Genomic DNA, 113,621 nt, shown 5'->3' on the forward strand with positions numbered 1-113,621 from the left:
CATCCCCCCCTTCCTTCTTCTTCCCCCAGTTCCTATACTGGGCATGACGCCCTATGGTATGGCATAGCCCTTGGGCCAGCCTGGGTCAGCCCCCCCGGCTGTGCCCCCTCCCAGCTCCTTGTGCACCGGGCAGAGCAGGGGAAGCTGAAAAGTCCGTGACTGGTGTAAGCTCTCCTCAGCAACAACCAAACCGTCAGTGTGTTATCACATTATTCTCATCCTGAATCCAAAACACAGCACTCTACCAGCCACTAAGAAGAAAATTAACTCTATCCCAGCTGAAACCAGGACACATCCGTAGCTCTTCCCTTGCCCACTGATGCAGTCACTCTGTCACAGCAGGCCACCAGGTTGGTCAGGCAGGACTTGCCCTGGGTGAAGCCGTGCTGGCTGTCCCGAATCAGCCCCCTGTCCTCCATGCGCCTTAGCGCAGCTTCTAGGAGGATCTGTGCCCTGATCTCCCCAGGCACAGAGCGGGGTCGGTCTCTTCTCCCCAGTAACAAGCAATGGGACGAGAGGGAATGGCCTCAAGCTGCGCCAGGGCAGGGTTAGGTTGGATATTAGGACAAGCTTCTTCACCAACAGCTCAGCCCCCGGCCCCAGGGGAAGGGGAGCGAGAGCTGGGGCTGCACCGCTGGCGCCGTGGGAGCGCTCCCCAAAGGCTCGTTGGAGGGCCGTTGGGAAACGAGGGAGAAGCAGGGACCTGGGGGGGAGCAGCTGGGGACACGGCAGCCCCCCCGGGGTGGCGATGAGGCACAGAGCGGCCCCAGCGCCTGTCCCCCCTGCCAGCACTGTCCCCGACATCCTCGTAGCCCTGGAGGTCCCTGCTCCCCCCGTCATGCAATAAACAAAGAGCTCTCGGGCATGGTTTTACGATGCCGCAGCTTTATTCTGATCCAGGCTTAGTTTCAGTGCCGGGTTCTCCGCCAAGGTCTCGCGATCCTGGGGAGAGCGCTCAGGGCTGCTCTCTGGGGTTCTCTGCTGCTGGAGGCCTCCGGAGATGACGGGCAGATCCTTGCTCCCTCCCAGCAGAGCACGAGGCGCTCGAGGGCTCCTCTTGGCCTTGCCCGTGCCCCGGGCTGTCCTTCGCATCTCTCGCCGTCATCCCAACGCTCCCAGACGGCCGCGGCTCGTCCTGCACAAACGCCTCCTGAGCAGCACAGCTTTGAGGGCCGCACAAGGCAGCCCAGTCCCGTCCCCAGCCTCCCGTGCCGGGCTCCCCCTGCCCACGCTCCCCCACTCCCACCTTTTCCTGCCGCGGCTCCTTACGCCTCCATGGCCGTGGTGTGGAAGAGCGCGTTGCCCCTTAAGCGGAGGCTGAACGGCAGCGTCTCGTCCCTCTCCACGGTGTCCTCGGGTTCCGAGCTCTCTCCTGCCCACAGCCAGTCCCAGTCGTCCCCGATGCTCCTCCGCACGCCGCTCTTCAGTCTGGACCAGGACTGCCGGATGCGCTGCAGAGCGACCTTCCACCCCGCGGCCTTGTACCCCACCCGGGGCAGGGGCTCCGTCCCAGCTCTCCGCAGCCGGTCCAGGATCGTAGGAGACGGGGGCTCTTGCCCTGAGGGCCGGGGCTGCGTGGGGTCTGTGGTGGGGACCGCGGTGGGGACAGACTCCTCCTGCCCCTCCGGCTGCAGGTCGGCACTGCTGGTGTCGTCGCATTCTGTGCGCGTCTGCCTCGCCGGAGGAGCCCTTGCGTCCTGCCGCGCCGGTCTCTTCTCTCCCTCCGGTGCTCCCCAGGCCCTGACGGTGGGGAGCAACGCCTGCGAGCTCTCGCTGGCCCCACAGCTCCTGGGCAGAGGCGCCTTGCAGATCTGGCAGCACCTCTCGGGGGCCATTTCGGGGAGCCGCTGCGTTATCTCCCACACGTAGACCGGCTCCCCGCCGATGGCCAGCTCAAAGCCCAGCCCCGTTTCCAGCTGCACGTCCTCCTCGTGCACCAGGATGTCGGCGGTGCGGAGGATGGCGGCCAGCACGGGCAGGTCCTGTTCTGCCGCGGACTGGCTGCGGTGCGGGCAGCTGCCCGTGAGGCATCGAGGGCACTGCAGGCAGACGGGGTATTCTTTCCTTATGGCTCCGCACTGGCTTAGAGTGCCGCTAGCCTGCGCTTCCTTCAGCTTTCCCAGCAGGTCGAGGCAGATCGGGGACACGTCCAGGGACTCCATCAGGGATCTGGCGAGCTCCTCCACGTTGGCGATGGAGGGCTGGTTCCTGAGGAGCCCCGAGCTGGTGCCGGCGCTGAAATTTCCAGCTCGCCCCGTGCCTCCTGTCTCCCCGGGGAGCTCACTTGCAGAGGCTGCTTCCCCGCTGCTGTTGCTTCCCCACCGTCCTCCTCCATGGGGCTTCCCCCACCTGCGGGGGGAAATCCCGGCTGGGCTGCGGGCGCTGCTGGGGACAGGATAGCCCCAGCACCCTCTCTCCACCTTCCGACCGACCGCGTGGTCCCCCAGCTGCCCGGAGCCAGCCCTGCCGGCTCTGGGATGCTCTGGGGCAGGAGGGCTTGGGGACCCGGGGCAAGCCCAGCCCAGCGGCAGCAGGCGCAGAGCGAGGGGCCGGGCGCCTTCCAGGCCGAGGAGAAAAGGGCCAGCCCAGGCCAGGGGCTGGGGCCCAGCGCTGGCGCCACGGGTGGGCTCTGTGGGAGGGGGTACGCGGGTGTCAGCAGAGGGCATTGCCTCCTTACCCTGCCTTCAGGCTCTGTGTCGACCCCTCCACGCCTTCCCAGGGGACGGCGGCTCCTGGCGGAGGAGGCAGAGGCAGAGTGAGCGAGGGCAGCCGTGGCGGGGGCTCCGGCTGCAATGGCCTCTCTCGGCCGGGAGCCGCTGCGGAGCCCGGGGCAGCTCTGGGACGGGGCTGCTCACCTATCGGGTCCTCCCTCTTGCTCCTCCAGCAGCTCTTCCCCGCGGAGGTCTCCTGCCCCCAGAAAGCCAGCCCCGGGTTAGTGCCGGGGGTCTCCCCCCAGCCAGGAGGGCCCCTGCCCAGGGAACAAGGACCCTGGCAAGGGCCACTGGAGTTACAGGGACAGGAGGGGCCCCGAGCCCGGTGCGCGAGCGGAGGTGGCTCGGTGGCTGCGGAGCAGGGACCTGGCTGGGCGGGCACTGGCCACTGTTCAGTGGTGCCTCCCAAAATGGGGCCCCTCCCCAGCGCCCCGGGGATGGGCTCTGCCCCGGGTCACCCCTGCCCAGGGAGTGTTTGGGGCGATGCCGAGACGGACCCCCACCTTGGCCTCGCCCTTGGGACACCAGGTCATGAAGATGCCCAGCCCCAGGATGGTCACCAAGGCGGGGACGCAGGGCAGCAGGAGCGTGCAGAGGCCCCAAAGGCTCAGGCTTGAGATGAAGAGCAGCGCCGTCAGCTTCCACTCCTCCATCTCGCCCAGGGAGCGCCAGCATCTCCAGAGCTTCTGCGTGACGAGGGGACGTGCAGTGGGGAGGCCGAGAAACCCGGCGAGATCCCCTGAGGGGAGGAGAGGTTGGGGTGACACCGCAGCACCCCGCTCCTACCTTCTTGCTTGCTTTTTTTGCCATCTCTGATGTGCTTTCCACACGCTTGCCCAGCTGCTCTCTTGCCCGCTGGCTCGCGCGCTGTCGAAGTGACGCACGGGCCTCCCCGAAACCTGCTAACATACGGCCACGTTTGTGATGCAACGGTGACGACACGTCGACACACAATGGCTGCCACAGCGACCCAGGGCTGAGCTGGTGCGGGAGACTGTGAAGCCATCAGGGAGCAGCCGCCCCAGAGAGCCCGTGCCGGGGTCTGGGGGGCAGCGCACCCCAGGCCATAGCCCAGGGCCTGCGGGGGAGCGGGCAGGGAAGGTCCCTCCGGGCCGCCCGCCTCCAGCCCTCGGCCGGGATGGGCCGCCGCGATGGCTACGTCGTCTTAACCAACCTTCTTGGGCCCCTCTTCCCTCCAGGGCTCTCCCTGCCCCGGGAGAAAGGCCTGGGCCCAGCCTGCAGCCTGCGGTCTGTGCCGCGGCCTCTCCGGAGCTGCAGCCGCTGCTCTGGGCCGAGTGGCCGCCGTTCTGCGCCGAGGGCCGGGCCGCCTGGGGGCTGCCCTGGTTGGGGCTGCCCAGCGGGTAGTCTCCTCTTGGCCACCCTAGGAGGGAGAAGGGCACACAGAAGCCATGTGGCTATCTGCTGGAACAGCTCCCCGGGGGCCAAAGGGACCACAGCTCGCAGGCAGTCAACAATTTGGACTCAGTCGCGCTCCTGTTTAACAGCCCCATCCAAGACATCGCATCTCTCGCCGCCATCCCAACGCTCCCAGACGGCCGCGGCTCGTCCTGCACAATCACCTCCCGAACAGCACAGCTTCGAGGGCCGCACAAGGCAGCCCAGTCCCGTCCCCAGCCTCCCGTGCCGGGCTCCCCCTGCCCACGCTCCCCCGCGCCCACCTTTTCCTGCCGCGGCTCCTTACGCCTCCATGTCCGTGCTGTGGAAGAGCGCGTTGCCCCTTAAGCGGAGGCTGAACGGCAGCGTCTCGTCCCTCTCCACGGTGTCCTCGGGTTCCGAGCTCTCTCCTGCCCACAGCCAGTCCCAGTCGTCCCCAATGCTCCTCCGCACGCCGCTCTTCAGTCTGGACCAGGACTGCCGGATGCGCTGCAGAGCGACCTTCCACCCCGCGGCCTTGTACCCCACCCGGGGCAGGGGCTCCGTCCCAGCTCTCCGCAGCCGGTCCAGGATCGTAGGAGACGGGGGCTCTTGCCCTGAGGGCCGGGGCTGCGTGGGGTCTGTGGTGGGGACCGCGGTGGGGACAGACTCCTCCTGCCCCTCCGGCTGCAGGTCGGCACTGCTGGTGTCGTCGCGGTCTGTGCGCGTCTGCCTCGCCGGAGGAGCCCTTGCGTCCTGCCGCGCCGGTCTCTTCTCCCCCTCCGGTGCTCCCCAGGCCCTGACGGTGGGGAGCAACGCCTGCGAGCTCTCGCTGGCCCCACAGCTCCTGGGCAGAGGCGCCTTGCAGATCTGGCAGCACCTCTCGGGGGCCATTTCGGGGAGCCGCTGCGCTCTCTCCCACACGTAGAGCGGCTCCCCGCCGATGGCCAGCTCAAAGCCCAGCCCCATTTCCAGCTGCACATCCTCCTCGTGCACCAGGATGTCGGCGGTGCGGAGGATGGCGGCCAGCACGGGCAGGTCCTGTTCTGCCGCGGGCTGGCTGCGGTGCGGGCAGCTGCCCGTGAGGCATCGAGGGCACTGCAGGCAGACGGGGTATTCTTTCCGTATGGCTCCGCACTGGCTTAGAGTGCCGCTAGCCTGCGCTTCCTTCAGCTTTCCCAGCAGGTCGAGGCAGATCGGGGACACGTCCAGGGACTCCATCAGGGATCTGGCGAGCTCCTCCACATTGGTGACGGAGGGCTGGTTCCTGAGGAGCCCCGAGCTGGTGCCGGCACTGAAATTTCCAGCTCGCCCCGTGCCTCCTGTCTCCCCGGGGAGGTCACTTGCAGAGGCTGCTTCCCCGCTGCTGTTGCTTCCCCACCGTCCTCCTCCATGGGGCTTCCCCCACCTGCGGGGGGAAATCCCGGCTGGGCTGCGGGCGCTGCTGGGGACAGGATAGCCCCAGCACCCTCTCTCCACCTTCCGACCGACCGCGTGGTCCCCCAGCTGCCCGGAGCCAGCCCTGCCGGCTCTGGGATGCTCTGGGGCAGGAGGGCTTGGGGACCCGGGGCAAGCCCAGCCCAGCGGCAGCAGGCGCAGAGCGAGGGGCCGGGCGCCTTCCAGGCCGAGGAGAAAAGGGCCAGCCCAGGCCAGGGGCTGGGGCCCAGCGCTGGCGCCACGGGTGGGCTCTGTGGGAGGGGGTACGCGGGTGTCAGCAGAGGGCATTGCCTCCTTACCCTGCCTTCAGGCTCTGTGTCGACCCCTCCACGCCTTCCCAGGGGACGGCGGCTCCTGGCGGAGGAGGCAGAGGCAGAGTGAGCGAGGGCAGCCGTGGCGGGGGCTCCGGCTGCAATGGCCTCTCTCGGCCGGGAGCCGCTGCGGAGCCCGGGGCAGCTCTGGGACGGGGCTGCTCACCTATCGGGTCCTCCCTCTTGCTCCTCCAGCAGCTCTTCCCCGCGGAGGTCTCCTGCCCCCAGAAAGCCAGCCCCGGGTTAGTGCCGGGGGTCTCCCCCCAGCCAGGAGGGCCCCTGCCCAGGGAACAAGGACCCTGGCAAGGGCCACTGGAGTTACAGGGACAGGAGGGGCCCCGAGCCCGGTGCGCGAGCGGAGGTGGCTCGGTGGCTGCGGAGCAGGGACCTGGCTGGGCGGGCACTGGCCACTGTTCAGTGGTGCCTCCCAAAATGGGGCCCCTCCCCAGCGCCCCGGGGATGGGCTCTGCCCCGGGTCACCCCTGCCCAGGGAGTGTTTGGGGCGATGCCGAGACGGACCCCCACCTTGGCCTCGCCCTTGGGACACCAGGTCATGAAGATGCCCAGCCCCAGGATGGTCACCAAGGCGGGGACGCAGGGCAGCAGGAGCGTGCAGAGGCCCCAAAGGCTCAGGCTTGAGATGAAGAGCAGCGCCGTCAGCTTCCACTCCTCCATCTCGCCCAGGGAGCGCCAGCATCTCCAGAGCTTCTGCGTGACGAGGGGACGTGCAGTGGGGAGGCCGAGAAACCCGGCGAGATCCCCTGAGGGGAGGAGAGGTTGGGGTGACACCGCAGCACCCCGCTCCTACCTTCTTGCTTGCTTTTTTTGCCATCTCTGATGTGCTTTCCACACGCTTGCCCAGCTGCTCTCTTGCCCGCTGGCTCGCGCGCTGTCGAAGTGACGCACGGGCCTCCCCGAAACCTGCTAACATACGGCCACGTTTGTGATGCAACGGTGACGACACGTCGACACACAATGGCTGCCACAGCGACCCAGGGCTGAGCTGGTGCGGGAGACTGTGAAGCCATCAGGGAGCAGCCGCCCCAGAGAGCCCGTGACGGGGTCTGGGGGGCAGCGCACCCCAGGCCATAGCCCAGGGCCTGCGGGGGAGCGGGCAGGGAAGGTCCCTCCGGGCCGCCCGCCTCCAGCCCTCGGCCGGGATGGGCCGCCGCGATGGCTACGTCGTCTTAACCAACCTTCTTGGGCCCCTCTTCCCTCCAGGGCTCTCCCTGCCCCGGGAGAAAGGCCTGGGCCCAGCCTGCAGCCTGCGGTCTGTGCCGCGGCCTCTCCGGAGCTGCAGCCGCTGCTCTGGGCCGAGTGGCCGCCGTTCTGCGCCGAGGGCCGGGCCGCCTGGGGGCTGCCCTGGTTGGGGCTGCCCAGCGGGTAGTCTCCTCTTGGCCACCCTAGGAGGGAGAAGGGCACACAGAAGCCATGTGGCTATCTGCTGGAACAGCTCCCCGGGGGCCAAAGGGACCACAGCTCGCAGGCAGTCAACAATTTGGACTCAGTCGCGCTCCTGTTTAACAGCCCCATCCAAGACATCGCATCTCTCGCCGCCATCCCAACGCTCCCAGACGGCCGCGGCTCGTCCTGCACAATCACCTCCCGAACAGCACAGCTTCGAGGGCCGCACAAGGCAGCCCAGTCCCGTCCCCAGCCTCCCGTGCCGGGCTCCCCCTGCCCACGCTCCCCCGCGCCCACCTTTTCCTGCCGCGGCTCCTTACGCCTCCATGTCCGTGCTGTGGAAGAGCGCGTTGCCCCTTAAGCGGAGGCTGAACGGCAGCGTCTCGTCCCTCTCCACGGTGTCCTCGGGTTCCGAGCTCTCTCCTGCCCACAGCCAGTCCCAGTCGTCCCCGATGCTCCTCCGCACGCCGCTCTTCAGTCTGGACCAGGACTGCCGGATGCGCTGCAGAGCGACCTTCCACCCCGCGGCCTTGTACCCCACCCGGGGCAGGGGCTCCGTCCCAGCTCTCCGCAGCCGGTCCAGGATCGTAGGAGACGGGGGCTCTTGCCCTGAGGGCCGGGGCTGCGTGGGGTCTGTGGTGGGGACCGCGGTGGGGACAGACTCCTCCTGCCCCTCCGGCTGCAGGTCGGCACTGCTGGTGTCGTCGCGGTCTGTGCGCGTCTGCCTCGCCGGAGGAGCCCTTGCGTCCTGCCGCGCCGGTCTCTTCTCCCCCTCCGGTGCTCCCCAGGCCCTGACGGTGGGGAGCAACGCCTGCGAGCTCTCGCTGGCCCCACAGCTCCTGGGCAGAGGCGCCTTGCAGATCTGGCAGCACCTCTCGGGGGCCATTTCGGGGAGCCGCTGCGCTCTCTCCCACACGTAGACCGGCTCCCCGCCGATGGCCAGCTCAAAGCCCAGCCCCATTTCCAGCTGCACATCCTCCTCGTGCACCAGGATGTCGGCGGTGCGGAGGATGGCGGCCAGCACGGGCAGGTGCTGTTCTGCCGCGGGCTGGCTGCGGTGCGGGCAGCTGCCCGTGAGGCATCGAGGGCACTGCAGGCAGACGGGGTATTCTTTCCGTATGGCTCCGCACTGGCTTAGAGTGCCGCTAGCCTGCGCTTCCTTCAGCTTTCCCAGCAGGTCGAGGCAGATCGGGGACACGTCCAGGGACTCCATCAGGGATCTGGCGAGCTCCTCCACATTGGTGACGGAGGGCTGGTTCCTGAGGAGCCCCGAGCTGGTGCCGGCACTGAAATTTCCAGCTCGCCCCGTGCCTCCTGTCTCCCCGGGGAGGTCACTTGCAGAGGCTGCTTCCCCGCTGCTGTTGCTTCCCCACCGTCCTCCTCCATGGGGCTTCCCCCACCTGCGGGGGAAATCCCGGCTGGGCTGCGGGCGCTGCTGGGGACAGGATAGCCCCAGCACCCTCTCTCCACCTTCCGACCGACCGCGTGGTCCCCCAGCTGCCCGGAGCCAGCCCTGCCGGCTCTGGGATGCTCTGGGGCAGGAGGGCTTGGGGACCCGGGGCAAGCCCAGCCCAGCGGCAGCAGGCGCAGAGCGAGGGGCCGGGCGCCTTCCAGGCCGAGGAGAAAAGGGCCAGCCCAGGCCAGGGGCTGGGGCCCAGCGCTGGCGCCACGGGTGGGCTCTGTGGGAGGGGGTACGCGGGTGTCAGCAGAGGGCATTGCCTCCTTACCTTGCCTTCAGGCTCTGTGTCGACCCCTCCACGCCTTCCCAGGGGACGGCGGCTCCTGGCGGAGGAGGCAGAGGCAGAGTGAGCGAGGGCAGCCGTGGCGGGGGCTCCGGCTGCAATGGCCTCTCTCGGCCGGGAGCCGCTGCGGAGCCCGGGGCAGCTCTGGGACGGGGCTGCTCACCTATCGGGTCCTCCCTCTTGCTCCTCCAGCAGCTCTTCCCCGCGGAGGTCTCCTGCCCCCAGAAAGCCAGCCCCGGGTTAGTGCCGGGGGTCTCCCCCAGCCAGGAGGGCCCCTGCCCAGGGAACAAGGACCCTGGCAAGGGCCACTGGAGTTACAGGGACAGGAGGGGCCCCGAGCCCGGTGCGCGAGCGGAGGTGGCTCGGTGGCTGCGGAGCAGGGACCTGGCTGGGCGGGCACTGGCCACTGTTCAGTGGTGCCTCCCAAAATGGGGCCCCTCCCCAGCGCCCCGGGGATGGGCTCTGCCCCGGGTCACCCCTGCCCAGGGAGTGTTTGGGGCGATGCCGAGACGGACCCCCACCTTGGCCTCGCCCTTGGGACACCAGGTCATGAAGATGCCCAGCCCCAGGATGGTCACCAAGGCGGGGACGCAGGGCAGCAGGAGCGTGCAGAGGCCCCAAAGGCTCAGGCTTGAGATGAAGAGCAGCGCCGTCAGCTTCCACTCCTCCATCTCGCCCAGGGAGCGCCAGCATCTCCAGAGCTTCTGCGTGACGAGGGGACGTGCAGTGGGGAGGCCGAGAAACCCGGCGAGATCCCCTGAGGGGAGGAGAGGTTGGGGTGACACCGCAGCACCCCGCTCCTACCTTCTTGCTTGCTTTTTTTGCCATCTCTGATGTGCTTTCCACACGCTTGCCCAGCTGCTCTCTTGCCCGCTGGCTCGCGCGCTGTCGAAGTGACGCACGGGCCTCCCCGAAACCTGCTAACATACGGCCACGTTTGTGATGCAACGGTGACGACACGTCGACACACAATGGCTGCCACAGCGACCCAGGGCTGAGCTGGTGCGGGAGACTGTGAAGCCATCAGGGAGCAGCCGCCCCAGAGAGCCCGTGACGGGGTCTGGGGGGCAGCGCACCCCAGGCCATAGCCCAGGGCCTGCGGGGGAGCGGGCAGGGAAGGTCCCTCCGGGCCGCCCGCCTCCAGCCCTCGGCCGGGATGGGCCGCCGCGATGGCTACGTCGTCTTAACCAACCTTCTTGGGCCCCTCTTCCCTCCAGGGCTCTCCCTGCCCCGGGAGAAAGGCCTGGGCCCAGCCTGCAGCCTGCGGTCTGTGCCGCGGCCTCTCCGGAGCTGCAGCCGCTGCTCTGGGCCGAGTGGCCGCCGTTCTGCGCCGAGGGCCGGGCCGCCTGGGGGCTGCCCTGGTTGGGGCTGCCCAGCGGGTAGTCTCCTCTTGGCCACCCTAGGAGGGAGAAGGGCACACAGAAGCCATGTGGCTATCTGCTGGAACAGCTCCCCGGGGGCCAAAGGGACCACAGCTCGCAGGCAGTCAACAATTTGGACTCAGTCGCGCTCCTGTTTAACAGCCCCATCCAAGACATCGCATCTCTCGCCGCCATCCCAACGCTCCCAGACGGCCGCGGCTCGTCCTGCACAATCACCTCCCGAACAGCACAGCTTCGAGGGCCGCACAAGGCAGCCCAGTCCCGTCCCCAGCCTCCCGTGCCGGGCTCCCCCTGCCCACGCTCCCCCGCGCCCACCTTTTCCTGCCGCGGCTCCTTACGCCTCCATGTCCGTGCTGTGGAAGAGCGCGTTGCCCCTTAAGCGGAGGCTGAACGGCAGCGTCTCGTCCCTCTCCACGGTGTCCTCGGGTTCCGAGCTCTCTCCTGCCCACAGCCAGTCCCAGTCGTCCCCAATGCTCCTCCGCACGCCGCTCTTCAGTCTGGACCAGGACTGCCGGATGCGCTGCAGAGCGACCTTCCACCCCGCGGCCTTGTACCCCACCCGGGGCAGGGGCTCCGTCCCAGCTCTCCGCAGCCGGTCCAGGATCGTAGGAGACGGGGGCTCTTGCCCTGAGGGCCGGGGCTGCGTGGGGTCTGTGGTGGGGACCGCGGTGGGGACAGACTCCTCCTGCCCCTCCGGCTGCAGGTCGGCACTGCTGGTGTCGTCGCGGTCTGTGCGCGTCTGCCTCGCCGGAGGAGCCCTTGCGTCCTGCCGCGCCGGTCTCTTCTCCCCCTCCGGTGCTCCCCAGGCCCTGACGGTGGGGAGCAACGCCTGCGAGCTCTCGCTGGCCCCACAGCTCCTGGGCAGAGGCGCCTTGCAGATCTGGCAGCACCTCTCGGGGGCCATTTCGGGGAGCCGCTGCGCTCTCTCCCACACGTAGACCGGCTCCCCGCCGATGGCCAGCTCAAAGCCCAGCCCCATTTCCAGCTGCACATCCTCCTCGTGCACCAGGATGTCGGCGGTGCGGAGGATGGCGGCCAGCACGGGCAGGTGCTGTTCTGCCGCGGGCTGGCTGCGGTGCGGGCAGCTGCCCGTGAGGCATCGAGGGCACTGCAGGCAGACGGGGTATTCTTTCCTTATGGCTCCGCACTGGCTTAGAGTGCCGCTAGCCTGCGCTTCCTTCAGCTTTCCCAGCAGGTCGAGGCAGATCGGGGACACGTCCAGGGACTCCATCAGGGATCTGGCGAGCTCCTCCACATTGGTGACGGAGGGCTGGTTCCTGAGGAGCCCCGAGCTGGTGCCGGCACTGAAATTTCCAGCTCGCCCCGTGCCTCCTGTCTCCCCGGGGAGGTCACTTGCAGAGGCTGCTTCCCCGCTGCTGTTGCTTCCCCACCGTCCTCCTCCATGGGGCTTCCCCCACCTGCGGGGGGAAATCCCGGCTGGGCTGCGGGCGCTGCTGGGGACAGGATAGCCCCAGCACCCTCTCTCCACCTTCCGACCGACCGCGTGGTCCCCCAGCTGCCCGGAGCCAGCCCTGCCGGCTCTGGGATGCTCTGGGGCAGGAGGGCTTGGGGACCCGGGGCAAGCCCAGCCCAGCGGCAGCAGGCGCAGAGCGAGGGGCCGGGCGCCTTCCAGGCCGAGGAGAAAAGGGCCAGCCCAGGCCAGGGGCTGGGGCCCAGCGCTGGCGCCACGGGTGGGCTCTGTGGGAGGGGGTACGCGGGTGTCAGCAGAGGGCATTGCCTCCTTACCCTGCCTTCAGGCTCTCTGTCGACCCCTCCACGCCTTCCCAGGGGACGGCGGCTCCTGGCGGAGGAGGCAGAGGCAGAGTGAGCGAGGGCAGCCGTGGCGGGGGCTCCGGCTGCAATGGCCTCTCTCGGCCGGGAGCCGCTGCGGAGCCCGGGGCAGCTCTGGGACGGGGCTGCTCACCTATCGGGTCCTCCCTCTTGCTCCTCCAGCAGCTCTTCCCCGCGGAGGTCTCCTGCCCCCAGAAAGCCAGCCCCGGGTTAGTGCCGGGGGTCTCCCCCCAGCCAGGAGGGCCCCTGCCCAGGGAACAAGGACCCTGGCAAGGGCCACTGGAGTTACAGGGACAGGAGGGGCCCCGAGCCCGGTGCGCGAGCGGAGGTGGCTCGGTGGCTGCGGAGCAGGGACCTGGCTGGGCGGGCACTGGCCACTGTTCAGTGGTGCCTCCCAAAATGGGGCCCCTCCCCAGCGCCCCGGGGATGGGCTCTGCCCCGGGTCACCCCTGCCCAGGGAGTGTTTGGGGCGATGCCGAGACGGACCCCCACCTTGGCCTCGCCCTTGGGACACCAGGTCATGAAGATGCCCAGCCCCAGGATGGTCACCAAGGCGGGGACGCAGGGCAGCAGGAGCGTGCAGAGGCCCCAAAGGCTCAGGCTTGAGATGAAGAGCAGCGCCGTCAGCTTCCACTCCTCCATCTCGCCCAGGGAGCGCCAGCATCTCCAGAGCTTCTGCGTGACGAGGGGACGTGCAGTGGGGAGGCCGAGAAACCCGGCGAGATCCCCTGAGGGGAGGAGAGGTTGGGGTGACACCGCAGCACCCCGCTCCTACCTTCTTGCTTGCTTTTTTTGCCATCTCTGATGTGCTTTCCACACGCTTGCCCAGCTGCTCTCTTGCCCGCTGGCTCGCGCGCTGTCGAAGTGACGCACGGGCCTCCCCGAAACCTGCTAACATACGGCCACGTTTGTGATGCAACGGTGACGACACGTCGACACACAATGGCTGCCACAGCGACCCAGGGCTGAGCTGGTGCGGGAGACTGTGAAGCCATCAGGGAGCAGCCGCCCCAGAGAGCCCGTGACGGGGTCTGGGGAGGAGCGCACCCCAGGCCATAGCCCAGGGCCTGCGGGGGAGCGGGCAGGGAAGGTCCCTCCGGGCCGCCCGCCTCCAGCCCTCGGCCGGGATGGGCCGCCGCGATGGCTACGTCATCTTAACCAACCTTCTTGGGCCCCTCTTCCCTCCAGGGCTCTCCCTGCCCCGGGAGAAAGGCCTGGGCCCAGCCTGCAGCCTGCGGTCTGTGCCGCGGCCTCTCCGGAGCTGCAGCCGCTGCTCTGGGCCGAGTGGCCGCCGTTCTGCGCCGAGGGCCGGGCCGCCTGGGGGCTGCCCTGGTTGGGGCTGCCCAGCGGGTAGTCTCCTCTTGGCCACCCTAGGAGGGAGAAGGGCACACAGAAGCCATGTGGCTATCTGCTGGAACAGCTCCCCGGGGGCCAAAGGGACCACAGCTCGCAGGCAGTCAACAATTTGGACTCAGTCGCGCTCCTGTTTAACAGCCCCATCCAAGACATCGCATCTCTCGCCGCCATCCCAACGCTCCCAGACGGCCGCGGCTCGTCCTGCACAATCACCTCCCGAACAGCACAGCTTCGAGGGCCGCACAAGGCAGCCCAGTCCCGTCCCCAGCCTCCCGTGCCGGGCTCCCCCTGCCCACGCTCCCCCGCGCCCACCTTTTCCTGCCGCGGCTCCTTACGCCTCCATGTCCGTGCTGTGGAAGAGCGCGTTGCCCCTTAAGCGGAGGCTGAACGGCAGCGTCTCGTCCCTCTCCACGGTGTCCTCGGGTTCCGAGCTCTCTCCTGCCCACAGCCAGTCCCAGTCGTCCCCAATGCTCCTCCGCACGCCGCTCTTCAGTCTGGACCAGGACTGCCGGATGCGCTGCAGAGCGACCTTCCACCCCGCGGCCTTGTACCCCACCCGGGGCAGGGGCTCCGTCCCAGCTCTCCGCAGCCGGTCCAGGATCGTAGGAGACGGGGGCTCTTGCCCTGAGGGCCGGGGCTGCGTGGGGTCTGTGGTGGGGACCGCGGTGGGGACAGACTCCTCCTGCCCCTCCGGCTGCAGGTCGGCACTGCTGGTGTCGTCGCGGTCTGTGCGCGTCTGCCTCGCCGGAGGAGCCCTTGTGTCCTGCCGCGCCGGTCTCTTCTCCCCTCCGGTGCTCCCCAGGCCCTGACGGTGGGGAGCAACGCCTGCGAGCTCTCGCTGGCCCCACAGCTCCTGGGCAGAGGCGCCTTGCAGATCTGGCAGCACCTCTCGGGGGCCATTTCGGGGAGCCGCTGCGCTCTCTCCCACACGTAGAGCGGCTCCCCGCCGATGGCCAGCTCAAAGCCCAGCCCCATTTCCAGCTGCACATCCTCCTCGTGCACCAGGATGTCGGCGGTGCGGAGGATGGCGGCCAGCACGGGCAGGTGCTGTTCTGCCGCGGGCTGGCTGCGGTGCGGGCAGCTGCCCGTGAGGCATCGAGGGCACTGCAGGCAGACGGGGTATTCTTTCCGTATGGCTCCGCACTGGCTTAGAGTGCCGCTAGCCTGCGCTTCCTTCAGCTTTCCCAGCAGGTCGAGGCAGATCGGGGACACGTCCAGGGACTCCATCAGGGATCTGGCGAGCTCCTCCACATTGGTGACGGAGGGCTGGTTCCTGAGGAGCCCCGAGCTGGTGCCGGCACTGAAATTTCCAGCTCGCCCCGTGCCTCCTGTCTCCCCGGGGAGGTCACTTGCAGAGGCTGCTTCCCCGCTGCTGTTGCTTCCCCACCGTCCTCCTCCATGGGGCTTCCCCCACCTGCGGGGGGAAATCCCGGCTGGGCTGCGGGCGCTGCTGGGGACAGGATAGCCCCAGCACCCTCTCTCCACCTTCCGACCGACCGCGTGGTCCCCCAGCTGCCCGGAGCCAGCCCTGCCGGCTCTGGGATGCTCTGGGGCAGGAGGGCTTGGGGACCCGGGGCAAGCCCAGCCCAGCGGCAGCAGGCGCAGAGCGAGGGGCCGGGCGCCTTCCAGGCCGAGGAGAAAAGGGCCAGCCCAGGCCAGGGGCTGGGGCCCAGCGCTGGCGCCACGGGTGGGCTCTGTGGGAGGGGGTACGCGGGTGTCAGCAGAGGGCATTGCCTCCTTACCTTGCCTTCAGGCTCTGTGTCGACCCCTCCACGCCTTCCCAGGGGACGGCGGCTCCTGGCGGAGGAGGCAGAGGCAGAGTGAGCGAGGGCAGCCGTGGCGGGGGCTCCGGCTGCAATGGCCTCTCTCGGCCGGGAGCCGCTGCGGAGCCCGGGGCAGCTCTGGGACGGGGCTGCTCACCTATCGGGTCCTCCCTCTTGCTCCTCCAGCAGCTCTTCCCCGCGGAGGTCTCCTGCCCCCAGAAAGCCAGCCCCGGGTTAGTGCCGGGGGTCTCCCCCCAGCCAGGAGGGCCCCTGCCCAGGGAACAAGGACCCTGGCAAGGGCCACTGGAGTTACAGGGGCAGGAGGGGCCCCGAGCCCGGTGCGCGAGCGGAGGTGGCTCGGTGGCTGCGGAGCAGGGACCTGGCTGGGTGGGCACTGGCCACTGTTCAGTGGTGCCTCCCAAAATGGGGCCCCTCCCCAGCGCCCCGGGGATGGGCTCTGCCCCGGGTCACCCCTGCCCAGGGAGTGTTTGGGGCGATGCCGAGACGGACCCCCACCTTGGCCTCGCCCTTGGGACACCAGGTCATGAAGATGCCCAGCCCCAGGATGGTCACCAAGGCGGGGACGCAGGGCAGCAGGAGCGTGCAGAGGCCCCAAAGGCTCAGGCTTGAGATGAAGAGCAGCGCCGTCAGCTTCCACTCCTCCATCTCGCCCAGGGAGCGCCAGCATCTCCAGAGCTTCTGCGTGACGAGGGGACGTGCAGTGGGGAGGCCGAGAAACCCGGCGAGATCCCCTGAGGGGAGGAGAGGTTGGGGTGACACCGCAGCACCCCGCTCCTACCTTCTTGCTTGCTTTTTTTGCCATCTCTGATGTGCTTTCCACACGCTTGCCCAGCTGCTCTCTTGCCCGCTGGCTCGCGCGCTGTCGAAGTGACGCACGGGCCTCCCCGAAACCTGCTAACATACGGCCACGTTTGTGATGCAACGGTGACGACACGTCGACACACAATGGCTGCCACAGCGACCCAGGGCTGAGCTGGTGCGGGAGACTGTGAAGCCATCAGGGAGCAGCCGCCCCAGAGAGCCCGTGACGGGGTCTGGGGGGCAGCGCACCCCAGGCCATAGCCCAGGGCCTGCGGGGGAGCGGGCAGGGAAGGTCCCTCCGGGCCGCCCGCCTCCAGCCCTCGGCCGGGATGGGCCGCCGCGATGGCTACGTCGTCTTAACCAACCTTCTTGGGCCCCTCTTCCCTCCAGGGCTCTCCCTGCCCCGGGAGAAAGGCCTGGGCCCAGCCTGCAGCCTGCGGTCTGTGCCGCGGCCTCTCCGGAGCTGCAGCCGCTGCTCTGGGCCGAGTGGCCGCCGTTCTGCGCCGAGGGCCGGGCCGCCTGGGGGCTGCCCTGGTTGGGGCTGCCCAGCGGGTAGTCTCCTCTTGGCCACCCTAGGAGGGAGAAGGGCACACAGAAGCCATGTGGCTATCTGCTGGAACAGCTCCCCGGGGGCCAAAGGGACCACAGCTCGCAGGCAGTCAACAATTTGGACTCAGTCGCGCTCCTGTTTAACAGCCCCATCCAAGACATCGCATCTCTCGCCGCCATCCCAACGCTCCCAGACGGCCGCGGCTCGTCCTGCACAATCACCTCCCGAACAGCACAGCTTCGAGGGCCGCACAAGGCAGCCCAGTCCCGTCCCCAGCCTCCCGTGCCGGGCTCCCCCTGCCCACGCTCCCCCGCGCCCACCTTTTCCTGCCGCGGCTCCTTACGCCTCCATGTCCGTGCTGTGGAAGAGCGCGTTGCCCCTTAAGCGGAGGCTGAACGGCAGCGTCTCGTCCCTCTCCACGGTGTCCTCGGGTTCCGAGCTCTCTCCTGCCCACAGCCAGTCCCAGTCGTCCCCAATGCTCCTCCGCACGCCGCTCTTCAGTCTGGACCAGGACTGCCGGATGCGCTGCAGAGCGACCTTCCACCCCGCGGCCTTGTACCCCACCCGGGGCAGGGGCTCCGTCCCAGCTCTCCGCAGCCGGTCCAGGATCGTAGGAGACGGGGGCTCTTGCCCTGAGGGCCGGGGCTGCGTGGGGTCTGTGGTGGGGACCGCGGTGGGGACAGACTCCTCCTGCCCCTCCGGCTGCAGGTCGGCACTGCTGGTGTCGTCGCGGTCTGTGCGCGTCTGCCTCGCCGGAGGAGCCCTTGCATCCTGCCGCGCCGGTCTCTTCTCCCCCTCCGGTGCTCCCCAGGCCCTGACGGTGGGGAGCAACGCCTGCGAGCTCTCGCTGGCCCCACAGCTCCTGGGCAGAGGCGCCTTGCAGATCTGGCAGCACCTCTCGGGGGCCATTTCGGGGAGCCGCTGCGCTCTCTCCCACACGTAGACCGGCTCCCCGCCGATGGCCAGCTCAAAGCCCAGCCCCATTTCCAGCTGCACATCCTCCTCGTGCACCAGGATGTCGGCGGTGCGGAGGATGGCGGCCAGCACGGGCAGGTGCTGTTCTGCCGCGGGCTGGCTGCGGTGCGGGCAGCTGCCCGTGAGGCATCGAGGGCACTGCAGGCAGACGGGGTATTCTTTCCGTATGGCTCCGCACTGGCTTAGAGTGCCGCTAGCCTGCGCTTCCTTCAGCTTTCCCAGCAGGTCGAGGCAGATCGGGGACACGTCCAGGGACTCCATCAGGGATCTGGCGAGCTCCTCCACATTGGTGACGGAGGGCTGGTTCCTGAGGAGCCCCGAGCTGGTGCCGGCACTGAAATTTCCAGCTCGCCCCGTGCCTCCTGTCTCCCCGGGGAGGTCACTTGCAGAGGCTGCTTCCCCGCTGCTGTTGCTTCCCCACCGTCCTCCTCCATGGGGCTTCCCCCACCTGCGGGGGAAATCCCGGCTGGGCTGCGGGCGCTGCTGGGGACAGGATAGCCCCAGCACCCTCTCTCCACCTTCCGACCGACCGCGTGGTCCCCCAGCTGCCCGGAGCCAGCCCTGCCGGCTCTGGGATGCTCTGGGGCAGGAGGGCTTGGGGACCCGGGGCAAGCCCAGCCCAGCGGCAGCAGGCGCAGAGCGAGGGGCCGGGCGCCTTCCAGGCCGAGGAGAAAAGGGCCAGCCCAGGCCAGGGGCTGGGGCCCAGCGCTGGCGCCACGGGTGGGCTCTGTGGGAGGGGGTACGCGGGTGTCAGCAGAGGGCATTGCCTCCTTACCCTGCCTTCAGGCTCTCTGTCGACCCCTCCACGCCTTCCCAGGGGACGGCGGCTCCTGGCGGAGGAGGCAGAGGCAGAGTGAGCGAGGGCAGCCGTGGCGGGGGCTCCGGCTGCAATGGCCTCTCTCGGCCGGGAGCCGCTGCGGAGCCCGGGGCAGCTCTGGGACGGGGCTGCTCACCTATCGGGTCCTCCCTCTTGCTCCTCCAGCAGCTCTTCCCCGCGGAGGTCTCCTGCCCCCAGAAAGCCAGCCCCGGGTTAGTGCCGGGGGTCTCCCCCCAGCCAGGAGGGCCCCTGCCCAGGGAACAAGGACCCTGGCAAGGGCCACTGGAGTTACAGGGACAGGAGGGGCCCCGAGCCCGGTGCGCGAGCGGAGGTGGCTCGGTGGCTGCGGAGCAGGGACCTGGCTGGGCGGGCACTGGCCACTGTTCAGTGGTGCCTCCCAAAATGGGGCCCCTCCCCAGCGCCCCGGGGATGGGCTCTGCCCCGGGTCACCCCTGCCCAGGGAGTGTTTGGGGCGATGCCGAGACGGACCCCCACCTTGGCCTCGCCCTTGGGACACCAGGTCATGAAGATGCCCAGCCCCAGGATGGTCACCAAGGCGGGGACGCAGGGCAGCAGGAGCGTGCAGAGGCCCCAAAGGCTCAGGCTTGAGATGAAGAGCAGCGCCGTCAGCTTCCACTCCTCCATCTCGCCCAGGGAGCGCCAGCATCTCCAGAGCTTCTGCGTGACGAGGGGACGTGCAGTGGGGAGGCCGAGAAACCCGGCGAGATCCCCTGAGGGGAGGAGAGGTTGGGGTGACACCGCAGCACCCCGCTCCTACCTTCTTGCTTGCTTTTTTTGCCATCTCTGATGTGCTTTCCACACGCTTGCCCAGCTGCTCTCTTGCCCGCTGGCTCGCGCGCTGTCGAAGTGACGCACGGGCCTCCCCGAAACCTGCTAACATACGGCCACGTTTGTGATGCAACGGTGACGACACGTCGACACACAATGGCTGCCACAGCGACCCAGGGCTGAGCTGGTGCGGGAGACTGTGAAGCCATCAGGGAGCAGCCACCCCAGAGAGCCCGTGACGGGGTCTGGGGGGCAGCGCACCCCAGGCCATAGCCCAGGGCCTGCGGGGGAGCGGGCAGGGAAGGTCCCTCCGGGCCGCCCGCCTCCAGCCCTCGGCCGGGATGGGCCGCCGCGATGGCTACGTCGTCTTAACCAACCTTCTTGGGCCCCTCTTCCCTCCAGGGCTCTCCCTGCCCCGGGAGAAAGGCCTGGGCCCAGCCTGCAGCCTGCGGTCTGTGCCGCGGCCTCTCCGGAGCTGCAGCCGCTGCTCTGGGCCGAGTGGCCGCCGTTCTGCGCCGAGGGCCGGGCCGCCTGGGGGCTGCCCTGGTTGGGGCTGCCCAGCGGGTAGTCTCCTCTTGGCCACCCTAGGAGGGAGAAGGGCACACAGAAGCCATGTGGCTATCTGCTGGAACAGCTCCCCGGGGGCCAAAGGGACCACAGCTCGCAGGCAGTCAACAATTTGGACTCAGTCGCGCTCCTGTTTAACAGCCCCATCCAAGACATCGCATCTCTCGCCGCCATCCCAACGCTCCCAGACGGCCGCGGCTCGTCCTGCACAATCACCTCCCGAACAGCACAGCTTCGAGGGCCGCACAAGGCAGCCCAGTCCCGTCCCCAGCCTCCCGTGCCGGGCTCCCCCTGCCCACGCTCCCCCGCGCCCACCTTTTCCTGCCGCGGCTCCTTACGCCTCCATGTCCGTGCTGTGGAAGAGCGCGTTGCCCCTTAAGCGGAGGCTGAACGGCAGCGTCTCGTCCCTCTCCACGGTGTCCTCGGGTTCCGAGCTCTCTCCTGCCCACAGCCAGTCCCAGTCGTCCCCGATGCTCCTCCGCACGCCGCTCTTCAGTCTGGACCAGGACTGCCGGATGCGCTGCAGAGCGACCTTCCACCCCGCGGCCTTGTACCCCACCCGGGGCAGGGGCTCCGTCCCAGCTCTCCGCAGCCGGTCCAGGATCGTAGGAGACGGGGGCTCTTGCCCTGAGGGCCGGGGCTGCGTGGGGACCGCGGTGGGGACAGACTCCTGCTGCCCCTCCGGCTGCAGGTCTGCACTGCTGGTGTCGTCGCAGTCTGTGCGCGTCTGCCTCGCCGGAGGAGCCCTTGCGTCCTGCCGCGCCGGTCTCTTCTCTCCCTCCGGTGCTCCCCAGGCCCTGACGGTGGGGAGCAACGCCTGCGAGCTCTCGCTGGCCCCACAGCTCCTGGGCAGAGGCACCTTGCAGATCTGGCAGCACCTCTCGGGGGCCATTTCGGGGAGCCGCTGCGCTCTCTCCCACACGTAGACCGGCTCCCCGCCGATGGCCAGCTCAAAGCCCAGCCCCATTTCCAGCTGCACATCCTCCTCGTGCACCAGGATGTCGGCGGTGCGGAGGATGGCGGCCAGCACGGGCAGGTGCTGTTCTGCCGCGGGCTGGCTGCGGTGCGGGCAGCTGCCCGTGAGGCATCGAGGGCACTGCAGGCAGACGGGGTATTCTTTCCGTATGGCTCCGCACTGGCTTAGAGTGCCGCTAGCCTGCGCTTCCTTCAGCTTTCCCAGCAGGTCGAGGCAGATCGGGGACACGTCCAGGGACTCCATCAGGGATCTGGCGAGCTCCTCCACATTGGTGACGGAGGGCTGGTTCCTGAGGAGCCCCGAGCTGGTGCCGGCACTGAAATTTCCAGCTCGCCCCGTGCCTCCTGTCTCCCCGGGGAGCTCACTTGCAGAGGCTGCTTCCCCGCTGCTGTTGCTTCCCCACCGTCCTCCTCCATGGGGCTTCCCCCACCTGCGGGGGGAAATCCCGGCTGGGCTGCGGGCGCTGCTGGGGACAGGATAGCCCCAGCACCCTCTCTCCACCTTCCGACCGACCGCGTGGTCCCCCAGCTGCCCGGAGCCAGCCCTGCCGGCTCTGGGATGCTCTGGGGCAGGAGGGCTTGGGGACCCGGGGCAAGCCCAGCCCAGCGGCAGCAGGCGCAGAGCGAGGGGCCGGGCGCCTTCCAGGCCGAGGAGAAAAGGGCCAGCCCAGGCCAGGGGCTGGGGCCCAGCGCTGGCGCCACGGGTGGGCTCTGTGGGAGGGGGTACGCGGGTGTCAGCAGAGGGCATTGCCTCCTTACCCTGCCTTCAGGCTCTGTGTCGACCCCTCCACGCCTTCCCAGGGGACGGCGGCTCCTGGCGGAGGAGGCAGAGGCAGAGTGAGCGAGGGCAGCCGTGGCGGGGGCTCCGGCTGCAATGGCCTCTCTCGGCCGGGAGCCGCTGCGGAGCCCGGGGCAGCTCTGGGACGGGGCTGCTCACCTATCGGGTCCTCCCTCTTGCTCCTCCAGCAGCTCTTCCCCGCGGAGGTCTCCTGCCCCCAGAAAGCCAGCCCCGGGTTAGTGCCGGGGGTCTCCCCCAGCCAGGAGGGCCCCTGCCCAGGGAACAAGGACCCTGGCAAGGGCCACTGGAGTTACAGGGGCAGGAGGGGCCCCGAGCCCGGTGCGCGAGCGGAGGTGGCTCGGTGGCTGCGGAGCAGGGACCTGGCTGGGCGGGCACTGGCCACTGTTCAGTGGTGCCTCCCAAAATGGGGCCCCTCCCCAGCGCCCCGGGGATGGGCTCTGCCCCGGGTCACCCCTGCCCAGGGAGTGTTTGGGGCGATGCCGAGACGGACCCCCACCTTGGCCTCGCCCTTGGGACACCAGGTCATGAAGATGCCCAGCCCCAGGATGGTCACCAAGGCGGGGACGCAGGGCAGCAGGAGCGTGCAGAGGCCCCAAAGGCTCAGGCTTGAGATGAAGAGCAGCGCCGTCAGCTTCCACTCCTCCATCTCGCCCAGGGAGCGCCAGCATCTCCAGAGCTTCTGCGTGACGAGGGGACGTGCAGTGGGGAGGCCGAGAAACCCGGCGAGATCCCCTGAGGGGAGGAGAGGTTGGGGTGACACCGCAGCACCCCGCTCCTACCTTCTTGCTTGCTTTTTTTGCCATCTCTGATGTGCTTTCCACACGCTTGCCCAGCTGCTCTCTTGCCCGCTGGCTCGCGCGCTGTCGAAGTGACGCACGGGCCTCCCCGAAACCTGCTAACATACGGCCACGTTTGTGATGCAACGGTGACGACACGTCGACACACAATGGCTGCCACAGCGACCCAGGGCTGAGCTGGTGCGGGAGACTGTGAAGCCATCAGGGAGCAGCCGCCCCAGAGAGCCCGTGACGGGGTCTGGGGGGCAGCGCACCCCAGGCCATAGCCCAGGGCCTGCGGGGGAGCGGGCAGGGAAGGTCCCTCCGGGCCGCCCGCCTCCAGCCCTCGGCCGGGATGGGCCGCCGCGATGGCTACGTCGTCTTAACCAACCTTCTTGGGCTCCTCTTCCCTCCAGGGCTCTCCCTGCCCCGGGAGAAAGGCCTGGGCCCAGCCTGCAGCCTGCGGTCTGTGCCGCGGCCTCTCCGGAGCTGCAGCCGCTGCTCTGGGCCGAGTGGCCGCCGTTCTGCGCCGAGGGCCGGGCCGCCTGGGGGCTGCCCTGGTTGGGGCTGCCCAGCGGGTAGTCTCCTCTTGGCCACCCTAGGAGGGAGAAGGGCACACAGAAGCCATGTGGCTATCTGCTGGAACAGCTCCCCGGGGGCCAAAGGGACCACAGCTCGCAGGCAGTCAACAATTTGGACTCAGTCGCGCTCCTGTTTAACAGCCCCATCCAAGACATCGCATCTCTCGCCGCCATCCCAACGCTCCCAGACGGCCGCGGCTCGTCCTGCACAATCACCTCCCGAACAGCACAGCTTCGAGGGCCGCACAAGGCAGCCCAGTCCCGTCCCCAGCCTCCCGTGCCGGGCTCCCCCTGCCCACGCTCCCCCGCGCCCACCTTTTCCTGCCGCGGCTCCTTACGCCTCCATGTCCGTGCTGTGGAAGAGCGCGTTGCCCCTTAAGCGGAGGCTGAACGGCAGCGTCTCGTCCCTCTCCACGGTGTCCTCGGGTTCCGAGCTCTCTCCTGCCCACAGCCAGTCCCAGTCGTCCCCGATGCATCTCCGCACGCCGCTCTTCAGTCTGGACCAGGACTGCCGGATGCGCTGCAGAGCGACCTTCCACCCCGCGGCCTTGTACCCCACCCGGGGCAGGGGCTCCGTCCCAGCTCTCCGCAGCCGGTCCAGGATCGTAGGAGACGGGGGCTCTTGCCCTGAGGGCCGGGGCTGCGTGGGGTCTGTGGTGGGGACCGCGGTGGGGACAGACTCCTCCTGCCCCTCCGGCTGCAGGTCGGCACTGCTGGTGTCGTCGCGGTCTGTGCGCGTCTGCCTCGCCGGAGGAGCCCTTGTGTCCTGCCGCGCCGGTCTCTTCTCCCCCTCCGGTGCTCCCCAGGCCCTGACGGTGGGGAGCAACGCCTGCGAGCTCTCGCTGGCCCCACAGCTCCTGGGCAGAGGCGCCTTGCAGATCTGGCAGCACCTCTCGGGGGCCATTTCGGGGAGCCGCTGCGTTATCTCCCACACGTAGACCGGCTCCCCGCCGATGGCCAGCTCAAAGCCCAGCCCCGTTTCCAGCTGCACGTCCTCCTCGTGCACCAGGATGTCGGCGGTGCGGAGGATGGCGGCCAGCACGGGCAGGTCCTGTTCTGCCGCGGGCTGGCTGCGGTGCGGGCAGCTGCCCGTGAGGCATCGAGGGCACTGCAGGCAGACGGGGTATTCTTTCCGTATGGCTCCGCACTGGCTTAGAGTGCCGCTAGCCTGCGCTTCCTTCAGCTTTCCCAGCAGGTCGAGGCAGATCGGGGACACGTCCAGGGACTCCATCAGGGATCTGGCGAGCTCCTCCACATTGGTGACGGAGGGCTGGTTCCTGAGGAGCCCCGAGCTGGTGCCGGCACTGAAATTTCCAGCTCGCCCCGTGCCTCCTGTCTCCCCGGGGAGCTCACTTGCAGAGGCTGCTTCCCCGCTGCTGTTGCTTCCCCACCGTCCTCCTCCATGGGGCTTCCCCCACCTGCGGGGGGAAATCCCGGCTGGGCTGCGGGCGCTGCTGGGGACAGGATAGCCCCAGCACCCTCTCTCCACCTTCCGACCGACCGCGTGGTCCCCCAGCTGCCCGGAGCCAGCCCTGCCGGCTCTGGGATGCTCTGGGGCAGGAGGGCTTGGGGACCCGGGGCAAGCCCAGCCCAGCGGCAGCAGGCGCAGAGCGAGGGGCCGGGCGCCTTCCAGGCCGAGGAGAAAAGGGCCAGCCCAGGCCAGGGGCTGGGGCCCAGCGCTGGCGCCACGGGTGGGCTCTGTGGGAGGGGGTACGCGGGTGTCAGCAGAGGGCATTGCCTCCTTACCCTGCCTTCAGGCTCTGTGTCGACCCCTCCACGCCTTCCCAGGGGACGGCGGCTCCTGGCGGAGGAGGCAGAGGCAGAGTGAGCGAGGGCAGCCGTGGCGGGGGCTCCGGCTGCAATGGCCTCTCTCGGCCGGGAGCCGCTGCGGAGCCCGGGGCAGCTCTGGGACGGGGCTGCTCACCTATCGGGTCCTCCCTCTTGCTCCTCCAGCAGCTCTTCCCCGCGGAGGTCTCCTGCCCCCAGAAAGCCAGCCCCGGGTTAGTGCCGGGGGTCTCCCCCAGCCAGGAGGGCCCCTGCCCAGGGAACAAGGACCCTGGCAAGGGCCACTGGAGTTACAGGGACAGGAGGGGCCCCGAGCCCGGTGCGCGAGCGGAGGTGGCTCGGTGGCTGCGGAGCAGGGACCTGGCTGGGCGGGCACTGGCCACTGTTCAGTGGTGCCTCCCAAAATGGGGCCCCTCCCCAGCGCCCCGGGGATGGGCTCTGCCCCGGGTCACCCCTGCCCAGGGAGTGTTTGGGGCGATGCCGAGACGGACCCCCACCTTGGCCTCGCCCTTGGGACACCAGGTCATGAAGATGCCCAGCCCCAGGATGGTCACCAAGGCGGGGACGCAGGGCAGCAGGAGCGTGCAGAGGCCCCAAAGGCTCAGGCTTGAGATGAAGAGCAGCGCCGTCAGCTTCCACTCCTCCATCTCGCCCAGGGAGCGCCAGCATCTCCAGAGCTTCTGCGTGACGAGGGGACGTGCAGTGGGGAGGCCGAGAAACCCGGCGAGATCCCCTGAGGGGAGGAGAGGTTGGGGTGACACCGCAGCACCCCGCTCCTACCTTCTTGCTTGCTTTTTTTGCCATCTCTGATGTGCTTTCCACACGCTTGCCCAGCTGCTCTCTTGCCCGCTGGCTCGCGCGCTGTCGAAGTGACGCACGGGCCTCCCCGAAACCTGCTAACATACGGCCACGTTTGTGATGCAACGGTGACGACACGTCGACACACAATGGCTGCCACAGCGACCCAGGGCTGAGCTGGTGCGGGAGACTGTGAAGCCATCAGGGAGCAGCCGCCCCAGAGAGCCCGTGCCGGGGTCTGGGGGGCAGCGCACCCCAGGCCATAGCCCAGGGCCTGCGGGGGAGCGGGCAGGGAAGGTCCCTCCGGGCCGCCCGCCTCCAGCCCTCGGCCGGGATGGGCCGCCGCGATGGCTACGTCGTCTTAACCAACCTTCTTGGGCCCCTCTTCCCTCCAGGGCTCTCCCTGCCCCGGGAGAAAGGCCTGGGCCCAGCCTGCAGCCTGCGGTCTGTGCCGCGGCCTCTCCGGAGCTGCAGCCGCTGCTCTGGGCCGAGTGGCCGCCGTTCTGCGCCGAGGGCCGGGCCGCCTGGGGGCTGCCCTGGTTGGGGCTGCCCAGCGGGTAGTCTCCTCTTGGCCACCCTAGGAGGGAGAAGGGCACACAGAAGCCATGTGGCTATCTGCTGGAACAGCTCCCCGGGGGCCAAAGGGACCACAGCTCGCAGGCAGTCAACAATTTGGACTCAGTCGCGCTCCTGTTTAACAGCCCCATCCAAGACATCGCATCTCTCGCCGCCATCCCAACGCTCCCAGACGGCCGCGGCTCGTCCTGCACAATCACCTCCCGAACAGCACAGCTTCGAGGGCCGCACAAGGCAGCCCAGTCCCGTCCCCAGCCTCCCGTGCCGGGCTCCCCCTGCCCACGCTCCCCCGCGCCCACCTTTTCCTGCCGCGGCTCCTTACGCCTCCATGTCCGTGCTGTGGAAGAGCGCGTTGACCCTTAAGCGGAGGCTGAACGGCAGCGTCTCGTCCCTCTCCACGGTGTCCTCGGGTTCCAAGCTCTCTCCTGCCCACAGCCAGTCCCAGTCGTCCCCGATGCTCCTCCGCACGCCGCTCTTCAGTCTGGACCAGGACTGCCGGATGCGCTGCAGAGCGACCTTCCACCCCGCGGCCTTGTACCCCACCCGGGGCAGGGGCTCCGTCCCAGCTCTCCGCAGCCGGTCCAGGATCGTAGGAGACGGGGGCTCTTGCCCTGAGGGCCGGGGCTGCGTGGGGTCTGTGGTGGGGACCGCGGTGGGGACAGACTCCTCCTGCCCCTCCGGCTGCAGGTCGGCACTGCTGGTGTCGTCGCGGTCTGTGCGCGTCTGCCTCGCCGGAGGAGCCCTTGTGTCCTGCCGCGCCGGTCTCTTCTCCCCCTCCGGTGCTCCCCAGGCCCTGACGGTGGGGAGCAACGCCTGCGAGCTCTCGCTGGCCCCACAGCTCCTGGGCAGAGGCGCCTTGCAGATCTGGCAGCACCTCTCGGGGGCCATTTCGGGGAGCCGCTGCGCTCTCTCCCACACGTAGACCGGCTCCCCGCCGATGGCCAGCTCAAAGCCCAGCCCCATTTCCAGCTGCACATCCTCCTCGTGCACCAGGATGTCGGCGGTGCGGAGGATGGCGGCCAGCACGGGCAGGTGCTGTTCTGCCGCGGGCTGGCTGCGGTGCGGGCAGCTGCCCGTGAGGCATCGAGGGCACTGCAGGCAGACGGGGTATTCTTTCCTTATGGCTCCGCACTGGCTTAGAGTGCCGCTAGCCTGCGCTTCCTTCAGCTTTCCCAGCAGGTCGAGGCAGATCGGGGACACGTCCAGGGACTCCATCAGGGATCTGGCGAGCTCCTCCACATTGGTGACGGAGGGCTGGTTCCTGAGGAGCCCCGAGCTGGTGCCGGCACTGAAATTTCCAGCTCGCCCCGTGCCTCCTGTCTCCCCGGGGAGCTCACTTGCAGAGGCTGCTTCCCCGCTGCTGTTGCTTCCCCACCGTCCTCCTCCATGGGGCTTCCCCCACCTGCGGGGGAAATCCCGGCTGGGCTGCGGGCGCTGCTGGGGACAGGATAGCCCCAGCACCCTCTCTCCACCTTCCGACCGACCGCGTGGTCCCCCAGCTGCCCGGAGCCAGCCCTGCCGGCTCTGGGATGCTCTGGGGCAGGAGGGCTTGGGGACCCGGGGCAAGCCCAGCCCAGCGGCAGCAGGCGCAGAGCGAGGGGCCGGGCGCCTTCCAGGCCGAGGAGAAAAGGGCCAGCCCAGGCCAGGGGCTGGGGCCCAGCGCTGGCGCCACGGGTGGGCTCTGTGGGAGGGGGTACGCGGGTGTCAGCAGAGGGCATTGCCTCCTTACCCTGCCTTCAGGCTCTCTGTCGACCCCTCCACGCCTTCCCAGGGGACGGCGGCTCCTGGCGGAGGAGGCAGAGGCAGAGTGAGCGAGGGCAGCCGTGGCGGGGGCTCCGGCTGCAATGGCCTCTCTCGGCCGGGAGCCGCTGCGGAGCCCGGGGCAGCTCTGGGACGGGGCTGCTCACCTATCGGGTCCTCCCTCTTGCTCCTCCAGCAGCTCTTCCCCGCGGAGGTCTCCTGCCCCCAGAAAGCCAGCCCCGGGTTAGTGCCGGGGGTCTCCCCCAGCCAGGAGGGCCCCTGCCCAGGGAACAAGGACCCTGGCAAGGGCCACTGGAGTTACAGGGGCAGGAGGGGCCCCGAGCCCGGTGCGCGAGCGGAGGTGGCTCGGTGGCTGCGGAGCAGGGACCTGGCTGGGCGGGCACTGGCCACTGTTCAGTGGTGCCTCCCAAAATGGGGCCCCTCCCCAGCGCCCCGGGGATGGGCTCTGCCCCGGGTCACCCCTGCCCAGGGAGTGTTTGGGGCGATGCCGAGACGGACCCCCACCTTGGCCTCGCCCTTGGGACACCAGGTCATGAAGATGCCCAGCCCCAGGATGGTCACCAAGGCGGGGACGCAGGGCAGCAGGAGCGTGCAGAGGCCCCAAAGGCTCAGGCTTGAGATGAAGAGCAGCGCCGTCAGCTTCCACTCCTCCATCTCGCCCAGGGAGCGCCAGCATCTCCAGAGCTTCTGCGTGACGAGGGGACGTGCAGTGGGGAGGCCGAGAAACCCGGCGAGATCCCCTGAGGGGAGGAGAGGTTGGGGTGACACCGCAGCACCCCGCTCCTACCTTCTTGCTTGCTTTTTTTGCCATCTCTGATGTGCTTTCCACACGCTTGCCCAGCTGCTCTCTTGCCCGCTGGCTCGCGCGCTGTCGAAGTGACGCACGGGCCTCCCCGAAACCTGCTAACATACGGCCACGTTTGTGATGCAACGGTGACGACACGTCGACACACAATGGCTGCCACAGCGACCCAGGGCTGAGCTGGTGCGGGAGACTGTGAAGCCATCAGGGAGCAGCCGCCCCAGAGAGCCCGTGACGGGGTCTGGGGGGCAGCGCACCCCAGGCCATAGCCCAGGGCCTGCGGGGAGCGGGCAGGGAAGGTCCCTCCGGGCCGCCCGCCTCCAGCCCTCGGCCGGGATGGGCCGCCGCGATGGCTACGTCGTCTTAACCAACCTTCTTGGGCCCCTCTTCCCTCCAGGGCTCTCCCTGCCCCGGGAGAAAGGCCTGGGCCCAGCCTGCAGCCTGCGGTCTGTGCCGCGGCCTCTCCGGAGCTGCAGCCGCTGCTCTGGGCCGAGTGGCCGCCGTTCTGCGCCGAGGGCCGGGCCGCCTGGGGGCTGCCCTGGTTGGGGCTGCCCAGCGGGTAGTCTCCTCTTGGCCACCCTAGGAGGGAGAAGGGCACACAGAAGCCATGTGGCTATCTGCTGGAACAGCTCCCCGGGGGCCAAAGGGACCACAGCTCGCAGGCAGTCAACAATTTGGACTCAGTCGCGCTCCTGTTTAACAGCCCCATCCAAGACATCGCATCTCTCGCCGCCATCCCAACGCTCCCAGACGGCCGCGGCTCGTCCTGCACAATCACCTCCCGAACAGCACAGCTTCGAGGGCCGCACAAGGCAGCCCAGTCCCGTCCCCAGCCTCCCGTGCCGGGCTCCCCCTGCCCACACTCCCCCGCGCCCACCTTTTCCTGCCGCGGCTCCTTACGCCTCCATGTCCGTGCTGTGGAAGAGCGCGTTGCCCCTTAAGCGGAGGCTGAACGGCAGCGTCTCGTCCCTCTCCACGGTGTCCTCGGGTTCCGAGCTCTCTCCTGCCCACAGCCAGTCCCAGTCGTCCCCGATGCTCCTCCGCACGCCGCTCTTCAGTCTGGACCAGGACTGCCGGATGCGCTGCAGAGCGACCTTCCACCCCGCGGCCTTGTACCCCACCCGGGGCAGGGGCTCCGTCCCAGCTCTCCGCAGCCGGTCCAGGATCGTAGGAGACGGGGGCTCTTGCCCTGAGGGCCGGGGCTGCGTGGGGTCTGTGGTGGGGACCGCGGTGGGGACAGACTCCTCCTGCCCCTCCGGCTGCAGGTCGGCACTGCTGGTGTCGTCGCGGTCTGTGCGCGTCTGCCTCGCCGGAGGAGCCCTTGCGTCCTGCCGCGCCGGTCTCTTCTCCCCCTCCGGTGCTCCCCAGGCCCTGACGGTGGGGAGCAACGCCTGCGAGCTCTCGCTGGCCCCACAGCTCCTGGGCAGAGGCGCCTTGCAGATCTGGCAGCACCTCTCGGGGGCCATTTCGGGGAGCCGCTGCGTTATCTCCCACACGTAGACCGGCTCCCCGCCGATGGCCAGCTCAAAGCCCAGCCCCGTTTCCAGCTGCACGTCCTCCTCGTGCACCAGGATGTCGGCGGTGCGGAGGATGGCGGCCAGCACGGGCAGGTGCTGTTCTGCCGCGGGCTGGCTGCGGTGCGGGCAGCTGCCCGTGAGGCATCGAGGGCACTGCAGGCAGACGGGGTATTCTTTCCGTATGGCTCCGCACTGGCTTAGAGTGCCGCTAGCCTGCGCTTCCTTCAGCTTTCCCAGCAGGTCGAGGCAGATCGGGGACACGTCCAGGGACTCCATCAGGGATCTGGCGAGCTCCTCCACATTGGTGACGGAGGGCTGGTTCCTGAGGAGCCCCGAGCTGGTGCCGGCACTGAAATTTCCAGCTCGCCCCGTGCCTCCTGTCTCCCCGGGGAGGTCACTTGCAGAGGCTGCTTCCCCGCTGCTGTTGCTTCCCCACCGTCCTCCTCCATGGGGCTTCCCCCACCTGCGGGGGAAATCCCGGCTGGGCTGCGGGCGCTGCTGGGGACAGGATAGCCCCAGCACCCTCTCTCCACCTTCCGACCGACCGCGTGGTCCCCCAGCTGCCCGGAGCCAGCCCTGCCGGCTCTGGGATGCTCTGGGGCAGGAGGGCTTGGGGACCCGGGGCAAGCCCAGCCCAGCGGCAGCAGGCGCAGAGCGAGGGGCCGGGCGCCTTCCAGGCCGAGGAGAAAAGGGCCAGCCCAGGCCAGGGGCTGGGGCCCAGCGCTGGCGCCACGGGTGGGCTCTGTGGGAGGGGGTACGCGGGTGTCAGCAGAGGGCATTGCCTCCTTACCCTGCCTTCAGGCTCTGTGTCGACCCCTCCACGCCTTCCCAGGGGACGGCAGCTCCTGGCGGAGGAGGCAGAGGCAGAGTGAGCGAGGGCAGCCGTGGCGGGGGCTCCGGCTGCAATGGCCTCTCTCGGCCGGGAGCCGCTGCGGAGCCCGGGGCAGCTCTGGGACGGGGCTGCTCACCTATCGGGTCCTCCCTCTTGCTCCTCCAGCAGCTCTTCCCCGCGGAGGTCTCCTGCCCCCAGAAAGCCAGCCCCGGGTTAGTGCCGGGGGTCTCCCCCCAGCCAGGAGGGCCCCTGCCCAGGGAACAAGGACCCTGGCAAGGGCCACTGGAGTTACAGGGGCAGGAGGGGCCCCGAGCCCGGTGCGCGAGCGGAGGTGGCTCGGTGGCTGCGGAGCAGGGACCTGGCTGGGCGGGCACTGGCCACTGTTCAGTGGTGCCTCCCAAAATGGGGCCCCTCCCCAGCGCCCCGGGGATGGGCTCTGCCCCGGGTCACCCCTGCCCAGGGAGTGTTTGGGGCGATGCCGAGACGGACCCCCACCTTGGCCTCGCCCTTGGGACACCAGGTCATGAAGATGCCCAGCCCCAGGATGGTCACCAAGGCGGGGACGCAGGGCAGCAGGAGCGTGCAGAGGCCCCAAAGGCTCAGGCTTGAGATGAAGAGCAGCGCCGTCAGCTTCCACTCCTCCATCTCGCCCAGGGAGCGCCAGCATCTCCAGAGCTTCTGCGTGACGAGGGGACGTGCAGTGGGGAGGCCGAGAAACCCGGCGAGATCCCCTGAGGGGAGGAGAGGTTGGGGTGACACCGCAGCACCCCGCTCCTACCTTCTTGCTTGCTTTTTTTGCCATCTCTGATGTGCTTTCCACACGCTTGCCCAGCTGCTCTCTTGCCCGCTGGCTCGCGCGCTGTCGAAGTGACGCACGGGCCTCCCCGAAACCTGCTAACATACGGCCACGTTTGTGATGCAACGGTGACGACACGTCGACACACAATGGCTGCCACAGCGACCCAGGGCTGAGCTGGTGCGGGAGACTGTGAAGCCATCAGGGAGCAGCCGCCCCAGAGAGCCCGTGACGGGGTCTGGGGGGCAGCGCACCCCAGGCCATAGCCCAGGGCCTGCGGGGGAGCGGGCAGGGAAGGTCCCTCCGGGCCGCCCGCCTCCAGCCCTCGGCCGGGATGGGCCGCCGCGATGGCTACGTCGTCTTAACCAACCTTCTTGGGCTCCTCTTCCCTCCAGGGCTCTCCCTGCCCCGGGAGAAAGGCCTGGGCCCAGCCTGCAGCCTGCGGTCTGTGCCGCGGCCTCTCCGGAGCTGCAGCCGCTGCTCTGGGCCGAGTGGCCGCCGTTCTGCGCCGAGGGCCGGGCCGCCTGGGGGCTGCCCTGGTTGGGGCTGCCCAGCGGGTAGTCTCCTCTTGGCCACCCTAGGAGGGAGAAGGGCACACAGAAGCCATGTGGCTATCTGCTGGAACAGCTCCCCGGGGGCCAAAGGGACCACAGCTCGCAGGCAGTCAACAATTTGGACTCAGTCGCGCTCCTGTTTAACAGCCCCATCCAAGACATCGCATCTCTCGCCGCCATCCCAACGCTCCCAGACGGCCGCGGCTCGTCCTGCACAATCACCTCCCGAACAGCACAGCTTCGAGGGCCGCACAAGGCAGCCCAGTCCCGTCCCCAGCCTCCCGTGCCGGGCTCCCCCTGCCCACGCTCCCCCGCGCCCACCTTTTCCTGCCGCGGCTCCTTACGCCTCCATGTCCGTGCTGTGGAAGAGCGCGTTGCCCCTTAAGCGGAGGCTGAACGGCAGCGTCTCGTCCCTCTCCACGGTGTCCTCGGGTTCCGAGCTCTCTCCTGCCCACAGCCAGTCCCAGTTGTCCCCAATGCTCCTCCGCACGCCGCTCTTCAGTCTGGACCAGGACTGCCGGATGCGCTGCAGAGCGACCTTCCACCCCGCGGCCTTGTACCCCACCCGGGGCAGGGGCTCCGTCCCAGCTCTCCGCAGCCGGTCCAGGATCGTAGGAGACGGGGGCTCTTGCCCTGAGGGCCGGGGCTGCGTGGGGTCTGTGGTGGGGACCGCGGTGGGGACAGACTCCTCCTGCCCCTCCGGCTGCAGGTCGGCACTGCTGGTGTCGTCGCGGTCTGTGCGCGTCTGCCTCGCCGGAGGAGCCCTTGCGTCCTGCCGCGCCGGTCTCTTCTCCCCCTCCGGTGCTCCCCAGGCCCTGACGGTGGGGAGCAACGCCTGCGAGCTCTTGCTGGCCCCACAGCTCCTGGGCAGAGGCGCCTTGCAGATCTGGCAGCACCTCTCGGGGGCCATTTCGGGGAGCCGCTGCGTTATCTCCCACACGTAGACCGGCTCCCCGCCGATGGCCAGCTCAAAGCCCAGCCCCATTTCCAGCTGCACATCCTCCTCGTGCACCAGGATGTCGGCGGTGCGGAGGATGGCGGCCAGCACGGGCAGGTGCTGTTCTGCCGCGGGCTGGCTGCGGTGCGGGCAGCTGCCCGTGAGGCATCGAGGGCACTGCAGGCAGACGGGGTATTCTTTCCGTATGGCTCCGCACTGGCTTAGAGTGCCGCTAGCCTGCGCTTCCTTCAGCTTTCCCAGCAGGTCGAGGCAGATCGGGGACATGTCCAGGGACTCCATCAGGGATCTGGCGAGCTCCTCCACATTGGTGACGGAGGGCTGGTTCCTGAGGAGCCCCGAGCTGGTGCCGGCACTGAAATTTCCAGCTCGCCCCGTGCCTCCTGTCTCCCCGGGGAGGTCACTTGCAGAGGCTGCTTCCCCGCTGCTGTTGCTTCCCCACCGTCCTCCTCCATGGGGCTTCCCCCACCTGCGGGGGGAAATCCCGGCTGGGCTGCGGGCGCTGCTGGGGACAGGATAGCCCCAGCACCCTCTCTCCACCTTCCGACCGACCGCGTGGTCCCCCAGCTGCCCGGAGCCAGCCCTGCCGGCTCTGGGATGCTCTGGGGCAGGAGGGCTTGGGGACCCGGGGCAAGCCCAGCCCAGCGGCAGCAGGCGCAGAGCGAGGGGCCGGGCGCCTTCCAGGCCGAGGAGAAAAGGGCCAGCCCAGGCCAGGGGCTGGGGCCCAGCGCTGGCGCCACGGGTGGGCTCTGTGGGAGGGGGTACGCGGGTGTCAGCAGAGGGCATTGCCTCCTTACCCTGCCTTCAGGCTCTGTGTCGACCCCTCCACGCCTTCCCAGGGGACGGCGGCTCCTGGCGGAGGAGGCAGAGGCAGAGTGAGCGAGGGCAGCCGTGGCGGGGGCTCCGGCTGCAATGGCCTCTCTCGGCCGGGAGCCGCTGCGGAGCCCGGGGCAGCTCTGGGACGGGGCTGCTCACCTATCGGGTCCTCCCTCTTGCTCCTCCAGCAGCTCTTCCCCGCGGAGGTCTCCTGCCCCCAGAAAGCCAGCCCCGGGTTAGTGCCGGGGGTCTCCCCCCAGCCAGGAGGGCCCCTGCCCAGGGAACAAGGACCCTGGCAAGGGCCACTGGAGTTACAGGGACAGGAGGGGCCCCGAGCCCGGTGCGCGAGCGGAGGTGGCTCGGTGGCTGCGGAGCAGGGACCTGGCTGGGCGGGCACTGGCCACTGTTCAGTGGTGCCTCCCAAAATGGGGCCCCTCCCCAGCGCCCCGGGGATGGGCTCTGCCCCGGGTCACCCCTGCCCAGGGAGTGTTTGGGGCGATGCCGAGACGGACCCCCACCTTGGCCTCGCCCTTGGGACACCAGGTCATGAAGATGCCCAGCCCCAGGATGGTCACCAAGGCGGGGACGCAGGGCAGCAGGAGCGTGCAGAGGCCCCAAAGGCTCAGGCTTGAGATGAAGAGCAGCGCCGTCAGCTTCCACTCCTCCATCTCGCCCAGGGAGCGCCAGCATCTCCAGAGCTTCTGCGTGACGAGGGGACGTGCAGTGGGGAGGCCGAGAAACCCGGCGAGATCCCCTGAGGGGAGGAGAGGTTGGGGTGACACCGCAGCACCCCGCTCCTACCTTCTTGCTTGCTTTTTTTGCCATCTCTGATGTGCTTTCCACACGCTTGCCCAGCTGCTCTCTTGCCCGCTGGCTCGCGCGCTGTCGAAGTGACGCACGGGCCTCCCCGAAACCTGCTAACATACGGCCACGTTTGTGATGCAACGGTGACGACACGTCGACACACAATGGCTGCCACAGCGACCCAGGGCTGAGCTGGTGCGGGAGACTGTGAAGCCATCAGGGAGCAGCCGCCCCAGAGAGCCCGTGACGGGGTCTGGGGGGCAGCGCACCCCAGGCCATAGCCCAGGGCCTGCGGGGGAGCGGGCAGGGAAGGTCCCTCCGGGCCGCCCGCCTCCAGCCCTCGGCCGGGATGGGCCGCCGCGATGGCTACGTCGTCTTAACCAACCTTCTTGGGCCCCTCTTCCCTCCAGGGCTCTCCCTGCCCCGGGAGAAAGGCCTGGGCCCAGCCTGCAGCCTGCGGTCTGTGCCGCGGCCTCTCCGGAGCTGCAGCCGCTGCTCTGGGCCGAGTGGCCGCCGTTCTGCGCCGAGGGCCGGGCCGCCTGGGGGCTGCCCTGGTTGGGGCTGCCCAGCGGGTAGTCTCCTCTTGGCCACCCTAGGAGGGAGAAGGGCACACAGAAGCCATGTGGCTATCTGCTGGAACAGCTCCCCGGGGGCCAAAGGGACCACAGCTCGCAGGCAGTCAACAATTTGGACTCAGTCGCGCTCCTGTTTAACAGCCCCATCCAAGACATCGCATCTCTCGCCGCCATCCCAACGCTCCCAGACGGCCGCGGCTCGTCCTGCACAATCACCTCCCGAACAGCACAGCTTCGAGGGCCGCACAAGGCAGCCCAGTCCCGTCCCCAGCCTCCCGTGCCGGGCTCCCCCTGCCCACGCTCCCCCGCGCCCACCTTTTCCTGCCGCGGCTCCTTACGCCTCCATGTCCGTGCTGTGGAAGAGCGCGTTGCCCCTTAAGCGGAGGCTGAACGGCAGCGTCTCGTCCCTCTCCACGGTGTCCTCGGGTTCCGAGCTCTCTCCTGCCCACAGCCAGTCCCAGTTGTCCCCAATGCTCCTCCGCACGCCGCTCTTCAGTCTGGACCAGGACTGCCGGATGCGCTGCAGAGCGACCTTCCACCCCGCGGCCTTGTACCCCACCCGGGGCAGGGGCTCCGTCCCAGCTCTCCGCAGCCGGTCCAGGATCGTAGGAGACGGGGGCTCTTGCCCTGAGGGCCGGGGCTGCGTGGGGTCTGTGGTGGGGACCGCGGTGGGGACAGACTCCTCCTGCCCCTCCGGCTGCAGGTCGGCACTGCTGGTGTCGTCGCGGTCTGTGCGCGTCTGCCTCGCCGGAGGAGCCCTTGCGTCCTGCCGCGCCGGTCTCTTCTCCCCCTCCGGTGCTCCCCAGGCCCTGACGGTGGGGAGCAACGCCTGCGAGCTCTCGCTGGCCCCACAGCTCCTGGGCAGAGGCGCCTTGCAGATCTGGCAGCACCTCTCGGGGGCCATTTCGGGGAGCCGCTGCGTTATCTCCCACACGTAGACCGGCTCCCCGCCGATGGCCAGCTCAAAGCCCAGCCCCATTTCCAGCTGCACATCCTCCTCGTGCACCAGGATGTCGGCGGTGCGGAGGATGGCGGCCAGCACGGGCAGGTGCTGTTCTGCCGCGGGCTGGCTGCGGTGCGGGCAGCTGCCCGTGAGGCATCGAGGGCACTGCAGGCAGACGGGGTATTCTTTCCGTATGGCTCCGCACTGGCTTAGAGTGCCGCTAGCCTGCGCTTCCTTCAGCTTTCCCAGCAGGTCGAGGCAGATCGGGGACATGTCCAGGGACTCCATCAGGGATCTGGCGAGCTCCTCCACATTGGTGACGGAGGGCTGGTTCCTGAGGAGCCCCGAGCTGGTGCCGGCACTGAAATTTCCAGCTCGCCCCGTGCCTCCTGTCTCCCCGGGGAGCTCACTTGCAGAGGCTGCTTCCCCGCTGCTGTTGCTTCCCCACCGTCCTCCTCCATGGGGCTTCCCCCACCTGCGGGGGGAAATCCCGGCTGGGCTGCGGGCGCTGCTGGGGACAGGATAGCCCCAGCACCCTCTCTCCACCTTCCGACCGACCGCGTGGTCCCCCAGCTGCCCGGAGCCAGCCCTGCCGGCTCTGGGATGCTCTGGGGCAGGAGGGCTTGGGGACCCGGGGCAAGCCCAGCCCAGCGGCAGCAGGCGCAGAGCGAGGGGCCGGGCGCCTTCCAGGCCGAGGAGAAAAGGGCCAGCCCAGGCCAGGGGCTGGGGCCCAGCGCTGGCGCCACGGGTGGGCTCTGTGGGAGGGGGTACGCGGGTGTCAGCAGAGGGCATTGCCTCCTTACCCTGCCTTCAGGCTCTGTGTCGACCCCTCCACGCCTTCCCAGGGGACGGCGGCTCCTGGCGGAGGAGGCAGAGGCAGAGTGAGCGAGGGCAGCCGTGGCGGGGGCTCCGGCTGCAATGGCCTCTCTCGGCCGGGAGCCGCTGCGGAGCCCGGGGCAGCTCTGGGACGGGGCTGCTCACCTATCGGGTCCTCCCTCTTGCTCCTCCAGCAGCTCTTCCCCGCGGAGGTCTCCTGCCCCCAGAAAGCCAGCCCCGGGTTAGTGCCGGGGGTCTCCCCCCAGCCAGGAGGGCCCCTGCCCAGGGAACAAGGACCCTGGCAAGGGCCACTGGAGTTACAGGGACAGGAGGGGCCCCGAGCCCGGTGCGCGAGCGGAGGTGGCTCGGTGGCTGCGGAGCAGGGACCTGGCTGGGCGGGCACTGGCCACTGTTCAGTGGTGCCTCCCAAAATGGGGCCCCTCCCCAGCGCCCCGGGGATGGGCTCTGCCCCGGGTCACCCCTGCCCAGGGAGTGTTTGGGGCGATGCCGAGACGGACCCCCACCTTGGCCTCGCCCTTGGGACACCAGGTCATGAAGATGCCCAGCCCCAGGATGGTCACCAAGGCGGGGACGCAGGGCAGCAGGAGCGTGCAGAGGCCCCAAAGGCTCAGGCTTGAGATGAAGAGCAGCGCCGTCAGCTTCCACTCCTCCATCTCGCCCAGGGAGCGCCAGCATCTCCAGAGCTTCTGCGTGACGAGGGGACGTGCAGTGGGGAGGCCGAGAAACCCGGCGAGATCCCCTGAGGGGAGGAGAGGTTGGGGTGACACCGCAGCACCCCGCTCCTACCTTCTTGCTTGCTTTTTTTGCCATCTCTGATGTGCTTTCCACACGCTTGCCCAGCTGCTCTCTTGCCCGCTGGCTCGCGCGCTGTCGAAGTGACGCACGGGCCTCCCCGAAACCTGCTAACATACGGCCACGTTTGTGATGCAACGGTGACGACACGTCGACACACAATGGCTGCCACAGCGACCCAGGGCTGAGCTGGTGCGGGAGACTGTGAAGCCATCAGGGAGCAGCCGCCCCAGAGAGCCCGTGACGGGGTCTGGGGGGCAGCGCACCCCAGGCCATAGCCCAGGGCCTGCGGGGGAGCGGGCAGGGAAGGTCCCTCCGGGCCGCCCGCCTCCAGCCCTCGGCCGGGATGGGCCGCCGCGATGGCTACGTCGTCTTAACCAACCTTCTTGGGCCCCTCTTCCCTCCAGGGCTCTCCCTGCCCCGGGAGAAAGGCCTGGGCCCAGCCTGCAGCCTGCGGTCTGTGCCGCGGCCTCTCCGGAGCTGCAGCCGCTGCTCTGGGCCGAGTGGCCGCCGTTCTGCGCCGAGGGCCGGGCCGCCTGGGGGCTGCCCTGGTTGGGGCTGCCCAGCGGGTAGTCTCCTCTTGGCCACCCTAGGAGGGAGAAGGGCACACAGAAGCCATGTGGCTATCTGCTGGAACAGCTCCCCGGGGGCCAAAGGGACCACAGCTCGCAGGCAGTCAACAATTTGGACTCAGTCGCGCTCCTGTTTAACAGCCCCATCCAAGACATCGCATCTCTCGCCGCCATCCCAACGCTCCCAGACGGCCGCGGCTCGTCCTGCACAATCACCTCCCGAACAGCACAGCTTCGAGGGCCGCACAAGGCAGCCCAGTCCCGTCCCCAGCCTCCCGTGCCGGGCTCCCCCTGCCCACGCTCCCCCGCGCCCACCTTTTCCTGCCGCGGCTCCTTACGCCTCCATGTCCGTGCTGTGGAAGAGCGCGTTGCCCCTTAAGCGGAGGCTGAACGGCAGCGTCTCGTCCCTCTCCACGGTGTCCTCGGGTTCCGAGCTCTCTCCTGCCCACAGCCAGTCCCAGTTGTCCCCAATGCTCCTCCGCACGCCGCTCTTCAGTCTGGACCAGGACTGCCGGATGCGCTGCAGAGCGACCTTCCACCCCGCGGCCTTGTACCCCACCCGGGGCAGGGGCTCCGTCCCAGCTCTCCGCAGCCGGTCCAGGATCGTAGGAGACGGGGGCTCTTGCCCTGAGGGCCGGGGCTGCGTGGGGTCTGTGGTGGGGACCGCGGTGGGGACAGACTCCTCCTGCCCCTCCGGCTGCAGGTCGGCACTGCTGGTGTCGTCGCGGTCTGTGCGCGTCTGCCTCGCCGGAGGAGCCCTTGCGTCCTGCCGCGCCGGTCTCTTCTCCCCCTCCGGTGCTCCCCAGGCCCTGACGGTGGGGAGCAACGCCTGCGAGCTCTCGCTGGCCCCACAGCTCCTGGGCAGAGGCGCCTTGCAGATCTGGCAGCACCTCTCGGGGGCCATTTCGGGGAGCCGCTGCGTTATCTCCCACACATAGACCGGCTCCCCGCCGATGGCCAGCTCAAAGCCCAGCCCCGTTTCCAGCTGCACGTCCTCCTCGTGCACCAGGATGTCGGCGGTGCGGAGGATGGCGGCCAGCACGGGCAGGTGCTGTTCTGCCGCGGGCTGGCTGCGGTGCGGGCAGCTGCCCGTGAGGCATCGAGGGCACTGCAGGCAGACGGGGTATTCTTTCCGTATGGCTCCGCACTGGCTTAGAGTGCCGCTAGCCTGCGCTTCCTTCAGCTTTCCCAGCAGGTCGAGGCAGATCGGGGACACGTCCAGGGACTCCATCAGGGATCTGGCGAGCTCCTCCACATTGGTGACGGAGGGCTGGTTCCTGAGGAGCCCCGAGCTGGTGCCGGCACTGAAATTTCCAGCTCGCCCCGTGCCTCCTGTCTCCCCGGGGAGCTCACTTGCAGAGGCTGCTTCCCCGCTGCTGTTGCTTCCCCACCGTCCTCCTCCATGGGGCTTCCCCCACCTGCGGGGGGAAATCCCGGCTGGGCTGCGGGCGCTGCTGGGGACAGGATAGCCCCAGCACCCTCTCTCCACCTTCCGACCGACCGCGTGGTCCCCCAGCTGCCCGGAGCCAGCCCTGCCGGCTCTGGGATGCTCTGGGGCAGGAGGGCTTGGGGACCCGGGGCAAGCCCAGCCCAGCGGCAGCAGGCGCAGAGCGAGGGGCCGGGCGCCTTCCAGGCCGAGGAGAAAAGGGCCAGCCCAGGCCAGGGGCTGGGGCCCAGCGCTGGCGCCACGGGTGGGCTCTGTGGGAGGGGGTACGCGGGTGTCAGCAGAGGGCATTGCCTCCTTACCCTGCCTTCAGGCTCTCTGTCGACCCCTCCACGCCTTCCCAGGGGACGGCGGCTCCTGGCGGAGGAGGCAGAGGCAGAGTGAGCGAGGGCAGCCGTGGCGGGGGCTCCGGCTGCAATGGCCTCTCTCGGCCGGGAGCCGCTGCGGAGCCCGGGGCAGCTCTGGGACGGGGCTGCTCACCTATCGGGTCCTCCCTCTTGCTCCTCCAGCAGCTCTTCCCCGCGGAGGTCTCCTGCCCCCAGAAAGCCAGCCCCGGGTTAGTGCCGGGGGTCTCCCCCAGCCAGGAGGGCCCCTGCCCAGGGAACAAGGACCCTGGCAAGGGCCACTGGAGTTACAGGGACAGGAGGGGCCCCGAGCCCGGTGCGCGAGCGGAGGTGGCTCGGTGGCTGCGGAGCAGGGACCTGGCTGGGCGGGCACTGGCCACTGTTCAGTGGTGCCTCCCAAAATGGGGCCCCTCCCCAGCGCCCCGGGGATGGGCTCTGCCCCGGGTCACCCCTGCCCAGGGAGTGTTTGGGGCGATGCCGAGACGGACCCCCACCTTGGCCTCGCCCTTGGGACACCAGGTCATGAAGATGCCCAGCCCCAGGATGGTCACCAAGGCGGGGACGCAGGGCAGCAGGAGCGTGCAGAGGCCCCAAAGGCTCAGGCTTGAGATGAAGAGCAGCGCCGTCAGCTTCCACTCCTCCATCTCGCCCAGGGAGCGCCAGCATCTCCAGAGCTTCTGCGTGACGAGGGGACGTGCAGTGGGGAGGCCGAGAAACCCGGCGAGATCCCCTGAGGGGAGGAGAGGTTGGGGTGACACCGCAGCACCCCGCTCCTACCTTCTTGCTTGCTTTTTTTGCCATCTCTGATGTGCTTTCCACACGCTTGCCCAGCTGCTCTCTTGCCCGCTGGCTCGCGCGCTGTCGAAGTGACGCACGGGCCTCCCCGAAACCTGCTAACATACGGCCACGTTTGTGATGCAACGGTGACGACACGTCGACACACAATGGCTGCCACAGCGACCCAGGGCTGAGCTGGTGCGGGAGACTGTGAAGCCATCAGGGAGCAGCCGCCCCAGAGAGCCCGTGACGGGGTCTGGGGGGCAGCGCACCCCAGGCCATAGCCCAGGGCCTGCGGGGGAGCGGGCAGGGAAGGTCCCTCCGGGCCGCCCGCCTCCAGCCCTCGGCCGGGATGGGCCGCCGCGATGGCTACCTGTCCCTGGAGGTACCAGGGCTGCTCTGGCACCCCATGGGGCCTGGGGGACCTGCTGGTGGCCCTGGTAGCAGCACCCCACTCCCGTCATAGAATGGTTTGGTTTGGAGGGGACCTTAAAGATCATCTGGGTCCAACCGCCCTGCCACCGGCAGGGACAGCTTCCACCAGACCAGGCTGCTCAGAGTCAGGACCCTGAATTTTAGTAAAGCAAAATTCCAGCTCTTCAAGGAGTTAAAGAACAGGACCCCGTGGGAAATGGCCCTCAGGGACAAGGGAGCAGAACAGAGCTGGCAGGTCTTCAAGGACACTTTCCATAGGGAACAAGAGCTCTCGATACCGAGGTGCAGAAAATCAGGCAAGGAAGGGAAGAAGCCGACATGGCTGGGCCATGACCTGCGGGGGCAAGAAGAGATTGCACAGGCAGTGGAAGAAGGGACCGGTACTTGGGAAGAGTACAGGGACGCTGCCTGCTTGTGTAACGATGGGAAAAGGAAGGTCAAGGCTCGGCTGGAGCTGACCCTGGCGAGGGATGTGAAGAGTAATAAGAAGGGCTTCTATAGGTACATTAACCGGAAAAGGAAGGTTAAGGAAAGCGTGCCCGCTCTGATGAGCAGAAGTGGCGAGCTGGTAACAGCAGATGAGGAGGAGGCTGAGGTACTCAACCACTTCTTTGCCTCAGTCTTCACTGGCAACCTCTCTCCTCACCTCCCGGGTCAATGGGCCATTTGGCGGGGATCAGGGGTCAGAGCTCCTCCCACTGTAAGGGGAGATCAGGTTTGCGACCACCTGAGGAACCTGAACGTCCATAAGTCTGTGGGTCCCAATGAGGTGCATCCCAGAGTCCTGAGGGAACTGGCCGATGTAGTTGCCAAGCCACTCTCCATGATATTCAAGAAGTCCTGGCAGTCAGGTGAAGTCCCTGGGGACTGGGAAAAGGGAAATATTGCAGCCATTTTTAAAAAGGGTCGAAAGGAGGGCCCTGGGAGCTCCCGACCTGCCAGCCTCCCCTCTGTGCCTGGGGAGATCAGGGCACAGATCCTCCTAGCAGCTGCGCTAAGGCGCACGGAGGACAGGGGGCTGATTCGGGACAGCCAGCACGGCTTCACCCAGGGCAAGTCCTGCCTGACCAACCTGGTGGCCTGCTGTGACAGAGTGACTGCATCAGTGGGCAAGGGAAGAGCTACGGATGTGTCCTGGTTTCAGCTGGGATAGAGTTAATTTTCTTCTTAGTGGCTGGTAGAGTGCTGTGTTTTGGATTCAGGATGAGAATAATGTGATAACACACTGACGGTTTGGTTGTTGCTGAGGAGAGCTTTACACCATCGCAAAACCATGCCCGAGAGCTCTTTGTTTATTGCATGAAGGGCGGAGCAGGGACCTCCAGGGCTACGCGGATGTCGGGGACAGTGCTGGCAGGGGGGACAGGCGCTGGGGCCGCTCTGTGCCTCGTTCACCCTTCTCCCCAAACGCCGTGTCTGGTCACAGATCATGGAGTCACAGAAGGGTTTGTGTGGGAAGGGTGGGAAGGGACCTCCAAAGGCCACCCAGTCCCACCCCTGCCATGGGCAGGGACATCTTCACCCAGACCAGGGTGCTCAGAGCCCCGTCCAACCTGGCCTTGAATGTGTCCAGGGATGGGCCATCTTCCACCGCTCTGGGCAACCTGGGCCAGGGCCTCTGCATCTGACGCAGATGATCTCCTCTTCCCCAAACTGGTGCTGGGGTTGTTGACCACCTCCCAGCTCAGCTCAAAGCCAAGGACATCCCTGTCCTGTCCCCAGCCCAGCACCGGGGTGGCAATACCCGCTTCCCCAGGACATCGCCCTGCCACGGACCCTCTGCCCCCCTGGGCAAAACCAGTGGTCTCCTGGATCAGGCCCATGGTGTTCCCGAAGCTGGGGCTCACTGGCAATGGGCCGCAGCGTTCCCCAAAGCAGGGCTGAACTGGGGGCCTCTCCCAAGCCCTAGAAGCCCCTCCGGGCTGGGTGGGATCAGGCCACGAAGCGGCAGCACCCTGCCACCCCCCTCTGAGCTGGGGCTGGGGCAGGGTCCCGCCTTCCCCCAGCCTGGGGAAAACCGTGGCAGTGACCACCATCTCCTCTCCGAAGCGAGAGTAAACCACAACAAGGTGCCTGGGGATCCCGTTACCAAACCGTGCCTAGGTCGGTAACATCCACTCCCACCCCAACAGGCTTGTTTTCTCCTTCCTGATCCCAGAGCCTTCCCTTTAGGTTAGACTGATCCCGAGGAATTAGCGTGGGATCGGTGCCCACCCTGAAATGGCTCCAGACAGACGCTGGCTGTCTTCATGGCCGAGCGAGGGTCCCCCCCAGCCGCCCAAGGGCTGTCCCCAGCCAGCCTCTGCCCGCTGCCCTCCTCGCCCCGGGGAAGCAAGTGGGGGCTGAGCCCCCCAGCCCTGGGCTGCGCTCCCAGCTCCAGAAAGGGAAGCCTGGACCCCCTTTTCCCTCAGAGAGGCTGTCCCACCCTTTCCTGCCCCTTTTCTGTATCTGTGGGGACCTCCTGGCCTGGGACTAAACGGCCGAGGGGAAGAGAGAGCGCAGTGTGCTGTGCTGAACCACGCGGTCCGGGCTGGGATCCCAGATCCAAGGCCATCTCCGAGTATTAGGCAGACGGTGTGGTGCAAAATGTTCTCTCTTTTCCCCTTTTCTGCCCAGGGAGGCCCTTGGAGAAGATGCGGAGCTGAAGGTGGCTGAGGAGGAGGAAGAGCAGAGAAGGAGCCATGAGCAGATTGAGGAGAGCAGGCAGGTGCGGCCATAGGACAGGAAGGTCCTCTTGGGTCCCTGACCTCCAGACGTTTGGCTTTACCCTCCTTTGAGCTTTTTGCGGTGCTTAGTGTCACACAGCAGCATTTCTGTGAGAAGAAGGAGGGACAGAAGCTCCTCAGGACTGGGTGGGGGGCGATTCCTGGGCTGGATCCTGGGGATATGATTTCCCTGTGACAAACGGCCCATGGATTGAAAGGATCTGGGACTGAGGCCGTGCATCCAAACCCCAACCCAAGCCCCTAGCCCCATCCGCACACGCAGGGGAAGCAAAACAAGAAGGCGCTCTGAGCACATTCCTCTTGGTGCTGATGGCCTGCAGGGCTTCCCAGGAGAGGGAGGACCCACGGGTGCCTTGCGGCCCTCGCAGTGCTCATCAAACCCTGCCATCGCATGGGAGGACGGGGTTTATGGGTCCACATGGCCACCTCGGCGTGGGGATAGGAGCAAGACTCTGGACAGGCACAGCGGGAGTTGCTCCAGCGTCCCTTCCTCCAGAGCTCGGGTCTCCGGGTGCGAGATGTGTCCCACCTACTTCACAGAGGCTGGCCAAGCTGCTCTTCGATGGCACGCAGATGGTGACCAATATCCAGGTGGCTGCTGACTTGAGGGAGACGCAGAGGAGGGCAGAGGAGGCAGAGCTGAAGCTGCGGAGGTAAGAGACTGCTTGGTGGCTCGGCGCTGCTGGGAAGGAGCAGTGCAGGTGTTGGGGTAGCTTTCGGCAGGCATCCTAACCCCGGTCACCCAGGAACGCTTAGCAGTTGGAGCTTGCAGCGACAGGACAAGGGGGAATGGTTTTAAACTGAAAGAGGGTAGGGTTAGGTTGGCGATAACGAAGTTCTGTATGAGCGTGGTGAGACACCGGCCCAGGTTGCCCAGAGAAGCCCCATCCCTGGCAGTGCTCGCCCAGGAAGTCCCTGCTTGCCCAGCCCAGCCCAGCCATCCCCCTCCTGGTGCCTTGGTCCAGCCGCGATGGGTTTGCTCAGCCCAGCAGAGCTGAGATCCTGCCAGGGGTTTGGAGCAACCCCAAAGCCCTTCCCCGACACCCCCTTTGGAGGCTGCCCTTCGGTTTTGCCTGGCTCCTCTCCCACACACCCAGGAAGGAGAGAGGTCACGCCACCAGCGGAGCCGCTTGTGGCAGACTCCAGCAGGGAGGTTCAGTTCCCTGGAAAGGTAACGTCATTTATCTTCAAGAAGGTCAGGAAGGAGGACCTGGGGAACCACAGGTCGGTCAGGCCTGTAACTCCTCCGTGTGGGGCCTGGGGGACATCCTGGCAGCCCTGGCAGCGGTCCCCCCCTCCCAGCCTCCTCCTGTTTCCATGGCAACCGCAGATACAAATACCATGGCAACCCCATGGCAACAGCACAGGCAAAGCCACCAGTTCCCACAGCCCGGAGGCGGGCGGATGCCCGGATTGTGCTGAAGCTGGAGATCTCTTCTTCTGCGCTTCATGGCCACCACCCTTCCAGCCCTGCAGTGGTGACCACCAGTAGCTCCAGATGGAGGAGAAGGGGTTGTCCTGCTGCCTCAAGGTGGCCGGACAGGGTCATCTCAGACTCATCCATCACCGTCATCCCCGGGATGGGGGAGCAGGTCCCCCACCCCAGCACAGTCCTGCTTCTCCAGGTCTGCATCAGCTGCTTCATGTCCAACTTAGACCCCAGGGAGCCCCTTTCAGAGGACACTTTTCCCTGGGACAGGAACCAGTCAGAACCGAAAGGCAACCTCCAAAGGAGGGTTTTGGGGAAGGGCTTTGGGCTTTGGATGTTTTGGGGTTGCTCCAAGCCCCTGGCAGGATCTCAGCTCTGCTGGGCTGAGTGAACCCATCGTGGCTGGACCAACGCACCAGGAGGGGGATGGCTGGGCTGGGCAAGGGAGGACAGCACGGGGTCTATGCACAGGCTGAGTTGGGGTCAACGAGCAGGAATATGGCAGTAGATAATTTGTGGAGGACCCTATTGGCTTTGAGGACAGCCCAGCCGGCCCTCCCCACTGCCTGCTTGGCCCCTTTGGAGCTGTCATGGGTGGAGGAGCTCCAGGACCCAGCGAGCCGAGCAGTCTCCTCACCAGGCACCGTCAGATGGCAAAAGAAGAGCAAATCCAGCCCCACACTGGGTCCTTTCCTGCTAATCCTCACGGCCCGATCCCTCTTCCAACCTCCATCCTCTTCCAGCCCTGAGGGTCTGACCCTCCTGCTCCCCAGGGCTGAGGAGAGATGGGGTGCTGGTGGGGAGCACCCCCACTGGGGACCCCCCAAGTGCTCACACTGATATTGGGGTGCGTCGCATTGCCAGCGCTTATCCCGGCTCCTACTGACAGCTCCCAACCCCCCCCGAGCATCACGAATCTTGCTCCAGCATCCTGCCCGCGGCTCGGCACCCTGCGCTGCCGCGGCCAGCGTCTCCCCATCGCTGCCCGCGGCAGACACCCTAACTCCTGCTGGTTTCAGGGGTTCGGGGCCTGAGGCACTTGGGAAAATGATTTTTCATCCCCTAAAAGTGAAAATAAGATTAGCAAAGTAAATAATACAGAGAACTGCTTTGCTGGAACTTGCTGTAGGTTGTGGGGGCTGCGGGGAGCCCCACACTCCTTGGGGTGCTGCGGGGAGGGCAGAGGGTATTTCTCCAGCTCAGGGTGGCCGGCCTCAAGATGGCAGCAATAACATGCAGCATCCCTCTCCCCGCTTCCAGTGAGCGGGGACCGCTCCATCCAACCCTCCTGGCTTGAAGGACACCCCCAGCCGCCTCTCCTGGCATCGTCTCCCCGCTTCTTCTACACGACTCGGACGCGACGCAACTTCTTCTGCTCCTTCTTGGTGCCCCCAAATATCTACTGGTGGCTCTGGAGCTGCGACCGGTGTCCTCCTCCATCACCTCGACCCTCCGGCCCTGGCCCTGCTCCCCGGCAAAAGTAAGTTGGTGCCTTTCTCCCTCCAGCAGCCCCACGCTGGGATGCTCGAAGCCGTTTCCGAAGCGTCGCTCCCTAGTGATGGGAGAGGTGCTATTAATAAATCCCGTCAGATTTTATCGCTTCTCTCTGTGCCAATGAAGAGGGTGGTTTGGGGAAGGGGGGAGGCGGTGGGGGGGGAAACCTGTTTCTCTTGAGCGTTTCGTTGCTACGAGCTCACCCTCGGTGCAGGAGCATGGGATGGCTCAGCAGGCTGTTCAGCCAGCTTTCCTGTAAGTCACGGGGCTGAATCCACTGGGGGCTCAGGGGGGTCTTAGGTTAATTTTTGGCAGGGATTAGCAAGGGGAAAGCGTTGCCCTGCTCCCTGGGGGCTGCAGTGGCCGGGGCACAGGAGCAGCGTGCCAGGGTGTCTCCCAAACTTGTGCGGAGGCCAGGCACCTCCTTGGGGCGAGATGGGACCGGGGCGAGGGGATGGAGAGGGAAAGGGGTGCAGAGGAAAGGGGTGCGCAGGGCTGATGCAGCTCCCCGGCTCCACGGAGCTGCGGCGGCGAGCAGCGGGGTCCCCGAGCCGGTGGTCTCTCTGTCCCCGCTGCCCACCGCGCTTCCCCCTGCCCCTTGCCGGGAGATGCCAGGCTTGCGGAGGCAGCTGCATCCCTTTGACGGTATTTAGGCGTTTAAATAGCTTGGCTGGCTTCGGGCAGGAGAGTGGGCGCAGGCTGTCAGCGCTGCTCTCCGTGCGTGGGAGAGCTGCCGCGGGAGCTCCGGGCACCGCTGGCGGCTGGGCTGGGAAGAGGGTGACGGTGCTTGACCTGTGTCCATCCAAAGCTCTCCTGGCCCCTCAGAGGGTCTTGCTCATGCCCAGAAGCTTTTTGGTCCCTGCGGCTCTTCCCCCCGCCATCTCTCGGGGTGCAAGGAGATCCTGCTGCCCCTCCGTGCCCGGCTGCCAGAGCGTGCTGCGGGGATGCTCCGACTGTCTTCCAGCGGCTGTAGCGGGAAGGGGCCGTGTCCAGGTTGTGCCTGGTGTAGCACAAGGCATCACACCTTGAGCGGGGGGTTGATTTGGGGGCAGCAGGGGAGGAGAGGGAGCTGAGCGGAGGAGGAAGGGGTGGGAAGGAGCCAGGGTGAGACCCGTCTCCAAATGCCTCTCCAAGGCAGGGGATGCCCACGCAGGGAGGGATCCCGCTGTGCCGGTGGTGGGGCTGCGTGATGGGGTGCAGCCATTGATGGGGTGACCCAGCAGAGACCTGCTGAGCAACGGGCGGGGGGATCCCCGGGGGGCTGCAGCTCCCCAGGACCCTGCAAGCTCCTGCTGGGGGTTTGGGGAACTGCCCAACCACCTTCGCCTCACCGCTTCCCCATTCCCACCCGGCACGGGGGTGCCCCCCGCCACCTGCACCGCCCCACAGGACCATGGTTGCCCCACTGCATGCTGTGGGGCAGGGGGCACCCCATTGCTCCCCTCCTTCTCCTCCAGCTCTTCCTCGGCCCCTCGGCATCCCCAGCACTGCCCAAACCATCTGGGCAGAGCCCTGGGGTCGGGGTCAGGTCTTCTGGGGGGCCTGGGTGGCCGGCCTCGATGTCCAGCCGTGGAGGCGGTCCTCAGAGGAGCGTTAAAGCAAGTGTTAAAGGGGGGCCCGGTGCACCCCAGAAGGAGGAAGGTGTTGCTGTGGCCCAGGGGTGTGGCGGTGCCGGACGGTTGCCCCGTGACTGCGAACGTCGGCCCCGGCGGCTCTTGCATCATCCTTCCTGCCTTGGGTTCTTCCGCGGTGCTGGGGCTTCCCCTAGACCCGCGGTTTTGGGGGGGACGCCTGCGGTGGGGGCTCGCCGGGGGCAGCCTGCCAGCTCCTCCCAGGTAGGAGCGGGACCAGACTGAACGCTGGCTGCCTCGGGCTCCCTGCCCAAATTCCCGGCTGATCCCAAGACTTGCCCCAACCCGCCCGCAAGACTGAAGTGGGGAAGGCTGGGTGGGCAGGTGAGGGGTCCCGGGCCTTCCTCGCCTCCTGCCTCCTCTTCCTCCTCGGCGTCGGCGGCATCCACCGGCCCTGACGAGCCCTATCCGGAAGCGGGTGGCGGGGAGGAGTGGTTTCACCCCCAGTACCAACCCGTGGGACACGCACCCATCGGGCCAGCCCGCCCCGCCGGCAACACCACCGCCTGCCCCCACCGCCGCCGGGGCGAGGAGTGGGGCTGGACGGGGGGGCGAAGGCAGCTCCCGCCAAGGTGAGAGTCCCTGCCCGCTCTCGGGGGAACGCTTGGGTGCCAGGGGGGATGGGGGAGAGCCGAGGGAGGGCAGGCAGTGGGGGCCCGCGGTGGGGGTCCCCTCTCCAACGCACCCAGCCAGACGCCTGCCTGCAAAACTGGGTGGCCAGGCAGGGCTTCCTTACCCGTTCCCGCACAGGGGGGACGCGTGGCAGCGGTGCCAGGGTGCTCGGGAGCTTGGGGACACAAGGGCAGGGTGCAACGCTCCCCCGGCACTCCCTGCCCCGCGGCTGGCGATCAGGAGGTGCCCGGGCACTGCTATCTCTTGCCAGCGTCAATGTTTGCCCAACGCTGGGGCGGTTCCTGCCGCTGAATGTGCTTGCCTGCGCTCACCGGCCCAGCCCGGCGCCCGTGAGGACACGGGGGGAGGAAAGTCGGGAGCCGGGAGCGTTGCAGTCCAGGGGGCTGATGCAACAGCCCCATCCGCTTTCCGCTGGGGTTCGGTGCAGCCAGGGATGCGTCGTCCCAGCCAAGGATTCCTCCAGAACGTGCTGCTCCTCCTAACCCAGCCCTGGCCGGGTGAATCTGCCCAGCATCCCCTGGCTGGAAAGAGCAGCCCCGCCGCTGGATCCTCCGGGATAGGGACATCCAGGGGATGTCTGACCACATGGCCAGGGATCGGAAAGGACTTGGGGGTCTCGGAGGTGCCGCGTGGGGCTGGGACGGTCCCAAAGAGGTGGAAGGGAGCCGGTGACATGCAGCAGCCGGGGAAGGCTGGGTGCATGCCCGGTGCTGGCAGTGGGACGGTGCTGGACGAGGCACCGGCGTTAGGGCAGGGAGGTGGGGAGAGGTCAGCGCTGGGAGCTGGGCCTGAGCGTGGTGCGTCCTGGGGGCTTCATGGGCGAGGGGATGCTGCAAGAGTCCTCCACCCCGTCTTGGTCCGAAACTCTGCCCAGCGCAGGGGTATTTCCAGGATGAGGTGGCCGTCAGGGCCCCAAGGCCTGTCGGGGAGGGGACAGCCAGCTGCAGTGTCCCATTGCATCCGTGGGACCCCTCCTTGCTGTCTCCATGCTGGAGGAAGCCCTGGAGCAGGGGTGACAGCAGGGCTTGGTGGGGCATGGTCCCATTCCCACCCCTCGCTCCCGCAGCCGGAATCGCCTCCGAGTGCTCCGCTGGCATCAGCTGCGGGGCGAAGGCAGGGGGGACGCGGCGAGGTCACCTCTGCATGGCCGTGGGTGACAGATCGTCTTGCATGCGTTTGCATGCCTTCGCGCTCAGCTATTAGTAATATTCAGCATAAAGGCTTCTGCAGGGGGTGGGGGCTGGGAGAGCAGCGGCTGAATCATTTTGCTTTTTCCCTGGCAGAGTTATTACTCACGAGGGGTAGATGGAGATGGGAAACTTTCATGCAAAGCCTCGCTTGCGTTTCAAATTGCACCAGTGGCAGAGACCGTGCGATACCCACGTCTCCTCCGCTGAAGCGTCTTGGCATGCAGGAGGGGTAAAACCCGGGATGCCCAGCACAAAATTCCCAGGGAGACCTTTCCCTGAGGAGCCACGGGGGTAAAATTAGGTTTTTCCCTCGGAAAATCCTCCTGAGGGGGTGGCAATCCCTCTGGCTCGGCTGTCTTTTCCCCTGGGATGGGGCTGGCCAGGCCGCAGCTTCTGTTGGGCAAGGAGGGACAGTGCCGGTGGCTGCGGTGGCATCGCAGCGAGGCCACCCAGCCCTGTTTGGGGAAGTGGCTTCAAAGAGGGAACAGGAACACGACGTGTTGGAGACCCGGCTCCCGTCAGCCCCTGGGGAAACCTCGCAGGACTCAGCTGGGCTTTTTGTTTTGGGGCTGTTTGCTGTGTTTTGTGTTAAAAAATGGCTAAAGAAAATAGTTTTAGCAGAACTGCGGTTCCCACAGGGAAAAACCCAGCAGCCACATCCCGCGGGGAGGCTTCTCCCTGGCTGTAACTACCAGTAAGGCAGGTTAGCTGGTGCGTTGGGCTGAACTGGGATGGCCTCGCTGTGCAGAAAGCGCCGGGGAGGGAAGGAAGTGCTGCAGAATCGGGGGCCGGCAGCGGCGCTGGGAACGGCTGCTCCGCGCGCCCCGGAGGCCACAGCTTCTCTGCGCAAGAGCCGCTGGAAGGCAGGAGCAGGGCTCCCCTTGGGAAAAAAAAAATCCCGGAGGTTTTTAGGGTGTGAGTCTTTGCATCCCGGGGAGAACTTGAAAACAGTGGCCTAAAAGCGTCCACTTTGCGCCGTAGGCCGAAAAGTTGCGCGGTGCTGCCCTGCCCCGGGGAGGTGATTTCCACCGAGGTTTTCAGCATCTCGGCCCTGTGAATTGATGCAGGAGAGCTCCCAGTACCTGCCCCGCTTGGCTCCTCAGCCCAGTGCAATTACTGGTGCAGGTTCGACAGACTTCCATCTCGGCAGGAGTGCTGCCACGGGCAGGAGCTTGCCACGGGCAACCTGACCTCGGTCCTGTGCCCTAAGCTGGCTCCAGCAAGTCTTGCTTGGGGTGCTCTGCCTCCAAGCCTTGTGCAAGCTGCTGCACGCCTGGCCACGCTGCACACCCTGCCACGCTGCACACCCTGCCATGTCACACACCGTGCCACGCTGCACACCCTGCCACGCTGCACACCTTGCCATGCTGTGCACCCTGCCACACTGCACACCCTGCCATGCTGCACACCCTGCCACGCTGCACACCTTGCCACGCTGCACACCTTGCCATGTCACACACCATGCCACGCTGCACACCCTGCCATGCTGCACACCCTGCCACGCTGCACACCCTGCCATGTCACACACCGTGCAACGCTGCACACCCTGCCACGCTGCACACCTTGCCATGCTGTGCACCCTGCCATGTCACACACCCTGCCATGTCACACACCGTGCCACGCCGCACACCCTGCCACGCTGCACACCCTGCCATGCTGCACATCCTGCCATGTCACACACCCTGCCACGCTGCACACCCTGCCATGTCACACACCGTGCCACGCTGCACACCCTGCCATGCTGCACACCCTGCCACACTGCACACCCTGCCATGTCACACACCGTGCCACGCTGCACACCCTGCCATGCTGTGCACCCTGCCACACTGCACACCCTGCCATGTCACACACCGTGCCACGCTGCACACCTTGCCATGCTGTGCACCCTGCCATGTCACACACCCTGCCATGTCACACACCGTGCCACGCCGCACACCCTGCCACGCTGCACACCCTGCCATGCTGCGTACCCTGCCATGTCACACACCCTGCCACGCTGCACACCCTGCCATGTCACACACCGTGCCACGCTGCACACCCTGCCATGCTGCGCACCCTGCCATGCTGTACACTGCCATGTCGCACAGTGTGCCATGCTGCACACCATACCACGCTGCACACCGTGCCACGCTGCATACCCGCCACCGTGCACACCCGCCATGGTGCACACCCTGCCGCGTTGCACGCGGTGCTATGCTGCGCACTCTGCCACGCTGCGCACCATGCCATGCAGCACACTGTGCTACATTGCACACCTTGCCATGCTGCACACCCTGCCACGCTGCACACTGTGCTACACTGCACAACCTGCCACACTGTGCACTGTGCCATGCTGCACACCTTGCCACACTGCACACCGTGCCATACAGCACACCCAGCCACGCTGCACACCCTGCCATGCAGCACACCATGCCATGCTGCACACGCAGCCATGCAGCACACCATGCCATGCAGCACACCATGCCATGCCGCACACCATGCCATGCCGCACACCCAGCCATGCTGCACACCCAACCATGCAGCACACCGTGCCACGCCGCACACCCCACCGCGCCGCTCCCGCCGCTCCCCCTGCCCAGCTACGCCCCATGCAGGCCTGCACGAAGGAAATCCTCTCTCCCTGTCCAGGGCTCTGCCTGCCCCGCAGCCGGAGGCTTTGCCTTCCCTGTTCCAGCCGCCTGTTGCTGTTGCTGAGCGGGAGCTGGGTGCTGAGCTGGGTGCCAGGCTGGGGGGGCTGATTGGGGCCCTCCTCCCTGCTCTGACCCCCAGCAGGGCACACGGCAGCGGAGCAGGAGGAGGAGGAGGAGGAGGAGGGTTGCCTTCACCTCCCTCCACCACTACAGCCAGAGGCAAAATACCTGCCTGTGTTGCCAGGATCTGGCCTGTCCCCTTGGGGCCCTGCTGGGGCCGCTTCCAGCAACCAGGGAATTTCCATCTGGCAGAAACCGGGGCATTTTGCTGCCTGGTTTTATCTCCAAAGGCTGAAACACCGAGGGATTTCAGCTGGGAAATCCCCCCCCATCCCCAAACCCTTCCCCTCGCTGAGGGGGCGCGGGATGCTCCGGCGGCTCTGCGCCGCAGCGAGAGCATCGCTGCTGTGGCCTGCGCAGAGACCCGGTGCCGCCTTTTCCCCTGCTGGGACCTGCGCTCCTGGCCCCAAATCCACAGAAAACCTCAAGGTCAAAAATTAGGGACCTCGCCCTGAAAAAAGTTGAGAAATCAGCCAGTTTGGGGGAGTTCGAGGGGAATAAAATGCCGTGTTTTGGCCTGAGCTCGTTCGTTTGCAGCGGACGGAGAGTCGAAGGCACCTCGGGGGCTCATTGAGCTTGTTTTGGTTTTTTAAAGTGATATTTAAAATGTTTCTCTTCCCGAGAACAAGGCTGAAAACTTTGCAGAGCATAAAAAACTTCCAGTTTGGCGGCGAGCGGGTCTTGCGTAAACCCGTGCAGCAGCGTGATAGCGCGCACGCGCTGGAAATGATTGACGACCAAGAAAATAAAATAATTAAATGGCGGCAATTCAGTTCCCCCAAACTCAGCTGAATTCCCCTGGGAAACGCAAACTTCCCACATTTGGCAAACCCAGCCCGAGTGTGCTGGGACTGGGCAGCTCTAACGCGGCCCGACGCGGAGGGGCGGCTCTAAAGCCGCGCTGCAACCATCGAGACCAGTATAGATAATATACTGGGGGGTGTGGGACCTGCTAAGGCACCTCACGAGCGGATTGAGAGGGCTCGGTGGTGGAACCTGGCAGTTTGAAATGGGAAATGAGTTTGGAAGCAGGGCTCAGGGGTGACTTCCGAGCTGGTGCGTGGTGTTTATTGCCCGGGGGAAGTCGTCACCGCACGGTGCGACCGCGGTTGAGGGCTTTTCCAGGCTGCGGAGAAGCAGCTGGAGCTTGAAATTCCCAGTTGGTGGAGGGGAAGGGCTCGGGTGGGCACTGGAGGAGCTGCAGCTTGGCACCCTCCTGGGACATTTCTGCCAAAAATCCACAACCTAGCCAGGAGGTTTGGAGGAGAAAAGTTTTCTTCATAAAGCTGAGATGAATAAAATAAGTGGCATTAGCGTAAGCAAGGCAGGGTGCTGGGGGCTGGATGGTTTTGGTACGGGGCTGTGCCTGCGGTAGGAACCCCGCCGGGCACCTCGGTGCCAGCCGCATCCACGGCCGCTGCCCGGTGCCAGCTCCCGCCCAGCCTCGTGCACAAGGCAGGTTTCTACCCCAAAACCTCTATTTTTCCATTCCCTCCCCCTTCCCAAAAGGAAGCAGGACCAGCATCTCCCGTGATTCCCTCGGGTTGCCTGGCGACCGGGATGCTTAGCGACCAGGACCCGCCGGCACATTTCCCGCCGTGCCAAAAAAACGATGCTGCAAGCCCTCACCTGCTCCGCTTCCTTCTCCGGCAGAAAGGTTATTGGGAAATACGCCCACCCTCTTCCTGGGAAGCTGTTTCCCCTTCTCGAGGGGAGGCTTTAGTGCTGCTCAAGGGTTATTTTTAGCTTTACGGCGTTGTGTGAGCTTGGTTTGGTGGGGAGGGTTGAGCCCTTCCAGCCCCTGGGCCTGGGGATGCTGCCTCAGCCCCGGCCTCCTGCATCATCCCGGAGGGAGAAGCACCTCCTGTGTCCCCCCTAACTGCTGCCCCCAAGGGCTTTCGGAGCCCCCTGGCCTGATTTGGGGAGCTCTTCCAGGCTATTGGCACATTTGACCCTTTTCCTTACGCCACAGGCACATCGTTCTTGGCTGGAGCAGTGTTGGACCCGTTTTTAGTTGCGAAGGTAGAATCAAAAAACACAGACCAAGCGCTAATCCCATTACTAATTGTAAAAATGAGCGGGAGCCCCAGGACGACCCCTGTGATACGGGATTGTAGCACATCTGCGGGACGCTGGGACCTCAGACCCTTGGTAGGATGGGCTGGAAACCAGACCTCAGAGCCTGCCCGCGATCCTTTTTGTGGCTGGCAGCTGCAGGCAGGGGAGTATAAAAATGCAGCTTTGCTGGCTCAGGTGTGAGTTGTTCCTCTCCTGGTGTAAAAGATGAGGGATTTGGGGTGAACCCCTCTTTCTGCAAAGCCTGGGGCTGCTCGGGGAGGCATCTTTTCACCCTGCGGCCGTGGGATCGCTCCTGCTAGGAGCAGCGCGGAGAAGCCGATGGCTCTGGCATGGCCAAGGGGCGATGCTCAAGCAGCTCTGGCAGGAAGATCTCCATCAGGGTGGAGACCAGAAGGGACCCTTGTAGCAAACCTTGCATCTGAAACCCGGGCAGGCTGCTCTGTGGGGAGGATGCTGTGGCCCCCCTGCAGCCACGGGGCCCATGAAATGCTTGGGGGGGGCGCTGCAGAGCCCCCCTGCCCGGGGAGGAGGTGGCCAGGAGCAGTTAGCAGGGGCACAGCGGGGACGTTTTGTCTTCAGGACCAGGCACCGCATGGACCATGGCCAAAAAAAAGCAGGGCTGGGGGTCCCTGAGCCCCTCACCCTGGTGCATCCTCATGGGGAGCCTCACGCCGGCATCCCGGCAGCCTGTCCTCTCCTCCCCGAGCAGCCGCTGTCCCCATCTCCTGGTGAGCCGTTCCTCCCCAGATGGTCCTGCCTCGTCCCATCCCCGGCTCCAGATAAACAGCGCTGCTCTGTGCCGGGAACACGGAGATCTTTCCCCCGTGCCTGAGTCACCCCTCCAGCTGAGCTTCCGCGTGTGGGCTTTGACGGCAGCTCTCCGGGTGTTATTTCTAATTCCCCGGCAGCGCGGTGCCGGTAGCGTCCGTCTCACACCGGCTGTTTGGGTGCAGGTCGCAGTCGCAGCGTCGGGATGGGAGATGGGATGCGGGGGGCAATGGGATGCAGGGGGAGAAGGGATGCGGGTCCATGCCCAGCCCTGCACCCAAAACCAGCCACATCGGTGTTTTCCCAGTCTGACAAAGCGGGGTGCCTGCCTCGGGGAGGGATACCCCCTCCGCAGGAGACAGGACGAGGGGTCCTGGGCTGCTGTTGTCGCAAGAAGGGTGTCAGATGGGCTGAAATGCAGTGGGACCTGCGGGGGTCTGGGGGATGCTTGTTGTGGGGAGCTGCTGGGGAGTCTCGCGGGGGCGGGGGTATTTTGGGGTCCCTTAGCAGAGGGGACAGAGCCTCTGTACCTGCTCCAACCCCCCTCCCGGGTGGCTTGTCCTTGCCAGCCGGAGCCTGTGTCATTTCCTTTGCTTTGCGAAATTCAGGCTTCCTCTGCGGGGACATCACGTGAGGAGCCCTCGGTCCCCAGCCTGCCCCAGCGCTGCCTGCCCGGGGGGGGACAGGGGCAGCGGGACCGTCCCAGTGTCCCCCAGCCAGCTCCCACCGCTGGACCACGCTCCCCACTGCCATCCCACCTCGCATCCCACCTCGAAGGGCCGTCACATGCCAAACCGGCAGCGTCGTCCCTGCACCAGGGATGTGCCGGGTCCAGCCGGTGCGAAACCCTGCAGGGATGAACCCTCGCTGGTGGGAAAGGGGAGAGATGCTCCGGGTGGGCAGGACCGGGGGAAGAGGGGATGGAGGCCAGGGATGGGATGTGCAAGGAGGCAGGACAGCCGGCGTTACACCCCACGGCAGAGCTGGGATCTGGCTGGAGCTCGGATCTGGCTGGAGCTCGGCTCCTGGCCGCCACGGAGGTGCCGGCAGCAGCCTGAGGCATGTTTGTGTGTTGCCAGCCCTTGATACCTATCGAGGATCTGTGGTGGGGAGGCAAAAATTTGCTCCCCGTGCCCGCTGGGGACGGGGCCGAAGTGATGGATGGGAGCTGGGCAAGGCAGATGTGGGGTAGGTATGGGGAGCGAGAGGTAAGGCTGGGAGGGCGGCAGGGCGGTCGGAGCGCTGCGAGTGATGGCTTGGAGAGCACCCATCCCTGCTCCCAGTTATATGGTGGAAACTCAGTGGTTTTGGTGCTGAAGCAGGGCTGGAGCGTGATGCTGTAGGTGCCAAACAGGGTGAGGGCCTGTCTGTTCCCCCAGCAATGAAGTAATGAGTCATTTAAATACCTGCATAGATAGGGAAGGGCCTGGGGCAGAGCAGGCAGCCCTGCCTGCTGGGGCCCTGCCTGCGCTGTCCCCTGCCATTGAGGAATGCTGCTCCCGGGGGTGACTCAGGCTGGGCTGGGGTCCCTGCACTGGGAGGGGACCACAGGGACGGGGTTGCTTTCCAGGGCTGCGTTTTCCTTGGATGGAGCCAGGATCCAACGTGGCGGTTGCTGAGAGAAGGGGCAGGATGGTTTGGGGAGGGATGCACTGGGTCCTGGTGTGAGGGATGATGGAGCCCGCGGGCCGGTCTGGCAACCGGAGACCCTCCTGGGTGGCCGGGGTAAGTCCCAGGTCACCGTTGTCCCTGTCCCCTGCTTCTTGCAGGGTCCTCGGTTCGGATTCCCCCCAGCACAGGCACTTTGGGGTCGTGGCATCGCTCAGCAGAACCTGAGCAGAGGAGGGGGATACGAGCTGCCTGCTCTGCCTGCTGCCTGCATCCGCCGCCCTGCGCTGGGACCCCCTAAACCGGTCTCCTGGGCTGGGTGAGCTGTGCCTCAGTTTCCCCATCTGTCTGACGGGCTCAAGCAGCCTCTCGCGGCCCATGCGTGAGCGTGCCTGCGCGTGGGCCCTGGGTGCTATGCAAATGCCTCTACGCACCCTTGTCAGCCACAGCAGGAAGTGCTGGCTCTGTCAGCGCTGGCTCGGCGTGGGGACGGAGGGGACGGCCGCCTCTCCGTAAGTGCCGCTTGCCTCCTCTCCCTCCTTCCCTGGGTGCCTGGGTGCCCCCAGAGGGGTGCGATGGTGGGACCAAGACCCTCGCCCCGAGGAGGTGGGCGAAGGGCTGAGCACGTGCAAACTCATCACGCCGAGTCGGAGAAGGGGCTGGGTGGGGTTTCAGCGTGTGCCCGGGGTTTGGGGCAGGGCTGGGGGAAGCGGCACCCCGGGCACCGAACTTTTCCGAGGGTGTTGGAGCAACCGGTAAAACTTCCCGGTGCGGGGCTGTGCCGGGGTGTGGGACGGTGGCTCGGAGCCACCGCGGGGACCTTTCGGGGTGTCACCCACAGGAGAAGGCAATGGGGGCTGACGGGGGGAACGCGACGGCTGCAGCAAGGGGATGTTAGTGACGGTGGCAGCGGTGCAAGCTCTCGGTTTCGTTTTGTGCCCAGCTGGGGCTGCGTCACGCGCCTGGCGTGGCTGTCCCCACTGGGGACAGAGCCGGGCTCCCGAGGGACACATCCCCATGGCGGAGGGGAGCTGAGCGGGCAGGGAGTGGAGGTACGGGGGGCTCTGGCCGTGGTCAGGGCCCCTTCTCCATCCTCCAGCCAAATGGCCCTGGGGATGCCCTGGGATGTGCCCCCCCGGCAGGGTGCAGGCACTGCCTTCACTGCCCTTGCTAGATTTATTTTGGATGGGCATCCTGGGCGCAGGCAAGGCAGGGATGTGCAAGGGCAGAGCGTGAGCCCGGGGCACGGAGGGGCTGGGAGGCTGCGGGGTGCTTGGCTGGAGGGACGGAGCCGTCCCTCGTATCCGTGCTGGGCTTGAGAGGACTGGGAAATGCGGGATGCGTCCTTGTTCACGCTGGCGGCCTCCAGGCCTGTCCATCCCTGGCCGCAACGGCTGGAGGTGCTGCTCAGGGCCAGCGGGATGCCCACTCCCCAGCAGCATCGCTCCTTAGGGTAGGGACACAGAGGGGACACATCCAGCCCCGGTCCTGGCCCCGTGGGCTCATCAAGAGCGTGAGGGGATATGTCGTGGGAATGGGACTGGAGGAAGAAAATAGAAAATGAAGAGAAATTGAAGAAAAAGAAGAAGAGCCAAAGTGAAACATTCCTGGCGCGCATGCTCAGCAATTGACCCTCTCAAGGGAGAGCTGGGCTCCCTGTCCCCAGGGGCTGGCTTGGGCCATCGTCCCCACCCCAACCCCCCCCTGAAAGCCAGAGGCCACGGGATTTGCTTTTTAGCTATTTAGCGGAGATCTTTATTGTGGATATTTCTTGGAGGAGAAGCTCTTTGAGTACCGGCCTCTTCTGCAGAGCAGCCAGAGCTGTAGCAAAGCCCGAAGCGGAGCATTTCTGCGCCTGAGCTGGGACAGGGGATTGCTGGTTTTGCTTCACCCTGTTGCTCTTTGAGCCCGGCTGAGCAGGAAGCACTCATCTGTCCCGCACAGCGTGGTGCTGGGCAGCTGCAGCCTGGATGCGGTCTGTGGCCTGGTGGTGCTCGGCCCTGTAGCATCCCCGATATCGCTTGCAGGGATGGCCTCGGCTTCCCTGGCATGGCTGGAGATGGGACAGGGCAAGGAGGGATGCCTCGGTTGTCCCCGCTTCGGTCAGCCCTTGCAGTCCACATGAGAAGGGGACTTGGCTAAAAGGAGCATTACCTGCAAGAGAGCCGGCTGGCCACAGGGGTGATCTGCAAAGGATGTGGGTTGCTGCAAGATCCTCCCTCTGCAGCCCAAGACATTGTTGCGAAGGAAAGAAAAAAAAACCCTAAAACCCGATGTGCAAATGCTCACATGCACGGTGCCCGTCAGCCTGGCTGGGCTCGCTGCCGGCCCGTGCCGGAGGCGAGGGTGCCCAGCTCAGCACTGCTGCCTTGCTCAGGGCCAAGGTTTGCAGCCCAGCAGCCCGTCGCCGTCGTAGCAATGCTCCGTCACGGCCACGGGGATGCGAAGCCCCTTTCCCTGTTCCCTTGGAGAAACCTGGAAAACAAAGTCTGGGCCATCCACGCATTGCACCGCTGCCAGCAAAACCCTTTGTACGGACCTGAAAGTGCCAGGCTACGCCGCGCGTATTTTTAGGCCAGTGACTCAGGAGAGTTGCTTTAAAAAGACGAAGCTCGCGGGAGGCAGCACACGGTGTCCCGCTAGCGTGCAAGCTCCGCGGGGCTGCAATTACAGCGAAGCCGCCTCGAAGCGCTGTGCAAATGATGGTGCAAATCCCAGCGAGGAAGGTGAAATGGAGGAACGGGGAGAGAAAACCTCGGCAGCCGGCCTTGGGAAGGGTTGCTGCTGGCAGCTCCTTGCTGCATGTTTTTCTTGCCATCTCCCCCGTCGGCGGTTGGTTTTGCAGAAGCCGGTGATGGGGGGATGGACGCAGCCTGGACCTGCAGTTTGGGCAGAGACTCCCTGCAGCCCTGCGAGGGTGGCAGCGGCCCGTCCTCGCCGTCCCCATCCCACGTTGGTGCCGCCGGGGCTCTGGGCGAGCGCTCGCCATCCGCTCCAGCGCCAAGGCCGCCGGCTGCGGGCCGCAGGTGCATCGCCCTGGGCGAGGTGAGGGATGTTCCCATCCCGCTCGCTGCCGGATTAGAGGCTGTGGCGGCTTTACGAGCCCATGGGGAGGGCAGCACCCTCAGCCCCATGGGGACGGATGGGACATAGGGGGTCCTACCCACCCCTTCAGCCCTGCCAGGGCCCCCGGCGCCGCGCCGGGACCTTTCCAAGGTGCAGACCCGGAGCGACGTGGGCAGACCCTGCACCGCTCCGGTTGGCAAACAGCTTCTCGGCTGTTTAATCAGTAACTCCAGGCCCGAGCTCCAACGCAGAAGCAACCTAATGGGTGAACTTCCACATTTTTTAAATTTTTTTTTTTTTTATTTCATGCCAAAAATAAATGGCGGTTCGGAGCAGCTCTTTGCAAACCTGAATTTGCCCCGTGCATCGGGCTGTGCTGGCTGTTTTTTTGCTCGCTCAGGCTCCGTGCAAAGCTCCGTGCTTCCCTGGGAAGCCGGTGGCCAGGCTGAGGCAAACACCTTTGCTCTTAGGGGGTTATGTGAGCTGAGTTTGCCCGGCCTCAGCCTGGCTGCATATCCAGAGAGGTGGAGAAAGCAACCCAGAGCAAACCCTCTTCTGTGCCAGCTTGCAACCCAAAAGCCACGTGAAAAGGAAAATTTTGGATCCATTCAGATCATCCAAGTCCCACATACCCCCCTTAAACTGCTTTTCTCAGCAAAGGGACAACTCCAGCCACTTCCCTTCTGGCTCAAATGACATTTTTTTGAGCAGGCTTCTGGGTTTTATCTCCTCTAAAAATAAAAGAGCAAATCGATATAAATCAGTATCGCCCTTCTGGGTGAGAAGGAAGCCGGCTTGCTCGCCCCATTTTGCTTTTTATTGGTTTTTCACAAAGCTGTCTGCTAAATTCAGCTCGGTGGGGAGGTCACGTTGTGGAACCGCAGCTGCAGCTGCAGGTACCCGCACTGGGAAGCTGCAGCCCAAAGCCTGCACCCGGCGTTCATGGGGGGAGAGAGTGGTGAGTGCTGGGGACGCGGAGGTGTTGCGCTGGAGGTGACGGGGACACAGAGGTGTTGCTCTGGAGGTGACAAAGACACAGAAGTGTTGCTCTGGAGGTGATGGGGACACAGAGGTGTTGCTCCAGAGGTGACAAGGACACGGAGGTGTTGCTCTGGAGGTGATGGGGACACAGAGGTGTTGCTCCAGAGGTGACAAGGACATGGAGGTGTTGCTCTGGAGGTGACAAAGACACAGAAGCGTTGCTCTGGAGGTGACGGGGACACAGAGGTGTTGCGCTGGAGGTGATGGGGACACAGAGGTGTTGCGCTGGAGGTGATGGGGACACGGAGGTGTTGCTCCAGAGGTGACAAGGACACGGAGGTGTTGCTCTGGAGGTGATGGGGACACACAGCTATTGCTCCAGAGGTGACAAGGACACGGAGGTGTTGCTCTGGAGGTGCTGGGGACACAGAGGGATGGCTCTGGAGGTGACGGGGACACGGAGGTGTTGCTCTGGAGGGACATGGGGACATGGGTACACGCAGCTATTGTTATGGAGGTGCTGGGGGCACAGAGAAATTGCTGTGGAGGTGATGGGGACACAGAGGTGTTGCTCCAGAGGTGACAAGGACACGGAGGTGTTGCTCTGGAGGTGACAAGGATGCGGAAGTGTTGTTCTGGAGGTGATGGGGACACAGAAATTGCTCTGGGGGACATGGGGACATGGATGTGTTGTCTGGAGGTGCTGGGGACACAGAGGTGTTGCTCTGGAGGTGACAAGGACACGGAGGTGTTGCTCTGGAGGTGACGGGGACACATAGGCGCTGCTCCGGAGGTGCTGGGGACACAGAGGCATGGCTCTGGAGGTGACAAGGACGCTGTCGCCATCCACCTCCATCTCCTTTCGTTCCCCCCCACTCCCCCGGGGTGTCCCCGCTGTCCCCATCCCACCCCTGCCTCTCCCATCCCCATCTCCCTGACCCTCTCCCCCTACCCCGCAGGGGTATCCTCCCCAGTGTCCCCAGTGTCCCCAGCGCGCTGTCTCTCCTGCAGGGAAGGGATGCTCAGCTCCTAGCACCCCGGGCGTGGTGAGGATGTCGGCCATCCCCGAGGCGCTGGGCCGCCCGCGGAGCAGCTCCTCCCGTAGCCTGGCCGGGACGCTGGAGGCCACCCTGGGCATGGGGACGTTGGAGATGGACAAGGAGGAGATGCGCATCCTCAAGGTCTGCTTCTACAGCAACAGCTTCAATATGGGCAAGAACTTCAAGCTGGTGAAGTGCCCCGTGACAACGGAGATCCGGGTAGGTGGGCAGGGGGGTGGACAGGGCAGGGGACGGGGGGCTGTTTTGTCCAGACACCCTTTCCCATGGCATGGTAGCCCCCCGAAGCCCCGTGGCTGAGAAGCACCAAAACCTGGAGAACAGAGAGAAAATTTGTCCATCTCTGGTGGCCGAGGGGAGTTTGCAAAGGGCGAGGGCCTTGCAGTGAGGATCGGCCCCGGCAAGTCGCTGCTGGTCTCCTTCGTGGGCAGCAAAGAGGAGTTTCCAGGCCACGGTTCCTCTCGCCCTGGAGAAGACATCCTCGGGCACAGCAGTGCAGGGAGCAATGGGAGGAGGCCAGGGGACAAGGGGGTTTGGGACATGAAGATGCCCTGCGGGGCTGGGGCTCAGCCCACGCTGATGGGAGGAGGCTGGGGACCGGCCGGAGCTGGGTCCCCACCTTTCCTCCATCCCCACTGCCCTGCACGGACACGGGTCCCCGGTGGTGAGGGGACAGTGACCTTCACAGCCCCAGGCCCTTGACGTTTCCCGATGGCCACGTTGCGGTGTCGCTGCCTGCTCAGGTGACGCTGCCATCGCCCCGAGACACCCCGGGGGTGCACCCAGCTCCGAGGCCAGCGGCACCTCTTCTTCTCCTGTCCGTACTGCAAGCTGGCACCCAAGTCCTTCCTCCCACTTCTGCACCCGACTTCTGCCCTTTGCTTGTGGGGACGTGGGGCTGGGAGGACAGTGAAGGTGCCACTGGTGCCTTTCCACCATGGACATGGTGGCTTTGGGCTGGAAACATGCTCCTCACCCTTCCTACCTGGAGTCTTGTGGCTTCCCAGCTGGGGGAAGACGTGTGGGTGCCGAGGACCCACCGGCTCTGCGCTTGGGTGCTGCAGGGTTGGTGTCCACCATGAGAGAGACGTGCCCTGGGTGCAATGGGTGATGCTCTGCCTTCTCCTGGGGCAAATCCTTGGGAATGAAGCTGCAGGGAGGTGATCAAAGTACAGCTGAACTGGGGGTTGTTCCTCAACTGGTGGGACATGGAGGGAGACAGGGCTGTCCCCTCCTTCCATCTCCAGGAGGAGGTCGTGGGCATAGCAAAAGGTTTCAGAGGAGCGGTTGGAGCAGGAGAAGGAGATGGGGAGGGAAGGAGAAGCCCTCCCAGGCTGGGAAGGAGATGCCTGGGGAAGGGAAATGCAAGCGAAGCCTGAAATGGCCACAGCCCGGCTGTCCCCAACGCAGGGGTGGGAGCGCAGCCAGCAGGACCAGGAGCGGAGCAAGCCGGAGGCGGTCACTCCTCGGGGACAGCTTGGCCACTGGTTTTGCTAATAACCATCAGCTTTTAGTTGGCTTTTCGGCTACCAGAGTGAGAGCAGAGGCCTGGCAGGGTCCTGGGGACTCCCTGCAAGCTGACTGGCAACAACGATATCTGCTTTGCCACCTGCTTGCAGCCGATGCTGGGCGTGGGGTGTAGCTCAGCTGAGGCATAAGGAAGGGTGGAAATGACCCAGCTGGGCTTTTATCCCTGACCAAAACACCTCTGGGCAGTTGGATGAGACATGTTCAGGCTGTGGGTTGTTGCAGAGCAAGCGGGAGGCATCTTTGTAGGCTTCGCATGGAGACCACTGGGGCTGGTGGCTGTTCCCGGAGCTGCGTTTTTGCTCCAGAGACATTTGTGTTGCGGTCGTGCTGTGTTTCCTCCTCATTTTCCCGCTACCTAAAGCTCATCTGGAGCCTGGCTGGGGATGCTCGGGTCACAGCCCTGCTCCTTTCCACCCCAGGAGGTGATCAGGTCCATCCTGGTGAGCGGCCGCATCGGGCCCGACATCAAGCTGGCCGAGTGCTACGGGCTCCGCCTGAAGCACGTGAAGTCGGATGAGATCCACTGGCTGCACCCGGACCTGACGGTGGGCGAAGTGCAGGAGAAGTACGAGTGCCTGCACCTGGAAGCCGAATGGAGGTAGGACCTCATGGTGGTGGTGTCCCTCTCCACGTCCCCAAACCCACCTGGGGCAGGGGCATGGGAACCACCGAGCCCCATTAGAGGGAAAGCTCCTCCGGCGTGGTCCTCATCGGGGCTCTCCTGTTGGCAGGTACGATCTCCAAATCCGCTATCTGCCGGAGGATTTCATGGAGTGTTTCAAAGAGGACAGGACCACCTTGCTCTACTTCTACCAGCAGGTCAGAGGTGGCCCCGGGGGTCTCCTAGCCCCAGCCAGGTCTGCTCTCCACCTACCCTGACCCACTCCCCAGCTCCAGGAGGGTGCTTCCTCCGCCCCAGCCCCGAAATGACGATTCCCAAGAGCCCCAAGTCCTTGTAGCCCATTTACCTTCCCCCTGGGCTGCTGACGGTCCCATCCCGCTGCTGGACCTGTGCATCTCCATCGGGGACGGCCAGTCCCAGCCCCTTCACCGCACTCCTGCCCCGGCTGCGTCCCAGCGCGGGATGTGGGAGGGTGTGGACCCTGCCAGCATCCCCTGCCAGCATCCCCTGCCTGCATCCCCTGCCAGCATCCCCTGCCAGCATCCCCTGCCTGCATCCCCTGCCAGCATCCCCTGCCTGCATCCCCTGCCTGCATCCCTTGCCTGCATCCCCTGCCAGCATCCCCTGCAAACACACTCTGTAAGAATCGCCTGCAAGCATCCCTCGCGAGCATGCCCTGCGAGCATCCCCTCTGTCTCCTGACCCCCGCGTCTCCTCGGCAGCTCCGGAGCGAGTACATGCAGAATTACGCCAGCAAGGTGAGCGAAGGCATGGCCCTGCAGCTGGGCTGCCTGGAGCTCAGGTACGTGCCTCCGCCTGTCCTGGCCCGTCTGCCGCAGCGGGAGGGCTGGGGAGGACGGGGAAGTGGGGCCGGGGCCGGGGCCAGGGAGGGTTTTCCACCAGGGAAGGGAGTTTCCAGCTCCTTCTGTGCCGTGGGGGGGGGACGCGGCAGGGGGATGCGAGCGCGGGGCGGCTGTCTGATGTCCTTCCCTTCCCGCAGGAGGTTTTATAAGGACATGCCTCACAACGCGCTGGACAAGAAGTCCAACTTCGAGTTCCTGGAGTGAGTAGGCACAGCCTGTCCCGCTGGGCAGAAAACCCCTTACCCTAAACCCCCCACGCCGTCCAGCCGGGCCCGAGGGTCTGGGGATCTGCAGATGGCCTTCCTCATCCTCCCGCAGCTCCTCATCCTCCTCCCGCAGCTCCTCATCCTCCCATAGCTCCTCATCCTCCCATAGCTCCTCATCCTCCTCCCACAGCTCCTCATCCTCCTCCCATAGCTCCTCATCCTCCTCCCACAGCTCCTCATCCTCCCGCAGCTCCTCATCCTCCTGCAGCTCCTCATCCTCCTGCAGCCATCAGCCCCGCTGATGGGGAGGGTGCAAGGAGCGGGGGGAGATGGGAACCTTTCACTGCGCTGGGTGGGCACCTTCTCCCCCAAGAGCACCCCCTTGCCCCTCAGCACCCACTTGGGTGCCTCCCCCCCACCTCCGCCCGTCTGCAGCTCCCCGCGGGGTGTTAAAATGCACGGGGGTCTCTGCTCTGCAGGAAGGAGGTGGGTCTGGACCTCTTCTTCCCCAGCCAGATGCAGGAGAACCTGAAGGTGAGTGGGTGCGGGCAGGCAGGGCTGGGTGTGCGGGCGCAAGCTGCGTAAGCTTGCACAGCCGTGGCTGGGGGTGCTATCGTGCGCGCACCGAAGCGCACACGTAGATATGCACGCGTGCACGCATCGGCCCACACTTGTGCACGTGTGCCGTTGTGCTCACACACATGAAGATGTGTCTGCATGCACACACCCGTGCGTGTGTACACATGCACATATGGGGCCAAGCGTGCGCATCAGCGGGCACGCGTGGGTTTGCACATGCACGTGCGCACATCTGCGCACACTCGTGGAGCTTTGCACACACTCGTGAAGGTGTAGCTGCCTCTGTGTGTGCATTCACATGCAGCGCCACGTGTGCTCCTGTGTATATCAGTGTGCACAGGTGGATTTGCATGTATAGGCGTGTCTGCTCACACACGTGAAGGTGTATCGCATGCATGTGCATACGTATGCATGTGTATGTATGCATGCAAGTGCATCTGCTCACACGTGATGATGCATCTGCATGCACACACATGTGCACCACGTGTGCATGCATTGGTTTGCACACATGTGCATGCACATCTGCCTGCCCTCGAGTACACGTGAATGAGCACACACACGCGGAGGCATGCTGGCATGCACACACATGTGGACACACGTGGGTGTGCACGTAGATGCACATGCATATGTGCGGGTGCATATTCATATTTGCAGGTGAGTGCATGCATCCGTGTGTCCGTGTGCGTGCACGTGTCCGTGTGCGTGCACATGTCTGTGTGCAGCTCACACCCTCTGCACCCCACATCCCCGCTGTGTGCCTGGCACGTGGCCGGCGTGGCTAGCGGCCACTGTCCCCACAGCCCAAGCAGTTTCGGAAGATGATCCAGCAGACCTTCCAGCAGTACGCGCTGCTGCGGGAGGAGGAGTGCATCCTCAAGTTCTTCCACACCCTCGCCACCTTCGCCAACATCGACCAGGAGACCTACCGCTGCGAGCTCATCGTGAGTCCACCGGATGGGATGGGATGGGATGGGATGGGATGGGATGGGATGGGATGGGATGGGATGGGATGGGTGCTTTGGGGCCAGGCGCATTGGCTGTGCCCCCCGTGCCAGGCACCGTGCAGGGGGGCCGCTGCAGGATGAGGACAACCTCCAGCATGGCATCTCCCATGGCCTTAAACCCAGCAAAGTCTTGCTAAAGATGGGACCGTAGTCATCCGAGCTGCCACCCGAAGCGTCCCCTGGCACCAGTTGGGCAGCGCGGACCGGGATGCTCGCAGGTGGCAGCGGGGACAAAGCCACCCTGCTGTGGGCTGCTCCCTGCCACAGTCTGTGGGCTCGGAGAGGAGCTCGGCCACGCTGGGCTAAGGGCAGACCCCACGGGGAGTTTCCAAGGCTTGGGAATCGCTCGCTGTCCCCCAAGGGAGGCGCAAACCCCAAATCCCCTGGGGAGGGGATTGCTGATCCTGCAGCCCCCTGCATCACCTCCCTGGAGGGGGAGCTGAGCATCTCTCCCCTCCCCACAGTGAGGGAGGCCCCGGGGGCCTTTTGGGAGGATGCTGATTGCTGAGAGGGGCTGGGGGTGCAGCGGGGGGCTCTGGGGACCTTCCACCCCCAGGCGTCCAAGCCCGGTGGGTGCAAGCCAGTGCCTGAAGTTTGCTGAACCCCTTTGGGGTGAGAAGGCGGCAAACCAGGAGCGCTGGGGACCCCTTTGGAGTTCAGGAGGAGCAAAACCACCCACACCGGGCTCCTGGCCTTGCACCATCCACCATCCCCTCTCCAAACCATCCTCTCTCCAAATCCCTCTGGGAAGGGAGGTTTTTTTTCCCAAAGGTGTTTCACCCATTGCAGCAGGTTGAGGCGGGGGGGGGGGGGGGACGGGACGGACTTGGCTCTGGGGGTACACGCTCCCCCCAAATTTGCGTCCTCCTTCTGCTGCCCCCGCCCCCCAGCAAGGGTGGAACATCACGGTGGACCTGGTCATCGGACCCAAGGGCATCCGGCAGATGACGAGCAAGGAGGCCAAGGTATGGGGAGGTGTTGGGTGCTGGATGGGGAGTGGGGGATGGCTGCCCTTAAATCGGTGATGAAAGTCGATGCCGGGGCTCTGCCTCTCTCCCCAGCCCACGTGCTTGGCCGAATTCAAGCACATCAAGTCCATCAAGTGCTCCAGCGTGGAGGATGGCCGGGCTGTGCTGCAGCTGGGGCTCAGCGGCACCCCCCAGGTGAGGAGGCACTGGGGGGGATGCCCCGGGTGCTGGGGGGTGTGGGTGGGATGGAGGGACCCCCGGGTGCCCTGGAGTGGCATCGCATCCCTGGGGGTTAGGCAGGACTTGGTGGATGGCTCCATTTTCACTGAGAGCGCTCCTGCCCCCAGCCCCAGCCGAGGGGAGACTGTCCCCAAAGCAGGGCACCTCCAAGCTGCCCCGGGTGCTGGGACAGACTGGGATCCACTGCAGAGCGGGGAGGTGGTCACCCAGCTACCCCAGGGTGGAGAGAGGCGGGGGAGCCGCCATCCCAGCATCCCCCTGCCCCAGCTCTGGGCTCAGCCGTCCCTGCCGTCTCCCCCAGTCCCTGGCTATCAAGACAGCTTCTCTGGCCGAGGCGGAGAACATGGCCGACCTCATCGATGGCTACTGCCGGCTGCAAGGGGACTTGGAAACCTCCCTCATCGTCTTCCCCAGGAGAGGTGAGTGCCCTGGGGGGCACCGACCCCCTTCTCCGCTCTCTCTGTGGCCACAGCATCACCCATGGCTTTGGAGTGACCCCAGCTGAGACCCACCGAACTCACTGCACGTGTGGTCGAGACGCTGTGGGGGCCCATCGGGGAGATAAATGACTGTCCGCTGTCCTCTCCACAGAGCAGGAGAAGAGGATCAGCCTGCCGCAGATCCCGGCCCCGTGAGTAGCATCCAGCCCCGCAGCGGGGCTGGGACCCCCTCCCACATCCCCACCCCGCTCCCTGACCCCCACCTCCTCCCACCCCCCAGGCACCTGGAGGAGAGGCAGTCCGTGCTGTCGGACAGCGTGAGCGTGGGTGAGTTTTTTGGCTCTTCTCCTCCCTTCCCACCAAGCCGGGGGATGCAGGCAGGGCTGTGGGACACCGGTGCATGGAGATTTGGGGTTTTGGTGGAGCTGGACACCCCCAGCCCTTTGCCTGGGGGTCGAGATGCAGCTGAGCATCCCGGGGGAGGTGGCCGGACCCCATGGGGATGCTGCAAGAAACCCCGCTGCCTGGTGAACTGCCTGAATCCCTGCCTGCAACCTCCTTCTTGCCCTAGACTCCGATATTTATGCTGAAATCCCTGATGAGTCTTCAAGACCGAGGTCTGGAGGTAGGTGCCACCCCCCTGGCTGCCCTCTTGGCCATCTCCCAGCACCCCAACCAAGCTCTCCCACCTCCTCCTGCCCACCCCAATTTCCCACCCTATCCCCGAAAAGCTGGGAACCAGATTTTGCCTGCACCTTGCTCCCCAAAGGGGCTGAAGGAGCTGGGATCACCCCACGTGCCGTGGGGCAGGACCCGTGCGTGGGTCCTTGGCAAAGGGGGTGATGGAGAGGGATCGCCAACATCTCCCGCTTAACATGGGGGCTCTGCCCACGGAGCAGGCAGGGGTACAGGCGGCTTCCCGCCCACTGATGCTGCCGCCTCTGCCCTGCTCTGCTGTCCATGAAGCCCAGCACTACGGGATCTCCCGGGAGGACGTCACATTGGGCAGGATCCTCGGAGAAGGCTTTTTCGGAGAGGTCTTTGAGGGGATCTACACCACCCCGGTGAGCGTCCTGCCCTCTCCCTGCCCTGCCTGCCTCCTCCATGGAGTGGGGCAAAGCAGCCCCCACTTCTTCTTCTCCTTGCAGAAAGGGGAGCGGGTCAATGTGGCTGTGAAGACCTGCAAGAAGGACTGCAGCCCGGAGAACAAGGACAAGTTCCTGAGCGAAGCAGGTACACCGGGGGGGTCCTTCTGCCCTCTGTGGGGGGGACAGAGCCTGCTTAGCCCCACCCCAGGCTCGCTTAGGTGGGCAGAGGGCAGATGTGGGGGGCCCAGCGGTGTTTGTGGTGTTGCAATGGTGGGGTGTTAGAGATAGGATGGTGGAACCCTGCCCTGGCATCTGCTGGTCCCTGCTTGGGGACAAATTGCCATTGCAACGCGGGACAGAGCAGGAGGAGGGAGGACTCCTGTGCCCCTGTGGTGTGTCTGTTCTCCAAAATACCTGGTTTATGGGAGGGATGGAGAAGAAAAGCTGCTGAATCCTTGCGTGAGAGCAGACGGGCACCACCTGGATGGAGAGCCCTGGGGATCTGGGAACCAGGAGCCCCAACCCCTTTGGGGATGTACTAGGCTATTCCTGGCAATTCCTCCTGCTCTGTCTCTGGCTTCCTGGCAGAGACCTGCCCCTGCACCCCAGGACAGGGGTTTGGGCTCCTGGAGGGGGGGCCCCCCATTGCAGGGTGTCTGACGGGGTCCCCCCCCAGTGCTGATGAAGAAGCTGGACCACCCCCATATTGTGAAGCTCATCGGCATCGCAGAAGAGGAGCCCACCTGGATCATCATGGAGCTCTGTCCCTACGGAGAGGTGAGCGGGGTCCCACCGCTGGAGCCCGTCCCGTTCCCCTGCCACCCCTCCTGCCCCTGCTCGGTCCCTGAGCCCCCCTTGCTCGTCCCGTTGCAGCTGGGGCAATACCTGGAGCAGAACAAGCACTGCCTCGCCGTGCCCACGCTCATCCTCTACGCGCTGCAGATCAGCAAAGCCCTGGCTTACCTGGAGGCCATCAACTGCGTGCACAGGTAGGGCAGGAGGGAAAAGGAGGCGGGTGGGATGCCAGGAGAGGCAGGGGACGGCAGGGACCGTGGGGGGCCAGGCAGGCGGGGAGCAGGAGCGGGCAGAGGCAGAGGCTGGCAGCATCCTTTGCTGCAGACCCCTTTTGCAGCTGGGTGAGCTGGTTGTCCGGGTGTGAGCTCCCCTTCTCCATCCCTTCTCCCCAGCCAAGGGTCTCTCTCCTTGCAGGGATATTGCCGTGAGGAACGTCCTGGTGGCCTCCCCAGAGTGCGTGAAGCTGGGAGACTTTGGGCTCTCCAGGTACATCGAGGACGAGGAGTACTATAAAGGTAAGAGCTGCGTGATGGGGTTGGGGCTCGCTCCGACCCTGTCAGGTTGGAGCAGGGATTTCTCCGGATGGTAGAGCCAGCACGCAGCGGGGCTCCCTGCAACAGCAGGACGGGGTGGTGGGAAGGGGCTGGGGCAGAGACCGTGGTGAGACCTGGCTGCCCTGCCCTGCCTGCGCTGGGGCTGCTCCGTCCCCCCTGCAGTGAGCACGGCCACCGCCTGTCTCTCCCTCCAGCGTCCATCACCCGTCTCCCCATCAAGTGGATGTCACCCGAGTCCATCAACTTTCGCCGCTTCACGACGGCCAGCGACGTCTGGATGTTTGGTGCGTGGTGGGACAGAGCGGGGTCCCGCGTGTTGTCCACCTCCCGTGGCATCATCTTAATGCACAGGGATAAATCCTGCTCCAGAGCTGGGGGGGGGGTTATCCCAGCCTTGACCTTGGGGAAAGGGCTCCCGGGGCAGAGCTTCTTGCAATTCAACCATCATTAAGTGCTTCCTCCTCCAGTGAATTCAGGACAGTCAGGGGGCTGAGTTAAACTGTACCCCCTGCCAATAGCCATCTATCAGCCCATCCCCATGGCTTCTGGCGCTCATCTGTCCATCTGTCTGTCCCTACCAGCCCTATGGCCAGCAGCAACCAGGAGCTGGGCTCCTTGCAGCATCCCCGGGAGAGCAGGCAGCTCTTTCCTCTGCATTTTTCACCCAGGGACCAGAAAAGCTGAGCAGCCAAGTGACTTGGTGTCACGCAGCAAAGAGTGGCACTGTCACCAGGTCCCCAAAAACCCCAGGCGAGGGGCTGGTCCCCCAGCTCTAGCATCAGCTGAGGTTCCTCATGTTGCTCCCACAGCTGTGTGCATGTGGGAGATCCTGAGCTACGGCAAGCAGCCCTTCTTCTGGCTGGAGAACAAGGACGTGATCGGGGTGTTGGAGAGGGGCGACCGCCTGCCCAAGCCCGATCTCTGCCCTCCCATCCTCTACACCCTCATGACACGTTGCTGGAACTACGACCCCAGCGAAAGGCCCAAGTTCAAGGACTTGGTTTGCAGCTTGAGGTGAGCGGGGAGGCGGGGGACTGATGATGGGCTGGGGGGTCCGTGGGTTGATGGAGGGGTGGGCAAGTGGGTGAAGGAGAAGAATGAAACCGTGCAAGATTTTGGGTCTGGAGTTTTCTGGCCAAGTCTGAACTCAGAGGACCATTTGAGGCCATCTGAGCCCACCTGCCCCCGGGGTGGTGGTGGTGCCTGGGCTGAAATGGAAATGCTCGGCTTCCCGGGGAGGGGTCTTGCAGGGGAGTCCTGACCCCACATCTCGCTGGGGCCAGCCATGGTGACGCTGGTGTGGCTGGCCAGGACCATGCTCTGTCCTCCCAGTCCTTTCCCTTCCCTCTTCCCATCCCTCCTTGCCCCCTCGTGTTTTCCATGGCCCATCCAGCTCCAGCATCCCCATGCTCTGGGAATGGGAGACGTGGCAATGCTCCCTCCTTAGGGTGTCACCCTCCATCTCCCCCTGCAGTGACATTTACCTGACGGAGAAGGAGCTGGCCAAGGAGCAGGAGAGGAACAACCGCCACCGGCCTCCCAAAATCATGGAGCCGCCGTCCTTCCAGGAGCCACCTCCGAAGGTGAGGAGAGAGCAGAGCCCCTGCGGGCGGGTTCCTCCCCGCCTCGACCCACTGATGGGTGCTGCAGAAGCGGGACCTCCACGACCTTGCACCCACCGTGCCTTTCTCCCTCCTCTGCTCCCCGCAGCCCAGCAGACCCAGGTACAAGCCACCACCCCAGAGCAACCTCCTGGCTCCCAAGCTGCAGTTCCAGGTAAGGTTGCATGGCCAGAGCATGGGACCTGGGACCTGAGCAAAGGGGTCAACGCTGAAAAGCCCTGCCTGGAGCTCAAGCCCGTGGGGGCTCGTGGCTTCTGGGGCTCCGAGGTGCCCCATGCCACCACCAAGTGCCTCCCGCCGCCTTGCCAGCAGGACACCGCACCACTCGGGGCTCAGCCATGCCCTGCCCTGCCCTCCCCGTGTTTTGTCCGTCCCTCAGAGCTAGCAGAGAGGCTTTTGCCCCAAGGAAAGGAAGTTTGCATGTTCTGCACCGGCCGGTTTGCGTGCACGGCTGGGAGGAGAGGAGGTTTGCTGCTCTCTGGTGTTACCTGGGCTGATTTTGGCTGTCCTGGGGGAGCACAGGTCACCCCCTCTGCAAGGACCGGTGCTGGTCCCAGCAGCATCAGGCTGAAGCCCTTAAGAGCGACTATTTTGGGTGCTTTTTTGGGGCTGGGCAGGGGTCCAGGCAGCAGCGTGGGAGGTCTCAAACCCGTGCTCAGGGCGAGGAAGAGCCGAGCAGGGAGGAAGGTCCCGATCCTGCTGCACGGACGGGCATGAGGCCAGAGGCTGCTCCTGGTGCAAAAGCCGCTCTCCCCCGCGTTGTCTGCTCCATCCGTCCGTCTGTCTGCACTAACCCCTCCGTGGCCTTGTTTTGTGCCCGCGCCGCCCTGCTGCCCGCCCTCCCCTGCCCGCCCGCAGGTGCCCGAGGGTCTGTGTGCCAGCTCGCCTACGCTCACCAACCCCATCGAGTACCAGTCTCCGGCCAACTCCCTGCACACCCCGCCGCTCAACCGCCACAATGTCTTCAAGCGCCACAGCATGAGGGTAAGAGAGGGATTCCCCCCTCCCGTGGCATCCAGAGGACATCCCGGTCCCATGTGGCCTCATCCTGGGCATGCCGGGGACCTCGCAGGAGGCTCAGTGGGAGGGATGCTCGCTGCACCGCGCTCCGCTTCGTGCTGCTGCCTCCGCTGCTTTGAGCTCAATGTTGCTGCCAACCCAGCTGCGGGAGGGCCAGATCCTGTCACCCCACGGGTGCTGTGTGCAGGCTGGAGGGATCAAGCCCATGAAGGGCTCTGGGGTGTCTCCAGCCCCCCATCGTGCACGTTTGCATGCACATCCCGGTGAAGGCATGTTGGTGGATGAGCAGGTGGCACGGCATCCCCAAAAACAGGGAGGGGACAGGCGGCTGCCTTTCCTCGGGGCTTTGGTTGGCTCCTCACGCTCGGCATTGCCACCGGAGCTGGGTGTTGGGACACATCCTGAGGTGCTCTGCCCGGTGTGCCAGGACAGCTGTGATGCCAAGCACGGCCGCACCACAGGCATGATGAGCTGCTCCCCAGGCTGGCCCATGCATGCTGCCCACGGAAAGTGCCGGGATACAGCTGTGGGATATTTGGGGCCAGCCGGTGGTTTCCCCTCCCTGCTGGAAACCCAAGTGCTCCCCAAATTCCATTTGGGGGTTCACAGCCGTTGGGGTCTGGTGCATGGCTTTGCATGCACGGAGCAGGGCTCTGGCTCCCGTGCCGAAATCAGGGGGCTCTGACTCCTGAGCCTCCCGGTCACCGCCGGCCCTGCATGCCAGGAGGAAGATTTCCTCCGTCCCAACAGCAGGGAGGAGGCGCAGAAGCTCTGGGAAATGGAGAGGCTCAAGATCCGGCAGGTCCTGGACAAGCAGCAGAAGCAGATGGCGGAGGACTACCAGTGGCTGCGGCAGGAGGAGCAATCCCTGGTGAGCAGCCTCGGGCCGGGGGCTTCCAGCTTTTGCACCCTCATGACCTCCATGAGGAAGAGCCACAGCAGCCGTTGAGATTGCTCTTCATGGCTGGAAAAGCCAATTTTCCTTAGAGGAACGGCTCCTCCAGCAGCCAAACCTCTTGCACCCCTTTATTTTCCCCACCCCTAAAAACCTCATGGAGCTGCTTCATTTCAAAATGAATATTTTGAAACTTGGGGAATTTTTAAATACTTGCAATCGCCTCTTAATGAGCTTTTATAATGCTTTTGAAATAAGGACTGGAGATAGCTAATGTGTGACTAATGCATCAGCTTGTGGTGAGACGGGCTTGGAAGGAGACAGAAAATCTTTTATTCGATCGACTCACGCAGCTGATAAAGCAAAGCCCAGCTCCCCTCGCCCCCAGAGCTGTCGGATGCCGAGCGACTGCACACAGCTGCTTGAATTAAGCTTCAGCGTTTTTTGGAGCAGCAGTTTGAGGTTTCTGGTACCCCTGGAGCAGGCAGGGAGCGGGTAGGGGTGATGGGATGGGATGGAGATGGGACCAGTGCCGGGCATGAAGCCCCTTCCCCTCCCACATTCGCAGACCCTGCAGAGATGCGTTCCTGTGTTGTGTTTCATGAGTCTCCCAGAAATCAGGAAAATCCCTTTTTTTCCCTTTTTGTTTTCCTTTTTTGCATGCCTCTCACAAAACTTCTCCCCCTTTGCAGGACCCGATGGTGTTTATGAACAACAACGCTCCTCCGGTGAGTGGTGCCCGTTCCGGAGAGACCGGGTTGGGGTGTATTTGGGTGCAGGGGGTCCTTCTCCTGGGGGTGCCTGGAGATCCTCATTTGCTTTGGCATTGACAGGCGATAGATATTTATATATGTGCCCCTCGCATGGGGAAAATTAATCTGCAAATGTTAATGGGGTGAAATCCCGGTGGTCCGGAGCTCCCCAGCAGAAGCCCTGGGAGGGGATGGCGATGCCTCCTCCCTCTTCGCCGCCTCCAGCCAGGACTTTGTGCCTCTCATTTGCTGTTTCTTCCCCCCACAGCTGCTCCCAGAGAAGGAGACGGATTACAGTGAGTGCCCACATCTGCACAGGGTGCGGGGCTGCCTGTGGCGCCCCACCCGCGAGCACCCGCTTTGGGGCTGCAAGTGGGGATCCCTGCGCTGAGCTGCGAGGAGCCTCGGTGCCGTATCCCTCCTGGCTTTGGGATCCTCCATGAAAGAAATCCCAGATGATGGGCAGCAGCTTTGCCTGCCCCAGGGAGGGGGGTCCGCCTGTCCCGGGCATGGGGGTCCAGGGGGTTCTGACCCTGCGGTGAGGTGGCACAGCTGGGGTGGGTCAGGGTGTCCAGCCACAGTGGGACACGCTGCTCCAGGGAGGTGCGGGAGGTGGCACGGGTCCCTGGGGTCTTGCAAAGTGCCCGTGTGTCCAGGGGAACAGCCAGAGTGACTCTCCTTCCTTTCCCTTACTGATGGCGTAGCGGAGTTCACAGGGCCCCCCCAGAAGCCTCCAAGACTTGGGGCGCAGGTAAGACCTCCCTGGACGGGGCCACCACGGTCCCTGTCCTCCTCCCCCACCTCCATCATCCCTCTGCATCTGCAGGATGGGACTTTTCTGACTCCCCCAGTCCCCAAAGGGGTCAGACAGACCCAGCAGCACCGGGGTCATGGGTGGGAGGTGGATGGGTCTGGCCAGGGCTCCCCATAGGTGTTGGTCTTTCCCTCCTTGCTCCCTCGGCCCATCTGATCCCACTGTGTCCCCGTTCCTCAGCAGTCCATCCACCCGGCCCCCACCGCCAACCTGGACCGCACAGATGACATGGTGTACAGCAACGTCATGGACCTGGTGCGGGCCGTGCTGCAGCTGAAGAATGAGATCAGCCTCCTGCCCCCGGAGGGGTACATCCTCATGGTGAAGGTAGGGAGGGCAGGGAGGAGGCCACGCCAGGGGAATAGGGGAGGGAGTTGGGAATGAGTCTGCTGAGCGACTCCCACCAAGCATCCTTCTCAGGAAGGTCTTGCACATGTAGAAGGGAGCATTTACAACATTCCCAGCTCCTCCTTTGGATCCTTGGGTCAATGGTGGGAGAGCTTCCAACATGTCCTGCTCCTCCATTGGGTCCTTGGGTCAATGGTGGGAGCATTTCCAGCACTCCCTGCTCCTCCGTTGGGTCCTTGGGTCAACAATGGGAGCATTTCCAGCATGCCCTGCTCCTCCGTTGGGTCCTTGGGTCAACGATGGGAGCATTTGCAGCACCCCCTGCTCCTCCATTGAGTCCTTAGGTCAACAGTGGGAGAGTCTCCCACTATGCCACTATGCCCCTCTCCCGAATGGGATCCTTGGCTCAGCAGCACAGGCTATTCCCATGCACCACTTCCCCGTGCTCATGCCTGGAGTCACCCTAACCCTGCCGCCCTCCCCGCAGAACGTGGGCCTGTCCCTGCGGAAGCTGATCGGCAGCGTCGATGAGATCCTGCCCGTCCTGCCCGCCGCCTCCCGCACCGAGGTAGGACTGGGGAGGAGGGAGAGGGGTCTGGCGTGGGCTTGGGTGCTGGTGGCACCCCTGTCTGTAACCCCGACGTGTCATGGTCAGATCGAGGGGACCCAGAAGCTGCTCAACAAGGACTTGGCCGACCTCATCAACAAGATGCGCCTGGCGCAGCAGAACGCCGTCACCTCGCTGAGCGAAGAGTGCAAGCGGCAGATGCTGATGGCCTCCCACACCCTGGCCGTGGATGCCAAGAACCTCCTGGATGCCGTGGACCAAGCCAAGGTCCAGGCCAACCTCGTGAAGCTGTCCGTGGAGTGAGGGCAGGGGCGGAGAGAGGGAAGAAGAAGGGGTGGGGAAGGAGAGGAGGAAAGGGACCGCCGTGCGTCTGGCGGCGGAGATGGGAGAAGAGCGTTGCGGAGGAGCTGGCTTTTGTGTGTCTCCCGTGGCCTCGCCGTCCTGCCCTCCCTGTCCCCCCTCCTGCAGCCACTCGTGTCTTTAGCATCGTCTTGTCGGTCTTCTGAAGAAGGGAGGCATCAAGTGACTTGTCCCTGGAAAGGGCTGGGGAGGACCTGGCCATTCCCGAGGGCAGCTGAAGATCCCTCTGGCTTGGCAGGTCCCTGCTCCCCAGCAGGTCTGCGTGTCCATCCCTTGGCCCCTCCGAGGACGGATGGCCGCAGGCGGCATGTCGCGACGGGGACCTGGACCCCACTCCTCGCCACCGGGAGCCGGAGGGCACAGCGGCTGGGGGAGCTGGCATCCCGGGGGGCCGCGCGGGGGTCCCCAGGGGCCATCGGAGCGGTGGCCGGAGGGACTGGTTGCGTTTCCTTGTACATTGTACAGAAGACTTTATTTAATGATGGGAGGCAGGTCCATGCGCCGCAGTGGAGCCGATTCTGGCGCCCGTGGCCGGAGCGTGCCTGGCCCCAAGCCTGCAGAGCACGGGGAGGGATGGGACCCCACGGACCGCAGCCTTTGGTGACACAAACCAGGAGAACGGTGCCTCTTCCAGCTGAGTTTTCTCCGAGCTGCTCTGTGTAAGCGACGACGGCAAACCAAGTCTCTGTTCGGTTTGTGCTTTGAGTTGGAAACCGTACGGTTCGGGCTTTTCCCCAGCATCTTCCCACAATGCTGTTCATTCTGGCTGAGATAAACCATGCACAAAGTCCCGCTGTGCCTGTGCTTGCCTGTCACCCCCATACCATGGGGACAAGTCCCCTGGTCACCAGCGTCGCCTTAGAAAGAGTAAGGGTCGTGCTGCTCTGAGCCATCTTGCCGGCGTGGGGAAGCGCCATCCCGGTGGCAGCATCGCCGGGGGAGCTGCTGGGGTCAACCTGGGTCTGCTGCATCCACGTCCTCGCTGGAGCCCCGTTTCCCTCCCGTTGAGCCCACGATCCAGGTGAGGGGCCTGGACTCCCCCTTCTCCCACCCTGAGGCTTGCTAGTAAGAGTATCTCCAGACCCTTGCTTTTCAGAAGGAAAATCACAGGGAATTCATGGTGGAGGCTGTCGGGAAGTGGTTTGTGCGTGCTAGCGCAGCCATGAATATGGGTTCCCACCCCACAAAAAGGATGCTTGGGGGTCTAGTGCCACACTGGGGGGGGTCACCCCAGAGCTTGTGCCCTGGTGGCCTCATAAGCCAGGCAACACCCTCGGGATGTGCACATCCCTCCGTGGCACCGTTTCTTCTGGCCCGTTTCACTCCTGAAAGCACAAAGTGTTTTCTGAAACCCCTCAGACTGCACCCAGCACCACCATGGGTCGGTCCCCAGGAGGAGAAAACGTTGCAGGAAAAACCTGGTGTCTCTCAGAGCATGGAAGAAGAGAGCATCTTCTTCTTTTCTCTGTAAGCATGGGCCCTTTAGGGTATACGGCAGCTAGAAATTAAGAGCTGGATTGCAGCAGTCATCAGAGCCAGATGGTTTGGGATCTGACGTGGGATGGAGAGGAGGATTTGCTGAAGATGGACCTTGCCAGTGCAGCTTCCCCCCACACCAGCCAAGTCCAGCGTGGGGCAGCACCCCTGAGCTCCTGGGGTCCGTGGGCACCGTCTGGCCGTGGCTGGGTCGGTTATCCCATTCTACAGGGTGGGTTTTCCCTTCCAAGCCACCCGCATTTCTGGTTTGGCTGCTCCCGTCTCCCTGCTGCTCCGAGCTCCAGTGTGGGATGGTGTGGAAGTGACTGCTCGTGCCGGCGGGTTGCAGAGGGTCTGCGCCTGGGCTGGGCTTTGCAGAGCAGAGACCCCCAAGCCGTGCGGCTGAGCAGGGACCTCCATCCCACGCCTGTACCCCTTCTGCATCGATCATCTGAAGCGTTATTGCCTCCCCCATGTCATGCATGACCACACCAGCCTGTAATCCTAAAGCAGCTGTGAGGTCCCCTCTTCTTGCCCAGCACGTTGGAGTCACACCCAGACGCAGCTCTTGGGTTTCGGGTAGGACTTGCAGCAGCTCGAGGAAGCAGATGCCTCTCCTAGATGCCTCCAGCCTGCGCTCAAGCAATGGAGAAGCTGTACCGTGCCTTCCTCGATGCCGGGATGGCTGCAACTGCCCCGGGCAGGATGGCAGGCAGCCGTCCCTCCCCACCATCCCCAGGTCACCCCTTGGCACAGCTCTTGCTTCACCCTGCATTTCCCATCGGAGGGTCCTCCATGGTTGCAACCATGTCCTCCCAGGGAGAGGCGAGGGTCCGGCTGGATGTGGGCACCACCATGCCCGCTCCCCGGGAGAAGGGAACGTGCATTGCCCGCCATCCCCACCGCAGCCTGGCCCGGCCCCTAGATCATCCCCGCCAGGTAGGGTGGGAGGAAGAGCCCCACGGTGCCCAGCAGGCAGACGATGATGAACATCCAGAGGAAGATGCGGTCGATCACCATGGCCACGTACTTCCAGTCCTCCTTCACCTGCCGAGCGGAGAGGGGCTGTGAGGGCGGGCAGAGGATGCAGCCCCCCCGTTTGTGAGGACCCTTTGCAGTTAGGAGACCACCCAGGGCTTCCTCTGCATCTGCCATTGGCCTCAGGACGAGGAGATACCCCGTGTCTCGGGAAATCCCTGGAGCAGCAGGGCTGGGGTATGGACCTCTCCGGGGAGGTTGCTCGGGGCAGAGCTGATCCCACCCAGGGTTTTCTGAAGCCACTTGGCTAAAAGTAGGGGTGCAGCCGCTGAGCCGGGTCCCTCGCTGCTCTCTGAGAGCAGGACAGTGTGGGCAGGAGAGGGACCTCCAACGCCCCCGCAGCCAGCAGGGACGGAAGCTGGCCTCAACTGATCCCATGGCCTCAACTGACCCCATGGACCGGACATCTCCCAGGAGGTGGTCGTTGATCTTCTCCCTGGTTTTGGGTCCTCAGCAGCCAGGGAACCCACCAGGGCTGACAGCATGGACCTCCCCATGGAGGTACAAGTGGGGGACCCCCTCCTCACCCCCCGGCCCTCAGAGGCACCCACTCACCGAGAAGTCGGCATCCTCGGCTCGCAGGTGGTCCGCGATGTACTGCACCCCTTCCAGGGCCTTCAGGATGCTGGGGGACAGCGTCTGCCCCTGGTCTGAGCCCACCTCCTCCTCCTCCCCCTTGGGGGGCCCCCGGGGGGCTGAGCCCCCTGACGCCTTCCCAGCTTGGCGCCCGCAGCCATAGCGGCACTGGGCACCCTGGCTGTGGGACCCCGCCTGGGATATGCGGCTGGGGTAGGTCTTCTCCTCCTCTTCCTCCTCCTCTTCCTCCTCCTCCTCTTCTTCCTCCCACTTGTCATCCACATCGGTCTCCAGCCAGCACCGGGAGGTGCTGAGCCTCGTCCCCGGGAGGTCGTACTGTCCCGCGGTCCCCTCGGGGGGAGGCAGGGCCGGGGGTCGCTTCATGAAGAGCCAGCGAGGGATGAAGTCAAGGAAGAAGCTGCGCACCCAGCAGGGCATCGTGTGGGTGCTGGGGGAGCGGTGGTGGACGTTGAGGACGAACACGGTGATGATGATGGAGAGTGTGACGAAGATCATGGTGAAGAGGAGGTACTCGCCGATGAGAGGGATGACCAGCGAGGTGGACGGGATGATTTCTGTGATGAGCAGTAGGAAGACGGTGAGGGACAGCAGGACGGAGATGCAGAGGGTGATCTTCTCCCCGCAGTCGGAGGGCAGGTAGAAGACCAGCACAGTCAGGCAGGAGATAAGCAGGCAGGGTATGATGAGATTGATGGTGTAGAAGAGCGGGAGGCGGCGGATGATGAAGCAGAAGGTGATGTCGGGGTAGATCTCGGTGCAGCAGTCATACTTCTTGGAGTTATAGGTGCCAATGGCATTTATGATGGCCCACTCGCCGCTCTCCCAGTAATCCTTGAGATCAACATGGTGCTCCATGTTCTCCAGGTCAATCTTGGCCTTGTCGTAGGTCCAGGAGCCGAACTTCATCTTACAGTTCTGCTGGTCGAAGGGGAAGAAGGTGACGTCAATGCTGCACGAGCTCTTGTAGATGGCGGGTGGCACCCACTTCACCTTCCCATTGGAGAAGAGGTGGGCCTTCGTCATGTGGGTCACGGCGAACTCCCCGTCAGCGCTGCAGGGATGGAGAGATGTGAAGGCCAGAGGAGGACGAAGCGTTTGCCCCAAGAAACAGGGCCAGGAGCTCCCTCAGCTCTCAGGGCTGGTACGAGCCTTGATTTGAGGATGTGGCTCCATCGTGCATCCCTACATGGTGCTGGGTTCACCTTCTTGGGCATCACCCAGAGCATGGAGATGGGTGGGAGGATGAGGACATGGAGAGATGGATGAAGACTGATTTGCATCCTTACCACTGGGGTGGGATGCGGGGCAGGAGGCCCATGGGGGCTGGCAGCACCAGGGAGCTACTGGAATGGGATGTGATGGGATGAGATGGGATGAGCTGCAGGGATGGGATGGGATGGGATGGGATGGGATGGGATGGGATGGGATGGGATGGGATGGGATGGGATGGGATGGGATGGGATGGGATGGGATGAGCTGCAGGGATGGGATGGGATGGGATGGGATGGGACGGGACGGGACGGGACGGGACGGGATGGGATGGGATGGGATGGGATGGGATGGGATGGGGGAGCTGGCCCTAGGGATGCCCCATCTCGGCAGTGTCACTCACTTGTTGTAGAGCACGATGTCGGGGATCCAGATCATCTCGGAAGGCACCCGGATGGAGGTGACGTTGTCGAATTCCGCCGGGTCCCAGCGCAGCTTGTAGTCGCTCCACTCCTGGAGGGAGACATGGAGGGAAGGGCATCAGGTGGCCCTGGGTCTGGTGGGACCAAGCTGCCCAATGCCTCCTCCTCCTCTGGCAGCATCCCCCAGAGGAACAGCACCATGGAGATGCCACCAAGCCCCCCTGGGCAGGGTCTCTCTGCCCCAAATGCTGTGCCCTCCTTGACACGCTCCTGCCCTTGCCCCAGAGAGGGAACAGGCTCCTACCTGCTTCAGCCAGACGTTCGTGGTCATCATCTGGTTCTTCTCATCCTGTGGTGGGAAAGAGGGAGAGGTGAGAGGAGACGGAGACAGGGCTTGTCCCATCACTGCATCGTCCCCCAAATCACTGCTTTCACTTTCTGCCTGCCACATCTGGGGTTCAGCTCCTGGAAGCAACTGGTACCAGTACAAGTCCAAGACTGCATTTCCTTGAGATATCTGCTCACTAGATGGCAGCAAGAAATAGCATATTGCAGCGCACAGCTCTGAGCCGCTCCGATGGACGGACAAATGGATAGTCCTGTGGATGGAAGGATGGATAGATGGACAGATGGATAGATGGACAGATGGACAGATGGACAGATGGATAGGTGGATAGATGCATAGGTGCACAGGTGGACAGATGGATAGGTAGATGGGTGGACAGATGGATAGGTAGATAGTTGGATGGGTGGATAGATGGGTGTCCATGGGAGGAATAAGCAAGGGACGGACAGACAGCAAAGCCCAGAGGTGCCCCGGGGCAGGTAGATGGTGGATAAGGACATGGCAGGGATGGAGAACTGCAGTTTCCCTGGATGCTCTCCTGCTGCCAGGGGAAGGGAGGGTTTGGGATGGAGAGGAGGGGTGCAGACGCCCCTGCTCGTTGGAGGTCTGAGGGAGGCAGGGTGGGTGGTTTGTCACTCGCTGGAGATGGCCAGGGGGTTGTTGCTACCCAAAACCCAACCTCGCACCAGTGTTCCCAGGCTCTGGTCTGGCAGACCAGTAAGACCAACTGGTGAAAAGTCAGACACCACATGGGACCGGGGTCCCTGCCGGTGGGCTACGCACCACGTCGATCAGCTGCGCGATGGAGAGCCCGAACCTCACGATGACCACGTCGGAGGTGTTGGGCACTGGCCGTGACCAGCGGTTGTAGCCGGTGAAGAGGTGCTTGAAGAGACGCTCCTCGGCGTGGCTGCCAGGCTGCTCCCGCAGGCAGGCGGCTGCGGGGAGACAGAGATGGGGCCGGGGTGAGGGAGAGCTCGCTGACCTCCCCTTCCACAGCCCTGCACCCCGCTGAAATGGGGTGCCCATCCGGGGCAAGCCCCCTCTCTGCTGCAGCAGGCAGGGATGCTAAACCCCACCCTGGGATGGGGAGAGGGGAATTAGTTCCTTCAAAACTGCCCCAGGGAGCGGAGAGCGGTGCAAGGTCAACCTTGCAATGCTGGCTGAGAAAATCCCGCTCTTGGGTGGCTGAGGTCCCTCTCCCAGTCCCCTCCAGCTGCTCTTACTGGTGCTAACGGGTTCAGCTTTGCAAGGTGGAGGCTAACCCAGTCCTTGGGACTGCTGCAGCCTGCCCAGAGACCATCCCTCAGGCTGGGCTGGAGACGGGGCTGGGAAGGAACGCAACGCTCTTTGCTCTGCCTAGAAATTGTTGGCGTTGGTCTTTGGTGCCGTCAGCTTGCGACGCATCGCTCAGCCGTCCTTGCTCGCTGCAGAGCCCCATAAATTTCGAGCAAGTTGAGGGGTGGAGGGAGGGAGGGCTTTGCACAGTGACGTGCAACCGAAGAGGTGTCTTAAGGGTGGCTCTGCCCTGAAGAAGGATGGGTGTACGGCCCCGTAGCATGCCCCGTGCCCCGTGCAAGCTCTCCCTGCTGCGCAGGCAAGCCCAGCAAGGGGCCCCGGTTGTACTTTGGCCGGGGACGATGTGCTGAGCAGCTTCGAGGGTCTTAGAGGTGTTGGGGAGGGCTGGTCGCAAGTGAAGGGACAAGCAAGATGCCCAGCTCCTGGGAGGACTTGTGTTGACAGGGGGTGGAAGCAAAATCCATTTTTTTTCTGTCCCTCCAACATTTCTAGCTCGCATAGGATGGATCTGGGGTCCCAGAGGTCCATCCCCTGTGGGGGATGGCCCAGAGCAGACCGTCCCCACCCAAGCGTCTGGGTGGTGTCAAGCTGCTCTGCAAAGACACGAACCCCCTCCTTGCACGGCACGTGGTGGAGGGCACCATGCCAGCGTGGAGACTGGGAGTGCGGAGAGACTGCATGGGGGTAAACTGGGAGAGAACTGGTTTTCCACGCGCATGCACCACAGCCCCCTTGGCTTCCCCTCTCCCCAAATTTACCCCCCCCCGGGGTGACACCCATAGGAAGGCAGGGCTCAAGCGAAGGAAATTCAGGTACCCCAGGGAAAGCCAGAGCCGCCCTTACCCGCCTGGAAGGTGACGAAGCACCACGCGATGACAGGGATGATGCCATGGGACAGCCGCCCCATCCTCCTTGTGCTAGTGTCCCCCGTGGACCCCCTCCCTGGAGCAGCTTGCAAAGCCCTCCAGGAGGGACCAGGGGGAGCGATGAGCTGAGGTGGTAGTGGGAGAGGAGGCTCAGCAGGGAAAGCCACCATAGGGGACCTCCGACGGGGTGTCCTGCGTGTCCCCGCCATTAGCGAGCGCTGGAGGAGCCATGGATGGAGCTGGAGGTGGGCTGGGAGAGCCTCAGCAAGGACACAGCAAGGCTAGGGTGGGTGCGTGGCCTGGGACGCTCTGCTGAGCTGCCTGCCCCAAATTTCATTCCTGGAAAGACAGCAGAGAGCGGCACTGTCACCGCAATGCCACCACAGCGTGGGTCTGGGAGGTGACAGTCCCACTGTGGTCCCCTCAAAGCCGCTCCCAGCCACGAGCAGGGCTTGGAGCTGACCCGAGCTGCCACCATGGCAGAGTCAAGGGAAAAATGTCCCCAAAAATGTTTCACGAGTGCTCCTCGGGTGGGCAGGGTGCGAATCCGGGCAGCGTCGGTCGCGGCCTGGCAGCCAGACCGTGAGTTAAAGCAATGGGGAGCCCGGGTCTGCTCCTGGGTGATTTAATAGCAGAGATGGAGCCCAGTGCTCCAGACCTTACTGGGGTGACCAGAAAGTAACCGGTTTCAACCATCCTTCTGCCCTGCCCGACTCAAAGCTGGTTTGGGACCTGAGAGCGAGGGAGGGGGAAGCATCTCAGCTGCTCCAAGAGACTGCGCTGCCCCGAACAGGCTCCCGGGGCTGGTTTCTCCAGGAGCGCTCCTGAAATGAGGGATCATCCTTTCACCATCCACCCTCATCCATCCATCATCCATCCATCCATCCATCCATCCATCCATCCATCCATCCATCCCTTCATCCATCCATCCATCCATGCATGCATCCCTCTACCTAGGCATCCATCCCTCCATCCATGGATGTGGTTTGTTCCCCTCCCCAGCAAAGGAAATCTCTGCAAGGGGAGAAATCACTTGCTCTGCAGAGGCCCCGAAACCTGCTCGTCCTTACAAGGTGACTCCTCCACGCTTGACCCGTGCCCCCAGGAGCAGCCTCCCCTCTCCAGGAGGCAAATGCTTTCATCCCCAAAGAGAAGAAGGTTCCCAGCCCAGCACTGATGTTGCTAAACAAGAAGCTACTTTGGCTTAAATTCCTCGCTGGCCTGGTAAAACCACGAAGCCCTCCTGAACTCATCATCATCATCATCTTCTGCGCAGTTTTCAACTGATTAATACATGGATGGTGGAGGGGGTGGGAAATGGGAGGAGAAACACCAGCCACTGCGCTGAGCTGAAAAGAAAATTATGGATGGGTCTCTCCTGGCTGAGATATCTCCATGTACTGGAGAGTATGGGGGTACTGGGGGAGCTGCTCCTGCTGCGGGCTTGGTTATCCCATCCCCATCACACGAGTGGGGATGTCATGGGTCCCCCAGAGCTCTGGTAGATATCGAAGGGGGAAGGAGGTGCCCTGGGTGCTGCAAAGCTGTGCCTGAAACTGTCTGTACGTGGCCAAGGGGGTCTGAGGGGGACACGGGTGGAGAGGGGACATGCACCCGTGGGTGGGGATGGGCAGGTGAGTGGGAAGGGGGCTGCATGGGTGGGAGGCCACCGGCCACCCCAGGGTGCCGCGGCACCCCACCACCCCCTTGCACCCGCATCCCCCTTCCCTCCCATCGCTGCTTCGCCCTCCTCCGTGCTCCTCCGGCAGCACCGGGCAGCTCGGGCCCAGCCTGGCAGCGGGGCGGGCAGCCCTGCCCTCCTGCCTGACCTTTACCTACAGCCCTGCCTCATCTCCCTGCATCCAAATCACTGCCCCGATGGATTTCCCATCGCTCCGGGACACAAAGCGCTCGGTTTGAAGCAGCAGAGATGCCCCGGGAGGCGGCTACGTGCCTGCAAAACGCCGGTACTTGCCGAACACTTTCCCGGAGGGAAAGCGCGGATGCTAAAGGCTGGACCGGAGGATGCCCGTGGCCGCGGTGAGCCCGGCGAAGCTCGGCATCCCGGCGTGCAGTCAGGGATGCAGCGAGAATAAATAACTTATTTATTGGATTTTAAAGGCGGACAGCAAGGGGTCTGGGGGTTTTAGATGTGAACTTCAGGCAGAGCTGGAAAACTTTCCCTGCTGCTGCTTCCTCCCCATCGCTCCCTGATCGTCCTCAGCACTCCGCAAACAGCCTTTAGTCATGGATATTTGCAGGGAAAAAGAGCTTCTCTCCTTCCCACCCAGCCTGGACCCAGCGCACCCCCTTACCTGCTGCAGGGAGAGCAAGGGGGGGTCCCCGAAGCCCCCCGTTCCCTCTGCCGTGCCGGGGTTGGGATGCTGTGCCGCGGAGGGCTCCGGTGAGGACTGGGCTTGGGCGAAGGATGTCTCCGCTCTTACTCGAAGCGGTGACGGTGACGCCAGGGGCTGGGGGAGGAGGGAGAGCCATGCCCAGGCAGGGAAGGAGGGGAGGCCGGGGGGACGAGGGGGAGGAAGGCTGGAGGGGCACCAGCTCCCCTGGCCCCCCGCGCGTTGGCAGAGCTTCCCTGGGGTGGAAAGGGCTGGATTTGCCAGGGTTTTCCCAGTCTCTTCCAAGGCACCGCTCGGCCCGGGGAGAGGGAAGGGGATGGTGGGCTTTATGGGTGAGGATGGGGGGGGAGAGGGAAGGAGAACAGGAGCCAAAGTGCTGTGGAGCAGCGGAGCTGGAGCACAGAACGGGGCGATGCACGGCACATTGCTTGGGGTGTTGCAGGGGGCATCATATGGGGCACTGCATGAGGTGTTGCACGGGGCATTGCATGGGGCATTGCAGGGGCATTGCAAGGGGTGTTGCATGGGGTGTTGCATGGGATGTTGCATGGGGCATTGCATGGGGGTATTGCAGAGAGCATCACATGGCATTGCAGGGGGCATTGCAGGGTATTGCAGGGCCTTGCACAGGGCCTTGCACGGGGCATTGCAGGGGGCATTGCAGGGCATTGCACAGGGCATGGCAGGGCATTGCATGGGGCATTGCACAGGGCATTGCAGGGGGCATTGCAGGGCATTGCACAGGGCATGGCAGGGCATTGCATGGGGCATTGCACAGGGCATTGCAGGGGGCATTGCAGGGCATTGCACAGGGCATTGCAGGGCATTGCATGGGGCATTGCACAGGGCATTGCAGGGGGTGTTGCATGGGGCATTGCAGGGCATTGCAGGGCATTGCAGGGCATTGCACAGGGCATTGCAGGGCATTGCAGGGGGCATTGCATGGGTCATTGCACAGGGCATTGCAGGGGGCATTGCATGGGGCATTGCAGGGCATTGCAGGGCATTGCACAGGGCATTGCAGGGGGCATTGCATGGGGCATTGCAGGGCATTGCAGGGCATTGCACAGGGCATTGCAGGGCATTGCAGGGGGCATTGCATGGGTCATTGCACAGGGCATTGCAGGGGGCATTGCATGGGGCATTGCAGGGCATTGCAGGGCATTGCACAGGGCATTGCAGGGGGCATTGCATGGGGCATTGCAGGGTATTGCACAGGGCATTGCAGGGGGCATTGCAGGGGGCATTGCAGGGGGCATTGCAGGGGGCATTGCAGGGCATTGCACAGGGCATTGCAGGGGGCATTGCAAAGGGCATTGCAAAGGGCCAGGGTTCTTGCACCAGTGTGGGGCACAGCCCTCACCAGGCCAGGGTTTCCCCGCTTGCTCCACAGCCCCGAGCTGGGGGTTTGGTGCCAACCTGCCCGCGGGCAGAGCAGCTCCAGGCAGCGGCGATGTCCCCTGCTCTGGGGAAAACGGGGTGCCAGGTCTTGCGCTGGCCCCAGGCAGCGCCTGCCTCAGCCCACGCTTGCCCCCATAAAACACTGCCAAGGGGACAGTCGCAAAACTGGGAAAGCAAAGCCAGGGCAACATCCAGCATCTCCCCCGCCCTGCAGACCCCTTCCCCCTCCTGTCTCAGGTGTCCCCATCCGAGGGGATTGGGACAGGGATGGGGACGGGGATGGGGACAAGGCTACTTTGGGCAGGAGAGGTGGCTCTCCAATGGGAAACCGAGGCCTCCTGGGCAAAGCCCCAGCCCTCTCCCCAGAGCAGCCTCTCTCCTTCCTTCCTGCTGGGAAATTTAATGCGCAGCCTTCCTGCAAATGAAGCCCAGGGCTGCAATTTCCAGCCCTGGGGGACCTGCCCAGCCATTTGCTTCCTTTCCCCTGGGAAATAAATGAGGAGGCAGAGCCGGGCATGGAAGGGACTTGAATTTGCTGCTCTGCTGCAGGACCCCCGTCCTGCCTGCATCTGTGTGGCTGTCCCCGCCATCCTTGGGATGCTAAATACCAGAAATCCCTGGGGAAGAGGACCGCAGAGCCGGTATCCCACCGCCCTGCCACCCCAGCAGCAGCTGACGCCAAAGCCAGGCAGATATTGGGTTGTCCCCCCTCCAGACCCAGGGCCACGAACATCTCACTGATGCAAACATCACATCAGGCCGATCCAGATGTCTCATCGATGTCGTGATTGCATCAAAGCACCTTTTTTTTTTTTTTTTAAAAGCCTGCCAAACCTCCCCCGCCCCAGGGAACCACGCTGCAGCCGGCGGCGCGATGCAAAGCCCCGTCCCCATGCCACGGGGCAGAGCCCTCAGCCCACGGCCACGGCCCAGGGCTGCCTGCGAGGCCGGAGGGAGGGTGCTCGGTGTCGGAGGGGGAGATGGGGAGGGGGGGAGATGGAGCGATGGATGCCAGAGGGATGGGGAGCAGTTGGAAATGGCAAGGACTGCTCCGGGAGATCGACCCGGGCCCACCAAAGGGAATTAGGAAGACGGATGAGTCGGGTAAGACCGTAGCAAATTAATCAGGAAAAGATGACAACCAACATTGATTTTTCTGGGGAGGGAAAAAAAAACCAGAGCTGACTGCTGGGATGGTGGATTGAAGGTGGTGGGAAGCACGGTGGGTGCCGGGGGGTCTGTCTCCTTCGCTGGGCTCCCCATCGGGGTCGACTCTTTTGGAGGCGGAGGGGCAGTTAACGCCGCAGCCAACCTCATGCGTCCTCCTCGTCCCTTGGACAGCGGAGGATGGAGAGAAACCAGACGCGGAGATAACGCTGGCAGAGCGCAATGCATCTTTATTTCGCTGCCTGCAGCTCCTGCAGAAGTGCCGCTGCCGCTGCCCAGGGCGATGTCTGCCTCTCGCCCAGCTGTAGGGTGCCCCACGGGAGGAGCGGGGTGCCCCGAGCCCGGCATGCCTGGCTGGCCCCGGCCGTTCCCTCCAGCTTCCCGGAGGAGAAGCTCCGGGCTTCCAAACACCCAAGGATTTTCTGCCTCCAGCTGTTTTCCTGCTGCCCAGACCTCAGTGGGTTGGGAGCACTGGAGTTGCCAGCTTTGATTTATTGCCGGGCGGTTCATCCCCAGCCGCTCTCCCGCTGCCTGCCCTGCCTTATGCAGGCAGGGCAGCCCCATCCCCTCTGCCCTGCCCACCCGGAGGGGCCCAACTCCAGACCCAGCCTCGGCTGTTACCACCCCAAGGGCAAAAAGGCTCTTCCAAGCCTGGGCAAGGTGTTCCTAAGGGCGAAGGATTAACCGGGGTCGGCAGCGGCTCTGCCCACGCCGGGCGGGCGATGCTGCTGGACCACCGGCAAGACGCAGCCAAGCCCCAAAAGAGCTGGGCTTAGTTTTTAAGACCCCGTGGGGAGCCCAGTTTAGGCAAGGATCTGGGTGTGACGGCTTACTTGTTGGCACGTGGGGCTGGCTAGCTGTGAAAAAAGGGAGCCTGGGTGGATAAAGCTTTTGCAGGGGGGACCGGAGGGGTGCAGAGGTCTGCTGGGGATGGGAGGAAGGGCTTTTCCCCCCGGGCACGGGGCTGGGCACACACGGCGGCACTGGGCTCTGCTAGACGAGGGCAGAGCTCCCGCGGGATAAATGCATCGAACGCCTGGGGCTGGGATTATGGGCATCACGTGTGCAATGGCATCGCGTGTGTGATGGCATCGTGTGCATGATGGCATCGTGTGTGCAATGGCATCGTGTGCGCGATGGCGTCATGTCTGCAATGGCATCGTGTGCACAATGGCATCGTGTATGCAATGGCATCGTATGTGTGATGGCATCGTGTGCGCGATGGCGTCGTGTGTGCGATGGCATCGTGTCCGCAATGGCATCGTGTGCGTTGGCACCATATGCACGATGGCATCGTGTGCGCGATGGCATCGTGTGCGCAATGGCGTCGCGTATGCAATGGCATCGTGTGCGTTGGCACCATATGTGCGATGGCATCGTGTGCGCGATGGCATCGTGTGCGCAATGGCGTCGCGTATGCAATGGCATCGTGTGCGTTGGCATCATATGTGTGATGGCATCGTGTGTGCGATGGCATCGCGTGCGCGATGGCATCACGTCGCAGGCAGCAACCTGCCGTCCCCTCCCGGCGCTGCCGGCTCCAGCGCCCAGACCGCTCTGCAAACACCCTGTGCAAAATCTCAGCTCCCGGGGCCGGGGAGAGGAGCCGGGACACCCCAAAAGCCGTGGAGATGAGCCGGGTTGGGGTCCTACCAGCAAGCAAGGCCATAGGCAGGGTGACAGCGGAGCCCGTCCCTGCTGTCCTAGGGCTCGGCGGCGGTGGCAGCGCGGGTGGCCGAGCTCTGCAGGCGGCGGCTCAGCTCAGCGTGGAGGCGGCGGGACGTGGCGTCAAGGGTCTGGGCCAGGCGGCCGGTGAGCCGTAGCATGTGGGCCACCACCCGGACACCCTTCCGCAGCCTGGGGGGGGGAGGAAAGAGTGGGCTCAGTGTCCCCTGTGTCCCCACCAGCCTCCCCGTAGGAGGTGTGGAAGGTGATGCTGCAGCACTGGGGGTCCCCAACCTGGGAGAGGAGGTACCCCAACTCCTCCATCCTGGCGACTGCTGCTCCGTTGTCACATTGTGGCTCAGCTGTGCTGTGTCACTGGTTTGGGAGTGACACCCCCCCCCCGTCCTGACATCCCACCCTGCCCTCGGAGGACCCCTCACTGGCCCCGCCGCGGCGGGCTTAGGGCAGGGACACACACACGGATGCTAACGGCAGCGGTCTGCTGAGCATCCAAACCCCCCACGTGTCACCGGAGAGCCACCACGAAGGCTGTGGGACCCTTGGGGACACCCAGACCCCCCCGAGGTGTCCGCCGTCTGGGGCTGGCTCCCACCCATGGATTTTGGGGCATCATCTCCATGGAGCATCTCCCCTGGTCCATCCCCTTCCCATGGCACCTACTTCTCCTTCTTCTCAGCCATCCGTGGGTGATCGGCCTCGGCCACGTGAGCCTCCAGCTCCCTGCGGACGTTGTCCAGGCTCTCCTGAAATTCCAGGTTGGCCCCATGGATGGCGGGCAGCGCCTCGGTGATGATGTCCTGGTAGCGCGTCTGGTTGTCCTCCAGCGTAGCCGCCATCTCCACGTCCTTCAGGCTGGCTTTGGTGTCCTGCAAGAGGTTCTTGAGATGATCCAGGTCATCGCGAGAGGCAGAGGGGGGTGGCCCATGGGGGTTGCAAGGGCTGGGGGTGTGGAAGGTGATACCGCAGTGCTGGGGGTCCCGGAGGGGGTCCCCATCCTGGGCGAGGTGGTACCCCAACCCCTCCATCCTGACACTGGGGGTCCCGTCCTCTTCTGGTCCCCCCTGGGCGGCGGCGGGGGGGACGAGGGCGCAGAGCCCCAGCAGCAGGCACCAGCCGGGGCCCCCCGGGACCATGGCGTCCTGCAGGAGCAAAGAGAAACGGGGGGGTGGAGGCTGCGGCTGGGACACCCGCTGAGACCCTTTTGGGGTTCCCTCCCCAGTTCACACCAGCAAAAGCCCCTAAGCACCCTTATTTTTCCATGCGTATCCATCTCTGACTGCCGGGGGCTTTGGGGGTGCCGTACCCCACTTTCCCTACACCACAGAGGACCCTTGCCGCACCCCCCCCCAGCGCAGCACACGGAGCACAGCAATGGGGAAACTGAGGCACAGAGGGGGTACGGCAAGGGCTGGGGTGAGGCTGATCCTGCCGGGGGGCAGCTCGTCCCCCCAAAATCCCCCTCGGGAGCTACGGAAAAGCAGGAGGCCGCGGTGGGGGGGGCAGACAATACGGCTCTTTCAAAACCACCGCCGGAAAGCCTTGGCGCCAGGGCCGGGGAGTGGGTGCCAGAGGCTGCCGGCGCGGCGGGCGCGGGGGCTCGGGGGCTCAGGGGGGTCCCCACCGGCACCCCGCACCCCCCGAGCCGGCCCCGAGCCCCTCTGCGGAGGGAAGGGGGCTCCCGTCGGCATCCAGGCTCTCTGCCAGCACCCTGGGGTGCAATGAGCTTCCCAGGTCTCAGGCCAGCACCTGGCAGGGCTGGGGGGTTTCGCTTATGGAGCAAAAGGCCCCAAAAGAAGGGATGGGGGGGAGGGCAGCCAGGGGACCCCCCGGCGGAGACCGCAGCGGCACTGCGGCCCAGCCCTGCCACGAGTTGGCCGGGTCTCAGAGGCGTAGCCGTGCTGGCATTTCGCTGGCACCAAAGCCGGGTTGTTCCTCCCTATTCTGGAATAGCTACAGGCCAGCAAAATTTTTCCTTTTCCCCTCTTTTCCCCCCCTCCCAAAAAATGCTCCCACCTTTTTGCCAGGGAGAAGCCGGGCTTGGCGTCGCAGCGGCTGCGACTCGGGGCGGGGGTGGGGGGTTCAGCCCCGCAGCTGGCTCCGGTTTTGGGGTGAGCGGAGGGGCTGTGCCGGAGCAGCCCCCGCCGTGATGGGAGGAGGAAAAACCTTCGCCCGCCGGAGATCTCAGCCGTGTCAGGAGGTAGGGAAGGGAGTTTCACCCACCCAGCCGGTGCTGGACCACCCCGGGAGGATGCTGGGGGGTCCCGTCAGGGGTCCTGGGGACAGCGGGAGGTTGGGGACGAGGGGTGGGGGACACCGAGCCTCGGTAGCGGGATTCTGCTGATAAATGCGTGGCTTCTCTGGGCTTGAGCCCCCCTAAAATAGCTCTGCCCCCTCCCCGATAGCCATCCCAGCAAGGAGCAGCCCCCCAGCTCTGCCGCACTGTGCCGGGGTGCAGGTCCCCCCCGCCAACCCCCCCCCTGCCCAAGCTGCGGCCAAGCCTCCCTCCCACCCCTTGGTTTGCAGGTGGGGAAACTGAGGCAGGGGGCTGGGATTGCCTGCGAAACCACTGCCGAGCCCTCCCGGTCCCCCCGCCCCGCTCACCGCTCGGCGACGCGGCCGTCCCGCCACGGCACAGCCGGCGGCTCGCCCAGGCGGGGCTGGCCCACGCACACGCATGGCCACGGGCACGGCCACGGGCACGCCATGTCCGGCACTGAGCAGGCGGTGCTGCCAGGGCTGCTTTGGGGTGCGCGGGGGCTCACGCGTCCCCCGGGGGGGTTCAGGATTGGTGACATGGCCAGGCAGCGTGCACGTGTGTGCACGTATGTGCTCGGCATGCAGGCGTGTGCCGAGCGTGCACGTACACACTCAGTGCCCGCACACCGGCCTGGTGGTGCACACCTGGGCTCAGCAGCGCACACGTGTGCTCAGTGTGCACGCACATGCCTGGCGGCGCACACGTGTGCCGAGTGTGCACACGTGCTGAGCGGGCATGCACGTGCTTGCAGTGCACATGCAGCCCTGGGGCACACGCGTGTGCTTGGAGACGTGCACACAGGTGCTTTAACGGTGCACACACATCCTCAGCAACGTGCCTGGTGCTGTGCATACACACTCAGCATGCACACGTGTTCTGCATATGCATGTGCATGCGTGCGTGTGCATGTGTGCACATGTCTGTATGTGTGCATACATGTCTGCATGTGTGTGTTTACACGCATGCTTGCACGCACGCATTTTTGTCAGTGCATGTGCACATGCATGTGTGCATGCACGTAGGTGTGCACATGTGCATGCGTGCATAGAAGTGCATATATATGTGCATGTGTTCCTACATGTATGCAGGCATGTGCGTGTGCATCTCTGTGCATGTGCACGTGTGCACGCACGTGTGTGTACGTGCGTGCACACGCGTGTGCACGCCTGCAGCACGTGGCCAGCCCTGGCTGTGCCCCCCTGCCCCTTCCCACCTTCACCCCCATTAGGCCCCTCGGAGTTGGGTGCAGGTCAGCGGGTGCTGCTGCACCCTGGGGTGCTGCGGGAGCTGGGGGGCGGGGGGGGGGGGTCCCGGGCTCCCCGTTAATGGGAGAAAACGCGATTATGGGCAAAACCCCGGGGAGCAGCGGCAGGGAGCGGGTGGAGAGGCGGGCACCCACGGGTGCCCACAGCAGCGGGGGGCCGGTGGGCTGCCACCCACAGACGTGGGGGCCGGGGTTCCCACAGCCCCACGGTGCCGGGAGGGTGCTGGTGAGACGGAGGGGGCTGTCCCCCGTGCAGGGGTGCCCCGCGGAGGGTCCCAGGCGCCCGGGAGGGCGCCCTCCGTGACGGGCGCCGAACGGCGGCGCTAGGACCCAGCGCGGAGCCCAGGCAGGGGGCGGGGCGAGCCCTCGGGGGCGGGGCCCGCGGGAGGGCGGAGGGGCCTCAACGCTGGCGGCGGCGGGGCCGCGGGTTCGAGCCCGGGTGCCGGCGGCGGCGGGGCGGCGGCCATGGCGCGGCGGGCCGTCTTGTTCGACCTTGGCGGCGTGCTCTTCGGGCCCGGCCTGCAGCACTTCCTGGGCTCCTGCGAGCGGGACTGCGCTCTGCCCAGGTACGGCCTGAGCCGGCCCGGCCCGGCCCGGCCCGGCCCTCCGGCCCTCGTCCGCCCGCGCCTCGGCGAGTCGTCGCTTGGCCGGAGACACGTAGAGACGAGGCGACAATACTGTGTGTGCGGCCGCCGCCCGCGCGGGGTTGGCGCCACTGGGGTCCCCGTAGCGGGAGGACGGGGCTGGGTGTGGGGTGCAGGATGGGGACCCCCTGTCCTGGACGTGGGGTGCAGGTTGAGGTCCCTGTGTATATACGGGGGGCAGGCTGGCCACCCCCTGCCTCGATGTGGGTGCAGGCTGGGGGGGTCCTGTCCTGGGTATGCGGTGCAGGCTCGGGGGGGTGTCATTCCTGGATGTGGGGTGCAGATCAGCGGTTAAAACTGACCCCCGAAAAGTCAGAATTACCACAGGGGACGCTGGCAGAAGTGGTAAGAAGAGCAACTAATAATTAATCAAGCAGGAGAATTAATTAAGCCTGTTCTGCCTCCGCGCTGAGACCGGACACAACTCAGTGCACAAACCAGATGAAACCCAAAGCACTGGACCCCCCCACGCGGGTCCCAAACAGCCTGTCGAGTCGCGGTGAACCCCATTTAATACGGGGTGTTTGGGGATCAGTGATCCCCAAAGCTCCCAAGTGGGAGTCGAACAGGTTCTGTCTGTTCATCAGGATTTCCCGGCAGCGTGTGGGTGTTAAAAAAAAAAAAGCTGGGAGTTAAAAAAAGGCTAAAATACTAAATAACCACATGCTCGAGGACGTGGAGCAGATGGAGCAATAAATTCCCAGATTATCAGGCCATCAAACATTTTTTTGCTTCGCTTTATATAAAAAAAAAATGACAGCAATCCCGCTGGAACAGGTAAAGCTGCTTTATTTTTAACCGAGCTGCGTTTTTATCGACTCGGAGGAGAGCTTTGTCCTGAAGCCAGTCGCTGGAATCTTGTTTTATTGCCGCCTTTTCGTGATCTTGTGATAGGGGTGAATCGTTTTCCCTGAGCTCCGGCTTACAAAATACCTTGCTCTTTGCATTTTGGTCCTGGCAAAACTCCCTGCTTGTCTTATCGGCGGGGCGAAGTAATTGAGCTGCCAGCAGAAATAAATGGGCAGCGATCTCCCGGTCCGGTAGTGAAATGATGCTCCGGTCCCGGCTGATGATGGAGGAGGGAGCGGTGGGAGCTCCGTACCCCCAGCACGGAGCATCCCCAACCCCGTAGCGCACCCCAACACCCCCCTGGTATCGGGGTTCCCCCCCTGGCTGACTTCTCCTTTGCCTGGCAGGAATTTTTTGGGAAAGGTCCTGTTTGCTGGCGGCTCTGCCAGTCCTTATGCCAAAGCGATGAGGGGACAGATCACCCTGTCCCAGGTGAGCCCGTGGGTGCCAGCCGTGGAGCATCGCTGGTGGCTTGGATGGGCTGGGATGGGGCTCGGATGGGCTCAGATGGGGCTCGGATGGGGCTTGGATGGGCTTGGATGGGGCTCGGATGGGGCTCAGGTGGGGCTCGGATGGGCTCAGATGGGCCTCAGATGGCCCTCGGATGGGGCTCGGATGGGGCTCAAATGGGCTCGAATTGGCTCGGATGGGCTCAGATGGGGCTCAAATGGGCTCGGATGGGGCTCAGATGGGCTCGGATGGGGCTTGGGAAGGAGCCGAGCGGAGCAGGCTTCAAGCTGGGCTCTGCTTTATTTTTGGGGGTCGATTGAATGACTGCGCGGGTGTTTTCCAGCTTTTTTCCGAGATGGAAGAGGGCTGCAGGCAGCACGCCTCCGCCTCCGGCATCACCCTGCCCCCCACCTTCTCCGTCGCCCGAGCCTTCGAGGAGATGGCGGCCAAGGGAACGGTCAATGCCCCCCTTCTGCGGGCGGCGAGGGTGCTGCGGAGGAACGGTGGGTGCCGGGGGGCTTTTGGGCAAGGGGTGATGCAGTAAGGATGGTGCTTCCCTCCCGAGCAGCCACCACGGGGGTCCCTGGTCGGTCCCACCACGGGGGTCCTGGTCGGTCCCACCAGGGGGGTCCCTGGTCGGTCCCACCACAGGGTCCCTGGTCAGTCCCACCACGGGGTCCTGGTCGGTCCAACCACGGGGTCCTGGTCGGTCCCACCACGGGGTCCCTGGTCAGTCCCACCATGGGGGTCCCTGGTCGGTCCCACCACAGGGTCCCTGGTCAGTCCCACCACGGGGTCCTGGTCGGTCCCACCACGGGGTCCCTGGTCGGTCCCACCACGGGGGTCCCTGGTCGGTCCCACCATGGGGTCCCTGGTCAGTCCCACCACGGGGGTCCCTGGTCGGTCCCACCACAGGGTCCCTGGTCAGTCCCACCACGGGGTCCTGGTCGGTCCCACCACAGGGTCCCTGGTCGGTCCCACCACGGGGTCCCTGGTCGGTCCCACCACGGGGGTCCCTGGTCGGTCCCACCACGGGGTCCTGGTCGGTCCCACCACAGGGTCCCTGCTTGCTCCCTCATCATCATCCAGGCGCTCTCCTGACATCACCTCTCAGCATCCTCTCATTAGATATTCTCAGCCCTGCTACCAAATTAATCCGATGTTCTCACCCAGCCAGCAATCAGCAGGACGCGGTAGCCCTTCCGTGGCCGGTCCATCGGCTCCATCCTCAGCATCTCGGTGTGCCCGAGCCCCGGCTCATGTCCCACCTGCGTTGGGAGGGTTGAGCCTTGCTTTCCTGGAAGTACAAACTGGGCATAAGCTCCCGCTGAGCAGCCTTTATCTCCTGCTGGGGTGTCCTGGTCCAAACAGAGCCTTGCAAATGGGAGATTTTAGGCTGGGAAGGTCTGAGAAACGTGGCTGGGGAGGGGAGATGAAATCAAAGGCGTGCGGGAGAGCTGGAGCGGGAAAACCATTGCTCCCTGCTCTGCCCTTCCCTAGGATTTAAGACCTGCGTCCTCACCAACAACTGGGTGGACGACAGCGCCGGGCGGCTCTTCACGGCCACGCTGATGAACCTGCTGCGCCGGCACTTTGACCTGGTGATCGAGTCCTGCCGGCTCGGGACGCAGAAGCCGGATCCCGAGATCTATGCTTACGCCCTGGATGCGCTGCAGGTGAAGCCACAGGAGGTATGGCCGTCACCCTAAAAACGGGGCACGGGGGGGTCCCTCCAAGCACCCAAAGTCCTTGGCCAAACCCAGTGGCCGCCCTTCCCTGGGGTGCTGAGCTGGTGTATCTCCAGGTCATCCTCCTGGACGACATCGGGGAGAACTTGAAGCCGGCCCGGGAGATGGGCATGGCCACTGTCCTCGTCAGGGACACCGAAACCGTCCTGAAGGAGCTGGAGGAGCTCTCGGGTGTCCAGGCACGTAGTGGTGGTCTGGGTCCTCTCTGTCCCCTGCTCTCCTGGGGATCCTGGAATGGTTCTGCAGAGCCAGGAGGGATGGGCTTGGGCTTCTGGGTCTTGCCGTGCTGCGGTGGTGGTGCAGGACTTGCGGGCGGCTTTGGAAACGAATAGGATGGGGGCTGTGATGTCCTGCAAACCCTGCCCACCCCCCGATAACCTCATCCCCTGGAGCCGCTGAGCCGTGTCCATCTCGAACGCATGGATGTCCCACCAGCAGCAGGGTGGTGGGGGTGTCCCATGGAGCTCCAGCCTTGCTCAGGACCCCACCCTGTGCTCCTCACCCTGCAGCTTCTCACCCAAGAAGAGCTGCTGCCGACTGCGTGTGATCCATCCGACGTGACCCACGGATACGTGCCCATCCGGGTAGGACGGAGGGGACAGCCTCAGCGACAAGCTGTCCCCGGGCTTGGCAGGGCTTGGCGGGGACCGGGCGTCCTGGGGAGGGTGCTGAGCCCCGTGGAAGGATGTGCCAGCCGTGGGGTGGCTTGTTGGGTTGTCCACCCTCCTGCGTGGGCTGCTCTGGGTTGGGGATGCTGAGCTACCCCATCATTGAGGTCTTCTCCATCCACCCCAGGGGCCAAAATGTGCTTGTGGTGGGCTCCCATGCTTTGGTGGCCGGCTCCCACACCTGGTGGCCAACAGCGGGTGGAGGGTTGGGGGGATGAAGCTGTGCCACCCGCAGCCGGCGAGGGCTCTCTGTCCCTTCCAGCCCGGCGTCCAGCTGCACTTCGTGGAAATGGGGCACGGCCCCGTCGTCTGCCTCTGCCACGGCTTCCCCGAGTCCTGGCTCTCCTGGCGCTACCAGGTGATGGAGGAGACCGGGAGGAGGGTGGACCGTGGGGGCTGGCGGTGGGATGCTGGAGCGCGGTGAAGGGGGGTCACCGCTCCTGGGGGGTCCCAGGGCTGTCCCACCACCCTGCCTTGAGCCTTGAGGGACATGGGACAACAGCCCAGGAGTGTTCCTCACCCTCCAGCCTCACCAGCCCACCTCTGCCCTCCTGGGGACGTCTCCGGGCACGGCCAGCACGTGCTTGGGTGGGCAGATGCAGGATGAGTGCTGGCGAGGTGGGGTCCAGGGGTCTCTGGGTCCTTCAGAGGCTGCTGCTTTCCCTCCTAGATCCCAGCTTTGGCTGATGCCGGCTTCAGGGTGATCGCTCTGGAGATGAAGGGCTACGGGGAGTCCACGGCCCCGCCGGGTGAGCTGGGCTTGCTGGGGGGACGGGGGCGTACGGGGCTGGAGCTGCCGACTCCAAGGTCAAGATCGAGGAGGAGATGGGTGGAGGAGTCTTCTCCCAGGGGGGTGGAAGGTGTTCTGCTCCTCCCGCTGCCCCGGCGCCTCAGATGGATGTAAAATACCTCCTTAGAAACATGTGGATGTTAAAATGATGGCGATTATGTCTTTCGTGCAGACATAAAAGAATATTCCCAGGAGCAGATATGCAAGGTGAGGAGCTGCAGGGTACGGACGCGGGCAGGATGAGTGCGGCACGGAGGGTGCTGTGGGCTGGTAGGGCATGGCCCCGGGCAGGATCTGATCCCTTCTCTCCTCCCTTCCCCAGGACCTGGCGGTTTTCCTGGACAAACTGGTGAGGAGCCCCCCGCGACGGGTCCCTCCTCGGCAAGGTTTGGGCGCGCGTCCCCCCCGGCTGCCCTTCGCCTCTTCCTTCCCAGGCAGGGACAGCTCAGCTCCCCGGGAGCTTTGGTCCAAAACCCTTGGGATGGCACAAGCCCCATCTTTGTATTCCCCACAGATGGGATTTTAGGGATGAAGATGTTCATATAACCCATTGCTGGAGGGGAGAACCCAGCCACGGGAGCGTCTCCAGCTCTGCGGCACCTTCTGGACCTTGTGTCCTTGCTGAAGGTGGGGAGATGGGCTGGTGGCATCCGTGGCTCGGCGGGGTTTTGGTAAGGCAGTGAGATACCAGTGGGGAAGGATGCTGGGCTGCATCACGTCCATCCCCCTTAAACCCCGACCGTAGCAGCTCCCAAGTGGCTGGGGTGGCCGGGGGAGCAACGCTGCCCCTTGGCACGGCTCGAATCCGAGGTCGTCTCAGCATCTGATCCGCTTGGGTTTGGGGTTTAATTCCCATCCCAGCGAGGGGATGAAGGTGATTTCTACGCCTTTTAAAAGAGATGAAGTGGAGGGGAAGAAGGCAGAGCCCGCAAATGCCAACATCTCCAGGGCTTTTTCCTTGCGAAATGGCTTCCAAGGGAATGAGTCCTTCAAAAAGCAGAGTGCTAAAAGAAAAAAAATAAGAAACGAGGGGGAAAAAAAAAAAAAGCCCTTGAGGTTTTGCAAGGGCTCCTTGTGTGAGGAGCAGCGGTGGTTTTGTGCTGGCATCGGAGCAGGGATGGGTTTTCGGGAGGAGACCAAGCCGAGCGTCACGGGGGCTGCGGCTTCGGTTTGGTGCTGAGCAGGCGAGGATAAATCCCCCTGATTTTTTTTTTTTTTTTTTGCTGGGGAATTGCCTTCACGCTGGATTAAAAATGACAAGGAAAACGGATAGAAAGGCGCCCGTTGATGCGCAGCCAGCTTTGCTTTGGGGTGTAGAGGAGACGCGAGGTCGTGGCATCCCGTATGGATGGGACTTTGGTTTTCCCTACTCCTCCGCTACCGTCGGGGCCCATCCTGCTCCTCTCCGCCCCGGGGGGGCCCCTTCTCCCTCCCCTTTGGGGGAATTTGGGGAAGAGAAATGACTTCACGAAGCTTCGTGTGGTGTTTGAGCCCATTTCTGGGATGCAGAAGATGCAGAGCGGGCCAGGAGCCAGCAGGGCGATGGCCAGGGACGGTGGGATGAAACCCATCCGCACCGGGGGGACCCACTCAGCCCCACATCGGAGGTGGGAGCTGCTGGGAGCCCCCCCAAACCCTCTGCCCCCCTCGGGGGATGTCTCAGACGCCGGGTTTCACGCCGTCGGACAGCAGCGAGCAGGGCTCGCCGGCCCCAAGCTGCGTCCGCCGGGAGGGAATTTTAATTACGCTTCTAAATATCAGCTAATTATGAACCGCCTGCTACGTTGATCAGGAGCCTGGGTTTTAATTGGATTTATTTGTAGGTGCCCAGAGGGGTCAGGACAAAGGAATGGAGGAGGGGGGGATCTGGCCGGCCCCGGGGATGCTGCGAGCCCCTTGGCAGAGGGGTTGGGGATTTATTCAGCTGCGCGTTCCCCGTGCTGTCACCCCGGGCGATGGCAGCGGCGCGGGGGACCCCAGGGGACGAGCAGCCTCCAGACGTGGTTTTGGTGGATAATATCGAACCCCTTTCCTCTGGAGGGCCCAGGTACTTGCAATATTTAATTAAATCAGAGCAAATAGCTCTGGGTGATCAGGTAACGCTTGTTCCTTGGGGGGAAAAAAGGAAAAAAAACACGAAAAAGGAGGGAAAAAAAAAGGAAAATATTGCTGTTTGCTGATCTCTGCTGCTTTGGAGGAAGGCAAATCTCCTCTCTCCCCTGCTGATCACTCTTGGGCGCTGCTTTTGGGGAGGATTTCGGGGTGCGGCTGCGGGGGCATGCTGACGGCCCCCCTCCCTGCAGGGCATCCCGCAGACCGTGCTGGTCGGCCACGACTGGGGCGGTGCCGTGGTCTGGAACATGGCTCTCTTCTACCCCGAGCGGGTGAGGTGGGTCCATGCCAGGCGGGGGGCTCCTTGGGGACCGGTCCTACCCCCCCCAGGTCCCTCCAGTCACCCTGGATCCTGCCCTCTCCATCCCCCACCCTGCGGCAAAGCCCCGGCTCACGCTGGGCGCCCCAAAGCCGGCTGCGATGCTGACTCTGCCCTCCCCATCGCGTCCCAGAGCCGTGGCCTCGCTGAACACCCCGTACCGACCCGCCGACCCCACTGTGGACATCGTGGAGAAGATGAAAACCTATCCCACCTTTGACTACCAGTTCTACTTCCAGGAGCCGGTGAGTCTGGGACCACAATTTTTATCCTTCACCCCTCTTTTGGGGCTTAAACCCCCCCTGAGGATGGGGACGTGCCCATGTCGGGATCCCCAGCTCATGGCTGGGCATCGCCTGCCCCGTAGCCGGGGTGCCACGCCGTGGGGCTTTCGCTGCCACCCCAAATGTCACCCGATGGCGTTTGGTCCCCCTGCCAGACTTTGTTTCCATGCTGAACTCTGCAAAAAACCATCCCCAGCCTCCACCCGAGCCCTGATGGGTGGCAGGATCCGGCCCCGGGGTGGGTTGGGTCCCTGGGGAGGGTTGGCATCATCCGCCATGCTTCCTCCCCCGCCGTGCAGGGCATCGCGGAAGCGGAGCTCGAGAAGGACATCGGCCGGACCCTGAAGGTCCTGATCCGCTCCACGCGCCGGGAGGTAGGTGTGGGGCTGAGGGTGGGCCTGGGGTGGGAGCGGAGGGGCTTCGCAGCCTGCCCGTGGCCAGCCCAGCCTGAGGTCCTCTCCAAGCCCTGCCAGCCTCGTTGGGGCTCTGCCTGTGGCACCCTCTCCCCTTCCACCTTGCCCATGCCAGGAGCCAGAAGCCTCAGGGATGGCTTTGCGGTGGCCCGCAGTGACCCTCAGGCACATCCCACGCCACGTCTGCTGTCCTTTTGCTGCCTGTCTGCAGCGAAGTCTGCATTCCATCAGCCATCAGTAGGGACCAGAGTGAACGCATCCTTGTGAGCAGTGGCACAGGGCCCGCACCTCTTTAGGACTCAAAGCTGACCCTGAGTAGGGGTTGAGAAGACCTCTGGAAAGCTGTGCTGCCTGGGGGGAGACAGTCCAGCCCGGGGAGCAGCAGATTTGCGGGGTTCCTGTCTCGGCGTGGCCTGGCAGAGGCTCCTGCTCTCCCTCTGCCCTCGCAGTGTCGGTGCTGCTCGCTTCCTTAACCCCTGCAAATGTTAACATCTCGCTTCAGGGTGAAAAACCTTCGCGGTTTAAAATAACAACGCCCCGGGAGCATGCGGGAGGCCGTGCCTCGCCGGCGGCATCCTTCTGCCGGCAACACCACGCTGGCTGCTCCCAGCTCCGTGGCCTGGGGCTGCACGTTCAGTTCCTGCATCCCTCGGGATGCAGCGATGCTCGGTGTTGGCTCCTGGCTCCGTGTCCCAGGGCTGCGTGGTCGGTTCCTGCATCCCTCAGGATGCAGTGATGTCCAGTGCTGGCTCCCAGATCCACGGCCCAGGGCTGCACGGTCGGTTCCTGCATCCCTTGGGATGCAGTGATGCTTGGTGTCAGCTCCCAGCTCCATGTCCCAGGGTTGCAGTCAGTTCCTGCATCCTTCGAGATGCAGCGATGCTTGGTCTTGGCTCCCGGCTCCACGTCCCAGGGTTGCACGGTCAGTTCCTGCATCCCTCGGGATGCAGCAATGCTCAGTGTTGGCTCCCGGCTCCATGTCCCAGGGTTGCATGGTCAGTTCCTGTATCCCTCGGGATGCAGCGATGCTTGGTACCTGCTCCCAGCTCCGCGGCCCAGGGCTGCGTGGTTGGTTCCTGCATCCTGAGGGATGCAGCGATGCTCGGTGCCGGCTCCCAGCGAGGAGGGACGTGGAGCCCCAAGTCTGCCTGGCAGCCACGGGGAGCCCCCCGGGGATGGGGATACCCCCGGGCGCGGTGCCGCTCCCTGCCTGCCCTCCGTCCCCTCTCTCCGCAGGACCGCCTGCCCTTCGCGCTCAACTTCCACGGGGTCCGGGAGCGAGGTAAAGGGAGAGACCTCGCCGGGGGGGAGGGATGCCATGGGAGGGTGTCACGGGTGGGATGCGGCAGCCGTCCTGTGCCTCTTGTTGCAGGGGGGCTGCTGGTGGGCTTCCCCGAAAACCCTCCCGCCAGCCAGATCCTGCACGGCCCCGAGCTGCAGTACTACATCCAGCGCTTCCAGAAATCCGGCTTCAGGTAGGGGCAGGAGCCTGGGGGGTGGTGGGGTACCCCCCCCTGCAGAAGGGGGACCCCAAACCCCCCGAGGCCTTGCTTTATCACCCCAAGAAGGGGTGAGGCTGGCGGGGGGAGGCTGCTTTCCCCTTGCAGGCTCTTCCCGTGCCGTGGGTGGTGGGATGGTCCCCGCGGCGGTGTCGGCAGGAGCTGAGTTCCAGTCTCTCCACCCCATTCCCCTCTCTCCCAGTGGCCCTTTGAACTGGTACCGCAACATGCGACCCAACTGGCGCTGGGCGCTCTCTGCCAAGGATAGGAAGGTGGGGCCTGATTCTGTCCCGTGGGGAGTGTTGGCAGACCCAGCACCTTCCCCACCTTGTCACTCGTGTCCCCTTACAGATCATGATGCCAGCGCTGATGGTCACCGCCGGGAAGGACGTGGTGCTGCATCCCAGCATGAGCAAGGGCATGGAGGAGTGGGTGAGCCAGCGTGGTCCCATCCCACCCCAGCCCTTCCCGGGACCGGCGTGTGCCGAAGCCATCCCGCTTCCATAAGATCCCACCACGGGAGAGCCCCGGGGCAGGTCCACCCTGCCAAAACGGGCTGGATTTGGCCCAGATCTGGGGACATCACTTGAGAAGGGGGGGACATGCTGATACGGGGAGAGGGGGGCATTTGCCACCTGCAGCGGGCAGGGGGGGATTTGCTCTTGCCAAAAGGAAAAGCTGGGGATCAGGGGCAGCCCAGGGTGGGCTCCGCTGATGCCAAACCTCCCGGATCCCGGTACGAACCAACCCCTTCCCGCTCTCGCGCATCCCTCCGTAGATCCCGCAGCTGCACCGGGAGCACATCGAGGAGTGCGGGCACTGGACGCAGATGGAGAGGTACTGCGGCCGGCGTGCACGGCCTCGCTCCGTTGGAGCCTGGCTCCCCCAGCTCCCCGGGGCCGCCGCTGCTGCGCCGCTGCCGGCTCCCACCCCAGCTCTTTGCCGTTCCCCCAGGCCGGCGGCGCTGAACGGGATCCTGGTGGCGTGGCTGGAGGGGCTCCCCCCCGACACCCCCCTGCCCAAGGGCTCCAGGCTGTGAGCGAGCAGAGCCCTGCCCTGTGCCTTCCCTCCTCCCCACGCTCATGTTGCCCTTTAGAGTTTGATTTTTACCTTTAGGGTTTGATTTTTTTACCTTTAGGGTTTGATTTTTTTGCCTTTAGGGTTTGATTTTTTGCCTTTAGGGTTTGATTTTTTTGCCTTTAGGGTTTGATTTTTGCCTCTTAGGGTTTGACTTTTTTCACCTTTAGGGTTTCATTTGTATTTTTGGGGGGATGGATGGGTGGGAGCGATGGGTGAGCCGGGGCTGGGAGGAGGGGGCACGCAGCATCGCTCCTGCTTTCTGCAGCTAACAGGGTCCCGGTTTGCTCCCGTGGAAGGTCCCAGGGTGCTGGGAGATGGTTTGGGGCTGCACCCATCCTCCTGCCACGGCAGGGGCTGCACCGGGGCTGCCACATCACCCTGATCCCATCCCAGGGGTGGCCAGTGGGTCCCGGGTTGTGGCCACTTGGTTGGTTTTGGCGTGGAGGTTTGAATGCACTAATAATAATTAATGCTGCTTGAGAAATCACCTTCTGCCTTGTAATGTTGAGAAATAAAGCACAAAGTGACCTGAGCACCCTGGCTCGCCCCGGGGTCCTTAGGGTGCAGGGTGACGCAGCGTCTCCCTGCTCCTTCGCCTCCTCCCCGGGGCCCATCCCCGTGGTGCCTGGGCTCAGCCCCAGCCTGCAGCCACCTTCCCCGCAGCTCCCGGCCCTTCTCCTGGCCCCAGCAGCCGTTAGAAACAGAAATCCGGAACGCCGTAAGGATTTGGGCAAAAAACGCTTGGTATTTCCCCCCTTAAATTCTCCCCAGCCCTCAACTATTTTCAGCTGGGGCTCTGTGGTTTGTCTGTCTGCATCCCTCCTCCCAGCCTTTCCCTGCTCTGCCAGCAAGCCCACGGGGATGTTTTGCATCCGGATTCATCCCAAAAAAAGGAGTTGCATGGATTTGGGGTCGAGGGGAGAGAAAAATCCCAGCCCCTGGGTGGGCAGCGAGAGACTTAAACTTGCTCCCTCCAGCCCGGCGTTATCCCTAACCCTGGCTGTCCTCCCCGGGTTTGCTGCCAGGGCCGAAGCCTTGGGCTGCGGGTTTCGGAGCTGCTACGGACTCTGTGGATGAAATGTAAAATCCAAGAGGCTCATCCCTGGGCAGCCGGGAGCTGTGGCCAAGCACCCAGCCCTGCCCGGAAAGCTGAGCAAGCGCTGCCAAAGCAGCCTCTCCCATGGCACCGCCAGCTGGGTTGCTGGGCTTCGGAGGTGGCTGCAGCCTCCTGCCAGCGCTCCCGGCAGCCCAGCCCTGGCAGGGGCCTGACCTGGCTCTTCCCACCGCGCTCCTGGGGGCCTGCGAGGCTCCAGCGGGGCCCAGCAATGCTCTGCCCCCCCCTCCCCGGGGCTGATTTTGGGAGGGAGGAGGACCTGCAGAGAGCTCCCAGGACCCCTTCCCTCCTTGCACACCATGGAACCCCCCCCGCACCCAGCACTGCCCTGGCTCCTGCTCCAGCAGCCCCCTTCCCCCTGATTCTCACCCCACGCCAGCTCCGTGCCCCCTCTCCTGCAGCCCAGACCGGCTTCTCCGGCTCCCACCCTGCCTGTGTGTGTCCTCGGCCCCACGGGTGCACGCATCCTTGGTGCCCCGTGCATATGCATCCTCGGCTCCCTGGGTGCACACATCCTCCGTCCCCTGGGTGCACATGTCCTTGGTCCCCCAGTACCTGCATCCCCAGTCTCCAGAGTGCACATGTCCTTGGTCCCCCGGGTGCATGCATCCTCCATCCCTGGGTGCATGTGTCCTTGGTCCCCCAGTACATGCATCCCCAGTCTCCAGCGTGCACGTGTCCTCAGTCCTCAAGTGCATGCATCCTCCATCCCTGGGGTGCACGTGTCCTCCGTCCCCTGGGTACATGCATCCCCTGTCTCCAGGGTGCACATGTCCTCAGTCCCCCAGGTGCATGCATCCTCCATCCCTGGGGTGCACATGTCCTCAGTCCCCAAGGTGCATGCATCACCAGTCCCTGGGGTGCACATGTCCTTGGTCCCCCAGTGCGCGCATCCCCAGTCTCCAGGTTGCATGCATCCTCCATCCCCAGGGTGCACGTTTCCTCGGTCCCCCGGGTGCATGCATCCTCCATCCCTGGGGTGTGCATGTCCTCAGTCCCCTGGGTGCATGCATCCCCGTCTCCAGGGCGCATGTGTCCTCGGTCCCCCAGGTGCATGCATCACCCGTCCCTGGGGTGCATGTGTCCTTGGTCCCCTCTTGCATGTATCCTCCATCCCTGGGATGCACATGTCCTCAGTCCCCCGGTGCACGCATCCTCCATCCCACCCGAGGACACATGCACCCACCCTCAGCATGTTCGGCGAGCTCTGATGCCCACGCAGACCGGGGGGCTGGCGTTAGCCCAGGGTGACCGGTGGGGACGGAGACACCCCGCCGCCTGCAGAGCGGGGACCCAGGAAACCGGCAGAGCCACAGCAGCCCTGGGCCTCGGTGCTGGCACGGCCAGAGCCATGCAAACACCAGCAGAAGAGATGCAAAATCCCACCCCGGTTTCCTCTGGGGCCTTGCTCCATCTCCCGGAGGGTTTATTCCCAGGAGAAATCCTCCAGCCATAAGGATGAGCAATGGCTGCCACTGCGTAACAGCATCCGCAGGGCAGGGCCCCGGCACGATGGATGGCGTCTGAAATGAAGAAATAAATCCAGCTGCAGACCGAGCTCCTCCGGGCCGTTTCTTTTTGCAGCTTGAAGCCGCTCGTGGTGGTCTCAGGCATGGCGGAGGGAGAGGGACCGCATCCCTCCGGATGCTGCGGAGCCGGGGAGCTCGTACCAGCAAAACCCCCCGGAGCTGACGTGGTCTCCATCCGCACGACGCCCCGTGGCTCTATCCTGCTCCTCTCTCAGCTCTGCGATGTGAAAAGAAAGAATAAAACGTCTCGAAAACCTCAGGGTGGGTTTCAAAGCCCCGATCCGAGCATCAGAGGCTTGGAAGAAATGATCTCCCGAAGCCCCGGCGCGAGGGGCAGCTTGCAAAAGGCCGGGTTTGTTTTTTAAGAGATGCTTGCAATTCCCCCTCTACGAATCCAAACGCTCACCTTTGAGAACAAGAAAAAAAATGGATCTCGAGAGGAAAACTCATGGCGTGTCCCCCGCCGCGTCCGGGACCCGGCCATGAGGACAGGGCTGGGTTTGCAAGGCTGTTTGCGGGGGGTTTGCAAGGCGATGCCCAGCTCACGGGGGACTCAAATGGGGGCAGAACCCCCAAATCTCCGATTCTGGATGCCATGGGCATCCCTCCTTCTTCGCTCTGCGCTCGCCGACGCCGGCGGCGATGGCCGTGGCTGCCAACACCTCCCAAGGCCCGCGAGCAGGAGCCTGGGGGGTCTGGGCCCCGGGACGCGTTGCTCCGATCACCGAGGGCAGGCAGCAAGCGCTGCCGTTCCCCGGCCTCCTGGGAGATTCGTCCCCCTGCCGAGCCCCGTCCGCAGGAATTAAAGCTTCAATTCCCATTATTTATCCTCCCTTGGGTTTTTTAGCGCTTAAAGAAGATGGCGGCGGCGGAGGCGCGTGGTCGGTCGGCCCCCCAGGCTGGCTCTGCTTCGGCGGAGAAGCTGGTGGCAGTCGCGCCGTGGTACAAGGGACAGGCGGATCGGGGGGGACAGCCACCCCGGGTTCCTCCCGTCCCTCTGAGCCCACGGGGGTACCTGCGATGGCTGCGGTGAGCCTCCGGTGGGAAACGTCTGCTGGACGGCGTGCGCGGGGTGCACACGTGGGGTGCACGGATGCAGTGCAGGGTGTGGGCATTGGGGTGCAGGGTACACACACGGGTGCAGGGTGCACACATGGGGTGCAGGGTGCACAGATGCAGCGTAGGGTGTGGGCATCGGGGTGCAGAGTACACACATGGGTGCAGGGTGCACAGATGCAGTGTAGGGTGCAGGCATCAGGGTGCAGAGTGCACACCGGGGTGCAGGGTGCACACACGGGGTGCAGGGTGCACAGATGCAGTGTAGGGTGCGGGCATCGGGGTGCAGGGTGCACACCGGGGTGCAGGGTGCACACACGGGGTTCAGGGTGCACAGATGCAGTGTAGGGTGCGGGCATCGGGGTGCAGGCTGCATGCACGCCGTGCAAGGTGCACACACAGGGTGCAGGGTGCACACATGGGATGCAGGGTGCACAGATGCAGCGTAGGGTGTGGGCATCGGGGTGCAGGGTACACACATGGGTGCAGGATGCACAGATGCAGTGTAGGGTGCAGGCATCAGGGTGCAGAGTGCACACCGGGGTGCAGGGTGCACACACGGGGTTCAGGGTGCACAGATGCAGTGTAGGGTGCGGGCATCGGGGTGCAGGCTGCATGCACGCGGTGCAAGGTGCACACACAGGGTGCAGGGTGCACACATGGGATGCAGGCATGCAGTGCAAAGGACACACACAGATTGCAGGGTGCAGGCACCAAGGTGGAAGGCGTGGGCAGCAGGGTGCAGGCTGCACACACAGGGTGCACAGTGCGGGTACTGGTGTGCAGGGCGCACACATGGGGTGCAGGGCGCAGGAACCAGCGTGTAGAGCGTGGGCACCGCAGTGCAGGGTGCACACGTACGGTGCACGGCGCACCCCCGGGTTGCAGGCTGCACGCACAGGATGCACAGTGCGGGTACTGGGGTGCAGGGTGCACATATGGGGTGCAGGCAGAGCCTGGCAGGGTGACGCTGGGGGACTGCGGAGGGTGCAGAGCCCCAGAGCCGGTGCTGCCCTACCGGCAGGGTCTGGCAGGGCGACCCTGCCCCATGCACGCAGCGGGTGGGCTGGAAACCCCCCAGCTGCCAGGGCTTCTCCTTAGGAACCCATCTAAAATGGAAAAAAAACATTAATATATAGGTAGAGCCAGCAAAAGCACAGCCGCTTCGGGGCAGGGGCTCAGGGCTGCTGTGGGAAGGAGCAGGGCCTAATCCTGCACCTCCAGGACCGTACCCCCCAGCCTCCAGCTCTGCCATCCGTAGGCAAGGGCTCCCTTTGCCCCAGGGGGTTTGGGTGCAGGAGGGCAGGATTGCACCCAGCCGCGCCGGCTGGCACCCACCAAGCTCGACAGCACCCAGTTAAATTTCAACCCAGCCCGTCCCTGGCCTCCGGGGTGGCTCCGGCTTCGCCCCGGCGACGCGCGGTTAATATTTCAACCCCGCTGGGACTGAAAATACCCGGTTTGCTGGGTGCCAAGGGTGAAGGTCCCTCGGGGGCCAAGACGCCTTTGCATGGCTCAAACCGCAGCGTCAACCCCCCGGGGACCCCGCGCCACCCCGGCGTGAGAGGGTGGCATGATGGGACCCGCTCTGCTCGTCCCCCGGCCCAAAAAAAACCCCTGGAAATGGGCTGGTTTTCCTCTGCTTTTCATCGGGTTTGCCCTCAAAGGCTGCGATGCACCCATGGGTGCTGGCAGCAGGGAGGCCGATCTGCAGGGGGGACTCTGGCTGTGCCCGGCGGTGACAATTAAGGGACGATATTTCCCTGCTCGCATGCGGGGTCCAACTCTGGTCCTGTCCTCCTCCAGCCGCTGTTCGCTGGCCCCGTTTCGGAAAGGAAGCAATTAACTCCGAAAAAAGAGGAAAAAAACCCTTAGAGATTGAGAAATAAAGAATAAAAGCTGCCCATAATGAAATTTCAACTGTTTTATTTTTAAATGGAGAAGAAAGAAGACCGAAAAAAAAAAAAAACCACCTGATTTCTGCCTGGCCTGAGACGCTGCTGGAATGGCTCTCAGGGCTCAGGCACGCAAAGAGGTGCAGCAAAGCGCTCTCCTGCCTCAGTTTCCCCACTGCTGTAGGGGAGGTGGCAGCTCTGGGAGCCCCCCAAGTGCAGGCAGCTCCGGGAGGAGCGCGGCGGCCAGGGGAGAGGGAGGAAGGCTCCAGCCAGAAGCCATATTTTTGGACAAATCCCATCTCTACGCTCCTGCACGGGCTCGGAGGCAGAGCCTCACGCATGCCCCGCTCCAGTGTAGCAGCAAGGCGGGCTCCCTGCAGTCTGGGAGGGCATTGCAACGGGTAATGCATTGCAATTTGGGAACATATTGCAATTTGGGAGTGCATTGCAATTTGGGAACATATTGCAATTTGGGAATGCATTGCAACTGGTAATGCATTGCAATTTGGGAATGCATTGCAATTTGGGAATGCATTGCAATTTGGGAGTGCACTGCAGTTTGGGACTGCATTGGAATTTGGGAGTGCATTGCAACTGGTAATGCCTTGCAATTTGGGAACATATTGCAATTTGGAAGTGCATTGCAATTGGTAATGAATTGCAATTTGGGAGTGCACTGTGGAACTCTGCAATTTGGGAACACTGCAATTTGGGAATGCATTACAATTCGGGAATGCACTGGCCATTTCTGGTGCAGATGTGACAGTGAAGAGTAGCTGCAAAGGCAGGCAATTCCAGCAGAACTCACTGCTGGGCCAGCTCAACACCCGCAGCTGCAGAGGTGCCAGCAAGGGTGCAGAGAGGGGCCTCTCCCAGCTCCCACCCCCATTTTGGCTGCTTTGGAGAACCCCAGCCAGGCCACGGAGCATTTCCATCCCACCAAAAATTTCCTCGCTTCACAAACAAATTCACAAACAGCTCCAACACCTGGCAAAACGCCACTGTGTTGTGTTATTTTTTTTTATCCCCTTTCTTCCTTTAATTAAATTATTCCCTGCTGTAATTAGCCGGGCTGTGACATCCCTCCTGGATGCAGCCGAGAGCCGGTGGAGAGCGAGGCAGTGGTGGAGAGCTGCATCCCTCCCTGCCTGCATCCCCTTCACCCCGCGCTGTTAATAAACAATCCCTTGGGGGGTTTTTTGGGGAGTTTTTGATGACTTTGCACAGCACTTGGACCCCGAGCTGTTAGCTGGGCAGCCCTGGAGGTGTCTGACCCCATCGGCTGGGCCCCTTGGCGGCTATCTGGGCTCGAAGGTGTGTCGGAGGGTTGTTCATTAATTTGCTGCATTGCAGCTAAGGAAAACAGCAGCAGGGTTTCAGGATGGTCAGGAGGTCAAGGAGCTTTGACGGTAGATGTGAAGAGCCCTGGCAGAAGCTGCTGGAGGTGCTCAGAGGTCCTTCGCAGGCTGCA

At 64.7% G+C, this 113,621-nt stretch overlaps 17 protein-coding genes across 30 annotated transcripts; 2 read left to right on the plus strand and 15 right to left on the minus strand.

Moving 5' to 3' along the window:
- Nucleotides 1-990: 990 nt before the first annotated feature.
- LOC148053525 (uncharacterized) lies at nt 991-3,364 on the minus strand. The gene is made up of 5 exons (XM_087776412.1): nt 3,215-3,364; nt 2,856-2,907; nt 2,678-2,732; nt 1,247-2,349; nt 991-1,135 (listed from the first exon to the last, which is right to left on the minus strand). Exons 1-4 carry the CDS (start codon nt 3,362-3,364, stop codon nt 1,266-1,268), a joined length of 1,341 nt encoding a protein of 446 aa, XP_087632538.1. The 3' UTR covers nt 991-1,135; nt 1,247-1,265.
- A 1,045-nt stretch (nt 3,365-4,409) lies between these two features.
- On the minus strand, nt 4,410-6,508 carry LOC148053526 (uncharacterized). The gene is made up of 4 exons (XM_087776414.1): nt 6,359-6,508; nt 6,000-6,051; nt 5,822-5,876; nt 4,410-5,493 (listed from the first exon to the last, which is right to left on the minus strand). Exons 1-4 carry the CDS (start codon nt 6,506-6,508, stop codon nt 4,410-4,412), a joined length of 1,341 nt encoding a protein of 446 aa, XP_087632540.1.
- LOC148053527 (uncharacterized) lies at nt 6,365-9,650 on the minus strand. Its single transcript, XM_087776415.1, has 7 exons — nt 9,501-9,650; nt 9,143-9,254; nt 8,965-9,019; nt 7,535-8,637; nt 7,030-7,236; nt 6,642-6,754; nt 6,365-6,541 (listed from the first exon to the last, which is right to left on the minus strand). Exons 1-4 carry the CDS (start codon nt 9,648-9,650, stop codon nt 7,554-7,556), a joined length of 1,401 nt encoding a protein of 466 aa, XP_087632541.1. The 3' UTR covers nt 6,365-6,541; nt 6,642-6,754; nt 7,030-7,236; nt 7,535-7,553.
- A 1,045-nt stretch (nt 9,651-10,695) lies between these two features.
- Nucleotides 10,696-12,794, minus strand: LOC148053528 (uncharacterized). The gene is made up of 4 exons (XM_087776416.1): nt 12,645-12,794; nt 12,286-12,337; nt 12,108-12,162; nt 10,696-11,779 (listed from the first exon to the last, which is right to left on the minus strand). Exons 1-4 carry the CDS (start codon nt 12,792-12,794, stop codon nt 10,696-10,698), a joined length of 1,341 nt encoding a protein of 446 aa, XP_087632542.1.
- Nucleotides 12,795-13,839: 1,045 nt separating this feature from the next.
- On the minus strand, nt 13,840-15,937 carry LOC148053529 (uncharacterized). The gene is given in 5 exon segments (XM_087776417.1): nt 13,840-14,297; nt 14,300-14,922; nt 15,251-15,305; nt 15,429-15,480; nt 15,788-15,937. Coding segments are annotated over 5 exon segments (1,338 nt in total).
- A 1,045-nt stretch (nt 15,938-16,982) lies between these two features.
- Nucleotides 16,983-19,080, minus strand: LOC148053530 (uncharacterized). The gene is made up of 4 exons (XM_087776418.1): nt 18,931-19,080; nt 18,572-18,623; nt 18,394-18,448; nt 16,983-18,066 (listed from the first exon to the last, which is right to left on the minus strand). Exons 1-4 carry the CDS (start codon nt 19,078-19,080, stop codon nt 16,983-16,985), a joined length of 1,341 nt encoding a protein of 446 aa, XP_087632544.1.
- Nucleotides 18,937-22,406, minus strand: LOC148053531 (uncharacterized). The gene is made up of 7 exons (XM_087776419.1): nt 22,345-22,406; nt 22,062-22,244; nt 21,526-21,755; nt 20,107-21,197; nt 19,602-19,808; nt 19,214-19,326; nt 18,937-19,113 (listed from the first exon to the last, which is right to left on the minus strand). Exons 1-4 carry the CDS (start codon nt 22,366-22,368, stop codon nt 20,126-20,128), a joined length of 1,509 nt encoding a protein of 502 aa, XP_087632545.1. The 5' UTR covers nt 22,369-22,406; the 3' UTR covers nt 18,937-19,113; nt 19,214-19,326; nt 19,602-19,808; nt 20,107-20,125.
- Nucleotides 22,407-23,256: 850 nt separating this feature from the next.
- LOC148053532 (uncharacterized) lies at nt 23,257-25,354 on the minus strand. Its single transcript, XM_087776420.1, has 4 exons — nt 25,205-25,354; nt 24,847-24,958; nt 24,669-24,723; nt 23,257-24,340 (listed from the first exon to the last, which is right to left on the minus strand). The coding sequence occupies exons 1-4, from the start codon at nt 25,352-25,354 to the stop codon at nt 23,257-23,259; spliced, it is 1,401 nt and encodes a 466-aa protein (XP_087632546.1).
- Nucleotides 25,355-26,399: 1,045 nt separating this feature from the next.
- LOC148053533 (uncharacterized) lies at nt 26,400-28,496 on the minus strand. The gene is made up of 4 exons (XM_087776422.1): nt 28,347-28,496; nt 27,989-28,100; nt 27,811-27,865; nt 26,400-27,483 (listed from the first exon to the last, which is right to left on the minus strand). The coding sequence occupies exons 1-4, from the start codon at nt 28,494-28,496 to the stop codon at nt 26,400-26,402; spliced, it is 1,401 nt and encodes a 466-aa protein (XP_087632548.1).
- LOC148053534 (uncharacterized) lies at nt 28,353-31,638 on the minus strand. The gene is made up of 7 exons (XM_087776423.1): nt 31,489-31,638; nt 31,130-31,181; nt 30,952-31,006; nt 29,522-30,624; nt 29,017-29,223; nt 28,630-28,742; nt 28,353-28,529 (listed from the first exon to the last, which is right to left on the minus strand). Exons 1-4 carry the CDS (start codon nt 31,636-31,638, stop codon nt 29,541-29,543), a joined length of 1,341 nt encoding a protein of 446 aa, XP_087632549.1. The 3' UTR covers nt 28,353-28,529; nt 28,630-28,742; nt 29,017-29,223; nt 29,522-29,540.
- Nucleotides 31,639-32,683: 1,045 nt separating this feature from the next.
- LOC148053535 (uncharacterized) lies at nt 32,684-34,782 on the minus strand. The gene is made up of 4 exons (XM_087776424.1): nt 34,633-34,782; nt 34,274-34,325; nt 34,096-34,150; nt 32,684-33,767 (listed from the first exon to the last, which is right to left on the minus strand). The coding sequence occupies exons 1-4, from the start codon at nt 34,780-34,782 to the stop codon at nt 32,684-32,686; spliced, it is 1,341 nt and encodes a 446-aa protein (XP_087632550.1).
- Nucleotides 34,783-35,827: 1,045 nt separating this feature from the next.
- LOC148053536 (uncharacterized) lies at nt 35,828-37,926 on the minus strand. Its single transcript, XM_087776425.1, has 4 exons — nt 37,777-37,926; nt 37,418-37,469; nt 37,240-37,294; nt 35,828-36,911 (listed from the first exon to the last, which is right to left on the minus strand). The coding sequence occupies exons 1-4, from the start codon at nt 37,924-37,926 to the stop codon at nt 35,828-35,830; spliced, it is 1,341 nt and encodes a 446-aa protein (XP_087632551.1).
- A 1,045-nt stretch (nt 37,927-38,971) lies between these two features.
- LOC148053537 (uncharacterized) lies at nt 38,972-41,069 on the minus strand. The gene is made up of 4 exons (XM_087776426.1): nt 40,920-41,069; nt 40,562-40,673; nt 40,384-40,438; nt 38,972-40,055 (listed from the first exon to the last, which is right to left on the minus strand). Exons 1-4 carry the CDS (start codon nt 41,067-41,069, stop codon nt 38,972-38,974), a joined length of 1,401 nt encoding a protein of 466 aa, XP_087632552.1.
- A 6,072-nt stretch (nt 41,070-47,141) lies between these two features.
- On the plus strand, nt 47,142-79,108 carry PTK2B (protein tyrosine kinase 2 beta). 7 transcript variants are annotated; one of them, XM_087774175.1, is made up of 31 exons: nt 47,142-47,272; nt 63,004-63,251; nt 65,000-65,178; nt 65,312-65,399; nt 65,925-66,004; nt 66,203-66,265; nt 66,751-66,805; nt 67,651-67,791; nt 68,745-68,819; nt 68,916-69,017; nt 69,364-69,481; nt 69,654-69,693; nt 69,783-69,829; nt 70,074-70,127; nt 70,469-70,566; nt 70,651-70,735; nt 71,267-71,367; nt 71,464-71,579; nt 71,800-71,900; nt 72,134-72,223; nt 72,749-72,953; nt 73,414-73,522; nt 73,650-73,715; nt 74,420-74,545; nt 75,306-75,452; nt 76,169-76,204; nt 76,497-76,524; nt 76,924-76,979; nt 77,223-77,369; nt 77,878-77,958; nt 78,046-79,108. In XM_087774175.1, the coding sequence occupies exons 2-31, from the start codon at nt 63,045-63,047 to the stop codon at nt 78,259-78,261; spliced, it is 3,057 nt and encodes a 1,018-aa protein (XP_087630301.1). In that variant the 5' UTR covers nt 47,142-47,272; nt 63,004-63,044; the 3' UTR covers nt 78,262-79,108. The 7 variants fall into 7 exon arrangements, with proteins under 7 accessions (XP_087630301.1, XP_087630298.1, XP_087630299.1 ...); XM_087774172.1 differs by lacking the exon at nt 47,142-47,272 and adding an exon at nt 47,466-47,541; XM_087774173.1 differs by lacking the exon at nt 47,142-47,272 and adding an exon at nt 47,466-47,541 and having other exon boundaries at nt 76,933-76,979.
- A 1,607-nt stretch (nt 79,109-80,715) lies between these two features.
- Nucleotides 80,716-85,780, minus strand: CHRNA2 (cholinergic receptor nicotinic alpha 2 subunit). Of its 6 annotated transcripts, none has more exons than XM_087774492.1 (6): nt 85,549-85,780; nt 84,190-84,344; nt 83,365-83,409; nt 83,042-83,151; nt 81,388-82,480; nt 80,716-80,841 (listed from the first exon to the last, which is right to left on the minus strand). In XM_087774492.1, exons 1-6 carry the CDS (start codon nt 85,778-85,780, stop codon nt 80,716-80,718), a joined length of 1,761 nt encoding a protein of 586 aa, XP_087630618.1. The 6 variants fall into 6 exon arrangements, with proteins under 6 accessions (XP_087630618.1, XP_087630621.1, XP_087630619.1 ...); XM_087774495.1 differs by lacking the exon at nt 85,549-85,780 and having other exon boundaries at nt 81,388-81,642; nt 81,778-82,480; nt 84,190-84,315; XM_087774493.1 differs by lacking the exon at nt 85,549-85,780 and having other exon boundaries at nt 83,042-83,188; nt 83,327-83,409; nt 84,190-84,309.
- Nucleotides 85,781-90,703: 4,923 nt separating this feature from the next.
- Nucleotides 90,704-94,873, minus strand: LOC148053538 (uncharacterized). Of its 3 annotated transcripts, none has more exons than XM_087776116.1 (3): nt 94,781-94,873; nt 92,840-93,318; nt 90,704-92,350 (listed from the first exon to the last, which is right to left on the minus strand). In XM_087776116.1, exons 1-3 carry the CDS (start codon nt 94,853-94,855, stop codon nt 92,197-92,199), a joined length of 708 nt encoding a protein of 235 aa, XP_087632242.1. In that variant the 5' UTR covers nt 94,856-94,873; the 3' UTR covers nt 90,704-92,196. The 3 variants fall into 3 exon arrangements, with proteins under 3 accessions (XP_087632242.1, XP_087632243.1, XP_087632244.1); XM_087776117.1 differs by lacking the exon at nt 94,781-94,873 and adding an exon at nt 94,193-94,368; XM_087776118.1 differs by lacking the exon at nt 94,781-94,873 and having other exon boundaries at nt 92,840-93,045; nt 93,141-93,246.
- A 1,227-nt stretch (nt 94,874-96,100) lies between these two features.
- Nucleotides 96,101-107,088, plus strand: EPHX2 (epoxide hydrolase 2). The gene is made up of 19 exons (XM_087775064.1): nt 96,101-96,266; nt 97,541-97,625; nt 97,987-98,146; nt 99,144-99,334; nt 99,448-99,570; nt 99,901-99,975; nt 100,322-100,417; nt 100,730-100,808; nt 101,022-101,056; nt 101,172-101,198; nt 103,153-103,238; nt 103,414-103,525; nt 103,864-103,938; nt 105,214-105,259; nt 105,350-105,452; nt 105,679-105,748; nt 105,828-105,908; nt 106,255-106,313; nt 106,431-107,088. Exons 1-19 carry the CDS (start codon nt 96,166-96,168, stop codon nt 106,513-106,515), a joined length of 1,689 nt encoding a protein of 562 aa, XP_087631190.1. The 5' UTR covers nt 96,101-96,165; the 3' UTR covers nt 106,516-107,088.
- The last annotated feature ends 6,533 nt before the right edge of the window (nt 107,089-113,621 follow it).

The sequence above is a fragment of the Nipponia nippon genome, unplaced genomic scaffold (genome assembly GCF_047370975.1).
Source record: "Nipponia nippon isolate SJK-2023a ecotype South Korea unplaced genomic scaffold, ASM4737097v1 scaffold_4, whole genome shotgun sequence".
Classification (NCBI taxonomy): Eukaryota; Metazoa; Chordata; class Aves; order Pelecaniformes; family Threskiornithidae; genus Nipponia; species Nipponia nippon.

Coding starts and splice junctions, on each gene's coding strand:
- LOC148053525 (XM_087776412.1), bottom strand. CDS start 3,364: ATGGAGGAGTGGAAGCTGACGGCGCTGCTCTTCATCTCAAGCCTGAGC. Junction 2,908..3,214: donor GTCCCAAGGGCGAGGCCAAG/GTGGGGGTCCGT, acceptor TTCTGGGGGCAG/GAGACCTCCGCGGGGAAGAG. Junction 2,733..2,855: donor CAAGAGGGAGGACCCGATAG/GTGAGCAGCCCC, acceptor CTCCTCCGCCAG/GAGCCGCCGTCCCCTGGGAA.
- LOC148053526 (XM_087776414.1), bottom strand. CDS start 6,508: ATGGAGGAGTGGAAGCTGACGGCGCTGCTCTTCATCTCAAGCCTGAGC. Junction 6,052..6,358: donor GTCCCAAGGGCGAGGCCAAG/GTGGGGGTCCGT, acceptor TTCTGGGGGCAG/GAGACCTCCGCGGGGAAGAG. Junction 5,877..5,999: donor CAAGAGGGAGGACCCGATAG/GTGAGCAGCCCC, acceptor CTCCTCCGCCAG/GAGCCGCCGTCCCCTGGGAA.
- LOC148053527 (XM_087776415.1), bottom strand. CDS start 9,650: ATGGAGGAGTGGAAGCTGACGGCGCTGCTCTTCATCTCAAGCCTGAGC. Junction 9,020..9,142: donor CAAGAGGGAGGACCCGATAG/GTGAGCAGCCCC, acceptor CTCCTCCGCCAG/GAGCCGCCGTCCCCTGGGAA. Junction 8,638..8,964: donor ACACAGAGCCTGAAGGCAAG/GTAAGGAGGCAA, acceptor TTTCCCCCGCAG/GTGGGGGAAGCCCCATGGAG.
- LOC148053528 (XM_087776416.1), bottom strand. CDS start 12,794: ATGGAGGAGTGGAAGCTGACGGCGCTGCTCTTCATCTCAAGCCTGAGC. Junction 12,338..12,644: donor GTCCCAAGGGCGAGGCCAAG/GTGGGGGTCCGT, acceptor TTCTGGGGGCAG/GAGACCTCCGCGGGGAAGAG. Junction 12,163..12,285: donor CAAGAGGGAGGACCCGATAG/GTGAGCAGCCCC, acceptor CTCCTCCGCCAG/GAGCCGCCGTCCCCTGGGAA.
- LOC148053530 (XM_087776418.1), bottom strand. CDS start 19,080: ATGGAGGAGTGGAAGCTGACGGCGCTGCTCTTCATCTCAAGCCTGAGC. Junction 18,624..18,930: donor GTCCCAAGGGCGAGGCCAAG/GTGGGGGTCCGT, acceptor TTCTGGGGGCAG/GAGACCTCCGCGGGGAAGAG. Junction 18,067..18,393: donor ACAGAGAGCCTGAAGGCAGG/GTAAGGAGGCAA, acceptor TTTCCCCCGCAG/GTGGGGGAAGCCCCATGGAG.
- LOC148053531 (XM_087776419.1), bottom strand. CDS start 22,368: ATGGCAAAAAAAGCAAGCAAGAAG. Junction 22,245..22,344: donor CAAAAAAAGCAAGCAAGAAG/GTAGGAGCGGGG, acceptor CTCGTCACGCAG/AAGCTCTGGAGATGCTGGCG. Junction 21,756..22,061: donor GTCCCAAGGGCGAGGCCAAG/GTGGGGGTCCGT, acceptor TTCTGGGGGCAG/GAGACCTCCGCGGGGAAGAG.
- LOC148053532 (XM_087776420.1), bottom strand. CDS start 25,354: ATGGAGGAGTGGAAGCTGACGGCGCTGCTCTTCATCTCAAGCCTGAGC. Junction 24,959..25,204: donor GTCCCAAGGGCGAGGCCAAG/GTGGGGGTCCGT, acceptor TTCCCTGGGCAG/GGGCCCTCCTGGCTGGGGGA. Junction 24,341..24,668: donor ACACAGAGCCTGAAGGCAGG/GTAAGGAGGCAA, acceptor TTCCCCCCGCAG/GTGGGGGAAGCCCCATGGAG.
- LOC148053533 (XM_087776422.1), bottom strand. CDS start 28,496: ATGGAGGAGTGGAAGCTGACGGCGCTGCTCTTCATCTCAAGCCTGAGC. Junction 28,101..28,346: donor GTCCCAAGGGCGAGGCCAAG/GTGGGGGTCCGT, acceptor TTCCCTGGGCAG/GGGCCCTCCTGGCTGGGGGA. Junction 27,484..27,810: donor ACAGAGAGCCTGAAGGCAGG/GTAAGGAGGCAA, acceptor TTTCCCCCGCAG/GTGGGGGAAGCCCCATGGAG.
- LOC148053534 (XM_087776423.1), bottom strand. CDS start 31,638: ATGGAGGAGTGGAAGCTGACGGCGCTGCTCTTCATCTCAAGCCTGAGC. Junction 31,182..31,488: donor GTCCCAAGGGCGAGGCCAAG/GTGGGGGTCCGT, acceptor TTCTGGGGGCAG/GAGACCTCCGCGGGGAAGAG. Junction 31,007..31,129: donor CAAGAGGGAGGACCCGATAG/GTGAGCAGCCCC, acceptor CTCCTCCGCCAG/GAGCTGCCGTCCCCTGGGAA.
- LOC148053535 (XM_087776424.1), bottom strand. CDS start 34,782: ATGGAGGAGTGGAAGCTGACGGCGCTGCTCTTCATCTCAAGCCTGAGC. Junction 34,151..34,273: donor CAAGAGGGAGGACCCGATAG/GTGAGCAGCCCC, acceptor CTCCTCCGCCAG/GAGCCGCCGTCCCCTGGGAA. Junction 33,768..34,095: donor ACACAGAGCCTGAAGGCAGG/GTAAGGAGGCAA, acceptor TTCCCCCCGCAG/GTGGGGGAAGCCCCATGGAG.
- LOC148053536 (XM_087776425.1), bottom strand. CDS start 37,926: ATGGAGGAGTGGAAGCTGACGGCGCTGCTCTTCATCTCAAGCCTGAGC. Junction 37,295..37,417: donor CAAGAGGGAGGACCCGATAG/GTGAGCAGCCCC, acceptor CTCCTCCGCCAG/GAGCCGCCGTCCCCTGGGAA. Junction 36,912..37,239: donor ACACAGAGCCTGAAGGCAGG/GTAAGGAGGCAA, acceptor TTCCCCCCGCAG/GTGGGGGAAGCCCCATGGAG.
- LOC148053537 (XM_087776426.1), bottom strand. CDS start 41,069: ATGGAGGAGTGGAAGCTGACGGCGCTGCTCTTCATCTCAAGCCTGAGC. Junction 40,439..40,561: donor CAAGAGGGAGGACCCGATAG/GTGAGCAGCCCC, acceptor CTCCTCCGCCAG/GAGCCGCCGTCCCCTGGGAA. Junction 40,056..40,383: donor ACAGAGAGCCTGAAGGCAGG/GTAAGGAGGCAA, acceptor TTCCCCCCGCAG/GTGGGGGAAGCCCCATGGAG.
- PTK2B (XM_087774172.1), top strand. CDS start 47,505: ATGGGATGGCTCAGCAGGCTGTTCAGCCAGCTTTCCT. Junction 65,179..65,311: donor CACCTGGAAGCCGAATGGAG/GTAGGACCTCAT, acceptor TCCTGTTGGCAG/GTACGATCTCCAAATCCGCT. Junction 75,453..76,168: donor GGCAGGAGGAGCAATCCCTG/GTGAGCAGCCTC, acceptor CCCCCTTTGCAG/GACCCGATGGTGTTTATGAA.
- CHRNA2 (XM_087774492.1), bottom strand. CDS start 85,780: ATGGCGGGGACACGCAGGACACCCCGTCGGAGGTCCCCTATGGTGGCT. Junction 84,345..85,548: donor CTTCGTCACCTTCCAGGCGG/GTAAGGGCGGCT, acceptor GTCTCCCCGCAG/CCGCCTGCCTGCGGGAGCAG. Junction 80,842..81,387: donor CCGAGGATGCCGACTTCTCG/GTGAGTGGGTGC, acceptor TCCGCTCGGCAG/GTGAAGGAGGACTGGAAGTA.
- LOC148053538 (XM_087776116.1), bottom strand. CDS start 94,855: ATGCGTGTGCGTGGGCCAGCCCCGCCTGGGCGAGCCGCCGGCTGTGCC. Junction 93,319..94,780: donor GACGGCCGCGTCGCCGAGCG/GTGAGCGGGGCG, acceptor TTGCTCCTGCAG/GACGCCATGGTCCCGGGGGG. Junction 92,351..92,839: donor ATGGCTGAGAAGAAGGAGAA/GTAGGTGCCATG, acceptor TCCCCCCCCCAG/GCTGCGGAAGGGTGTCCGGG.
- EPHX2 (XM_087775064.1), top strand. CDS start 96,166: ATGGCGCGGCGGGCCGTCTTGTTCGACCTTGGCGGCGTGCTCTTCGGG. Junction 97,626..97,986: donor GACAGATCACCCTGTCCCAG/GTGAGCCCGTGG, acceptor GGTGTTTTCCAG/CTTTTTTCCGAGATGGAAGA. Junction 105,909..106,254: donor GCAAGGGCATGGAGGAGTGG/GTGAGCCAGCGT, acceptor ATCCCTCCGTAG/ATCCCGCAGCTGCACCGGGA.